At 42.4% G+C, this 137,500-nt stretch overlaps 6 protein-coding genes across 8 annotated transcripts in view; 4 read left to right on the top strand and 2 right to left on the bottom strand.

The window, feature by feature from the left end:
• Positions 1-6,727, bottom strand: part of acoxl (acyl-CoA oxidase-like) — a 331,885-nt gene extending 325,158 nt beyond the window's left edge. The window contains 1 exon segment of the mRNA XM_052024328.1: positions 6,412-6,727. Coding sequence (XP_051880288.1) covers positions 6,412-6,584 — 173 coding nt within the window. The 5' untranslated portion in view covers positions 6,585-6,727.
• Positions 6,728-15,621: 8,894 nt separating this feature from the next.
• On the top strand, positions 15,622-21,803 carry LOC127575514 (mitotic checkpoint serine/threonine-protein kinase BUB1-like). The gene is made up of 4 exons (XM_052025448.1): positions 15,622-15,752; positions 18,663-18,722; positions 18,806-18,947; positions 21,600-21,803. Exons 1-4 carry the CDS (start codon positions 15,700-15,702, stop codon positions 21,801-21,803), a joined length of 459 nt encoding a protein of 152 aa, XP_051881408.1. The 5' UTR covers positions 15,622-15,699.
• A 2,377-nt stretch (positions 21,804-24,180) lies between these two features.
• Positions 24,181-57,614, top strand: bub1 (BUB1 mitotic checkpoint serine/threonine kinase). Of its 2 annotated transcripts, none has more exons than XM_052024707.1 (20): positions 24,181-24,240; positions 24,598-24,692; positions 29,770-29,957; positions 30,853-30,965; positions 33,925-34,292; positions 34,830-34,888; positions 36,112-36,231; positions 38,544-38,675; positions 41,093-41,189; positions 41,276-41,363; positions 42,364-42,523; positions 42,654-42,741; positions 43,130-43,326; positions 45,931-46,074; positions 47,232-47,356; positions 52,586-52,747; positions 54,001-54,158; positions 56,665-56,845; positions 57,061-57,167; positions 57,275-57,614. In XM_052024707.1, exons 2-20 carry the CDS (start codon positions 24,616-24,618, stop codon positions 57,474-57,476), a joined length of 2,766 nt encoding a protein of 921 aa, XP_051880667.1. In that variant the 5' UTR covers positions 24,181-24,240; positions 24,598-24,615; the 3' UTR covers positions 57,477-57,614. The 2 variants fall into 2 exon arrangements, with proteins under 2 accessions (XP_051880667.1, XP_051880666.1); XM_052024706.1 differs by having other exon boundaries at positions 43,067-43,326.
• Positions 57,615-62,121: 4,507 nt separating this feature from the next.
• Positions 62,122-96,191, bottom strand: tpcn3 (two pore segment channel 3). Of its 2 annotated transcripts, XM_052024881.1 has the most exons (19): positions 95,982-96,191; positions 90,807-90,889; positions 89,673-89,787; positions 84,427-84,555; positions 83,514-83,630; positions 82,607-82,725; positions 81,592-81,693; positions 77,823-77,949; positions 75,728-75,929; positions 73,559-73,703; positions 70,995-71,180; positions 70,854-70,918; positions 70,413-70,500; positions 65,887-65,956; positions 65,590-65,809; positions 63,824-63,914; positions 63,621-63,734; positions 63,429-63,541; positions 62,122-62,379 (listed from the first exon to the last, which is right to left on the bottom strand). In XM_052024881.1, exons 1-19 carry the CDS (start codon positions 96,090-96,092, stop codon positions 62,234-62,236), a joined length of 2,343 nt encoding a protein of 780 aa, XP_051880841.1. In that variant the 5' UTR covers positions 96,093-96,191; the 3' UTR covers positions 62,122-62,233. The 2 variants fall into 2 exon arrangements, with proteins under 2 accessions (XP_051880841.1, XP_051880842.1); XM_052024882.1 differs by lacking the exon at positions 90,807-90,889 and having other exon boundaries at positions 95,982-96,096.
• Positions 96,192-128,911: 32,720 nt separating this feature from the next.
• On the top strand, positions 128,912-132,032 carry LOC127575232 (mitoregulin-like). Its single transcript, XM_052024946.1, has 2 exons — positions 128,912-129,153; positions 130,755-132,032. The coding sequence occupies exon 1, from the start codon at positions 128,935-128,937 to the stop codon at positions 129,103-129,105; it is 171 nt and encodes a 56-aa protein (XP_051880906.1). The 5' UTR covers positions 128,912-128,934; the 3' UTR covers positions 129,106-129,153; positions 130,755-132,032.
• A 2,775-nt stretch (positions 132,033-134,807) lies between these two features.
• Positions 134,808-137,500, top strand: part of nphp1 (nephronophthisis 1) — a 68,154-nt gene continuing 65,461 nt past the window's right edge. The window contains exon 1 of the mRNA XM_052024647.1: positions 134,808-134,988. Coding sequence (XP_051880607.1) covers positions 134,923-134,988 — 66 coding nt within the window. The 5' untranslated portion in view covers positions 134,808-134,922. The remainder of the gene's footprint in view (positions 134,989-137,500) is intronic.

Genomic DNA, 137,500 nt, shown 5'->3' with positions numbered 1-137,500 from the left:
GTAACAGTAATCAAAACAAAAACACTGGACTCTGATTAAAAATTCTTCTGGTTCCCAAATATTCTTCAGGGAAAGAAACTTCCACCCTTACATAGTCTAATTCCTGTGGTTCAGGACTAATCAGAACATTCTCTTGTTCAGCCTCAAAAGAACAGTCAGGGAAAAGGAAGGATTTATTATAAGAAAAACAAAAACTACTCATCCATTCTTAGAAATCAGAGAGATGACGCGAGCAAGAGGTCAAGAGAAATGGTGGTGGGGTGGAGCTTGTGTATTAGAGGAACCTCACTGCAATTGTTGATTCTATTCATACCAATAATGGGCCACATGACTGCCACAGAGATCATCCCTGTCCTCATCCTTCTGGAGCAGAAGGTGGGCAGCAAAGTGGTGCAGCTAGTAAAGCTGCCGCCTCATAGCGCCAAAAGCACAGGATCAGTCCTGACCTTGGATTCTGTCAGCATGGAACTTGCACGTTCTCTCTGTGATCATGTGGGTTCCATAGGGTGCTCTAGATTCCTCCCACATCTCAAAGATATGCCAGTTGGTAGGTGTACTGTAACTTCCACTGTAACTTGTCCTTAGTGTGTAGGTGAATGGTAGAATCTGGGGGGGGGGGGGGGGGGGGGGGGTGGGATGTGGAGTTGATGAGAATGTGGGAAGAATAAAAATGGAATTAGTGTAGGACTAGGTATAAATACGAGGCTGATGGTCAGTATGTATTCAGTGGGCCAAAGCGATTACTTCCATGCTGTACATCTCTATGAGCTATGGCTCAGTGATGACCACACTATTCACCTCCAACGCCTCTTCAGAATCACTCAGCTGGTTGGGACAGTTAACCTGGTTTCATTTTTAACAATCCACTCACAGTTAGAATAGTATGTAGTGGCTTCTCTTTCTGAAACTTCTGGCTACCCACAAGAAACATAACAACGACATTCATGAACAAAGCAGCACATCTTAGTGACATCTCATTTTTGTGGTCTGAAGCTCATCTTGGAATCAAATGCGACACCAAGGTGTCAACAATCTGGTTCAGTTCCGGGGTGAAGGAAGGAGCCATTGACTAGAAAGCAGAGTTTGCGATGGGCTCCAGAGACGGTGCTGCTTTGTTCAGCTGGAGGAAATTTCTGTTTGTTCTCTGTTGGATGTCAGGCAAGCAGTGTGTCAATTTAGAGAAAGTGAGGGGGTCAAGGCAGGTGGTGATGAGGACAACCTGGCTGCTGTCATTTTGAACACCATGATCAACAGTCACAAGACAGCGCACCCTGACGCCTTCCCGATCATAGCAGGGGACTTCAACCAGGCCAGCTCGAAGAAGTCTCTGACCAACTACCACCAACAGGTCACCTGCAGAACCAGAGGAGCCAACACACTCGATCACTGTTACACCACCATCAAGGATGCCGACCGTGCCATTCCCATGCCCACACTTTGGCAAGTCCGATCACCTGGCTGTACTTCTACTCCGGGCATACAGGCAGAGACTGAGGACCTCAGCACCAGTGGTGAGGACCACGAAGGTATGGTCAAAGGAGGCAGAGGAGCGTTTACAGCACTGCTTTGAAATCGGTGGACTGGACCATATTCAGGGATTCATCTTCGGATCTGAATGAATATGCCACGGCCATCACTAACTTCATCAAGACCAGCATGGATGAGTGTGTGCCTTCAAGAACATACCAAGTTTTCCCAAACCAGAAGCCCTGGATGAACCAGGAGATTCAGAGCCTACTGAGGGCTTGTCTGTGGCATTCAAGACCGGCGATACAGAATCCTACAAGAAGTCCAGGTGTGACCTATGGAATGCCATCGTGAGAGCGAAATGGCAATTCTGTGTGAAGTTAGAGACACAATCGGATGCACGACAGCTGTGGCAGGGTTTGCATTTCATTACTTCCTAGAAGGCGAAACCTAACAGCAAAAAAATCCCCAATGAGCTCAATGCCTTTTATGCACACTTTGAAAGGCAGAATAACACTACACCTGTGCGAATCCCCAAAGCATCTGACGACCCTGTGATCTCTGTCTCGGAGGCCGATGTCCAAACATCCTTCACAAGGTGTCAGGCCCCAATGGTGTATCTGGTCAGGTACTGAAAACCTGTGCTGACCAACTACTGGAGTATTCAAGGACATCTTCAAACTCTCACTGCTGCAGTCAGAGGTTCCCGCCTGCTTCAAAAGGGCAGCAATCATTCCGGTGCCCAAGAAGAGCAGGGTGAACTGCCTCAACGACTATCGCCCGGTAGCACTCAAATCTACTGTGATGGAACTGCTTTGAGAGGTTGGTCATGGCTAGAATTAACTCCTGCCTGAGCAAAGACCTGGACCCGCTGCAATTCACCTACCACTGCAAAAGGTCTACAGCAGACTTCTCATTGGCTCTCCACTCTGCTTTGGAGCACCTAGACAACTGCAACACATACGTCAGGCTGCTGTTTATCGACTACAGCTCGGCATTCAACACCATCATCCCCTCAGTAGTAATAACCAAGCTTCAAAACCTGGGCCTCTGTATTTCCCTCTGCAACTGGATCCTCAACTTCCTTCCAGGGAGACTACAGTCAGTGTGATTCGGTAATAACAGCTCCTCCTCGCTGACTAACAACACAGGTGCACCTCAAGGATGCGTGCTTAGCCCACTGTTCTACTCTCTCTACACCCATGACTGTGGGGCTAAGCACATCTCAAACACCATCTATAAATTCGCCAATGACACTACTGTTGTTGGTAGAATCTCAGATGGTGTTCAGGAGGCAAACGGGAGTGAGACAGATCAGCTGGTTGAGTGTGCCGCAACAACAACCTTGCACTCAACATCAGCAAGACCAAGGAATTGACTGTGGACTTCAGGAAGGGGAAGTCGGGAGAACACACACCAGTCCTCACTGAGGGGTCAGCAGTGGAAAGGGTGAGCAGCTTCAAGTTCCTGGGTGTCAACATCTTGGAGAATCTATCCTGGGCCCAACACATTGATGAAATCATGAAGAAGGTGCGCCAACGGTTCTACTTCATTAGGAGTTTGAGGAGATTTGGTATGTCACCAAAGATTCTTGCTAATTTCTATAGATGTATGGTGAAGAGCATTCTGACTGGTTGTATCACCACCTGGTGTAAGGAGGCTCCAATGCACAGGATCACAAGAGGCTGCAGAGGGTTGTAGACTCTGCCAGCTCCATCACGGGCACAACCCTCCCCACCATCGAGGACATCTTCAAGAGGCGGTGCCTCAAGAAGGCAGCATCCATCATTAAGGACCCTCACCATCCAGGACATGCCCTCTTCTTGTTACTTCCATCAGGGAGGAGGCACAGGAGTCTGAAGACAAACTCAACAATTCAGGAACAGCTTCTTCTCCTCTTGCCATCAGAATTCTGAACGATCCATGAACACTACCTCAGTACTCCTTTTTTTTGCACTATTTATTTATCTTTGTAATTTATAGATTTTCATGTCTTGCACTGTACTGCAGCTGCAAAACAACAGATTTCATGTCATATGTCAGTGATAATAAATCTGATTCTGAATGACTTTGCTGTGGGGCGGCATGGGTGTCATGGTTACATTTCTTGTGGGGAGTCAGAAGATTCAGAAAGAGAAGCCACTACACACTATTCTAACTGTGAGGAGTGGATTGTTAAAGATGAAACCTGGTTAATTGTCCCAACCAGCTGGGTGATGATGAAAAGATGTTGGAGGTGAATAGTGCAGTCAATCACAGACTCATAGATCATGGAGACATACATCACGGAAATAGTCACATTGGCCCACTGAGTCAATGCTGACCATCAACCACAAAACTACACTTAATCCTACATTGACTCATTTGCTGCAGAAAGCTTCATCTGTGCCTCTGTTAACTCTAGATTTGACTATTCCAAATATGGTCCTGGCCTCCCTTCCTCTTTCTGCCTTCTGTAAACTGGAGAACATCCTAAAATCTGCAGCCTGTTAAGTCCATTGCTCTACTCTTTCTACACTCATGACTGTGTGGCTAAGCACAGCTCAAAAGCCATCCATAAATTCGCGATGACACCACCGCTGTTGGTAGAATCTCAGATGACAACGAGGAGGCGTACAGGAGTGAGACAGATTGGCTGGTTGAGTGGTGTTGCAACAACGACCTCGCACTCAATGTCAGCAAGACCAAGGAACTGATTGTGGACTTCAGGAAGAGGAAGTCAGGAAAACACACCAGTTCCCATTGAGGGGTCAGCGGTGGAAAGGGTGAGCAGCTTCAAGTTCCTGGCTGTCAACATTTCAGAGGATCTATCCTGGGCCCAACACATTGATCCAATCACGAAGGCACGCCAGTGGCTCTACTTCATTAGGAGGTTGAGGAGATTCAGTATGTCACCAAAGACACTTACAAATTTCTATAGACGTACGGTGGAGAGGATGCACAGGATTGCAAGAGGCTGCACAGGGTTGTAGACTCAGCCAGTTTCATCATGGACATAACACTCCCCACCATTGAGGGCATCTTCAAGAGGCAGCACCTCAAGAAGGTGGCATCCATCACTAAGGACCCTCACCACCCGGGACATGCCCTCTTCTCGTTATACCATTGGGAAGGAGGTACAGGAGCCTGAAGACCCACACTCAACGATTCAGAAACAGCTTCTTCCCCTCTACCAGATTTATTAATGGTCCACGAACACTACCTCACTATTCTTTTCTAGAAGATAGAACACTACAGCACAGTACAGGCCCTTCGGCTCATAATGTTGTGCCGACATTTTATCCTGCTCTAATATCCATCTAACCCTTCCCACCCACATAGCCCCCCATTTTTCTATCATTCATGTGTCTATCTAAGAGTCTCTTAAATGTCCCTAATGTATCTGCCCCCACCACCTCTGCAGGCAGTGTGTTCCATGCACCCACCACTCTGTGTAAAAAAAAAACTTACCCCTGACATCCCCCTTATACCTTCCTCCAATCACCTTAAAATTATGTCCCCTCATGTTAGCCATTGTCACACTATTGATGTATTTTTATAATTTAGAGTACTGTTATGTCTTTGCACTGTACTGCTGCTGCAAAACAGCAAATTTCATGTTATATAAGTCAGTGATAATAAATCTGATTTTAAGCATGTGTTCTAATACACACTGGCCCAGTCAATCCTCACCGCATGCTACATTAACTCCTAGCTGGGCAATGCCTTTATTTTAAAATTCCCATTGTTGTTTTCAAATGTTCTCCAAACGTCGGGAATGGTGAAGTCATGATCTGTCCTCCAGTCCCTCAATTCAGATAACCCACATCTTCCACTTCCAGCCTCTAGGTCATTCCCCCAAATGAAATCACTCTACGGTTAAGAGTTGTGCTTCACACCCCAAAATCCGGGTTTCCTGCTCTCACCCTCTTGGCTTCTCTCCCTCCATTTTCACATTTAAGATGCTCCTTAAAACTTAACACGTTGGACAAATTCCTGATCATCTGCCCAAATATATCATGCAACTCAGTATCAGATTTTGTTTGTTAACATTCTTGTGAAGTGTCCTGGGACATTTTGCTACCTTACGGGCATTCAGAGTACAGTGATGACAAAACAGTTAAATTATTGGACTAGCAATGAAAAGACAAGTTCAAATCCTACAACACAAGAGGTAAAAAGTAAAATGGTTGTGGAGTTTACAATGGAAGTATCACAACTTGATAGCTAAGGGGACTCACACCACCAGCTGGACAATGGTTTCCATAAGACTTTTGAATTAGGTAACAATATTTGTTGAAATCCAAGCAAAATCTGCATTAATAGCACTGTCCCAGTTGTCAGTACTGTGACAGACAGGGGCACCAGATGGATCAGCAGATTCCTTGCCCTCATACTATTGGCCATCTTCTGAAACTTCAGAGAGATTTCTTCTGTATCCCTCACTGACGCCATCAGCACTGACAGTGAGAAAGCTCCCAGGCCTTTTGACTGGTTTCTCATCTTCAAAATAAAATTACTTGACAAACTTAATATGAGTGAAGGTATTACAGCGAGAAATGTACCAGATCCAGAACTAGACTGAATCTTTCACCTTGACATTCTGCATTTCAAGAACAAAAAAATCAATACATTTGCTTATAATAGTATTGAATCACTTACAAGGTTCAGAGCCAGGGCAACGCAGGGCCTTTCACTTTGATGTTTCAACAAAATGCATGAAACAAACTTAGTGTAAATGTTATACACCTCATACAGAACAAGTGATCCAAACAAGACCGCGTGGAGAGAGAGAGAATGATTAACACAGCAAGCTGTGAAGGAGAGAAACCCGCAGCACTTGGCACTCAAGATAACATTTTAAATAAATTGTAACCCGGAAAGAGGAAGGATCCCGCCAGCTGGCGCGGCCGGCTTGCAGAGGCTTGGGGTGTGTGTGGTTGTGTGCCCCTGCTACCGGCTTACCTGTGCTGCCGGAACAACGGGCTCTGCGCGGTCTGCTGCCGGAGCTGGTTCTTCAGCTGCCAGTGCTGCCCGTCCAGGTACCTGGCCAGCGAAGTGTCGCTAATGCCCAGCCTGTCTTGCATGGAATTCTCTTCCTCTTCCTGATGCTGGTGAAGAGAATGATTTCCCCGCATGTTTGTTCGGTGTTTTTACTTTACTCTCCCCAGCGCCCTTTACTCGTCCTCCTCCTCCTCCGAACCACGGCTCCCCTCCGGATAAAATGTATCCTCTGCCCCGCTCCACTCTGGTTACATTTCCCGCACCCGGGGTTCGCGCGGCTCCGGGCGCGTCAGCGCGCACGTGTAGGCGGGGCAGCGTGGGGGCGGCACGCAGGAGCCCAGCTCCGCCTGCACTGCCCGGTGCAGGCTCCCCAAAACCCTGGCTAAAAGTTTCCCTCGGGAGGAAAACAGCAGATAGCATCTGCCACACCAGGATAAAATAAAGTCTTTTTCTTAACATTAAAAAAAATAGTCGAAGTCCTATTGTCATATGCACAAGTACATGTGTGCTCAGGTGCAATGAAAAACTTAATAAGATTTCTTTATTAGTCACATGTACATCGAAACACACAGTGAAATGCATCTTTTGCATAGAGTGTTCCGGGCGCAGCCTGCAAGTGTCGCCATGCTTCCAGCGCCAACATAGCATGCCCACGACTTCCTAACCCGTACGTCTTTTGGAATGTGGGATGAAACTGGAGCACCCAGAGGAAATCCACACATACACGGGGACAACGTACAGACTGCTTACAGACAGCAGCTGGAGTTGAACCCAGGTCCCTGGTGCAGTAAAGCGTTGCGCTAACAGCTACACTACCGTGCCTCACATCACAGCGTCACAGGCACAAAGCATCATATAAGCAACATTCACGAGAAAAACATAAATTAAACATCAATTATACAAACTTATGCAAGAAAGAACACTATTAGAACAAGAAAAATACAAAGTCTATTGTAGTGCAAAGTGGTCAAAGCGTTGTTATACTGAGGTAGTGATTAGAGTTGTGCAGCTTGGTTCAAGAACCCAAATGGTTGAAGGAAAGTAGCTGTCGTTGAACCTGGTGGTGTGGGACTTCAGGCCTCTGTACCTCCTGTCTGATGGTACCTGTGAGAAGATGGCATAGCACGGATGGTGGGGATCTTTGATGATAGATGTTGCCTTCGAGGCGGTGTCTCATGTAGATACTACTGATGGTGGGCAGAGGTGTGCCTGTGATGTATAGGGCAGAGTCTATGACTCTCTGCAGCTTCTTATGTTCCTGCACATTTGAATCGCTGTACCAGACCATGATGTTGTATCAAGATGGCACCAGAGCGTGGCAACTCGTTGCAAGCTGCTCTCCACAGATCTACTCATTATCTTTACTATAATCATTCTACCTCAATGTACTCTGTACTAACTCAATGTATCTGCACTGTGTAATGAATTGATCTGTACAAACGGTATGCAAGACAACTTTTTCACTGTACCTCGGTACAAGTGACAATAATAAACCAATACCAATACAACCAGTCAGGATACCTTCAACAATGCATCTGTAGAAGTTTGTTAGAGTGTTCGGTGATGCTGAACCTCCTTAACTTCTAAGAAAGTTAAGACACTGGCGCGCCTTCCTTGTGATTGCAGCTATGTGCTGGGCCCAGGACAGGTCATCAGATATGTGAATGCCCAGGAATTTAAAGCTGCTGACCCAAATAGTGCTGAAAATACTTGATGGCGTTGATCAGAATTCCACAAAGGCTTTTGACAATAAGCAAATATATTCTCTCCTGAGTTTGTCATGTCTCATAGTTATACAGCACAGAAACAGACCCTTGGCCCATCTTGTTCATGCCAACCAAGCTGCCTTGCTGAGCTAATCCCATTTTCCTGAATTTGGACCCTATCCCTCTCAACCTTGAGCAACAAACAATCCGCTGGAGTAACTCAGCAGGTCGAGCAGCATCTGTGGGAGGAACAGAATTGTCGACGTTTTGTGGACAGTGGCAGGGTTTTCACCTGAAATGTCGATAATTCCATTCCTCCCACAGATATTGCTCGACCAAGTGTCTTTTAAGTGTTGTAATTGTACCCGCCTCCAGCATTCCTCTGGCAGCTCCTTCCATATATCCACCACTCTCTCTGTGAAAAACCAGCTTCTCTAGTCTCCTTTAAATCTTTCCCCTCTTGCTTCCTCCTTGTGAATCATTTTGTCCTCATTGCTATTGCCTCTCTAGTATTTTGTATCCTCCTGATGCTATTAAAGTGGGGCACAGATTTAAAACTTCGGGCAGAATGCTTGAGGAAACATGGGAGTGCAGTTATGATTAACTAATCCTTATGTCCCAAAGGATGCTTACGAAATACTATTAAGATCTGGAATTTGCAGCCTGTAGAGTTGGTTAACAAGAATTAATCAGCTCTCTGAAAAAGGAATTGGATAGGTACTTGAAGAAAAATAATTTACAAGGTTATAGTCATGCTCTACTAGGATACAGCATAGACTCAATGGACAAAATGGCCTCCTTCTGAGCCAGATTAATTCCACGGTCGTATCAGCTCTGAACATGGCTCCAAGCCCCAAATGCTGACTGTCCATTCCACAGATTCAATTAATAACTTGAATATAAATCACTTGAGTTGCTATGGTGGGTTTTGAACTTCATATCAGATCTACGGACCACTGCACTACTTTACCCCATGTTACCAGAGGAAAAGCTAAATTTGCATCAATACTATTTTCATTTCCAAGCACGGTAGAAACCACCGATTTAAGGTAGTTGGCAAAAGAACCAAAGGGAAGACAAAAAGATTTTGTTTACACACAACAAACAATACATTGCCTGACAGAGTGGCAAAAACTGAATTAGTAAAAGCTCTCAAAGGGAAACTGCACAAATACTGATCTCAGAGTCAAAGTTGTCACTACCTATCTTATTGAAGAATGCTTTTATATTATTCTCTCCTCTCCAAGGAGCCTTGCACAACAAGATTGCTAATCACTTTTTTCTTAAACAATATCCAGTCTAGAATAGTCTCCACTTTAGCTGGTCCCTCAATGTAATGGTTCAGCAAACCATCCTGTATACACTTAGGAATTCCTCCTTCACAGTTTTGTTACTGATTTTATTAGCCCAATCTATGTCTAAGTTAAAGTCTCCCATGATTACACAAGAATACACAAGAAAATAGAAGCAGGAGCGGGCCACCTCAAGCCTGTCCTGTCAATCAATATGATCATGGCTGATCTCTGCTGGCCTCAATTCCTCTTCTGTATCAGATCCCTATAAGCCCTCAATTCCTCAAGCTTTCAAATATTTATCTATCTCCAATTGTAATCCATGATTACAATTGTACCTTTATTGCATGTGCCTCTAACTTCCCATTAAATATCATCCCAACATCATGTAATGCAAGCTGGCAATTAAACACCATTAAGGGGGTTCTGCATTATCTGAAGTGACGTTATTCCAAGGCCCCATCTCAGGTGGGTGTACAAATAGCATAAGGGAATTCTCTCGGTGTCTGAGCTATAATTTACTCCTCAAAAAGCACCCAAAATGGATGTTCTGACTATTTAATTCCTGTTGTGGGAAGCTTGTGAAATGCAAATTGGATTTCTTCCATCAGCAATGACTCATGGTTGTGAGTGTTTTGAGAAGTCAAAAGTACTATATATGATGCACTTACAATATTTCAAACACCATAATTCAAAGTGTCATAAGTTTATGTTTTTAGATCATTAAACTTCTTCCTTTTTTCCTAATTTTGATAATCCATCTCTCTCTGATTTTCCATAGTCTTCAATTGGGTCCCGAAAGTGTTCTTCGTATCAGCTTTCCAAAGAGGTGAAAGATTGGCCTCTTCAATCTTCAATCACCTTCGCTCCGTCCGCCACAAAAGCAAGGACCTCCCGGGGACCAGCCACTTCAATTCCACATCCCACTCCCATACTGACACGTCTATCGACGGCCTCTTCTACTGCCACGTGGAGACAAGACGCAGGTTGGAGGAACAACACCTCATATTCCGCCTTGGTAGTCTCCAACCTGACGGCCTCAACATCAATTTCTCTAACTTCCGGTAACCCCTCCCCTCTTCTCCCCCGCCCTTTATTCTCCCTCTTTCCCCACTCCTTTGTCTTGCCTCATTCCTGTGGCCTCCTCACCCCTTCTCTTTCCCCTTCCCCTGTTATGTTTGTTCTTCATCAAGAGACAAACTTGGCGTGGGTTTGACCTCTGAACATTTATTAAAATCAGCAAAGACAGGCTGCACAGACTGCAACAGACAGGCTGGCTTGCTTCCCTGCTCTTTCACAGCCACTTCCTTTTCCCCCATGTAACCCCTTGCATTGCCTACTGGGAACTGTATAATAAACTACATAACAACACATAATAACACACCCCCCACCCTCATGATCTGCCCATCTATTCCCCACCATCTTCCCTTTATTCCATGGTCCATTGCCCTCACCTACCGGATTCCTTCTCCTTCAGCCCTTTGCCTCTTCTACCTATCACCTCTCAGCTTCTTATATCTCCCCCTCTCCCACCCACCTACCTTCCCCCTCTCACCCGGACTCACCTATCACCTGCCAGCCTGTGCTCCTCCCCCCTCCCTTGACCACCTTATTCTGGCTTCTGCTCTCTTCCTTTCCAGTCCTGATGAAGGGTCTTGAACCGAAATGTTTATTTCTATTCATAGATGCTGCCTGACCTGCTGAGTTCCTCCAGCACTTTTTGTGTGTGTTGCTCCAGGTTCCAGCATCTGCAGAATCTCTTGTGTCTAAAGACTGAACCTATCTGATTAGGAACAGGGAATAAATGATTATGTTGCTTGATATTTACAATAAACTCCACCAAATAGTAAGGAGGACATAGTGAAGCAACCATGTAGAAAATCCAAGAGAGGTATGTGAATATATCAGAGCAGCAGTGTTATGGCATTTCAATTACATGAATATAGATGTACAGTTTGGTAGGTTAATTGGCCACTGTAAATTGCCTCAAGTATGTAGAATCTGGGAGGGAGGAGTTGATGAGAATGCGGGGGGAGGGAGATAATGAGAATGTGGGGAGAATGAAAGATAGGATTAATGTAGGATTAGACCAAATGGGTGTTTGACCATCTGCGTGGAGTTGGTGGGCCAAATGGCCTGTTACTGTGCTCAACTCATGATTCAATGAGTTGTCAATTGTTAAAGTCATTGCCTGCTTTGACCGAAATGGTGTCAAAGTACACAAATGCTGTTAGAGTTGTGTAGGCTGCTTCATTATCTAAGGATTTTCAAATGGGATTGAGCACATCCCCATTTCTGACCTTTGGATGGAAAGAAAGTCATTGTTGATGGTCAATTGTAGGCGACTAACCTGATTCAGTTCTTTGGAAAAGGTGATGAAGGTAAGGCAGTCAATCAGTCATGGTATATATAGACTAAAAATGGATTTATGAAAGTGTCACTTAGCAGGCATTTGGAAATCAGAAGTAAATAATAAATAAAACTGATAGCTCAGGTACATAACTGGCTGTGGGTAAGAGGTAGAGGGTGATGGTATCTGCGTGTTTTTTCTTTTCTTTGAGGAAAAGCTATGACGGGTGTGAAAAAGGGTAAAAAAAATGGAATTAGTGTAGGATTAGAGTAATGGGTGCTTGATAATCAGCATAGCCATCATGGACATGGTGGGCTGAAGGACCAGTTCCTCTGCTGTATGATATATGGACGGCACGGTAGCATAGTGGTTAGCACAATGCTTTACAGCGCCAGCGACCCGGGTTCAAATCCGCCCACTGTCTGTAAGGAGTTTGTACGTTCTGCCCGTGTCTGTGTGGGTTTCCTCCGGGTGCTCCGCTTTCCTCCCACATTCCAAAGACGTATAGGTTAGGAAGTTATGGGCGTGCTATGTTGGCGCCGGAAGCATGGCGACACTTGCGGGCTGACTCCCAAAATCACTACGCAAAAGATGTATTTCACTGTGTGTTTTGATGTACATGTGACTAATAAAGATCTTATCTTATCTATATGGTCTATAATTATCTGACAGGATTGGTGTACCCCAAGGTCAGTAGTGGGACAATATATAATTACCTAGACTTGGATATAGGGAATATAGGCAGTCCCCAGGCTATGACAGGGCTCTGTTCCTGAAAACTGTTCGTAACCTGAGATTTTTGTAAGTCAGAAATGAACAAAACAGTGTGTGGTGGAGGATTGCAGAAACAACTGTGACGGAAGAGCGGCCACCAGCCAGTCTCACTGACTCGGTGAGTGAGCAAGCGAGTCTGCTCAGCACTGCCAGTTCTGCTTGGCTCGACCCAGCCCCCAATTGTTGTGGCTTGTTGGGGGGGAGGGGAAGGTTGCAGAGAAGGCACATGGAAATACCCCATTCCCACCTGGCAGAAAATGAATGCAGCCCGGGAGAAGCCAGCAAATCCATCCCCATTCATCCATCTGGTTTCCCAAATACTCATTTGTATGTCCACAAGTTGGGTGTTTGTAACTCAGGGGGTCCCATACAGTTTTGAGGTTCACTGTTTATATAAAAGTTGAAAAATAGCATGTAGCGAGAAAGGGAGAAGCAGATTTAGGAAGACTTTGCAACATTGCAAAGATGGCGAGCAAATGGCAGGGGAAGTATAATGCAAGAAATGAAGAACACCACTGAGAAGTAATATAGTGGTTAAAAGAGTAGAAAGACCTACAGCTATATACACAGACCTTAATGTGGCAAAATGATAAGGCAATTAAGAAAGTGTATGGGTTCCTTTGCTTTGTAATTAGGGTCAGCACTCAAAATATAAAAATGTCTGCCATATATAGGCCTCGGCTAGAATACAATTCTAGAATGGAGGCACAATTCTGGAATGGGTGTCAAGGAAAGGGGTCATAGAAGGTTCATCACAATTGTTCTCAGAACAAAAAAGAGAAGTATTAAGATTGCAAAATGTTTGATAAAGCAAGAGGGAATAAACTATTTTCTCTGGCAAGTAGGTCAGTGACAGATTATAGGTTTAAATTAATTTGAAGAACTAGAGGGGAAGTGAGTAAATTGGCCTAGTGTGCATATATAGAATACAGGAGGAGTTGATGGGAATGTGTGGGGAGAGGGGAATAAAATGGGTTAGGGTAAGATTAGTGTAAAAATAGGTGCTCGATTGTGAATATGGACTCAGTGGGCTGAAGAGCCTGTTTCAGTCCTACGACTCTATGATTGACAAATCACAGAGAGAGTGATCTGGAATACACCGGGAGAAAGAACAATGAAGGAGATTCCTTGAAAACTTTGTGATGACAACTAGCTAGGGACTGTGATGAAAGGGGCATTGGCCTGAAACACTACCTCTATCTCTGTCTGTCTATCTCCACAAATGCTGCCTGAGTATTTCCAATATTTTCTGTTTTGGACACACAGCCTCTGCAGTATTTTGCTTTCGGGTGAGTACTTTCCAAGGTCATTGGGGAAGAAGGTGGGATGTGGGACTAAATCTTTCATGGACGTGACAAACCAAATGGCCTCTTTCTGTGCTATTGTGATTCTGTGATTTCTATTTATGCCGCAGACTACCAGATGGGTATCACTGGTAAAAGTAAAAAAAAAACTGCAGATGCTGGAAATCTGAAATAAAACAGAAGATACTGGAAACATGCAGCAGGTCAGGTAGCATCTTTGGAATGTCAAAGAGTTTCATAGAGTATGAATGGCCAAGTGACTGCAGACACTTGAATATGGTGCAAAAAATATAACTGCTGGGAGAACCTAGTAGGTCAGGCAGCATCTGTGGAGGCAAAGGGATGGTCAACCTTTCAGGATGAGACCCAGGACCCTGCATCAGGACTCAGAGTGTAAGGGAAAGATAGCCAGTATAAAGAGGTGAGAGGGAGGGTTGAGCTAGGCACTGGTAGGTGATAGGTGGAACCAGATAGGGCAGGGCTGATGGGCAGATGGAACCAGGTGGGGAGGACATGCCAAAGACAAACCAAGGGAGAAGAAACCCAAGTATGAAATTGGAAAATTCAATATTCATATCATTGGGCTGTAGGCTACCCAAGCAGAATATCAGGTGCTGTTCTTTTGGTTTGCATTTGGCCTCACCATGGTAGTGAAGGCGGCCAAGGACAGACAGGTCAATGTGGGAATGGAAAAGAGTTGAAATGCCTTGCAACCAGAAGCTCAAGATGGCCATTGAGAACAGAGTGCAGGTACCTGACAAAACATTCGCCAAGTCTATGCTTGGTTACACCAACATTGTCATTTCAACTGTTTATAACATCTTTTTTTACCAGTCTCTAAACTCCCCCTCTCCCACCTAGTTTCATCTGCCCATCATCCCCACCTCACCTGGTTCCACCTATCACCTACCAGCCCCTATCTCACCCTCCCCCCCTCACCTATTTATATTGGCCATCTTCCTTTTACACTCAGTCCTGATGCAGGGTCTCGACCCAAAACATCAACCGTTCCTTTGCCTCCACGGATGCTGTTTGACCCACTGAGTTTCTCCAGCAGTTCATTTTTTGCACTGGATTCCACCAGTCTCATTTCCAGCTATGACCCACCTACCTCCGCCTCTAACCTTGCCCCTCCTTCTCCCCATCCCCACCTGCCTCCATCTGCCCATCATCCCCAACCTCATCTGGTTTCACCTACCAGCCTCCATCTCACCCCCCCCCCCCCCTCACTGCTGCATACTGGCTATCTTCCTTCTACACCCTCAGTCCTGATGCAGGGTCTTGACACAAAACATCGACCATCCTTTTGCCTCCACAGATGCTGTTTGACCTACTGAGTTCTTCCAGCAGTCTATCTTTTCTCCAAAGGTGCCCGTCGGATGTGACAGGTGATCATTTACTGTATGGCATCTACTGCAGTTCCGTCTGTAAATAAAATAATTGCTGCCGTATGTTTGCATGCTCCTTCCTTTGACAGAAATGAGCAACCACGCTTGCAACAAATCAGTCATGCGCATCCGTGCATCTGTGCATCCATGCATCACTTTTGCCTTTCGTACAATTTAATTCCCTGCAAGGCATCAGTCGCCACTCAGGCGCGCACCCCCGGGACTGAGCGCAGGCACGGAGAGGGGCGGGACGGCGCTGGCTGCCCTTTCGTTGATTGGCTAGTGGCGCGGCGGTGAAAGGTCGAAGGAGCGCGCTGCTGACCAATGGGTGTCGAGGAGCGGCGTGTCGGTTGAAATTTCAAACTTGAGACCGAGCGATTGGCGCGGCGCCGGATTAGGACCGGGATCAGGATCGGGACCGGGGTGGGTGAGGCGATGGCGGAAGCGGCGGCCTCCAACCATGGCGAGGACTTCCAGCGCTGCTGGCAGTAAGATCATCGGTCGCGTTGGCATCTTCTGCCCGCTGCGAGGGTTGGGGTTGAAGAGTCGGGGGGTCCGGCGAGGGCAGAGGGGGCGTGGGGGTACGGGGTGAGGGGAGGGCACAGGGGGCGGGGCGTGAGGGGAGGGCACAGGGGTGAGGGTCTCGGGGGTGAGGGGAGGGTACGGGTGAGGTGAGGGCAGAGGGTTGTGAGGGCATGGGGTGAGGGGAGGGCACGGGGCGGGGTGTGAGGGGAGGGCACAGGTGAGGTGAGGGCAGAGGGTGTGGGGGAGGGAATGGGGTGAGGGCACGGGGTGAGTTGAGGGCACAGGGCGGGGCGTGAGGGGAGGGCAGACGGTGTGAGGGTCTCGGGGGTGAGGGGAGGGTATGGGGTGAGGGCATGGGGTGAGGTGAGGGCACAGGGGGCGGGACGTGAGGGTAGGGCACAGGGGTGAGGCTAGGGCAGACGGTGTGAGGGTCTCGGGGGTGAGGGGAGGGTATGGGGTGAGGGCACGGGGTGAGGTGAGGGCACAAGGGGCACAGGGGTGAGGGGAGGGCACAGGGGTGAGGTGAGGGCAGATGGTGTGAGGGTCTCGGGGGTGAGGGCATGGGGTGAGGTGAGGGCACAAGGGGCAGGGTGTGAGGGGAGGGCAGATGGTGTGAGGGTATGGGGGTGAGGGGAGGGTATGGGGGTGAGGGGAGGGTAGATGGTGTGAGGGTATGGGGTGAGGGGAGGGTATGGGGGTGAGGGGAGGGTATGGGGGTGAGGGGAGGTTGAGGGAATGGGGTGAGGTGGGGCTTGGGTGAGGGGAGTTTGTGAGGGAATGGGGTGAGGTGAGGGGAGTTTGTGAGGGAATGGGGGTGAGGGGAGGTTGTGAGGGAATGGGGGTGAGGGGAGGGCATGGGTGTGGGGATGGGGGTGAGGGTGTGGGGATGGGGGTGAGGGTGTGGGAATGGAGGAGGCGGGAGGTTCGGTATGTGGGCAAAGATGGAGGGTGGGAAAAGAGTGACCACAGAAAGTAGGCACACAACACGGAAGCAGGCCCTTCAGCCCAACTGGTCCATGTTGATCAAGATCCCCATCTAAGCTAGACCCATTTGCCTGCATTTGGCCCATATCCTTCTAAACCTTTCCAATCCATGTACTTGTCCTTTTAAATGTTGTCAACCACCTCCTCTGGCAGCTTGTTCCAGATACTGACCAACACCCACCACCCCCCGCCCCCCACAAGCTAAAGGCTGCAGTGCAGGAAGTCAAGTTGAGTTTATTGTCGTGCACAAGAACAGTGAGGTACAATGAAAAATTTGCTTGCAGCAGCATCATAGGCACGTAGGTACAGACAGCACACAATATAAATTATACATAAATTATATAAGACAGTGAAGAGAGAGAAAAAAATTGTGCAAAAATAAAGTGGGCACAATCAGACAAGTCTGTGGAAGTGCAAGAGGTGGTCTGTAATGTTCTGTCGCTGAGGCAAAATTAGGATTGTGCAGGTCGGTTCCAGAACCTGATTGTTGTAGTTTTCCTGAACCTGCCGGTGTGGGACTTCGGGTTTCTGTGCCTCCTGCCTGACAGTAACAGCAAGGAGAGGGTGTGACCCGGATGGTGGGGATCCTTGATAGATGCTGCCTTTTTGAGGCAGTGCCTCCTATAGGTGCTGTCAGTGGTGGGGAGGGCTGTGCCTATGATGGACTGGGCTGTGTCCATTATCTCTGCAGCCTCTTGAGTTCCTGTGCTTTGGAATTGCTGTACCAGGCCCTGATGCAACCGATCAGGAAGGTATAAAGATCTGAAACACTCAGCAGATCAGACAGCATCTGGAGAGGGAGATGTAATTAAGATCTCAGGCCAGTGACCTTTCATCAGGGAAAAAAAAACCTGAAAATGCTGGAAATCTGAAACAAAACAAACAATGCTGGAGAATGCAGGTTAGTCAGCATCTGTGGAAAGAGAAACTAAACGTTTTGGGTCTGCAACTTTTCATCAGGTCCAACATTTTCTGTTTTGCTTAACTTTTTATTGGAACTCTGATTACAGGATTATTAGCCCAAAACGACTTGGTTTTTCTCTCTCCAGTGATGCTGCTAGACCTGTTGAGTGTTTTTGGCACTTTCTGATTTTTGCATCAGATTTCTAATGTCTACAATTTTTTTTTTGCCTCAGATAGAAAGGTCTGGTAGGATCAACCATGCATTCTTGGGAAAGTTTTGCTTTGAAAAATGTAGAGAAGAAAACCATTGAATCTGATTTCAAGCAAACAAGTTTTGAGTAAGGTGTAATAACTCTAGACAGATGATTTAAAAAAAACACATGAAAAGTGATGTAAGCATTAGGAAGGCCAGGCAGTGTCTGGGCTGCTAATGTCTAAGGCCAATGACAAATTATGCACTGAATTGATTTAAAAGTTGAAATAAATAAGGCCAGCTCAGATTTCATGATCTGCAAAATATCTAAATAAATGACCAATCATTTCTTTCTGTTAGTGAAGTGTTTAGGATAAAAAGTTAGCAAGGTAACTTATTCGGAATAGTGCCTTCACAGAGAATAGGTGTTTCCTGTAACATTTTATCCATAAGATATTGCAGTACTTTCTTGATACAATGCTTATTGTCATCAGACTTCTTAACTCGGTAGTTTGGAATACTGTTTAAAATAGTTAGCTTCTGACCTATGTAAGTATTATAATTGAATTAAACCTGACATAATTCAGATTGGGTATTGAACTTACTCTGTCTTGATATGACAGTGCAGCATGTTTCAAGTTTAACAACTGAACCATTGGCATACCTTTTTTTAAGGAAGTATTTTTCCTTCATTTCCTTCGTGGATGCTCATTTCCATTGCACAAGTGCAATGTAGTTCTAAACTAATAATATTGGGCAGGGCTACTATTAAAGTATTGTATTTTATTTACAGACTCTTTGAAGCTGAGATACAAAACTATGCTGGTGATGATCCATTGGATCTGTGGGACAGGTAAAAATATTCAATTAGTAGAATGTTTCTTGATAGATTATAATATCTGAAATGTTAGTTACACTTACTTCTCGTTATTCTAGGTTTATACAGTGGGCAGAACCTCTACTTCCTCCAACAGAAAAAGATTTATTGGTCTCAGTGTTTGAAAAGCTTGTGAAGAATTTTATGAATGTCAAGAAATATTCAAATGATCCAAGATACATTAACTACTTGTTGAAACTGGTAATTGTTTTTTGCAAACATTTTAGAGAGTTAATATTATTTTTATCATATAAAATCAAGAGAATATATAGGCCTGTTATTTCCAGCTATCATTGTTGATATACATTTTAATTTAAGTATTATGTAAGAAAGAGTACATCTGGCACTTACTGAAACCTCTGTTTAGCCTTTTGTTATCTCTAAGTCAGCTCTTTTTTTTTTCCTTTGGACCTCAATCAAAGTGTTCCACTGTTAATTATTGTATGTAACAAATAGATTCCTAAAATTCAAATTTAGCATCAACTTAGTCATTATTCTTTGACGCCTTTTCAATCTTGATATTATACCATGTAATTGTTTTGTACTTTGATTCAAGTTTTGTAGTTTTTTTAAAAAAGCTATTTGAGTGAAAAACAGTTTAATTAAAAAATACCTTAATCCAGTCATTCTGTATAAGCTGTCTCAAAATTGTTAGCCCAATTTCCACTCTTTCAAAATAAAATCATACAAAACCGTCCAGCACAGAAATGGGCCCTTTTCAGCCCAACTCGTCCCATGCCGATCGTGATGTCTATCTATGCTAATTCCATTTGCCCGCATAAGCCTGTATCCCTTTTCTGCATTTCCATCCAATGGACCTGTCCAAATGTTTTTTTTAAAAGTTCGTAATTGCATCTGCCTCCACCACCACCACCACTGGCAGCTCATTCCAGATATTCACCACCCTCTATGCATAAAACTTACACCCCTCAGATTATCCTAAAATTCTCTGTTCTCACCTTTAACAAGCGCCCACCTGATTCTAGACTCCCCCTGCCTTGGGGAAAGATTCTTGCTATCTATGCTCCTCATAATTTTATAAACCCAGCCTATCCAATCTGTCCTTGTAAATACAGTCTTGCATTCCAGGCCAACATCCTGGTGAACCTCTTTTGCACACTCTCCAGTACTAGCACATCCTTCTTGTAGTGTGGCGACTAGAATTATACACAATACTCTTAAGTGCGATCTAACCAATGTTTTTGTACAACTCCTACATGACACTAATTCTTGTATTCAGTGCCTTTGGCCTATGAGGCCAAGTGTACCAATGCCTTTTTCACAACCCTATTCACTTGTATTGCCACTTTCATGGAACTATGGACCTGCACCTCAATGCTCCTAAAGTCCCTACCATTTACTCTATATGTCCTACTGGAATTTCACCTCCCAAAGTGCATTACCTCACAATTGTCTGGAAGAAATTCCATCTGCCACCACTCTGCCCAATTTTCCAGCTGATCTATGTCCCAGTGTATAACTTGGGCAACTACCTTCATTATCTACCAACTCCACCAATTTTCATGTCATTTGCAAACTTACTACTTCTACCCCCACCCCCCATGTTCTCATCCAAGTCACTTAAACAAAGCTCCCAGCACCAAACCCCACAGTACAGTACTGGTTATAGACTTCCAATCAGAAAAGCAGCCATCCACCACTACCCTCTGCCTTCTGTCATCCAGCCAATTTTGGATCTAGTTTGCTAACATGCCTCAGATCCTTTGTATCTTAACCTTCTGGACCAACCTACATGTGGACCCTTGTCAAAATTGTTACTGAAGTCCACGTAAACCATGTCTACTGCTGTACCCTCATCAAATTTCCCGGTCATCTCAAATAAACCTCAGTCAGATTTGTGAGACACAATATGCTTTTGCCATGAGGGAGAAGTACATAAAGAAAAGAATATGTATGATGTACATGTGCATGTGTACAGGTGCATGTATACCACAGCTCATTTACACATGGGTATAGGTAGCTAATTGGTCCCAAGTACCATCTTGTGTTTTTATCCCCCAGTTTCAATCACTTTCTCTTGTGTGGTAAGGAGACAACATTAACTGGGTGCTTTGTGTACAAGTATTATTGAAATATTCCTTCCCCAGAGACTATTGCCTTTCACTTAGCAGAGTTATTTCTGCTTGGCATTGTTAGATAATTTGCTGTTATGTAGAGTTTTCAATATATGCTTTTGACTTTCATTTCTCATTATTTTGTGCCACTTTAAAATTTCTCATAATCACAACACTATACTCTGCATTCTGGTTTTTTTTTCCCTTTTGTACTGTCTCAATGTACTTCAAGAATGGAATGATCTGTTTGGATGGTATGCAAACAAAAGCTTTTCACTGTATCTTGGTACATATGGCAATAATAAAACCAATTACTAATTACCAATCCCTGAAGATTTCTTTGTTTGCAGTAAGCTTAAATATACTCGTGTACCAATTATTTACCAGACATAAAATCCCACTACGCACCTCATATTCCCAGTTTTCTGATGGTCTAGCCTATATAATCCAAGAAATTTAAATTGTCTTTGGACAAGTTATAAAAGATTTGACAGGAAGAAAGAAAATTTGCAAGTTTTCTTTTCATGAATTTTTTAATGAAACTATGGTACTGCATTAAAAGTTAAAACAGTTCAATAAACATAATACTTTTAATTGGTAGTTGCTTTACAATAGTCAAGTTTGGTAGAAATTCATAATCAACAGTATTATCATCCAGTCGTTTCTATCAAGTGTTATTTTCCATAGGGTGTTTTTGTTAAAGAGCTTTCTTACCCATTCTATATGTAATATCAACTATGTTTTTCAGTTTTGACTATTTTGTTCTTTGTTTCTTCAGATAAACTGCAGCACAACGCCACTTGAATTTTGCAATTATATGTACGGCCAAGGAATAGGCCACAAAATCAGCTGTGTTCCTACCTTGCTTGGGCAGAGGAACTTGAGGTGGAAAGGGAAAGTTTGGATGGCAGATAGTGTTTTCCAGAAAGGTATTCAAAAATTCTGCAGAACCATTGGATATGTTGCTCCTCAATATGGGTAAGATCAACTGAAATTTAGAGCTAAGGAAATTAAACCTATTGCTTTGTCTTCTGCTTTTAGAATTTGGAGAGGAAATTAGTCAGACTGTATTTTTTTCTAAGCATCCAAACTAAAATCCATTTTGGCAAACCTTCAGGAAGTCCGTAACAGTTGAACATTGTATCTCAGAGACCAATTTGGATAGGTGGAATAGACGCCTCGTTGGCTTGCAAGAGATAAACGTTAGTTGGTCTGGAGATGGTGGATAATTTTTTTTTCCGGAGGCAAAAGTTTATTAGTCAATCAAATAATCAATTTGTTTTCAATCTTTGGGACATCTGTAATTGTATAGACTTGAATCAATTTTGGTGATATTTTATGAGTTTTTGAAAATAACTTTAAAGTGGAAAGGAAACTACTTTCTTACCCTTCTATTATCTGTTTTGGGAACTGGTGTTATAATGTAAAACGAAATCAATACAGTTGTTTACACAGCTGCCTCTTATGACTTTAAAATCGTTTTGTAGTGGTAGTGGAAGTAGTTTGTTACTTAAAGCAATTCTCCTTTTGGGTAAGTAAATATTGTAATATGTTTATTAATGTGTTCTAATACTTTTAGAAACATATTGAATACATGTTTATTTCTGATGTATTGGGTACAAAGTAGAGCATTTTAATAGTATCCACATTTTCTTGTTATCTTTGGAAGTCTGCCCTCTTGTGGATAATGAAGAGAGTGCATGTAAACAGATATATAATTAACCATTTGATGATACCCATAAGATTTTCAAAATAAAGTTTAAGATTTGTTTTTTCCACTATTTTGTTTCACTTTCTTGTGAGTCAGACAGTTTGTGTTATTTTGTAGGACTTTCACGGCTCGAGCTTCTCAGAACCTATCGCCTGTACAAATGGATAATTCTGTTAGATCTGCACCAAGGTCTCTGGCAAACCAACAAGTATGCCTTTAGAGACTCGAGATGGTGAGATATCTAACTTAAATCATTTAATGTTAATGTTTATGCCTTGTATGTTAGAAGAGCTAGTCCCATGATTGGTTTTTGTAGCATTTCAGTATCAAAGGCTCCTAATCCAAAAGGGCCTATTTTTTTCTTTTTCTGATTTTTATCTATTAACCAATCTACAGTCCAAGTTCCTTCTTTAATACCTTATGTGTGGTCTTCCATCATCCACTAGTTTGTCCTTGTCAATTCTACTCATTACAACCTTGTACTACTCCAACATTTTCATCAAACTTGATTACTTTTCATGAATCACTGACTCTGCTCAGTCCTAACATTTTCAAAATGCCCCTGCTACTACTACCATAATAATACATTCCAGCATTTATTCTACTAATTTCAGGCTAACTGGTCTGTAATTCCCTGGCTTCATTCTCCCTCCTTTCTTAAATAGTATGGCTATATTAACCACCTTCTAATGGAATCATAGGGCAACCATGCCATTCCAGATATCTACCTTTAGTTTGCTTGCACTCTAATTCATTCATATAATTTCTTGGATAAAGAGATGAAACCATACATGCATTTGTGTGTGTTGTGTCACCAAACTTGATGTAATTGCAGTGAGTCATCTTTACTGTTATGATGATTAAAGCAACAACTTCCATTTACCTTTAATGTAGTAAAATATCCCAAGGGTTTCACAGGAGCATTTTCAAAGAAAAGTTGATGCCAAAATGAAGCAAGGGAACAAGTAAGCACAAGCTTGGTCACAGTGGTAGGTTTTAAGGATAACATTTAAGCGAAAGAAGAGGAGAAGAGATAAATGAGAGAACTTCAGAGCTTTGGGCTTCTGAAGACAAAGCTGCCAATCTTGGGAATAAATAAATTTGTGGATCACTAAGAATCCAGAATGGAGAACAGTTATATGCACCTGTACAGGGGCTGGAGGCGATGAGAGGGGAAAGACATTATAGGAATTTCAAAATGAGTTATTTGGCAGTTAGTGATCTGAGGAACACTTTATTTACACTGTTATGATATCAAAAATAATCTTAACACATTTTCAAACATGATCTCCTTTCATAATCAATGTTGACTTTGCTGAATATCAGTTTCTGCAAATAATTGTATTTTTAGTTTGTTGTGTAAATGGATGTCAGCAGTCTTACTAATATTATGACTAAATATCATGGTGTTATTCCATGGAAACATTGCTGCATAACAGAAATTCAATTTTACTTTTGTCTTTGTACCTGCCAGATTTGACTAATAGATTGACCTTGACGTTTTAGGAGAAATGCTTAGAAATGGTTTGAATATTTTTGTGCAAACATCTGCATTTTAGATTTTATTTAAAATGTTTTTATACATTCTAGGCTTTTCAACATGAGCCTCTGGGAAACTCTCAGCTCATCAATCAAGATTTCAGCAGGTTTTGAGTAAATTAAATTTGAATGCTGTGCCTGCAGGCTAGAAGCAGTTCCCAAATCTCAGGTAACTTTTTTTTGTTGCTACATTTAAGGTCTGTGCTAATTTTGAATAATATAATGTGAACTGGTATGGACTTGTCTTTTGTCATTCTATTTACTATTGAAATTGCATGATAAATATCTGCAGTGCACCTTGTATCTTTGAAGTAAAGATATAGGATGTGATGAGGCTCATGCAAAAGTTATCCCCATTTGCTAAAGGTACCGGAGGATTGCCCAATAAAGAGGTAATGCTTTCTCATTCATAAGAGTTGATGAGATTAATGGGAAACTTTTAAAAATATTGTATTGAATGCGTAGAATTCTGTCAAAGTTGTAGTCCAACCTCTGAAATTGTATTTGTTAATCCTGTTTAAATTAGGATTTGGATCTGTTGGCAATGCAGGGTAACATGCAAAATGGCTGCAGCGGGAAACAATCTACACTTACTACTTGTGGTACAGAGTCTAGAAATGTGTAAGTATATTTATGTCTGTTGATTAGTGTTTAGAAAAATGTGTCAGAAAGTAATGCGTTGTAGGAGGTCTAGTAAAATGCTTGGGGTGGGGTGGGGGGGTAAAGTTGTCAAAATATAAAGCAAATAATGGCAAATGTTGGAACTCTAAAATAAAAAAAATGTTGGGAATATTAAGCAGATGTGGCAAGCATTGGTGAAGAAAGAACATTTAACGTTTCAAGTCAATATACTTTCATAAGGAATATTATTTTCACTATTCTTGGTTTCATAGGCAATGGCGTACCGCAAGGATTTACATTTATATTGTGCGTCTAAAATACTAATGTCGTCAAGGAACTTCACAGTAATGTAATCAGGCAAAATTGATACCATTGCCAAAGGTGTGTCAGGCAGAGAGGATTGGAGAATTATCATTAGACCTTCTTGCTTGTTCCTTTGTTTTTTATATAGCTGTGATTGTAATATTTAAATATTACAACAGTCACAGTAATTCAGCATGCTTGGGACTTTATTGGTGCCGGACTAGCAGATTTTCTGGACTATCAAATGTTATTTTTTTAACACTCCAACACTTCTAACAACATTTCATACGTTTAAGGATATTTAAAGATGTTGCACAGCAACATTTCAGTGAACCTAGTAAGTTTAAAGGAGTGTGGGAACAATCACATTTTTTTGGTACAGTAAAACACTCAATCTGCTATCTAACCACATAGGAATCCTGAAGGTTCGGCATCTGGCTCACCAGATAATGCTTACTATGCTCCTTTCCCATTCACTCGGGCCTCGGTTAATGCACTCCCTTGTCCACCATTTGCTGCGCCCTCTGTCTGTACACTGGGTCCCTGATTCCCATGCTCCCTTGAAATTTACCTGGTCCTGTTCCCACACTCCTTTGTGAGATTGAGAGTTTTACTGTACCAAAAAAGTTGGATTGTAGAGATGACTATTAGGGAGACAAAGGTTAAAAAGATCTCCACAGGTTCCAGCTAAGATATTTGGAGGGACAGTTGCTAGCGTTGTGTTGAAGAAACTGGGAGATTCACAAGAGGCCATGAATGTGGAAAGCTAAGATCATTGAAGAACTAGCGGAGATTAGGAATACGAAAGGATTGAGGGTATGGAAGGATTCAAACAAAAGCGTAGTGATTTTAAGATACAAATGCTGCTTGAGCAATATAGAATAGAATCAGAATCAGGTTTATTATCACTGCCCTAAGTCGTGAAATTTGTTGTTTCATTTGTAATAACACATAAAGTGGTGAATGAATGAAACTTGCAGGAGAGCTTAAATTTATGGTTAGTGGAAGAGCAGTAGAATGGTGACATCGCACTTGTCTGTTGCTGCTAATGATGACAGTGTTGCAAGTGTCATTTGTGGCTATGCATTACTCAGATCTGAACCTTGATGCAATCGGCAGTACTCATGTAGCCATGATTTTTACTCTACAGCACTGCGCCTTTCGTGTGCAGCCTGGAGATGATCTTCTCAACCTCGCTCATCTGTTGCATTTTGATCTTGATCTGAATGGAGCCGTTTACATGATTTTGTTCGGGCAGGCACTGGCCCAATGGAGACTTCAAGTTATCTTTGAACCGCCAGTACAGACATTCTTTGCTTTGTCCTGCTTCAGCTCCCCACACAAAAGGTGGTTTGGGAAGTGATGTCTTTCATCCTAATGACGTGTCATACTATTTCTGTTTTTATAATGAAGTACCTGAAGATTGGTTGGTCTGGATACTGTGCCAAAGAACTTGTGCAACAATCTTCTTGTGCTGCAATGTATGACCTACGATCATCTCCCTTTGTGCAAAGTGTACCTTAAACTGTTGGTGTGTTTTACCCCTTGATTGACTTCACTTTTATTAGGACTCCATGATTTCACATCTGGGCATGTGGTGCCTTGATGTCAAGGGCTATGATGTTATCTGGTGCTGGCAAAATACAAACTGGGCATCAGTAACCAGGTGACTGAAGAGCAAATATTGCTGCATTTTACTTCTAACCATACCTGCCTTCACTTTGCTGATGATTGAGAGCAGACAGATTGGGCAGTAGTTAGCTGGCTTGGATTTGTCCGGCTTTCTTGTGAACAGGCCATACCTAGACAACTTTCCACATTGTTGAGAAGATGCTAGTGTTGTAACTGTACTGGGACAGCTTGGCTAGAGAGCAATGCAGCTAGTTCTGAGGTGTAGGTCTTTGGTACTAGATCGGGGGTGCTGTATGGTCCTGTAGCCTTTGCTGTATCCATTGTTCTCAGCTGTTTCTTGATGTCAGGGGAGTGAATGAAATTGGCAACTTGCTTCTACGTTGGTGGAGATCTTGGGAGGAAGGTGAGATGGAACATCTAATTGGCACTTTGGCTGAAGTTGGTTACAAATGCTTTAGCCTTGTTTTTAGAGCTCATGCCTGAGGTCCAATAGCGATAGTCTAGGAGCCTCCTTTTCCTTTTCTTCTGTTGTCCATCACCATTAGTGACTAGATAGACAGAGAGAGAGAGAGAGAGATACAGCACAGAAACAAGCTGTTTGGCCCACCACTTCTTCTGTGCAAACCATCAAGCACCCATTTTACACTGGTCCTACCCTAACCCATTTTATTCATCCCATATTCTCATTAACCCCCCAACCCACACATTCTACCACTCACTTACACACTAGGGGCCACGTAACCCACCAACCAGCACCAATTAACCTCCTAGCACATCTTTGAAATATGGGAAGAAACTGAATCACCCAGGAGAAATCCACGCTGTCACGAGAAGAAAGTGCAAGCTGCATGCAGACAGCACCAGAAGTCAGGATTGAACCTGGGTCACTGGAGCTGTGAGCTGTGCCATTGTGCTGCTCATTGTGGCAGGACTGTAGAGTTAGGTCTGATCTCTTCATTGTGGGATCATAGAGCTGTCTATAAATCTATTTTGCTACTCAGTCCTTCGTTGGTCACCTTAATTTTATGCACATCTGTTACTGCACCCATTGTGCCAACGTGAACTACTCATTAAACCAGAATTTCCACCCAGGCTTGAAAGTAATGATAGAGGGACAGATATTCCTTGCCATGACCTTGCAGGTTGTAACGATTTACATTTTTGATGCTGCTGCTGATGGTCTATCTCACCTCATGGATGCCTGAGTTTGAGTTGCTAAATCTGTTCTGGATTTATTTTATTTAGTTCTTTTGTGATACCACAGAGCAGGATGGACGTTATCCTTAGTACCCCCTCAAGGACTAAGCAAAGGTCAAGTAGATTCATCCCTCATGTTGTTTTGATGGTGGTGCAGTAGTTAAATTACCAGGCTGGTAATTCAGAAATCTGGACTAATGTTTGGGTTCAAATCCCACAATGGCAACTGTGGAATTCAAATTCAATTAATAATCTAGATTTTTAGAAAGATTTGTCATTAGTGATGATGACTACTAGATTGTCATAAAGACCAATGTAGATTACTAATGTTCTACAGGACAGGAAATTTTCCATCCTTGCCTGTTCTGGCCTATATGTGATTCCAGACATATGAATGTAGTTGACTCTTAAATGCCTTCTGAAATGAAGAACATCAGTGAACTGTATATATTTTTATGATAATCCAGAGATTTTTGTAGTCATTAGAGAAAAACATAAATTTCCACAGTTGCCCTGTGTGAATTGAACTCTCATCCCTGCTTTGTTAGTCCAGACCTCTGGTTATTAGCCTGGTAACTTAACTACTGTGCCACCATGGTTCCCCTATGAGTTTTGAGAAAAGACCATTGACCTGAGCTAGAATCCACTTTTTCTTTCTCCATAGATGCTATGCACCTACTCATTATTTTGGCACTTTTTTGTTTGTATGTCAGTCTATTTCTAGTGTTATATATTCCTCTACTCTAATCATGGGTGAGCAAGACTATTGTGTTAAGCCCCTATCCCAATTTCTTTTCTCTACCGAGCAGTTTAATGTTTTTGCACCCTAGATCTGGTGTTGCACTAAACCCCAGTTAAACTTGCAGTCCCCTATCTTTTTGATCAATAAGGCCTCTTTCTTAAACCGTGTATAATTGACTCTATCTTGGTTAATTTGCATTTAGTTCTTTCAAATGTATTCAAAATACTGGAGCTCTCTTATTAACAATTTTGGATATGCCTTCACTTCACCGGCTTTAGTGAGAAAAGAAGGCAGGTTATCACCATCTTCTTAAGGGAAATTTAGGATGTATACTGAATGTTTATATTGCCAGTGATGCCCACTTCCTTTGATTTTATAAACTCCAGTTGAATCTGGGCTAGTGCAGTATTTTAATAAAGACCGTTCTGTGATACACCTAAGTAACAAACAAAAGAATGCAGTGCTACATATATTAAAGTAAAATTTGCGAGAGCTTGGAAAAGTCATCAGGTCAAGCAGAATCTAGATGAAAGATAGTTTCAAATCATTAGCATTGCTTTCAGACTAGAAAGTAAGCAGCTTTAAAAACAATAAAGATGAGCAAAAGAACAGAAAAGGTACCACCAGTAGTAAAATTGTCCAGGCAATACAGTCCAAGATCCTAGCTGGTTTGGCTGCTGCCTCTTGATGCAGTGCTTGTATAGTATCAGGATTCAGCTATCAAGTCTGGTCCGATGTACAGTTAAATCATAACTTGTCTGCGCCAATTTCATCTGCCTTCCCTGATACAATACTTTTGAAGTATGATAAGTAATAATTACCAAGCCTTTCTCCTTCCCATAACCTAAATCTAACCCTTCTATAGAATCCAAGTGCAGAGTTTATTTTATAGAGCTGCTTATTCATTTTGAGCTTACTCCTTGCCTCATTTGGTTCAGACATTGAATAGATCGCAAATACTTTCATCTATTTAGACCTATGTAACAATGAAAAACTTCAAAGTGCTTCACAGAAGGAATGCTAAAGAAGTGGAATGATTCTTATTTGGGTATACCAGCACTTTGCTTCAACAGCTAATTTATTTTATCTAATGTAATCTCTTCTGTTTGGATCTTTTTGTTTTGTGAATAGTTTTTATTCTGCAACTGGCATAATTTCTATAAAGAGCTTGATTTTTACCTTCTCTTTAAAATATTCATTTAGAAATTCAATTGCGTCTGAGCCTGTGCATCAAACCGGCTGTAAAATTCAAGAAGCACCTTGTGAACTGCAGCAAGTTGTCATGTACGACAAAGATGTTCTCTTTTCTGGAGATAAAGAGATGTGTTTTGAAGAAATAAGAGCTCGGAAGCATATTGTACAAAGCCAACAGAAAGAACAAGAGGAATGGAGTATGTTGCTTGTTTGTTCTTTCATTATAACCTGCAGCCAATTCATTGGATAAGCTGGTTCGCATTATCTCCTTTGGAAAGATCCCCAATTTTTTTTCTCATCTCCCTATTGGTATGGCTGTACAGGGGACCTTGGTAGGAAACATAAATTCCACATCAATTCCATGAGAGTGAATATTACCCGGCATCTCAAATTTTTGGGTAATGACTTGCGAACTCTGTAAAGGAGAATTTCCGTTACCCAAACAACCGTAATGTGGGGGGTGTATGTAGTCCATTCTTCATTGATACACCATATTATCAATTTAAATGGACCACTAAAGTCAGGATAGTAAAAATGAAATTTAAACTGTATCCTCTAAGTAACTTTAACAATGTTAGATTTATATAGAATGGAAAATGACAGCAACACTTAGCAGCTGTCTATTATCAAAAGTGACTTCAAAATACAGTAAAACTTTGAGCCATGCTGAGGTTATGAAATTAAAATTTGTCTGTACTGTGGTGGGTATAGCAATTTTTGAAAGAAAATGCATGCAGTGCTAAAAACTCTAAATTGTTTTGATGCTTGTGATAATATTTTTAAAATGTTGCAGTGGGTTTACTTATAGTATAGAATCTCTCTCATCCTAGAACATTCTTATCCCTTTAGAAGAATAAAGAGAGCTTAATCCAAATAAAAATTGTTTCAATAGGAACAGGACAGACTATGTAGCCCCTGGAGTCTGTGCCACTATTCAATTAAATTATTGGCCAATCTTTATCTAAACGTATTTACGTGCCTTTGTTTCAAACCTTGCCTGACAAAATTCCAACAATCTCAATCCTGAAATCTTCAATTAACACAGCACCAACAGGTTCAGGTGGTAACTTCTGTTTTGTTTTTAAATTGAAGAGAAGATGTTCAATAGCACCAAGTCTGATGAGATCAGATCACTGGAACAGAAACTTGAACAGTTGAAAATGCAGCTGAAGTTAACTCAGGAACGGGAGCAGGAAATACTGCAGGTGGGTGTGTTTGTATTATGGGTGAAGGTAACTAAATGTGGCTCCTAGCCAAGACTTTTAGAAGCTTGAATTTATTGCATGTAATATTTTTTCAAAATAGGGTCATGATCAAAAAGAGCTGCCCGAGGAGGTGGTGGAATCAGACACGATTACTACTTTTAAGACACACTTAAATAGGCAAGGCATAGAAAGATACAGCCCTAACGCAGGCAAATGGGATTAATGTGGATTGGCAGAAAAGGTCAACATTGATGTGGCGGGCTGAAGGGCCTCTTTCCTGTGCTAAATGACTCTGACTTGTACGGTTATCCATTTGCACTTGAAGTCTGTGGTAGAACCTGCCTCTACCATATCCATAGGCATTTCATGCCAGATTCCAATGACGTAAAATAAGATATCTCTATTAGTCACGTGTACATCGAAACACACAGTGAAATGCATCTTTTACATAGAATGTTCTGGGGGCAGCCCGCAAGTGTCGCCAGGCTTCCAGCACCAACATAGCATGCCCACAACTTCCTAACCCGTACATCTTTGGAATGTGGGAGGAAACCAGAGGAAACCCATGCAGTCACAGGGAGAATGTACAAACTCCTTACAGACAGCGGCCAGAATTGAACCTGGGTTGCTGGCGCTATAATAGTGTTGCACTAACTGCTACACTAAGTATGCCTATACTGCATACAAAAAAATGTTAGTCCTCATGTCACTCTTAATTTTCCTCTTTATTTTATGCATTGACCTCTACTGCATCTCGCCACCAAAAGGAACAGCATCCAACTAACCACTCGGTCTAGACCCTTCGTTATTTTGCATACTTCAATCAAATCTTACATTCTTGTCTTTAAAGAAAACAATGCCAGCCTCTCTACTCTATCTTTCAGTTACAAGGATAACTACAACCCAGGAAACATTTTTATAATGGATTGGTCATAACATTTCATCCACCCTGATGCTCCACAGGGTTGCATGCTCAGTCCCCTGCTCTACTCCCTGTATATCCATGACTATGTGGCCAGATACAGCATCAACTCTATCTTTAAGCTCGTCGATGACACCACTGTTATTAGCTGGATCAACAACAATGATAAGAGGGAGTACAGGAAAAAGATTGTGAAACATGTGTCATGACAAAACGAAAAATCTGTTTGTTGAACTAAGGAAGTAGGGGTTGGTGGGCGGGGGTGGGGTGGGGGGTTGGTGAACACAACCCTGTCCTCATCAACGGAGCTGCTGAAGAGATGGTTGACGTCTACAAGTTCCTAGGCATCCACTTCACCAACCTCACTTGGTCACTCCAGACTAATGTGATCAAAACAAAAGTGCATCAGCATATGTGCTTTCTTAGGTGTTTGAGAAGAATCAGCTTGTCCATGAGGATCCTATCAGACTTCTACAGACGTGCTATATAAAGTGTCCTGACAGGTTGCACCTGGGCCTGGTTTGGCAACTGCTTTGCTCAGGGCCAACTGAACTTGCAGACAGTGATAAACACTGCCCAGTCCATCACGGGGTCGTCACTTCCTTCCATCATCTTTACTGTGGGTTGCTTCAGGAAAGCTAATAGTTTCATCAACAATGCCCTGCCACCGTGGCCAGTCCCATTTCTCTCTTCTACCTTCCGGGAGAAGAAATAGGAGCTTGAAACCCAGACGCCGAGACTCGAGAGCAGCTTCTTCCCCAGTGCTATCAGACTTCTGAACCCATCACCTCTTTCATATCCCTCTTCCTGGCGATGTTGCCTTGTTCTCGGTCTCTTAATTGTACCTCCCTCAGTTATTCTGTTATTGTGACTTTAGCATTTATTTTCACGTACTTCAGATTTCACTACTATCTTTGCAATATTCTGTTGTCTTGCACTCATTACTGTATTTATTTTTGTATTTATTATTACCAGGTATACTGTTTACTCTGTGGGCTTCATATGAGCAAGGAATTTCATTGCACCCTGGTGTTTCTGACAACAAACTAATCTGAATCTGATTGACTGTATTTAAATGGATTCCTGTTTTTTCATTGCATGTTTAATTTTTAATAGTTTTTGAATGTTTGTGAATATTGCTGAATTACAAATATTCAACGTATTTGACAGCTTGTTAGAGTCATAGAATCGCACAGCGCAGAAATAAGCCCTTCGGCCCATCATGTCAGTGCCAACCATTCAGTACCTACAGTATCTTCACTAATGCCATTTACCAGCACTTGGTCTATAGCCTGAAGGTGTGGTTTAAGCACTTTGTCAAACTATTTCTATGGGATTCACAACCGCAAGTCCCTGCATTATACAGGGCCTCAACAGTCAGTTTGGAGCAGTTTTTGTTTAGGAAGCTTTCCTTGGAAAATCTACCTTTTTTAAAAAAAAAGTAGAATGTGTGGTTAGATGAGCAGAGTTTATGCGAGGATTGTTGCTCTCAGGAAACTGTTAGTTAACCTTGCTTTAGTGATAAGGTTAGTTGCTATTATTTGTTGAGCATGTTTATGATCTTAGATTTGTTGTAACTCCTAGACAAGGACTCGCAGCCTTCAGCATCATGCCTTTTCCCAGTGTAGCTATAGCATATTTGTCTATTTTCTTGCCATAATCTGACCACATATCTACTGTACTTGCGTACACTCATGCATGGTTAATACAGTAATGTCTACAGTGCTGGTAGATGACCTACTGTACTAAAAATCAAAAGTACTCAGCAGGTAAGCTGAGTAAGCAGAGCGAGAAATAGAGTTAACATTTCAGGTCAGTAACTTTCAACAAAAAACTGATGGTAAGTCTTTGGCCTGAGATGGTTATTATTCCACATTTGCTTCCTAACCTGTTGAGTGTTTTCAACAATTCACTTTTATTTCAGAGGTAGGATTTTGTTTTGTATTATCCCTGCCACCCCAATAATTTTCCAAATGTTTTAAAAATTTCAATAAAAGTTGTACTTCTTACCAACTTTTTTCCTCAATGTTTATGCAGACCTCATCTCAAAGTGCTTTGGAGCTGGCAACTGCACCTTCACCATTACCCACCAAATCTGATATACAGTCTGTAGGGACTGCTTTACCAAAAGAAATGGACAGAAGGGAAGAAACTAAGCAAAATTTATCTTTGAGCACCTGTGTTGGAACAGTCATGACCTCGAGTTTTACAGATGCTGTGCTGCAACAGTCCCAACATGGTGCTTCACTGTTGGTGGCGAAGAGAGATGATCAGCAAAGATCTGGAATTTTGCCTGGATTTCGAATTTTTGGAGAGCCAGAGAATAGTCTTAACTCCAGGGCACAGCTGGAGCCTCTATCCAGATCTGTGGTTACAAATGCAAATGATAGTAACGGTGGACAACAGTAAGTATTTTTGCCTCTTTTTAATCTTTTTAATGCCATGCAGCTTTTACCAAAAGCATACTTGGCAACAGTCCCATTCTGATTTATTTTTTACCTTCTAAAAAATTAACTCTAATCTTTTCCGATTAATTTTAGTTTTAATTTTGTTTTGATGCATGTTGGTAATTTAGTATATGCTTCTGTTGATGCATTTCAGTTTGATATTCCAACGTTATGATGTTGGTTGTGAGGTTCATGTAAAATACTGGCAGTGTGATGTTTAATTTTAAAAAAAATTCTGTTATCCATACACTGACAGTTTTAAAAAAAATTTCTGTTATCCATACACTGACAGTTTAACAAAAAAACTAAGATTTCAGATTGATGTAAAAACCCGCTGAACCAGGCCCACAGTTTGTGTAAAATTGTACTACCCTGCAACAATTGATTTTTACAAGGTAAATGAAAATGGATCAACTTTTGTTTGCTTCAGACAGAAAATGGTTTAAGTAAAATCTGATGACTACAACAGACTGAGATCTTCTTAATTTTCCTTAGGCTTATGAATGAGAGTACCAACAGTTCTAGAATGACTTCCTTCACAAGACAAAAAGAAGGTAAATTTAAATTGTGGTTTTTGCAGATATATCAAAAAAAATTACACAATATTGAAGAACACTTTTAACATTTAAGGTGCTCGTATCACGCCATCAAAATAGCATTTGCTGAATATTAATAAATTACTCCAAAATTAGAATTAAATAAAACTATAAAATTCAAATTTTAAAAGTCAAAATGAATACAATCGGAAGTACGAATGTATTGATGTTTATTCATTAAATAGTTGTAACTTTTTTTTAAGAAAGCAAGTCTAGTTGTTTATTTTTATGTGTGTGGTTCATGGACCTTTAGTTGCACTAGTTAAGAAGCATCATGTCTTATCCCAGTTCCCTCTCATTAGAATGAATTTCATGGGCAGATTGTTGTAAGATGCTGGAAAGTCTGATTCCCATGTGGAAGCCCATTAACCTTGAAGATGTTGTTTTGTTTACCAACTTTATATAATGAGTACTTCCAGCATTCCTTCCACATTCCTTTGGTAATTTTAGATATTATTCATACCTCTTCTCTGTGATTTTACTACCTTGCAGCCCCAAGACTTTTGCCATTTAATTCCTCCTGCCTCCAACCCTATCAAAGATTTCCTTTTTATTTTCTTCCCCTTCACCTACACGCCCTTTTCTGTTTCTTGTTTATTGTCAATTATTCCCAGGTCTGATGAAAGGTCATTGACCACAAGCATTAGCCGTTTCTTTCTCCAAAGGTGCTTTTTAGTAAAAGTCAAGAACCTGAAGGTTTTAGCCTTCCAAGCCTTCAGTTACACTTTAGACTTGTCCATACTCTTCCCTTGCTCACTGAACAGCCTTTGGGATGACTTGTCAGCAAAGAAGAAGGTATTATGGTTATGGCTGCTTACTGGTGGTGCCAATTTGCTGCAGGTGGCAAATGTTTACTATAGCAAGTGACTTCTGCTTGTAAAAAGACAGTGTGTGTTCTGTTTTGGTTAGTTGACTGTGCTTCTGCTTCTTGCTGTACTCTGTCAGTTATTCTGTGTGATTCCATAAATAGGTTCTCGTCTACTTGTAACTTGGTATTCATTTTGCATCTTAACGCCTTGGCTGTTTTTTGAACACCTGATTAGAATGGATGGAGACTGCTAAACTTGGATTTTTATCTTTTGTTACTTTTCTAAACATTCTTCTTGGTTTCTAAGGAATCATAAGTAAGGAAATGGAGCATTACAGATATTTAATTATTAATTAAATTCAATTGTTGACAGGAAATGTCTCGGGGTTAACCATGAATAGATCTCACACGCCAAATTCCTCTTTTGGCATGGTTCAAGCTACTCCATCTAAAGTCCTCCCGTCACCTACTGTTTGTACTAAAGAAGCATTGGGTAAGATGTCCATTTCATTTAGTGTTGGTATAGTTAGAACATGAAAAATTCATTTATGCAAATGGAAAGGTGTGCTCTCAGAACTGCTGCCCCACTGGATAAATTATAAATCACTGGACAAGTTGTAAACCCTGACTGGTTAAATTATAAATCCACACCCTATTTAAGAAGTTTGAAAGTTGAGGGTAAAAATTGGTCATGGATGTTAATGCTAAATGAGTTGTATAGGACATTGGTTATGTAATGCGTGTTCCCAGCTGAAGTCAGTGAAATTGTGTATTTTTCAGACACTATAATAGGCAGCAAATACTATACTGCTTGTTTTGCACAGTCACACAATAGACATTCCTATTCCCAAACCTTTTGGCAAACTTGTCAAAACATGCACTCTACTCTGACAACTATGGTGATTTAAGACTGGTTTTACTTTTCGGACGGATTACTTCTTAAATTTGATAAGTAAATAAAAATCCAAGTTGTGACCATTCATTACTGATATATGAAAAAGCACTTTCAACTTCAGTTTGAGAAACTGAGAAACAAAGCAATCTTTGCATATCAGAAGTCTGAAATCTCAGAAATAACCTGGTTGTTTGAGATCTCGAGGAAATAATAGGACTGTCTCAAGAACCATGTAAATCATTGTATTTCCCTTGAGTAATTTAGTTTTTGTACAAGCTTCTAGTTTGTTCATTCAGACAGTTTAGGTAGAGGAATTTTTTTGTAGTATTGTTTGTCTGTTCATTGTTAAACAAATTGATACTTAAGTTGAGATTTGCCTTGAAACTATATCACTTTTGAAGATTTGAGATGAAAGTTTTTATTGAGACATTTGCCAAATGTAATAGCTAAAAGTATTTACCAGAGATGGGAAGTCTTGCTTTCATGAGCATGTTAATTAATGCTTAGGCTAAGGAGGTTACTGGAAAAAGATTGGAGAAATGCTAATGTGCTCTCCAGGATCAGAGGACCAGCAAAATTAAAAGTAAGAGTTATCAACATCTTCAAAATAAATAGTGGTAAATTTTACATGAAACATAGAACAGTACAGCACAGGAACAGGCCCTCTGGCCAACCACGATATCAATCTAACTAATCCAACCATGTGATGCCAGCATGTGATCTGTGTCCATTTATTCCCTGCCTGTTCATGTGTCTGAGTAAATGTTCCTTAAACTTTGCTATCGTATCTGCTTCTCTCACCTCCACTGGCAGCACCTTCCACCTACAGCTCTCTGTGTAAGGAGAGAAAGCTTGCCTCACAAATCTCCTTTTAAACTTTTCCCATCTTGCCTTAAACCAATGCCCTCTAGTATTTGACATTTCCACCCTGGAATAAAGACTTGTAACTATCTACACCTCATAAATTTATAAACTTTTATCACATTGCCCTCTCAGCCTCTGAAGCTCCAGAGAAAACAATCCAAGTTTGTCCAATTTCTCCTTATAGCTAATATTCTTCAATCCAGACAACATTCTGGTGAACATCTTCTGCACCCTGATCAAAACCTTCACATTATTCCCATTTGTGTAGTGACCAGAACTGTACATTATACTCCAAATGTGGCCTAACCAAAGTTTTATACAGCTGCAAGGTGACTTGCCAACTTCTATACTCACTGCCCTGACTGATGAAGGCAAGCATGCCTTGCATCTTCTTTACTACCCTATCCACTTGTGTGGCCACTTTCAGGGAGCTAAAGACTTGCACCACAAGATCCCTCTGTACATCAATGCTCCTAAGGGTCCTGTCACTTACTGTATACTTTCCACTTGCATTTGACCTCAGACTTGTCCCGATTAAACTCTATCTGGTATTCCTTGGCTCAAATTTCCAACTGATCTATATCATGCTGTATCCTTTGACAACCTTTCTCACTATTCGCAAATCCACCAATTTTTATGTTGTCTGCAGACTTACTAATCAGACTACCTACATTTTAATCCAAATCATTTTAATACAGAGGTCCCAGCATTGTTCCTTGCAGAACTTCACTGACCACAGACCTCCAATCAGAGTAACACCCCTCCACCATTACCCTCTGTCTTCTATGACCAAGTCAATTTTGTATCCAACTTGCCAACTGTCTATGGATCCTATGTAACTTATGATAGGCTGATCTTCTGGATCAGTCTATCATATGGGACCTTGTCAAATGCGTTACTAAAGTCCATGTAGACAACACCCACTACCCTACCCTCATCAATCATCTTTAAATTACTGAAGTGTTCTAAGTACAAATTTAATTCCTTCGGACTAATACAGTCTGTGCTTTAAGCACACCCAGGAGTAAAGTTTTTTTTTGCTGCAGATGTTATAATGGACATGTTTCAGGCACCAGTGATTCCTGAATTGCCTCAAGTGGATGAAAATGGTAGTGCTTTTGCAGAGGATCAAATGGAGGTACAAGATGGAAATTTCAGAGCACGCTGCAAAAAGGATGGTAAGTCTGCATGAATTTATCTGTCTGATGTATCATTTTCATAGTCCTAGCTATTTGAATTTTCTGATTTCTTTAGATTTCTTGGCTTGTCATCTTAGATGGACTGCACGCTGCTGTTTAGAATTAATTGCGATTTTTAACACGATTTCCTTTTGTTTGTTTGTTTGTTCCAAACGATTAATTCCATTATTTTTCCAGTTATTGATGCAATATTAATGAATTGTAGGACGACAAGTTCGTACTGATTACTATTTTCTTTTGGGTTCTAATTTAGTATTGTGCAGATAATGAACTCTGGCTAAATTTTATTTCTAATCAAGGAAGCACTCATTCCTTGATCATCAAAGTGTTTCTAATACTTTGAGCAGAGCCAGCCCACTGTTGTCTAAGTATTTATGTTTAGCTGTAGAACCTAGTGCTTCATTTAACATTCTTCTATTTTAAAGTTCATCCTTCATTTTAACACCATATGTATAACACCGGATCTAATCTTCTTTTCTATCTGTGGTTAACCACATGGCATTTCTTCTATGGAATATACAACCTACACCAAAAGAATGAAGGTGTTTGTTGAACCTTTCTATTTAAAACGAGTTTGAAATAGGACAAAATATGAACAATGAATAAATGTGAACAAAATACAAATACATTCTGAATTTCCATCCAAGACTAGTGAACAATAAAACTGACTGAATACCCTATATATTCTAATCAAGTCAAAATCAAGACTTTTTAAATAATCTCCAACAGGTATCACACATCACTGGATGCTAACAGACACTAGGGTCAGAAAATCATGGGTTCAGTTACCTGATGTGGATTAATGAATGACATTGCCTCTGAGTTGGATCTTGAGTTCATCAGTTCAAACACTTAGTCTGATATTTCATTGATCTTGGAGGGAGTACTTCAAATTCAAGCTATGTTTTGAATGAGACTTAAATAAGGCCCTGGCCACCTGCCCTTCAAGGTTGACATAAAAGAATTTATGTCAGGTTAAAAGGGCAGGATAATTTTCCTGGTGTCATAAGCAATATTTATCCTTTAACCAAAACTAATATTACGCAGCATAGGCATGGGTCAATAAATAGCAAAATACCATTAACTCTATGTGGGTGGATAAGAGGAGCTCCAACAACTCAAGAAGCTCAATGCCATCCAGTACAAAGCAGCTTGTCTGGTTGTTGCCCCATCCACAATCCTAACTGTTTATCTACTTATTATTGCCACAGAATGAGGCCATTTGGCCTCTCTAGAGCATGCCAGGTCCCATGGGCAATTCCATCAGACCAATTCACCCTTCCTTATTGCCTTACAGCCCTGCAACTTATTTTCTCTTGCATATTCATCAACTCCCCTTTGATTTGTTTGCCATGTACCTACACACTAAGGAGTAATTTTACAGTAGCTAATTAACCTAGTGCATCTTTGGGATGTGAGAAGAAATTGGAGAACCCAGCAGAAACTCATAAGCTTATGGGGAAAGTATGTAAACTCCACTCAAACAAAGTAAGAACTGAACCCAGATTCTCAGAGCTGTGAGGCAGCAGTGCTAATTGCTGTGCCTCTGTTCGTTCCATTCATGGTTGCCATTTGAGCTATCTACAAAGTGAACTACAGCAGCTCAGCAAACTTCTTTGGCAGCACTTTCAAAATGAGGAAAGTTTGCAATTAGGTGGACAATAAATGCTGACCTTGCCAGGCATGCCCACACTTTGTAAATAAAAAATTTAAAACATATCATCTAATCCTGTACCTTGTTGTTTATACAACCTTGTTGTGTGAAAATTGGCTGCTGTATTTTCCAGTGTTACGAAAACTACTACAGAAGTATTTAATTAACTTTCTTGGGATCAAAAATAGTATTATGTAATCACAATTTTGCTTCTATTTATTTTACTTATTTTTCGTAAGACTCTTGAGTGGTGCTCTGTAATTCTCTCGTTGATACTTGCCCATTAAAATCTTTAGACTTTTAAAACCAAAACTTGTCATTACTTAAGGATGAAATAAATTAAGTAGTAATTATTATTTGTACTCTGTGTAAGCTGCTTATTGCTAGCACAATAAGTATTTAAGTCTTGATATACCCTTTGTACTATAAAACTGATATTTTTGCAGTACTATGTGGAATCAAAAGGAAATTGGGGTAGGGTAGGAATCTAATGAGAACCTCATTCATTAGTGAGACCCCTGCTTGACGCTTTCTCAATTCAATTGATTTGCAATCAATCAATAGCACAGGATGAAATGGTACACTGAAAGAACATTGCATTGTTTATCTTTTAATCTTTCAGATTTTTCTCATTACTGTGTCTTTATCCTTGTATTCAAAAATCACTAGCACAGAACTTGACAGTAGTTTCTGGTGGTTTTCACATTAATGATAACACTTTGCTTTCTTTTGTTTTTGCAAGACATCCATCAATCCATGGAAGTTGTGGGTATGAACTTTGCTCCACCTTCCACTGTCGCATTTTCAATCTTTGAAGATGATGATGGTGCTGTAAATAGGTATTGGAAACAACTTCTTGCAATTTTTTTTGAAAATGTGTAGCTGGTTGGCTTGTTTTATTTAAATTAACATGGTTACATTGCAGCATACAGAATACTTTGAACAGTAAACCTATTGAGTCAAGACCATTGGGAGAATTATCTGAGAAACAAACCACATCTGGCAAAGTAAAGGTAAAGCTTCTGTATTTTGCTGCCCTACTAACATTAAATGTTGGATTAAATGACACATTCCCTCAAATGAGGTGGAATGTCAGTTTATCTAGTTTAGCTCTACAATGGTGTTGAAATTCAAATGTTCCAACAGCAGAAACAAAACTACAGCTCCCTGAGCCAAACTGGTAGCACAGTGGGGCAGCTGGTAGAGCCTCACAGCACCAGAGATCTGAGTTCAGTCCTGACCTCAGGTGCTGTCTGTGGGAAGTATCCACATTCTCCCTGTGACTGTGTGGATGGTCCAGTTTCCTCCCACATCCCAAAGACGTGCAGGTTGGTAGTTTAATTGGCCACTGTAAATTGTTCCTAGTGTGTGGATGAGTGGTAGAATCTGGGAGGAGTTGATGAGAATGTGGGGAGAATAAAGAAAAATGGGATTAATGTAGGATTATTGTAAATGAGTGCTTGAGAGCCAGCATGGACTTGGTGGGCTGAAGGGCTTGCTTCCATGCTGTATCTCTCTGTGACTCTCTGACTCATCAGAACTGGAAGAGAGTGATGAATTTTATATCTTCAGGTGCTCAGTACAGACCAAACATCAAATGCATCTTGGTCAAGCATCTCCTGAATAATTCGAGTTAAGCAATTCATAAATAAAGTTGCAAATTGGTATGATCTTCAGGAGATATTCCATTTATGCTTGTATCTCTCCTGTTGTATTCAGTAAATACTTTGATAACTTTATTGGTTTAAACTACTTTATGATGTCACATGGTCATTGTGATATAAAATTTCCCCCACCCCTGACACTGAATAAAGTTTTGAAATCACTCAATGCTGTGTACCAATTCATTGTTTTTCAGTATAGGGTGTTAATAATGTGAAAATTGTCCTTGTAAAGTGGCAGTAATGCCACAATTCAATTGCTAGGAAAGTTGCATGTCATATGTAAATCTTCTTGTTATGTAACTGGCTTTATAAGCTAGTGACTTGATTTTTTTCATTAACTTTTCTTCAGGAAATAGATGATCAAGCTGTTTGGGCTGTGTGTGATAACAAAACCCTGGCAATTAATCCAAATGTCACAGAGGATTTCACCTTTGCTGCACTATTAGCATCAACTCCATTCTATGGGGTACCACAGCATCCAAGGCGAGATTCTGAGGAATGTGGTGAAAGTAAGCTTCCCTTTTATTGTGAAGGTCAACTTTAAGCAATGATTGTGTACATTGCAAGTTTTAACCTGTGGAAACTTTGTTATTTACACTGTAATAGAAATGTAGTTATGAATTTTAAATATTCCTCCAGAAAACACGCAAATTAAAAATGATGAATTCACAGTTCTTCGCTCATCAGAAGAGGAACACATTCAGCTTGCCAAAGTCAGAAAACTTAGGTAGGAACTTCCAGCCCCAGGTGTTGCTCAATTTTATCTGAACTATTGGGATTTAATAAACTTAATTAAATAAATTCTTTAAATGTATTATTCTTTGTAGAATTTTCAGGAAAAGTTGTATTAAGAACATTTTAGAATTGTAATATTTGATATTTTTATAACTTGCATGAATAAAATTATGGCGTATTCAGGAAAATAGTGGTCAATAATCTCCCTAAGCAACTGTTTCTCAATCAAAACAAATTTTATTGGTGATCTTTATATATTTTCTTCCTCCACCAACACCTTCCCCTTGTCCCTATCCTCAAACTTTTTTTTTGTACAGTTCAGTTCAGGATCTAGGCCTCGAACCCATCAATCACTTATCAGTCCCTGCCTTTGACCCTAGCATTAATCGGGATGCATCCAATGAACTGCCAATCTCTGAGGAATTTGAAATGATTGAGGAGAGACTTGAGTCATGCACACTGCTTAGCCCTGAAGAAGAATGTCTCAAACCTGAACAGTCATTTTGTTGTCTGAAGGAAATGCACTGCAGTGATCTACAGTTTGATGAGGAGCCGAACGAAACTCCAACAGAGACTGGTAAATCTGAGTGTTCACCTCATGCTTCCTATAGGTAGGGGAGTTGTGCATGCACACAAGGATCTTACTAATTTAATTGCATTTTCCACCAGAACTTATTTCGCTTTCAAAGAATGGCATTTGTGTGACATTCATTTTTGTGACCTGTTCTTTCTAAATATTCTTAAATAGTGCACTAATTAACTTTTTAGTATAAAAATGGTCAAGGCATTACAAACAAGGAACTAGTTGCTAAGACATGAAGAGAGATTATGAGTGGTTGGGAGATTGATGATGGAAAGTTGAAGTACTCGGGTGAAAAAGTCTGCATGTGGATAGGAAATTCCAGTGATTAGGATAAACTACTTAAATGCTGTCATTGATAATGGATGAAAACTGAATTTGATTGCAAGTGGGGCAAAGCAGTGGAAGGGTTAAGGTTAAGGAAGTGGTAATTTTGTACATTGGGTGCTGAAGCCATTATTGGTTACTGACAAAGTGATGTCTGAATTATGTGGTCACTGAGGATAGTCAATGGCTGCAGAAGTTCAATTTTGTTGTCTTGTTAATTTGTACCTCACCTGTGCCTTGGTTCCAGATATACAGCTGCACAGCACAAAAGTTAGTGATTTACATTGCCTTGCTTGGGAGTGGGGTTGAGGTGCTTGAATTACTGAGCTTAACAATATGAGAGGGCATTGAACTAATGTGTAGTGCATGGCATTTCAACTGTAAATTAAGGAAACCTTTCCAATGCTTGCTGCTTTAATCCATTAATCAAAGCTACTCAGGAAGGATGATAAAGTTAATCCTGATTCATTACAACGGTTTTGTATCAATTAATTGCAGTTAGTTATGCTTGAAGTAAGTAACAAAGTCACAGATATTAGCAATGTATAGTTGTGTTGATGAATAATGTTAAAAAGAACAGTCAGAGCAAATATTGCTCTAAAAACTAAACTGTGGGAAATGAAGGGGTAAATTTGAGAATCTACCAGCACAGTGTTGAATTAGACTCAATGACTGATTATACAGGAAAGATTTAGGCAACATAGTCTAAAAAACCTAAATATATTTTTTGTTATCATTCTAACTTGTCGGAAAATAAAACAATTTACTAAGGATTCCAATCTAAGGAAATTTGAAAAGTTAATGAAAACTTAAATATTTCTTTGGTTTATTTTTGAAGCATTTACCAATATTTGTCTTTATTTAAAGTAGCAGCACTGCAGAGCTATAACTTTACTGGGTAATTGGTAATACTTTATAATCCTAAGATTTAAAATCTATACATTAAAGTAAAAATAATGGAAAAAAGTGTGAAACAAAAATGAAAAATTATGAAAATATACAGATAAGTCTGAGTTATTTGTTTATCCACAAAATATACCATTAACAAATACCTTTTGCTCTTCCTGCATCAGACCTTATTCCGGTGTGGTCTCCGATATCAACCAACTCCCAGCACATTAGAGTGGTCCTACATAGTGTAAAGTAGCACAGGGCTTCTCCCAGCACAAATGGCTGTCTGGATTTGTACAATAGCAAGTGTGGTTCAGCCTCTAGGCTCATTGGGTATCAAAACCACAAGTGAAGATTGAAATGTTGAATGTTTTGATTTTCTCAATCAAAAATAGCTAGGAGTTATTAAAATAAAAATTGAGTTAAATTTTAAAAGTAAACTGGCACCCATTTCTTCCCATTCATGTGAATAGGCACAGTGAGCTGAGTTTCCTAGCCTGAGATTTGCGAAGTTTGTGAAAGTTCACACTTGCATCATTTGGCCTCCCTGAAGAGTCCACCAGTGCTGCACAGATGGGATAGTGGAAGAAGTTGCTGCTAGTCTATACACACCCCAGAGATGGACTTCGGGATCTGCCGATTGGGAATGGAGATGGATCCAATGAAATTTTTACCAGGATGCTGCCTGGTTTAGAGAACATGCATTATGAGGAGAGACTAAGGGAGCTAGGGCTTTACTCTTTGGAGAGAAGGAGGATGAGAGGAGACATGATAGAGGTATACAAAATATTAGGAGGAATAGATAGACAGACAGCCAGCGCCTCTTTCCCAGGGCACCAATGCTCAATACAAGAGGGCATGGCTTTAAAGTAATGGGTGGGAAGTTCAAGGGAGATATCAGAGGCAGGTTTTTTACCCAGAGAGTGGTTGGGGCATGGAATGCGCTGCCTGAGGCGGTGGTGGAGGCAGGTACATTGGTCAAATTCAAGAGATCGCTAGATAAGCATACGGAGGAATTTAAAATGGGATATGTGGGAGGAAGGGGTTAGATAGGCTTAGGCGAGGTTTAAAGGTCGGCACAACATGGTGGGCCGAAGAGCCTGTATTGTGCTGTACTGTTCTATGTTCTAAAGTGCTGACCTCCAAGATGAAAAATCTGCTTCATGATCTTTGGCTGGAAGAGGTCATTGCCTTTCTTAGTTTTTTTCGTCAGAAGGGTGCACTTTTGATTTAGGAATTTTTGGAGTCCATGAGCTCTTTGGTCATTGCATCTATATTGGTGCAGACAAAAACAAGAATAGTTTGACCAAAAGTTTATCACTGCTAATGGATTTAAGTTAGCAATGAAATGAAAGCTGCTTTTCTTTCCATCTGTCTGTCCAGGTGTAATCATTACAAATCCTTGGGATAAGAATCTTATTAGTGAACTTCTGTCAAATCTAACCAAACCATTGAATTCCTACCCTTCTTTTATGACTTGGGAAGACAACATGCCTGTTGTCAGGCCAAAATCCAACCTTTGCTTGGGTAAGTAATACATTTAGTTGCTGAATGCTCAATAGTAACTTGTATTTCCTTGTGTACTTTGCAGAGCAAAACATTGTACAGGTTTGTGTTCCATACTTTTCTTATAGCTAAGCCATAGGTCATTGCACACCAGCATATTTAAGATGAAGGGTTGCAACTGGGGTTTGTAGATTTTTGTTCGTATTTTGGATTGCATTATGTGGAACCAAATAAGTACATGGAATTTTGGTGCAAATTATCTACGATCTTACTGAATGCTGGAAAATGCTGGAATACGCTGGAGACACTGAATAAACTACTCCATTTCTGATACTATAGTAAATTGCTTTTTTTTAAAATATCTTTGCTCTTCTATATTAAATGTTTGCTTGAGTCCTTGTCCTTATCCTTGAGAATTCAGTCGATGGAAAATGCTATTTCAGCAAGAAAATCAGCCTATTCATTAATACAGTTACATGTTACTCTGTAACATAAAGCTATACCTCTGAGGAATGTCTTACTAACAGTAGGCAATGGTAGCATTGTGATTAAGTTACTGGAACTAGAGATCTGTGACTTGAGAGTTTAAATCCTGATTTGGCGTCTGGAGAATTGAAATTGGCTTAATTAAATAAATGTAGAACAAAGTGAGTAAAACAATTGGCGACAGGTTGTTAAAACCCATGTTTAGTGGAAGGAAATTGTCAACCTTGATCGACTCAGACTTGTGTGATCCTTGGAAATGACACAGTAAGTGATTAAATTCTGGATCATTTAGGAATGAGCAGTAAATATTGGCTTAGCCGGTAATTGTCCTGTGAATGAAAAAAATTTAAATGAGGGAAAAGTCCCGAAGCAAAAGATGTTAATAGGAAGCCTATTAGTTTTAAAATATGGATTCTGTGTTTACTGTTTCTCATTTAATTATGACAAGCATCAGTAAAAGTGCTGTAGTAAGGCAATTTTAAAGGTATGACGAGATTGTCATAGTCCAGGCCAATTAATGCTAGTTATGCCATGTTTTATGTTCTTTCTCCCCAATCTTTTTTAATTGAGTATTACTTTGATTATAGTGTGCTTCTTTGTACAGCGAGACTAATCAGGTTGTAAGTGTTTTGTGGAGTGTGTGTAAAATACTTTTTACCCCCCACCCTCCTCCACTATCTCTCTCTCTTCAGGAAATGAAGTGTACCACGTTTCTTCTTTGCTTGGAGAGGGGTCCTTTGCTCATGTCTACCAAGCTACAGTTTTGGATATGAATAACTTGTCTGATGTGAAGAACCAACAAAAAGTGAGCTTAAAAGTGAGTAAGATGGATTTATTGCCATCTTAATTTTCTCCTTGTAGAAATAAGCCTAGACTTGGTTTGCACTTGGGTTTTGGTGCTTTCAATGCAACTACTTCCTCCTCTGTTGCTGGACTAAAAGGAACATGCCCCACTCTATTTTTCTTTTTGATTTTACAGTATTGTCTTAGATTTTGTGGCAATTTGATCTTGACATTAATGCTGGAATTTCTGCAAATGTACGGTTTAATGGGGAAATTCCAAAGTTGCTGTCAGTGACTCACTGTGCCCCCAGAGGCTCTGCTGTTTGTAGCCTTCTCTAATGGAGTTAAGGGAAATCACTTTTGTTACGAACCAGCAACAAAAGAAACACAATGAGTCATGATTCAGTGTTTAAAAACTACTTTATTAATAACTACTTATGATAATAAGAAAAATAAAAGTAAAAATGTTAAAATATTAGAATGTTAGAAGTAAAAATGTTAAACCTTGAACATTAACCCCAAAACTAATCTCGTCATGTGTGTGTGGCAAAGTCCCAAACTCCAAGTCCAGGAATGGTTATTAAAGTTCAGTTCAGCAAGCCATAAGGTGAAACATGAGCAAAGGCTTCTTGAACAACCACTATTGTCTGAAGATAAAATGTAGATGTAGAGAACATAGAGAGAGAGTAATTACGAAATCTAAATGTTCCACGATGGAACCCAAACGACACCTCAGTGTTTACTTGGTAGTGAAAAAATAAATCAACACAATTTTTTTTTCAACTTACATTTTTTTGATGCATGTGCATAAGACGTGGCTTCACGTTACGGAAAATCGTACTAAGGGCTGTTTTCTAGGAATGCACATCCCCTCTGTTAACACGGGTCATCTGTACAAGTCATTTGTTAGGATGAAAATGTCATTGGAAATGTTTGCACAACTACTTTAATGTGGTGGGCCACACTTCCATTTATTTATTTTTCAGAATGTAGACATTACTGGCAAGGACCCAATGACGTTTTGTTTTTTGTGTAGGCCTTGTAGTAAAGGAACAGACTTTTCAGCCCTCCATGTCCATGCCAATCATTGTACCCATCTATACCAATCTCATTTCCAGCATCTGGCCTGTAGCCTTTTATACTTTGACTCCCCCTTGTTAGATGTAGACTTATCTGCAAGTGGCTACTCCCAGTATGTTTTTGTCAAGTCCTGTGTGGGAAAGTTGAAATTCCCTGTCACTTTAAACTAACAGAGTAATGATTTTGTAGTGAGATGCACTCTGACATTTTTGTGCCTCGCTATCTTTGACTAGTGGTCACCTTTCCATCTCTGACTGCCTTTCCTTAAACTTTGGGAGTAACTTGCTCTAAAGTGCACAATCCAGATAACTCTCAGCCTCGCAAGTAGACCGCAGTTCCTCCTGCCAGGCCTCGAGCTTTGAAACTCAGCGTTCATGCTGGTCAAACCAGAGTGGCCTCCTGATCGTGTCATCCAGACCGTAAGGAGCATCTCAGAATTTCCACTTGCTATAAGTTGTACAATGTGTGGTATTGAATTCCCCTGCTGTATTTTTAATTTACAAAGAGCCTCTATTTAGACTTTTTCAAAAAAAAAAGTTAAAATACTTACCAACCACTTGCCTTATTGGAGCAAGTGTTGCACCATCCAGCCAAAGCCCAGAACTGAGATGTTGCCACACTTACAAGCTCCCTCACTCAGCCTGTACTTTAAGATCACTGCAATTTAAGGAACACCTATCGGGATCTGGGTATTGCTGGCAAGGATATTTACAATTTAATCATCTATTTTCCCTGATCATTGACTGGTAAATTATCATCCAGTATAGTACCATGTTGAGTTCCTCCAGCATTTTATGTATGTAGTACCATGTTGTGCAGACTAGTGCCTCCCCAGTTTGACCCCCAGCCTGTAGTGAACCATCTCAAAATTGAATTGGCTGGAGGGGTTGCAGGTGACAGAAGTGGGAGGTTACAATACTGGCTGAAATATAAACATAGGGTAAGGAGGAATCGGAGGATTCCCACACTAAACTGCATCGGGCTACTTAGTAAGAATGGGATCCTTGTAGTTTCTGCATAGGTTTGTAATTAGGAATAGTTAAATTCTTCATACTGCAAAGATTAAGGCAGAGGACTGGAGGTGCAGAGATATAAAAGGAAATAATGTTGGGGAAAATTATCAAGTAATGTGAAAGAGAGCACTATAATCTTTTCGAAACATAGTAAAAGGTTAGTCAAAGAAAGGATATGGCCATATAGAGGAAAAGGGAAATTTTGTCAAGGGAAAAGGCTTGGCTCAGGTACTGAAAGTGTATTTTTCATTTATCCACACAGGAGGACAATATCACTATCACAGGGAGGGATAGTGTAATTGAACAGGATTAAAAAAAATATAGGTACTTAAAGGAAAAGTCACCGGGTGTGGTTGGTGCCTCCTATGTTGGTGAATGAAGTAAGCATGTAAATAGCAAAGGATTTGGTCACAATCTTTTGCTCACCCTTGGTTATGTGAATGATGGTGGATTGAAGATTGAAGGGTTGCAGATGTTGCTTCCCTCTTTAAGTAGGAGAAGGCCAAATCTTGATAACTATATCCCCCATCAACCATAGTCAGATGTGGAAAATATCCAGGGATTAAATCCAGAACATAATTAATTGTGTTTTGCAGTTGCAGTTCTCCACCGTTTAAGGGCCAATCATATCTGAAGTATATGAAATGTTGGATAAAGTGATGTTTGTATATGTTGATATACAAACAGGATTAAAACAGCTGAAGGATGTACAAGATGCCAGAAGCAGACTTGTACAGTCAGCCAAGTCGTACTGCTGGAGGAAGATGATGCAGAGCCAAAAGCCTATTGAGGGATTTAAAAGCAGCAATGAGAACCTGTAGATTTGGAATCACAAGTCTTTCAAGTTGACAGGACACACGAGACTGCATTTGCAGTAATCTGGAGCAAAAATACAAACTGCCAGAGGAAGACAGTGGGTCAGGCAGCACCTGTTGAGGCAGAGGGATGATTGATGTCTTGATACAGGATCTGAGCCTGAAACGTCGACCATCCCTCTGCCTTCACGGATGCTGCTTGACCTGCTGTGTTCCTCCAACAGTTTTTTGCTTCAAGCTGGCAGGACAAGTTGATAAGCGGTTAAGGTAATACAGGGTCCATGCTTTATAAGTGGATGCTTAACATACTAAAGCTGTTCTAAGTCTTGACAAATTTCTGGTCAGGAAGGAGAGGAAGCAGAAGAGATTTCTCACAAGGATATGACAATAATGGACTAGTTCAAAATCTTTATCAAAGAGTTGGGAGGTATAATGGCCAAATGGCAGCCTCCTGTACTGTATGATTCTTCAGTTGACAGAATACTGGAGAACAGCTGGAACCTGTGGAACTGTACCAAAAAGTGTTCTTGCTTTCAGATGTAGTGAATAGACAGAGGGAAATGGTTTCCTTTTTGAATTCTTTTTCAATATTTTTATTAATTCCAAATAGAAAATACAAAGTACATGAAACAAAAGAAAAGACAATGTTACAAAATACACTGTATTGAATCACACTTGAAATCACAATACGTCATATTGATAAACAGAAATGATAACTAATTAATATTAATAAATTGGAATAATTTTATTACTAAAAAAATCTAACCCCACTACCAAAACCGAAACTGTTTGGTAAGAAAAAAGACGGAAAAAAAGTCCTAAAGACATAATGATATTAGCCAGTATCTGTACTTTAAGCACCAAATCAATGGTTTTGAAAGTAGTTCAAAAAAAGTCCCCATAATATTTGAAAGTTCAGAATAGATCCAGAAATAGAACAACAGATCTTCTCTAAATTTAGATGTGACATAACATCCCGTAGCCATTGAACATGAGTGGGGGGAGTAACTTCCTTCCACTTAAGCAACACTTATTTCTCTTATAGCCTTCCTGGCTAAAAGAGAAATAAAGGCCATTATATGTAAGTGGGAAATCTCCAGAATTATATCTTTTTCTCCAACAATCCCAAATAATGCAGTTAAAGGATTTGGCTTAAAATTTATTTTAAAAAGCACAGAAAAGGTTTGAAATACCTCTATCCAGTATTTTTCCAGACTCGGACATGACCAAAACATGTGAATTAAAGAAGCCTCTCCATTATTGCATTTATCACAATAAGGAGATAAATCCGAATAGAAACGCAATAACTTGTCTTTGGACAGGTGAGCTCTGTGGACCACTTTAAATTGAAGGAGGGAGTGACGCGCACATAATGATGAAGTATTAACCGGTTTAAAAATTTGATTCCAAGTTTCCTCAGAAATTGAACTCTGCAGATCATGTTCCCAGGCATTTTTAATTTTGTCTAAAGGAACCTTATTCATTCCTGATAACCTACCATAAATCTTGGATATTGAACCATCATAAAAAGGCTTCAAATTAAAAATTACATCTAGTAAGTTCTTATCAGGACTTATAGGAAATGTATGTACTTGAGATCGGAGAAAATCTCTGATTTGCAAATATCGGAAAAAATGAGTTTTTGTCAAATTATATTTAATTGACAATTGTTCAAACATTGCGAAATTTCCTCCAACAAATAGATCCTGAAAACAAGTAATACTCAATCTATCCCATTCTTTAAAAACTACGTCAGTCATGGAAGGTTTAAAAAAACAATTAGCAAAAATGGGACTAGACAAAGAAAATCTCAATAAACCATAATATTTTCTAAATTGTAACCAAATCCTCAAAGCATGTTTAACTACCAAATTATCAGTTAATTTAAAGGAAGTGAAGAGCCAAGCAAAGAGAGAATAGAAAATTTTGTTAACAGAATTAGCTTCCAAAGAAACCCATACTGGACAGGCCTCATGATTAATATAATGTAACCAAAATGTAGGATTTCATATATTGACTGCCCAGTAATAAAACCTAAAGTTGGGTAAGGCAAAGCCTCCATTATTTTTAGCTTTCTGAAAGTGAACTTTATTTAATCTAGGATGTTTATTTTTCCATATGTAAGAAGATATAATTGAGTCAAGGGAATCAAAAAAAGACTTTGGAATTAAAAACAGATAAGGCCTGAAATAGATACATAAATTTAGGTAAAATATTCATTTTAATAGAATTAATGCAGCCAATCAATGATATAGAGAGGGGTGACCAATTTGATAAGACCCTCGTTAATTCTGATTTAACACTGTGATTTAAAGTGCATACACTTTCTAAAGTAGTTATTTAATTACTTTACAGGTTCAAAAAATATCCAGTCCCTGGGAATTCTACATAAATACTCAGCTAAGTGAGAGATTGAAGCCAAAGTTATGCTGTCTATACAACAATATCCACTCTGGACATTTCTTTAAGAATGGCTGTATTTTGGTTGGAGAGCTGTACAGTTTTGGAACTTTGCTGGTATTTCAGTTTTATATGCTGCATATTATGTCATGAGAAAAACATCCTTGGGTGACTATGTAAAAGATCTATCGATATCACATGTCATAAGTACATATTTTGGGGCATGTTCTGGTAATCGTAATTTCCTGATTTACTGAATAACATCATTCACAGAGGCACAGTAGGCAGAGCTACTGCCTCACAGCTCCAGCAACCTGGATTCAATCCTGAACTCTGCGATCTGTGTAGAGTCTGTTCTTTCTCCATGACCACATGGACCTTCCCTGTTTTCCTCCCACATCCCAAAGATGTATTGGTAGGTTAATTGGTCAGTATGGATTACCCCTAGTGTAGGCAGATGGAAGGAGGATTGGGGGGATGTGAGAGATGGAACAGGTTACAAGAAGGTTACAAGAGGATAACTGTTGGAAATGCTTTGAGAGCTGCCATAGACTCGAAGGACCAAATGGCTGTCGTCTGTGTCGTAAGGGAATAAAATATGAAAAAAACATATGAATAATTACCTGGTCTATCAGTTATGCAATTTTCCTTGAGTTCTAAGGAGAAATTATAGGAATGTTTTATTTTAAAACTGCAGTATGGAATGCATGAATGCTAAGTTCATTTACTGAGTCTTTCACAGTGGGTATTAGGATTCACAGCAGATCCTGGTTTCATTTGATTTGAGAATTCTAAGTGATAGGAGTAGAAATTCTATTCCAGATTTATTGGTATCATCAGGGTTGATGGTACAGTGGTAAATAGATAGTTGTGGTTCTGGGAGTCCTCCACATCAATTCTAGACCCTGCTAAGTCTTTTTCTTATTTGTCTGTTGAGGTATGGGCATCGCTGGGAAGGCCACCATTTATTGCCTATCCCTAAGTGAGCTACCATCTTTAACTGCTCCAGTCCTCCTTGTGAAGGTGATCCACAGTAATTGTTGGGTAGAGAGTTCCAGGATTTAGCCCCAGTGATGATAAAGGAACTCCATCATATCTCCAAGTCAGGGTAGTGTGTGAATTGGAAGGGGGCTGCAGTTGATAGCATCCCCAAGTACCTGCTGCCTTTGTCCTTTATGGAATTTGTAATTTTTAGGGAAATATCTTTTATTGTGTTTTAGAAAGGTGAAATGTTATGTTTTGGAGATCAGGGAAGGTAGGAACATGAGGTTGTGGTCATGGTAATCCCATTAGCTAACCTTTGAATACATAGAAGTGAATCTTCCTTTGGAAAAACAGTGGTAAAATTCATTATTTTTGTTTGATTTCAGAATGCAGCCAATCTTTATAAAACACTTATTGAAAAAACAATGCCTCAGCCCTTGGTGATCTACTTTGCCATCCACATTCTTTATATAGTGGAACAGCTGCACAGTATTGGAATAATTCATGGTGATATAAAACCTGACAATTTTATCCTTGGAGAAAGGTTTGTATGAACTTTTTGTTTCTCTGGTTTGAGTAAAAGAAACAAGAATTTGTACCCTAAAATTATTGGTCCTTAAATTCTGGCTCAGGGAATGAGTGGATACTGCTTTGACATTGTACTGGGATTTGCCCACTGGATCCCGTCAAAATTGGCAAAGCAACAAAGTCGATCTTTGGTGCCCAGAATGTGGACCTGAAACATACCCCAGGATGTGTTTATCTGGCAAGGAGCATTCTGCTCTGTGGAAGTTAAACTGAGCTCCTATATCATCTGGTTCATCAAATATTTTGCTCATCCTCTGATGTCTAAACCTTAATGCCAACCCAGATCCTTCCTTTCTTTCACGTCACCACTGCCTTCTCATTGTATCAGGTCTTTTAATCTAAGGAAACCTGAAAATTCCTATTTTCTTATAATGTAGGAAGATGCCATTAAGCCCATCGTCTGTCCCACTTCCCTGGAACCTATTCTCTCACACATGCCCTTCCACTCCTCTGTCTTCTTACCACCCACCTACACTGAGGGTAATTCACCTAGTTAGCTAGCTCATCTTCTGAGAACTCTGCACAGACAGCACCTATGTCAGGATTGAGCCTGGGTCACTGGTACTGTGAGACAGCTGCACTACCTACAGCTCTGTTGCTCCTGCAAGCATTGGGAAACTCCAGCATCTGTCATTGCTGCCTCTGATGTAGACACACCAGTGAGGAGTGGCCAAAAGGAAACTCTATCCAAGGCTAGGACCACAGATTCTATCCTAATGATTGTAGCTTTTTTTTACTAGCATGGCTACCTCTTTGTTTTTAACCATATTCAATAGATCTTGATAAAGATAATAATTTTGTCTCAAGTGGACTACTAGAGTTGTTTTCTTGGATGTAGTAGGCTATCGTGTGAACCACCATGGTCCTTTCTAACAACACACACAAAAAGTGCTGGAGGAACAGCGGGTCAGGCAGCATCTATGAAGAGAAATAAACAGTCAACGATCAGGTCGAGACCCTTCATCGGGACTGGAAAGGAAGAGGGCAGAAGCCAGAATAAGGAGGTCAGGGGAGGGGGAGGAGCACATGCAGGCAAGGGACAGGTGAGTTCAGGTGAGTAGGGAAGGTAAGTGGTGGGGGGAGATGTAAGAAGCTGAGAGGTGATGGGTAGAAGAGGCAAAAGCCTGGAGGAGGAGGAATCTGGTAGGAGGGCAGTGGACCATGGAATAAAGGGGAGGTGGGGAATAGATGGGCAGGGAAGGGGAAAAAGGGAGGGGCCACAGGAATGAGGGAAGACAAAGGGGGGGGGGGAGGAGGGAGGAAAAGAGGAGGGCAGGGGTTATCAGAAGTTAGAGAAATCGATGTCGAGGCCGTCAGGTTGGAGACTCCCAAGGCAGAATATGAGGTGTTGTTCCGCCAACTGGCGACTGACCTCAATGTGGCATTAGAGACCGTGGACAAATGCATCAGTATGGGAGTGCGCTGTGACATTGAAGTGGCTGGTCACCGGGAGATCCTTGCTTTTGCAGAGGAGCGAAGGCGCTCGCTGAAGCGGTCACCCAATCTGCAGAGCCCACTTGTGCCTCCCCACCAATGATCCTGCCGGCACTTATCCCTGCAGCCGCACTAGGTGCTACACCTGTCCCTACACCTCCTCCCTCACCACCATTCGGGGCCCTAGACAGTCTTTCCAGGTGAGGCAGCGTTTTGACCTGTGAATCCAAAGGTGTTGTTTATTGCATCCGGTGCTGCCGACGCAGCGACCTCTTCATTAGTGAGACCCGGCACAGATTGGGTGACCGCCTCATCGAGCACCTTCACTCCTCTGCAAAAGCAAGGATCTCCCGGTGACCAGCCACTTCAAATCCACATCCCACTCCCATACTGACACGTCTATCCATGGCCTCTTCTATTGACACGTTGGGGCCAGACACAGGTTGGAGGAACAACACTTCATATTCTGCCTTGGTAGTCTCCAACCTGACAGCCTCAACATTGATTTCTCTAACTTCCAGTAACCCCTCCCCTCTTTTTTTTCTTCTCCCTCCTCTTGTCTTCCCTCATTTCTGTGGCTCCCTCCCCCCTTCTCTTTCCCCTTCTCCACCCTCATGACCTGCCCATCTATTCCCCACCTCCCCTTTGTTCTATGGTCCACTACCCTCTCCTTCCGGATTCTTCCTCCTTCAGGCCTTTTCCACCTATCACCTCTCAGTTTCTTGCACCTTCCCCCACCCCTCACCTGAACTTGCTTATCACCTGCCAGCTTGTGCTCCTCCCCCTCCCTTCTTATTCTGGCTTCTGCCATCTTCCTTTCCAGTCCTGATGAAGGGTCTCGGCCCAAAACGTTGACTGTTTATTTCTCTCCATAGATGCTGCCTGACCTGCTGAGTTCCTCCAGCACTTTTTATGTGTGTTGCTCCAGATTCCAGCATCTGCAGTCTCTTGTCATTGTCACTTCTAATCCTGCATATGTAGATATTCATATTTTAAATATTAAATAGAATATTTCACATTCAATCTAGGTTCCTGGATAGTGATGCCGCCAGTGTTGAGGACAGCTTGTCTCAAGGATTGACGTTGATTGACTTTGGTCAAAGCATAGATATGAACTTGTTCCCTAAAAATGCAGTTTTTGTTGAAAATTGTAAGACATCAGGTTTCCAGTGTATTGAAATGCTGTCAGAGAAACCATGGACCTTCCAGGTAGGCCATACAGTTTGCACATATCTTTGTCCAGACTTCATTAAAACTTGGCAATTCTACTCAATCATAAGACATGTGTTTTGCTCTGACCTGTTAATTAGTGACAAGTTTAACAACTAGATTATTCTTTTAAAGGTTTAAATTAATACAATAACCAAAGCTTTGTCTAATGCCCTGTGATGGGCAACTAATGAATGTTGATTGCATACTTTTAGGCAGACTACTTTGGGATTGCTGCCACCATTTATTGCCTTCTCTTTGGCACATATTTGAAATTAAAGAAGGAACATGGTGTCTGGAAGGTCAATGCCACTTTTAAAAGGTCAGTGTCGTATCCACAACTAACCTGGAACTGGTAGCTGCTGACGTGGACATGTTCATGGTCTTTGTGAAGTCTATAACTCAATGAATATTCTTGTATTGTTTCAGAGGTCATCACACAGATGTGTGGAATCATTTCTTCAATACCTTGGTGTATGTCCCCAGTTGCCAAAGTCTACCATCTCTTCGAGATCTTCGAGAAGAGCTGGTGTTACTTTTTAAGGAACAGTACTCAAAAAAACTGAAATCACTTCGCCAGCGGTTGATGGTACTTTTACTTGAAAAGAAGCATTCACAAAGAAGAACATAATGTGGCTGTAATCTAGATCTTTGTGTAAATAGAGCTATGTAAGAATTGAATTCCTGTTGTGCTTAAAGTGTTACTATTTCATTGGTCATAATGGTGGAATCTAGATTAAAATTTTAACCATCAATTTTGGTCCCAGTATTCCAGAGTTGTGCTGTTACTTATTCCACTGTCTCTGGAGGTCCAGCCTTCCCTTGTTACTGTTCTAATGCATGTCAGGGGTTATTTGGAACAAAAGGATCATTGCTTAAATATGCACTTCTTTAAAATCAACTACAAATGGAATCACTGGTGTTGTAAATTAAGTTTCTAATGAAATAGGTTCAACCAGCTGTAAAGTGAAATCACAGTGGTTAAACATCAAAGCTACTTTAGAATATATATTAGGAATTTATTCAGGAATGATGGCTATTTCTTAAGTTGCAGAATGAGGCCTCTGGAGAGAATTAATTGTTTCAGCGAAATCGGTAGCAGATACTGGTCTAAATGTACTGTATTTAAATGCACATAGCATTAGAAATAAAGTGGATGACTTAGTAGTACAGCTACAGATGAAAAAATATGACATTGTGGCAATCACCAAGTCATGGCTTAATGATGGATGTGATTGGAAGCTGAATGTCCAAAGGTACACAGTGTAAAGGTAAGATAGGCGGTGTGGCCCTCATTGTTAGCAATGATATAAAATCAATAGAACAAAGGGACATAGGGTCAGAAGTAGTAGAATCCTTATGGGTTGAACTAAGAAATGGCAAGGGTAAAAGGACCCTAACAGCAGCTGGGATGTGGACTACAAGTTACAGTTGGAAATACAAAAAATGTCAGAGAGACAATGTCAAGATAATTATGCATGATTTTAACATGAAGGTGGATTGGGAAAGCCATAAAGGTAGTGGATCTCAGGAGAGAGTTTGTGGAATGTCTACAGTATGGCTTTTTGGAGCAGCTTGTTGATGAGCCCACCAGGGGATCAGCTGTTTTGGATTGGGTGTTCTGTAATGAACCTGAGGTGATTAGGAAACTAAAAGGTAAAGGAACCATTAGGAAGTAGTGATCATAATATGATTGAGTTCAGTTTCAAATTTGAAAAGGAGAAGCTGATAGCACATGTATCTATACTTCAGTGGAATAAAGGAAATTACAGTGGCATGAGAGAGGAACTGGCCCAAATTGATTGGAAATCTAAGCTAGTTGGAGAGACGGCAGAGCAGAAATGGATGAAATTTCTACAAGAAATAAAGAGTGCGGGACAGATATATTCCAAGAAAAAAGGTTATGAATGGAAAAATGGCACAAATGTGGCTAACGAGAGAGGTTAAGGCTATAATAATAGCAAAAGGGAAGGCATACGAGAAGCAAAAATTAGTGGGAAAACAGAAGACTGGGAAACTTTTAAAGTCTTACAGAAAGAAACTAAGAAGGTCATTAGGAAAGAGAAGATGAATTATGAAAGGAAGTTGGCAGATAATATACAAAAGGATACCAAGAGTTTTTTTTAAATATATGAAGAGTAAAAGAGACACTGGTAGATAAAGGACCAATTGAAAACAGTGCGGGAGAGATTATAATGGATAACAAAGAGATGGCAGAGGAACTAAATGAGTATTTTGCATCAGTCTTCACTGTGGAAGACATCAGCAATATACCTGATAGTCAGGGGTATCAGGGGATAGAACTGAGTTCAGTCAAGATTACTAGAGAGAAGGTGCTCGGGAAGTTACATGGACTAAGTACAGATAGGTGGTCTGGACCAGATGAAGTGCCCCCTTGGGTTCTGAAGGAGGTGGCTTTAGAGATTGTGGAGGCATTAGTGATAATTTTCTAGGCATCAATAGATTCTGGCATGCTTCCAGAGGACTGGAAGGTCACAAATGTGGTTCTGCTGTATAAGAAAGGTGGGAGGCAGCATAAGGGAAATTACAGACCTATTAGTCTGACATCGGTGGTCGGAAAGTTATTGGAGTCGATTCTCAAGGATGAGGTTATGGAATACCTAGAGGTGCATGACAAGGTAGGTCCAAGCCAGCATGGTTTCATGAGGGGAAGGTTCTGCCTGACCAACCTATTGGAGTTTTTCTGAGCATGGATAAGGGAGAGGCTGTGGATGTTGTGTATTTAGATTTTCAAAAGGCTTTCGACAAGGTGCCGCACAAGAGGCTGCTTAATAAGATGAGAGCCCATGGAATTACAGGAAGGATATTAGAATGGGTGTAGCATTGGCTGATAGGCAGAAAGCAAAGGGTGGGAATAGAGGGATCCTGTTCTGGTTGGCTGCCGGTTACCAGTGGTGTTCCACAAGGGTCGGTGTTGGGGCTGCTTTTTACACTGTATATCGATGATTTAGATTACGGAGTGAATGGTTTTGTGGCTAAGTTTGCAGATGACACCAAGATAGGTGGAGTAGGGAGCATTGAAGAAACAGGAAGGTTGCAAAGAGACTTAGAGAGCTTGGGAGCATGGGCAAAGAAATGGCATGAGATTCAATGTTGAGAAATGTGCGGTTGTACACTTTGGAAGTAGAAATAAAAGGGCAGATTAATATCTAGATGGGGAGAAAATTCAAAGTACAGAAGTGCAAAGGGACTTGGGGGTCCTCGTGCAGGATACCCTAAAGGTTAACCTCCAGGTTGGATCGGTGGTAAGAAAAGTGAATGCTATGTTGGCATTCATTTCAAGAGGTATAACGTATAAAAGTAAGGATGTGTTGATGAGGCTCTGTGGGGCACTGGTGAGGCCTCATTTGGAATACTGTGTGCAGTTTTGGGCCCCTTATCTTAGAAAGGATGTGCTGATGTTGGAGAGGGTTCAGAAGATTTACGAGAATGATTCCTGGAATGAAAGGGCTTACATACAATGAGCAATTGTCGGCTCTTGGGCTGTACTCACTGGAGTACAGAAGAATGAGAGGGGACCTCAGAAACATTTAGAATGTTGAAAAGGACTGGACAGAGTGGATGTGGCTAAGTTGTTTCCCTTGGTGGGTGAGTCCAGGACTAGAGGGCACAGTCTTAGAATTAGAGGGTACCCATTTAGAACAGAAATGAGAAGAAATTTCTTTAGCCAGAGGGTCGTGGATTTGTGGAAGTCATTGCCACATACAGCTGTGGAGGCCTGATCATTGTGGGTGTTTAAGAAGGAGATTGATGGGTATCTAATTAGTCAAGGTATCAAGAGATATGGGGAAAAGGCCAGGAATTGAGGCTTGATGGGAATAGTTTAGCTCACGGTGAGGTAGCGGAGCAGACTCGATGGGCTGAATGGCCTACTTCTCCTTTATCTTGTGATTTATATCACTATATTTCCTAATGGTAAAGTTGCATTTCAAAGAGCTAAGGTACACCAATAATGCTTACTGTGCTCCTATAATACTCATCCTACCCATTCCATCACTTGTGACCCACTGGGTCAGAATATAAACTTCAGCTGAAAGCACATGGCAAGTATTGGGAAGGAGGTGGACAGTGGTGTTTAAAGTACATTCTGCAATGTGGTTGCTAATATCATATACACTTCTGCATGCTACAGTGATAATAACCAGAAAACTTTAATATTGGTCTGGAGACAGGGTTTCACTGTGTGAAATAGCTCATGGTTCTTGGTATGCTTGTTACAATAGAGAAAGCTCCAGGCACGGGAAGAGCTGTCTAGCAAAACAGGCGGACAGCAGGTTCTATCACACTCAACAGGAGGTAGTGAGCCCATAAAAGGTCGGGGAGGTCTGTCAGCTGCTGCTAGTCCTCAGCAATGGCCTGCACATATTGTGCCAGACAGGATGCAACCCCAAGCAACTCCACTGCTTGCTGCAGTCCTCCAAGGTAATAAGTAGAGGCTACCCAGAGTCACACAACACAGAAACAGGCCCTTTGGCCTACTATCAATTACCTATCTACACTAATCCCATTTACCAGCACTTGGTCTAGAGTCTTCCACACCTAATCAAAACCAGAAGACATGGATTTAAGGTGAGAGAAAGCTTTTTCCACACAGAGGATCATTGGTACACAGCACAAGCTGTTCACAGGAATGGAACCTTGCCATACCCTGGGGAGTATCTCTATAACTCTCTCAGGTTCCCTCCTCTGTGCCAAAAGGAAAATAAACCCAGCCTATACAATCTCTTGTGAAATGCTCAAGCCCAGCCAACATCCTGGTGAAATCTCCTTCGACCCACTCCAGTGCCTTGTGGAGAGATCCAACAAGATGTGCAGTAATGAGATTACCATCTCATCGATGCAAGGCACACCACCAGAGGCAGAGGTCTGCAGCTCTGACATATGCCTTTAAACAGTATGGGTAGGGGATGGTGAAGTGTTTGGATTCCAGGAGCAGACATGCTACAAAAAGAAAAATCAGTGCCCTGTAGGGTACTGATATGCAGGGTTCTAGGTGTCGTAGCACCTGCCTATTTACACTACCTGATTTTCTATTGGAGTCTTATGAACCAGGTAATTTTGAAGTTATGGCTCAAAAGGCAGCAACTCTTGGCCAATTTAGGTAATTAACCAATAGCTGTTATAATAACTAGAATTTTGGGGAAAAAATCTAACCATTAGTTTTCAATTTAAACTCAACAAATAATGAAATCATTGTATATTTAAGTGTAAGAGTTCAATTATATTCAAATGCTTAAGTACATGATGCTCAATTATCAAGATAAACCATTTCCTTACCATAGTCTGTACAATATTTCAATATAAAATTTACAACCAATAATAGACATTTAATTCAAAAGGGGCAAAATGCAACAAAATTCTTAAAAATTATATTACATTATCAAAGGTATGTGGCTTTGGTGGGAAGTCATCTGGTGAAAGGTTATCAATCTCTTCCAGCGTTGGTATTTCATCTTCTGGTTTTAGCTCCCCTTCAAACATATGCTGTAGTAAGGCATCAACTGTCTTGTATCCTACAAATAAACATTTTTTCCCCATTATCTTAATTACCAAAGTGTCATTAAAGAAATTGATGATATCAAGGGAAAATAGAAGTCACACAAGAGACTTGCATAGTCTGTTTTAGTTTCTTCAATTAAGTAGTTGCACAAAATGTTAGGAGCAACATGTGACCAAACAGTTTGTGCAGTCTCACGCATTCAGTGCGCAGATCAGGAACTATGCATTAGGCATTGCCTGCTAATATCTTTGAAGAAAAATTACAGGGCACATCTATGGGCATATAAATTGACAAAAAAAAAGTGGAAAGCAACTAGTTTTGAGTAAAATAAAAGTCAACAACACTTGTACATGAACCACTACATGCTCAGAATATCACAGAACAGTTGGACCCAGGTTAGAATCCCATAAAATAAGCAGTTAGCCACAATTTCTTACCAGTCCACAGAGGAAATTAAAAAAAAACACCAACCTTGGGGAAACATTCATTCATGCAAATTAATTTTCTGGCAACTAATTAAGGTTAGAATAGGAAGTTAAATTTAAAGGTCATCTCTGCACTGATCCTCAAGCCAGGTTCTGACAGGAAGGTCATTAGTCCATCTCTCACATATGACCTGAGCATTTTGTGTTGTCTCACTAGCAGGCAAATTGCTTGGTTATGGCACTCCATGGTTTGTAAGTGGGGCAGGAGGAATTCATCCATGTAAAATTTTCTACTGTGCACTTTTCTTTTGCAGGGAAAAGTGCCTCTTCGTATTACAGTAATGCTGTTTACATCAGGAAGTAAACAGTTGAATGCTACAACTATTGCATATAATCTCAATTAACTAAGATTAGTTATCTGTACAATGACAGTAGATGGATCGTTGAAGTGAAGATAATACACTGATTGATCTTGCTCCCTTCCGACGAGAAGATGGTAATAAAGTGGAGTGACGCAACATTCAGAAGCTGGTCTACAACCAATTAACACTGCACTACAACAACTATCCTTATTACAGTTGGACATTGAAGAAGCTTCTTTCAATGAAGCAATATCATTATACAAAGATATACTTACTAATTGATGCTATTCTGAATCTCAGTCTGGATTTCAAATCAGTGTCATCAATGTTGCCGAGATCGTTTTCATTTGTTTCCATAACTTCGACTAGGTTTCCAGCTGGACGGTCCCTAAATTAATTGTACATTAAAAAGGGTGCCTGGCCCATGAAAACTTGCAATTACATGCATCTAACTCTGTTGTACTTACGCACAGTCTCCCATTCCAAGCTCTTGAATTTTCTTCTCAACAGCAGTTTCGACAGCACTCCTGGACAATGAGTATTCCACAAAAAAAGCTTCCAAAACAAATGCTATGAAGATACTTTCAGAGAAGGAGTGAGAAAAAAGTCAGACATGTTCATATCAACTATTGCATTATTGCAATTAAAAATAAAAACATATCAGACTTACTTGATCAGTATAATAACAACCACTATATGAAAGATGACAAAGAAGATCCTTGCAGTTAAGTGAGTTACCTTCACAAATCCAGTTGCAAGAGGTATTATTGTTAAGGAGTCCAAGTAATGAAAACAAAAATCATAATTGATGAAAACTTAATATGATTCTGTCCGCAAAAATGGAACATTTATTTCAAATATTTATGAGGCCTGTCCACCACGACAATTTAATGGTTATGTCAAACAGCAAAAGCACTGCAGAACAAATTTCAATCCCCTCCGGTGGCACACAAATTTGAGCAACACACACAACATGCTGGAGGAACTCAGCAGGATCTATTGAGGGAAATAAACAGTCTAAGTTTTGGGTCGAGACTCTTCATCAGGACTGGGAAATCTGCAGAATCTCTTGTGGCACACATTTTTGATTTTAGAAGAATCTCAAAACAAAATCTGGTACCAGGCCATGAAATCCATTAAACCACTGTAAAACTGCAAGTAGATCACTCAAATATTTCAATATAACATTAAATTTTCCTGAAGTTTTTTTTTTGCAGTTGGTCCAATTATCTGTCTTCAATTAAATCCCTATACTTTATAGCTCTCCAATGCCTAGCAGTCATTCCCATCCTTCTAACCACAATAAATCACCCAATTTAAGAAATTCATCTAGCTCCTTAAATTCCTATTTGTTCAAAAAATCCAATTTATCAATTTATTTTCTTATATATATAGGGCCTGCTTCCGTCCTTCGGCCCAACTTGTCCATGCCGACCAAGATACCCCATCCATGCTAGTCCCATTTGCCAGTGTTTGGCCCATAACCTTCTGAACCTTTCCAATCCATGTACCTGTCCAACTGACTTTTAAAAGTTATTGTACCTGCCTCAACCACCTCCTCTGGCAGCTCATTCCACATAAATACCACCCTTGGTGTAAAAAAAAAAGTTGTCCCTCAAATATATCCAAAAACTGATTCTCTTAAGATATGCCAGACTTTCATTAATGATATCACAATTCTTGCATGGTTTGTCTCTTTGGGAATCCCGCTCAATGCAACTCAAGGAAGTTTACAAAAATCTGGAGGGGTTTCACAATTTCAGAATTACATTGGATCAACTATTATTTGTTAAAAGTCCAGAACACAGAAGGGCAATCAAGCACAAGCAATTCAACACCAACTTAAAGGAGGTGCATGTACATAAATCATGTAATTTGTAAAATTAAAACAGAAAGTGCTGGAAAAATTCAGCAGCACTACAATATGGTTTCCTTCTCAATATAGTTAGTAACGCAGTAACCATCTTAACAGTGAGTTGCATCAGGAAGGTGAATATTGTCAAGGATGCCCTGCCACCCTGGCCATTCCCTTTTCTCTCTTCTACCTTCTGGGAGAAGATACAGGAACCTGAGAACCCAGGTGACCAGACTCAAGAACAGCTTCTTCCCCACTGCTGTCCGACTTCTAAACCAATCCTCTCTTTAGCATCCCCTTCCCAGTGGTGCTGTCACATTCCCAAACCCTCAATTCTGTTATTGTCATTTTAGCATTTCTTTTTGCACTACTATACTTTACACCATTCAGTTTTTTTTTTGCACTGTTGCCGTTATGTATTGTTGTATTTATTATTACTAGGTTACTCTTTACTCTGTGGGCTTCATGCAAGCAAAGAATTTCATTACAATCAGGTGTCTATGACAATAAACCAATAAAGAGTTACAATTCCAATACAGGAGGAAAAAGGACATTATCGTTTGAAAATGACGAAAGGATATCATGCCACTGATTGACCACTGTCAATTCAATCAGTAAAATGAAGGATGAAAGAAGATTATTGAAGTTATTCTTGCAATATCTAAGAGCAGCAAACTGTGAACCCTTCAGTGCTGGATTCCCACAGTACTTTGCTGCAGGATCACTGGAGTTAGCACCGTAAAAATGGATCCTCCCTTTAAATGCTTCCATTCCAACTATCGCAAAAATGTAGTACACAACCTTAAAAAAAAGAAATGCATTTAAAATCACATTTAGAATTTAGTGATCCAAAAACCTAAAAATATATCTTTCCTTACCACAAGTAGTCCTGCATAGGTTAGCATTGTGGGTATAAGATTTACCAGCGTGTTGAGCAAAATCCTGAATCTGCAAAAGAAAAAGCACAGAGACATTAAAATAATGACAAAGCCAATACTTCAGAGCTAGTGCAGAAGTCTTCACTTTGGTAACTTTCGATTAATTTTGTTCCAACAAGTTTCCCTCTTCTGCCATAAAGCCAAGACAAAAATACAAGGTACATATTCAACATTAACAAGGTGGATGGTCAGTCCTTTCCCCCCAGATGTAGGGAAACTTTCCACTTGCATGAGAGGAGAAAGATTTAAAGAGGACTCAAGGGGCAAGTTTTTCCACACACAAGGTGGTGGGTATATAGAACAAGCTGCCAGAGGAAGTGGTAGAGGCAGAGGCAGGTACAATCACAATGTTTAAAAGACATTTGGATAGGTACAAGGATAGGAAAGCTTTAGAGGGATATGGGCAAACACAGGCAGATGGGACTAACTCAGGAAGGCACTATGGCTGGTATGGACCAGTTGGGTTGAAGGGCCTGTTTCCATGGTGTATGACTCTACCAATTCAAATGCTTTTGCAGACAGCTTTGAATTCGGCAACACAGGTATCACGTTCACTGCTGTTTACACAACAACTGTAACATCAGTGCCAAGCTAAGGTTTAAAGACAAAGCTGCCATAGAGAACACTTAATGGTGTTTGCCATTAAATGAATATGCCCTTGCACATGGGTTTGTAAGATTATTTCATGTGGCAGATTACTGAAAGCACAAGTTAAGGAGTTAGAAATGGCTGGTTTTCCTCAACCTGGTTTTCTTAACTTTACGATCTTTCCGTCTAATTAGTTATCAGCACAAGGATGGGAAGTGCAAAATTAGAGCTTGTCGATTCAACGTGAAATCAGGCAAGAAAGAGATCCAAGGATTGATCACAGGATGATTAGTCACATTTTTAATTATCCATTTAGAAATCTTCAGCTCCCCTATAGCTTAAAGGACTGGCGCCCAAAACTTGCAGTCAATAGTGCGGAAGAGGTCACTCATTTATTTTGAGGGACTGGACCAGAGTAAAATGACCAAGACCATTCTGGCAATTTTAGTTTGTAAGTACATCAAATTGTCATGAATTAATTCCATTCCAGGCAGACAATATGATATTTGCTTGGATATTTAGGCTTGTCCTCACATTTGTTCTTCCCTAGAAGCTGCTGTAGCGTTAGTACATAAACAGCAGTGGGAGCCATTAACGTCATGCAGAGTTCAATGAGCTCAAAGTCTGGGCCATTTGTTTTTAATATCGAGAGCAAAGCTCTTCTGGGAAATGCAGACTACACACTGAATTCATATTTCAAGTACTTGCCTGTGCAGCAAAAACAGCACGAGTCTCAGTTCTACCAATGAAAAATTTGTGGATTAATAAAAGCCTTCTATCCCACAGAGCACTCCCTGCTCTTGAGTTACTTTCATTATTTACCCAAAACATTACTGGGATTAAGAGTGAAGTGTTTATTTTGGGGGTGGGACATTAGGATGTGGAAGAGGTAAAAAGAAGTCCAAAGTCAGGAAGTCCCTGTGCCTGGGGAGAAGTTATATTCCTAGAGCTATTTAAGTTATTTGTTAATGATGTAGGGATATGTTGTCTGTTGGTGTATCATATCTGACATTACAATGCTTAGCATGCACATAAGCAAAGCCCCTTTACAAAGATATGATGGCCATGTAAATAGGCAAACTAAAATATGCAAGATGAAACATTTTATTGTAGAAAAAGGCCATAAAACAGGAGTAATGGGTCATGATTCAATGAGTATTTCCAGTTATTGGAGAGAAAAAAAACCCAGCCAGCATTCACAGCTTTGATGATAAAAAATGCTTTGAGAACAATTGTTCAGACATCAAAACAATTAGTGCACAACTGTCATCAATAAGGCCCATCCAATACCAGGGAGCATTTGCAAGACAAGTCAACTAGGTCAAAGTTTACTGACTTTGAATTTTAAAAAAATGGGTAGTCTTTTCTCTTGATATGGCATGATTACCAATGGAAAGGCTTGGAAGTTTCAAATGAAAACCAAAAGGTAATTCCTAGTTTGAGGGGTGTAAGCTATAACTCTCTAGCCACAGGTGAGGTCCCGGAGGACTGGTGAGTAGCTAATGTTGTTCCATTATTCAAGGAGGAAAAAAGGGATAATCCTGGTAACTATAGACTGGTGAGTCTCACATCAGTGGTAGGGAAGTTACTGGAGAGGATTCTTAGGAATAGGATTTATGAGCATTTGAAAAACCATGGCCTAATTAGGGACAGTCAGCAGGGCAAGTCATGTCTTACTAACTTGATTGAGTTTTGAGGAGATGATGAGGGTAATTGATGAAGGTAGAGCTGTGGATGTTGTCTACATGGATTTTAGCAAGGCGTTTGACAAGGTCCCTCATGGGAGGCTCATCCAAAAGATTAAGATGCATGGGATCCACGGTGAATTGGCTGTATGGATTCCGAACTGGCTTGCCCGTAGAAGACAGAGGATAGTGGTTGAGGGAACTTATTCTAGCTGAAGGTCTGTGACTGGTGGTGTTCCTCAGGGATCCGTACTGGGACCGCTGTTTGTGATGTATATAAATGGCCTGGATGAAAATGTACATGGGTGGGTTAGTAAGTTTGCAGATGATCCGAAGATTGGTGGTGTTGTGGATAGCGTAGAAGACTGGCAAAAGGATACAGCAGGATATAAATCAGTTGCAGATATGGGCGGAGAAATGGGGTCCAAGTTCATAGCTCCCTGAAAGTGGTTATATAGATTGATAGGGCGGTAAAGACGGCATATGGCATGCTTGCCTTCATTAGTCGAGGCACTGAGTTCAAGAGTGAGGAAGTTATGCTGCAGCTTTATAAAACTTCAGTTAGGCCGCATCTGGAGTATTGCATTCAGTTCTGGTCACCCCATTATAGGAAGGATGTCGAGGCTTTGGAGAGGGTGCAGAAGATGCTGCTTGAATTAGAGGGCATATGCTATGAGGATAGGCTGGACAAACTTGGGTTGTTCTCTCTGGAGTGGCAGAGGCTGAGGGGAGATCTGATAGAGGTTTATAAGTTTATGAGAGACATAGATAGACAGCCAGTATCTTTTCCCAAGGGTTGAAATGTCTAATACCAGAGGGCATGCATTTAAGGTGATGGGGGTAAGTTCAAAGGAAATGTACGGGGCAAGTTGTTGTTGTTGTTGTTTTTACACACAGAATGGTGGGTGCCTGGAATGTGCTGCCTGGGGCAGTGGTGGAGGCAAATATGAAAGGGCTGTTCAAGAAGTTCTTAGATAGGCACATGAATGTGAGAGAAATAGTAGGATATGGACATTGTGTAGGCAGAAGGGATTAGCTTAGTTGGGAATTTTGTTACCAATGTAACTGGTTCAGCACAACATTGTGGGCCAAAGGGCCTGTTCCTGTGCTGTACTGTTCTATGTTCTAAACAGAGGTCCAGCAATTAAGTTTCCACACACAAGAGACAATATGGGAATAAAGGCATTAAGTTTTAAAGTAAAAGTAAACGCGCTTTGTAACTTCAAGCACTAAATGGGAAACAGTACAATATTCAGAAGGTCAGGCGAAAACCTCCCTGGAGCATTGTGCGCAGTTTTGGTCTCCTTCCCCAATGAAGGATACACTTGCCATCGAGGGAATGCATTGAAGATTCACTTGACTGATTCCAGGGATGGCGGGATTATTTATGAGAAGAGATAGAGTTGATCAGTTCCGTATTCACTAGAGTTTCGAAGAACAAGAGGAGCTCTCACTGAAGTGTAGAAAATTCTGACAGGGGTCAAGGAGGATATTTCCACTTCCAGAATAAGGGAGTCACACTCAGGATACAGGATAAGTCACTTAGAATTTATCCCACCCGAATGGGTAGTGGAAGAAGAGACTCACGACGTTTAAGGATGATGATTTGAATGGCCAAGGCAGAGAAGGGAATGGACCGAGTGTTGGTAAATCAGTTTAGTGTGAATGGTGCTTGATGGTCAGCACAAGCCAATGTTATACAGCTACGACTATGGGATCAGGATAACCTTCTTCACTCAGAATGGTGAACCTGTACAATTCTCTAACACAGAAGGCAGCGGAGACCAAGTCCTGATTATATTTAGAGACACACGAGATGGCAGATGCTAAAACCTGGAGCAAAAAACTACTGGAGGAACTCAGTGGGTCAGGCAACATCTATTGAGTGAAATGGACAGACAGAGATTCGGGTTGAGACCCTGCATCTGTGTATATTATGTTACATGCCATACATATACAAATAAAACAAGGGGCACAGGGAGAGAGCAGAAATATGGTATTGAGATAGAGAATCAGCCGCAATGATATTGAGTGGCGGAGCAGGCTCAAAAGGGCTAAATGGCCAACCCCTATTCTCAATGCATCACAGATAATAGACGTGGAAGTTTCTCAAAAGTCAACTAGTTTTACATCAACTTGTTGCATTGTAAATGACTACCCTTTATTTAAAAACTCCAGCCTTTACACATTTACCTCTGGAAGCTGTCAATGATCCGGATTAATCGAAGTACTCGCAGGATGAACACAATATCCAAGATCTGTTGACTACTGTACCCACCAGCTGAGTTGGCAAAAAACAAATAAAATCATGAGTGCAATTGTTCTTCTTAATCACAGGACTGAAGCAAAGCTCAAGATGAAAAGTTTCATGAAGAAATGAGGGACTGAGGTTACAATCAGGTCAGCCACGATCTTATGAAATGGCAGAGCTGGGGTGAGCAGTATGTGGCCCAACTCTGCTCCTAATTCATAAGGAGACACAAGAGACTGCAGATACTGGAATCTGCAGCATGGTCTCCTTGTGGTGCAAGAACCCATAAAATATCGTATTGCGTTCATTTGCATTAAGCTTAGTCATTTCTGCATTAATTTCAAGATTTTAGAAAATACAGCAATACATAATCAAATACCTACATGACTTAAGTGCAGTATTGACAATAGTACCCAGCAGAGCAGCAACGATGATTATGGTATCAAACCTGAAAGAGTAATCAAAAACTTAATTCATAGTTTTGCATCCAGAATAAATAATTGATAATGTAAAAATAAAGTTACCAATTCCAAAATTGAAATCTGGCAAAAAATGCCCTGGGTTCATGTGCGTAGAGTTTCAGCAGAATTTCAATTAAGTAGAGGCTCAAAAACACCCATTCTGCCTTGGATATTAAAGGATTGGTCTCATCTCCACCAATAAAAATAGCATTTATAACAATAATAACATCGTATGTATAACGAAAACCTCTGCAAGAGAAAGAGAAAAAAAAACTTTTAATACGTTGTAAGAATCTTATTTCTCTGCCTAAAATGTGAAGCTCAATGCATATTCATTCACCCAAATGATCTATGCTGCACATTACACGTAAATCTGCTGGAGAGACCAGAAGGCTGCAGGAGACTGACCACTAAGCAGAAACAGAAGGAAATAAGGCAATGGATTAAGACTGAACACACGGCACTAGGAATGCTCAGCGGAGAGCTCAACTTTGAACCATCCACTGCGGTTGCATTTGATAGATGCTGCAACAGAAACAAGCCATTCAACACAACCAAGCCACTGCAGCCTAGTCCTGACTTAAGTAACCTTATGTTTACTTCCCTAGTCCTAATTTATGTGAATTTATTATTCCTGCATCCCAACATCCATATTTATAATCTCATCTTGATCACCAGTGTCTACCTTAACCACCCAACTCTGCAGGTGAATGCCACCCCCACACAACTCTGACATTAACCACATTCTCTCAGCCTGCATTAGATGAGAGAAGCACAGGTATGCCAGGTTAACCAAGGGAAGACAAACTGGCATTACTGTCACAGGTGGAAATTTGCTGCAAGTCAGAGCCATAGAAAGAAACTGCACAGAAACAGGCCCTTCAGCCCACCAAGTCCGTGTCAACCATCAATACCAATCCCTTTTATTACTCTCCCCACGTTCTCATCTGCTCCCACCCGATCCCACCACTCGCCTACATCCTGGGGCAATTTACAGTGGCCAGTCAACCTACCGACCAGCACGTCTTTGGGATGTGGGAGGAAACTGGAGTACTTGGAGGAAACCCACACGGTCACAGGGAGAACATGCAAAGTCCACACCGACAGCACCAGAGGTCAGAAATGAACCTGGGTCTCTGGTGCTGTGAAGAAATGGCTCTACTAGCTACGCTACTGTGCTGCCCAGGCATACAGGAAAGGGAGAACACCCCAGGAAAAAATTAACTATCCATTATATGTTCAATACATCTCACTTTTATGATAGGATGTACATTTGGACTCAGAACAGTACAGCACAGCAGCAGTCCCTTCTGCACACTATGTCTGCGCCAACCAGGATGCCAGTCTAACTAATCCCATTTGCCTGCACATGGTCCGTGTCCCTCTGCTCCCTGCTTATTTATGTGGCTGTCTAAATACCCCTTAAATGTCACTTCCACCACTTACCACTTCCCCAGCAGCATGGTCCAGGAACCTACCACTTTCAGTGTTGGGGGGGGAGGGAGAGAAGAGGGAAACTTGGCCCATATATCTCCTTTCAACTTTCTCCCCTCACCTCAAGTGCATGCTTTCTGGTACTTGACATTTCCACATTGGAAAAAGTTATTCTGACCATCTACCCTATCTACCTCTCAATGTTATAACATTCGATCATTGTCTCCCCTCAGCCTCTGACGTTCCAGAGAAAACAGTCCAGTTTGTCCAACTGCTCCTTATAGCTAGGACACTCCAATCTAGGTAGTAACCTGGTGAACCTCTTCTGCATCCTCTCCAAAGCCTCCACATTCTTCCTGTAGCATGGCAACCAGAACCGCACACAATACTCCAAACGTGCCAGCTGCAACATGACTTCCCGACTTTTAAACTCAACGCCCTGACTGACGAATTCAAGCATCTTTACCTCCCTATCCACTTGTGTTGCCACTTTCAGGGAGCTACGGACTTGTACCCAAAGATCCCGCTGAATATCAATGCTCCCAGGAGTCCTGCCATTTACTGTATCTTTCATTTGACCTCCTAACATGCAATCCCTCACACTTGTCCAGATTAAACTCCATCTGCCATTTCCCTGCTCAAGTTTCCAACTGATCCTTTGACAACCTTGCTCACTATCCACACTCCACCAATTATTGTGTCGTCTGCACATTTATTAATCAGTCTCCTGAACGTAAACAATTCTGACACTACAAATTAACAGCATTCTGCTGGATTTGAGCATCAGACGCTCAAATGGCACTTGCAGGTGGAAACAAATGTTAGTTAGATCCTCCGATATAAATAAACTGCAGTAAACTGAGTCAATCTTGTATGTGTTCTACTAGCTGCTGTGAAAGATAGGGCAGTAAAAGATATAGTTTACCTAACTTCATGGGAAGCCTGGAACTTAACATCTCACACAGTTAGAGCTGATGGGAACATTAGTCTTTGTAATAGGAGACAACCAATACAAGAAATAATTAACTTTGACTAATGATCAAATGGCACTTGCCTTTAGTAAATAATCTACTGTCATCCACGGCATAATATGTTTTCAATAACAAACTTCATTGCTGCATTAAGTATTAAAATTACATACGAGACTGCTAATGTTTGTTTTTGAATATCAAAAATCAGTCACTGGAACATACTGGTGCTTGACTGTCCTGCAGATGAACTGGCTCACTGCAGAGTTGTACATGTTTGGCATGCACTTCTCCAATGGATGGACCCTCTCCTTCATCTGAACAATCTGTATGTTTAGAAGGTCTGCCAAACGGATGAAAGACTCTTTTCCTGTATAAAAAGTCAGAGAGTTATGCAGCACAGCAAACAAGCCCTTCAGCCCAACTAGTCCATGCCAACCAAGGTGCCTTCCTGAGCTAGTCCCATCTGCCTGCATATAGCCCATATCCCTCTAAACCTTCCATATTCATGAACCTGTCCAGCTGTCTATAAACCACTGACACTCTAGGATTTATCACACCATCAAATAACATTTACAGTTGTATTTCACATTCTACGTACTTCACTGCACTTCCTGATATCCAGGAGTAGGGCAAGTGGTTTCATACTACACACTGGCATAAATGTGCAAATTCAACTTGATTTACTGAGTAGTAAGAGTTGCCATTCAAATAACAAAAGTAATGGACACAGTGGCAGTACAACGTAGGCTTCTGAGCATTAAATTCATGCTGTGCTATATCATGTTATGTCCCAATCACAACCACTCTAAGACTTAAGAATACAATTGGCAAAGACAAGTTGCATTCCACAGAATCAGAACTCCAGAAGATCTATGTTGGGTGGGTGGGGGGGGAGGAGCGGGTGGTGGAGGACAAAATAAAGATGAGTGTGTGTTCTGGCAGGAAGGAGGTTGTTGGAAGTGAGAGGAGGGCAGGGAAAAGAGGGCGTTCTTTAAAAGTGGGCAGGTAGTATAGATTTACTTCTGTCCTCTGCATTGGGAATAAAATGTAGCTCATCTGCTACACGTACCATGACGGAAATGTTTGCTGAAGGTCAAAAAAAACCAGGAAGAAGTTCATGAATATTGATGTCAAGTTCCTAGGCTACCCTACAATAAAATCATAGATTCTTGTCACTGCTTCACTAAAAAAAAACTAACATTCCAAAGAGATTCTCACTGCACAAGTCTAATTTACTGCTACCAAAAAGGGATTCCCTCAAACTTAACATCAGATGGATCCAAAATGAAAGGCAAAAAAATTGCAAAAAGTAGTTACCTCAAAGTTTTTTTTGTGAAATTCATTTGGCTCATGAGAAGGAAAAAATACATTTTCTTGCCTTTATTATTCAGCTAACCCAACTTTGATAAATGCACATGCATTTCTACTTTACATGGCTTGCCTGCTGGGATTATACAAGGACAGACCTGTCCATCAAAAGTATACGATCAGAATCAAATAATCCCAGTCAGTTCCAAACTCTCCAAATGACTGACATTGGGTAGAGGTGTTGATAGATAGTTGGGTCTGGGATGGACATGGATCAGGCACAAGGGTCAGAGCCAATAAAACCTTGTTGTCTCTTTGACAAAGAGCTCCAATTACAGAGATGCTCTTCCTCACTAAAGTCGGCTCAGTCAGTCAGAAACCAAAAGAGACCAAAGTTTGTTCAATTGATTTTGCCACGATAAAATGCCACATGAAAGTGGTTAGTAGCTTATTCACCACACACATGCAAGAAATTTTGTATTTGCATTATTGGTGCAGGAGAAGTGGTTGGTTGAAAGACTGGTGACCATAATCACAAGAGTGAAACATTTGACTTTGTTTTAATATAACAGTCCAGATAGGCAGTAAACAAACCTGGGAGATTAAAAGAATGAAGGGGTGGGAAAGTTTCCCTTATATTTTCACAAGGAGGGAAAATATTTCTTTAGAGAATTTGCTCTTTAGAAAAGACACAACCTAACCTAGCAAAACTTCCTTCTGGCTTAACCAATGTTGATGTCTAGACTCTGATTTACCCTCACTTGCCCCAAAAACCAGAGCAAACATTTGCTTCAGAATAAATGCCCCCCAAAAGCCAACTGAATACATGTGCAGGAAAGTAGATGAGAGCTATAAATAGCACTGTGCAAATATTTTTCCCCAGCCTAAATAAGGATGGTGTCCTTAAATTAAGTGGCAAAAACTTGTCCTCAAGAGGGAATGGAAATTGCACAGAGAGACCATGTACTGACTCTGGATAACATCTTTTTCCATTCCAGACAGATCTTACCCTTGAAAATTATTTTAATTCAAATTTCCAACATGCTTCACAATGAAGGCTTTTGTTTTTCTACAGCTTCTCACCTATAAAGCCCTTCTGTTCATCATCCAAAACTCTCCATAGCAGTTCTCTATGAGAGCTAGGAATCTCTGGTGCCACCAGTTTCACCAGCTGCCTCCAGTGAGAGTCCAAGACTGCAAACTCTGTTCCATTCTTTGTCTTCAGTATGTTAAATGCTTCAATCATTTTCCGATGTTTCATATATACCAGCTTTCTTACTTCATTCTGGAAAGCACGGTGGGTTAGCTTTTGACTATAGCACTTGTGTTGTATTTTGCATCATTGCAACAAGAGCCAAAATACAAATACAACATTTAAAGTTAGTCTAAAAGCAAATATCAAAAGTCTTTTTCACTTCTTAGCTTTAAGAAAATTACATCAGGGTTTGCAGGAGCTTCTTTGCTAATGCTGAACCAGATTACACTCAACATGGCCCGCAGTGCATTAGTGCTTCATGGTGCTTTTGGGGCCCTCCAAAAGGTCCAAAACGGAGCTGGGAGTCTGGCTGCCACAGCTACTCTGAGGTGCAGTAGTCTGCAGGAGGTGACTAGGGTCAGGTGGCAGTTCAAGCACCACCACCACCCCCCTCCACGTAACCATCCTGATGGCTTTTTGACAGCTTGTACCATCAGAAGGCCTTTTCAACTATTTCCAATTGCCTCTGATGACATTTAACACAGCTAAGATAGATGTCGTTAAGACCAAATTAAAGGTTTAAAACATTTTAAATGATGCAAATCAACAACAATCAAAATAAAACAAAAGAAAGCAAGACACATACCTCCACCTAGGCAATGACCTGTTTCACCCCTGCACTAGGTGCTGTCCAGCAGTGAAGTGAAAAGTAACTGCACTAGCAACTGACTTCCTGTGCTTTTAGTGGACCTAGGCAATGCTGTTAGCCAGCAATTCTGTCTGGAAATGCCAAATGAGGTGAAGCACAATCCAGGCAGCTGTCATACATAGACGTAGAATAGTACAACACAGGGACAGGCCCTTTGGCCCACGATATCTGTGCTGAACATGATGCCAAATTAAACTAATCCCACAATACAAATGCTGCAGATCAGTCACTAGCAACCACCTTTCCACCACTTATCTGGCTGCCCTGTAGCATGAGAGCTCAGCAGCTTTGCAAGAATCAAATCACTTTTCGCAAATATGCCTGGGTGAACTTAGGACATAGAACAGTACAGCACAGGAACAGGATCTTAGGCCCACGATGTCTGTGCTGAACTAATTAAACTAGTATTTAAATGCCTAACTAAAGTAATCCCTTCTGCCTACACAATGTCCACATCCCTCCATTCTCTGCACATTCATGTGCCTATCCAGGATCCTCAAAAACACCTCTATTGTATTTGCCTCTACTAGCACCCCTGGCAACGTATTCCAGGCATCCACCACTTTCTGTGTAAAAAAAACTTTTCCCCGCACATCTCCTTTGAACTTGCCCCCTTCTCACCTTCTGTACAAAATTTGATGATATCAAATAAGCGCAGCAGCTGTTAGGGTAAGAAGGCAAAAGAACCAAGAAGCATTGCAAGAGCTAGACCACAGTAGTGAACAATTTTATAACAAGACCAGAACCATTTCAACAGTAAAAGTACATAAATAGGAACTAGGTTCTACTTAGAAAAAAAACAAACCCATTTGAGGATAATGACCCATCCAATCGTATATTTTCAAGATTAAACAGATCAAATATATAGTCAAAGTAGCACTGAACAGGATTAATTAAGCAGTGGAATGAACCTCAAGGCCATTAGACTAATTTGATATCAATCACTGGCAAAGTCCTAATCAAATAACATGGTAGGTAAACATTAAATAATTAGGATCAGGAAACAGCATCAAGAATGATTGCAAAGCTGTGGGCAAAATAGAGAGAAACTCACGGAATTTGTAATCAATCATTCTAGATTGAGGTGACCTGGGGTTTTTTTTTAAAATCAGGGAATGCTAAATTAATCCCAAGCAGGTTGCTTAATTTGGACTGGAAGCACAGTATATAAATAAGGTGGGGTGTGGGGCCAGGTAAGGAAAGTCATCTCAAATTCAATTTTTAAAAAACATACAATGCTTTAATGGTCTGAACTCCTCCACACAATTACATACCTTCAAATGTTTCTTGTAGTCATTGTATACAACAGCCAGGAAGAGAGACATAAAGACATAGGTGTTCACTATTATAAAAACGATAAAGAATATTGAATATGCCCAGCTGACCTCATAGGCAGGCATCCTGGTAAAATAATTTAAAAAAAAAATCAGAATTAATAGCTCTTTGCACACATTTCACAAGCCAAGTGCAACAGCCCAAATTAGAATTAGTTCTGCAAACAGTGGCATAATCACTATTGGTCTCCAGCCACTACTCCTCTCATCAAAGCACATTGCTGAGTAACTGCAGGGAGATTCAGCACCTGGCCTTTTACCCCTTCCCCCTTTCCAACATCCATGGACTGTCTTTTCATGTGACATTGAAGTTCACATGTACTTCTTCCAGTCTAGTGTTTTGCATTCTGTGCTCATGATGTGGTCTCCATTGCACTGCAGAAACCAAACATGTTGGGTGACCACTTTGAAGAGAACCTCTTTTCTATCCGCAAAGGTGATCCTGAGCTTCCTTCCTTTAATTCTCCACTTCATTCTGACTTGACTTTGGCCTCCTACACTCGTTGTGGCTATCCCAAGGTCGAGGATGATGGTCTTCGTTCCATTGATCAGAAGTAGCCCACAGAGTGAAGACGCCTGTGCGTGTATTTTTTTTTAAACGTGTACTTGATGTTGCACTGCAAAAAGCACACGATACTTCACAAATCAACCAACTGATTCCAATACATGGAAAGCACGACGATTGGAGCTGATGGATTTGTTGCAGCCTTCATAGCTGTTGAGTTTGAAATAACTTCATCCGCCTGTTCCACCGCTGAGGTCTTGGTTGGATTGGAGGGCCCTCCTACACCATTCCAACAATGACCAATGCAAGCTTGTGGAACAGCATCTCAACTTCTGCTGGGAGGATTGTAGCTCTCTGGACTCAATATTGAATTCAAGTATTCAGAATAAACAGCTTTTCTTTCCTCTCACCACAGATGTTGCTGGATACAGTAAAACTCCATTAGTCTGGCATGTTTGGCAGATTTACCAGATTATTGGATGGAAGCATTGGGATTTCTGAACAAACCGAATACTGGATTATTGGAGTTTTACTGAACATCAAGAGTCAATTTGCACTTGTGTTTGTTTTTTCCCCCCAACTATGATATTTAAAGTATTTGTTACCTTGACAACTTTGATCTAGACCCTATCACAGATATTCCTTCTGAATGGGGGTCCCCACTGGAAGCGAGGTTTAATCTCAGTTACATCACTGCCACATCTTCTGTTTAGCATTCTACCTTAAATTGAGCCACAAAGCATAGTTTCAAACCTGGTCCCAAACCCCTTATCCTTGCACCTTTTCACATATGCAAAGATACTAGCTAGCAAGGAGAAATAGTTGGTTAACAAAATCCATTCTGATGAAGGACAAATGATCCGAAATGTTGACTGCTTCTTTATCCCCACAGATGCTACCTAACCTGCTGGGTATCTCCAGCATGTTCTGTTTTATCTCAAATAACATAGCTTGTCCCACTCAGATGGCAAACTTCATTCCAAATTCCTACCCAGTGATGCCTGAAATTTTGAGATTGTCACTTTATCCAATGATTTGTCAAAATAAGAGTAGCAGATTCGATGTTTTGTTATTACATAGAATATGAAGCAAGAAGCAAACAGGCCATTAATTACCACTCGATGGCACAGGTCTTTTTGATCTAAGACTCTCCTTTTAAGGTTTTATCTTATCTTTCTATTCTGTTTCCTATCATGCAGCAGCCTGGTTTCCTCTTCAAAAGCTTTCAAGCTATACATCGCGACCACATTTGAGCAACCTTTGAGTATACAAATCACCCTTCACCCCCAATCCTCAAGCGAATTTATTGGCAGTCTACCCTATTCATGTTTTTTTTTTATTTTCACTTAAGTGGAAATGTTTTCACCATATCTACCTACTTGAACCTTAAGCCTCTTATCCAGACTTTCTCCAAAATTAATTCTGACGACGGGTCTTTGATCTGAAAAGTTAACCCCGTTTCTCTTTCCAAGAATGGACCCAGTCTATTCAATCTTTATAAACTGCCTCTGCTGGTATAATCCCCATGCAAAATAGATTTCTTCTTCTTCAATAAAAATTTTAAATATGCAGTCCATACTCCAAGTATAGCCTGACCAGGGTCCTAACCAAATTTAATACAACTTCACAAGTTTAAAATTTGACATCCTTAGTCTCTTGCTTACTCCTAACTTGCAATGCTGCTTTTTATGATTGTCCACCCATATCCGTAGTTGTTTTTGTTCTACCTGTTCAGCAAGCATTTCATAAAATAGCGTCGTTACCTTTCCTAACCAACAAAGACAATGGCAGTTTCATATATATTCTGTTGCATACTTACTTAGTTGCCCCCCCCACCACCTTTATTACAATGAAGGTCCATCATATCTTTTGCAAACATAAATTTATATCTGGTAGTGCCACTACATATAGTTACTGAGCTACTTTTCTTAAGGCTGCCACACGGTGGCAACACTATAGCCGAGCAGAGTGGAGATCCCACTGTTAATCAAGCTTGGCAATTACACAGTGATTTTATACACTTTGAAATCATCCTACACACCTCATTTTGCTGGAGAAATTACCCTGCTTTAATTAGGAGAAGTTACTGCGGCTTGTTTCCACCACTCTTTAAATGGACTGCCTTCTAATTAAAGGCTATTTGACTGTACAATGGGAGTCATATACTCCACTTGCAACCCATTGGCTGAAGTGTTAATTGAGGCAATGTTGTCAATACACAAGTATTAGAAAGGATATAGAAGATGATCAATATGGAAAGTGGAAGCAAACTTCACTACACAAGTACTTCCTGAGTGCAAGACCATTAAACAAAACTGTTCTGTGACTGGTATTCAAAAGCTAGATGATTTCACAATTGCTTTGTTTCCAAGCCCACCAACTTTCTATACTTGAATTTGCAATATTCTGTTTGAGTTCATTAATGTGGGTATTTGAAGTCTCTCCAGCAACTCATCCACATATTCATTATGTGCAAGTACAGACCGCAAGTAATGGACATTTCAAATGGATGAGCAGCACAGGTAAAGCTTGATCATGTCCTCACCCAAACCTCATGCTCAAGAAATCATAAAACAGTAATCTGAAGCGTTTGCTGAATTTGCAAACTTTCCTCAGTGTTGTTTGCATTGGGTGTGTGAGAGTTAATTCAACACGCCATGAAATGAAACCTGTACCTTCCCTGACCTGCATGGTTTAATAATACACTACAGAATTCATTTACATAATGGATTTCTGGAGGGTGCTAAATGTGGGAATGCAAAATGCCAATACCATACTCAGGATGGCAAAACCTTATTCAGATATTTCTCGCCAGAGTCCCATAAATTAACCCAATGCAATCCACATTTAGGAAAGTTTGCTGTAATGCAATGCATTAACTGTAAAATCTCAAAAGGAGTCCAACATAGCAAACTATCAGTACCTTTCAAAAACACACAATTACCTCATCAATTGAAACTTCTGTTAAATGATCAGTACAAAGTTTTCTGCCACTTGCCAGTTTCTATGAGTAATTAAAACCTCATTTTTGCACTGTACCCATCTTCATTCTCAGATTCAATTATTACTTCCCATTAAATAAAGGTTTACCATTTTGAGTCTCTACCTTATCCATTAGTTTCCAGTAAAGAAGGAATCTGTAATGGATATATTAAAATATTTAGATATCAGAAGTTTAACAAGAAACTTTGTAGAAACACATACATCACGTCTGGGCTATTGGCTGTTGTCACTAGCACATAGAGATTGAAGAGTACATCCAAGTAGTTACTGAAATATGGGGCTCCTTCTCCTGTGGTGAGCTTCCTGCAAAACAAAGGATATATTGATATCAAGGAATGCAAATTAGAATCAGCGATGGAAGATGTAAAGGGTAGATCATCTATAAAGACATAGAAGCTTTTTAAAAAGAAAACACACAAAACCAAATAGTTCTGATGGCCATTGACTGAAATGTTAACTGCTTCTCTCCACGGACATTGCTTGATCGGTCAGGTATCCCCAGGACTTTGTTTTTATTGAGGTAAATTTTATTAATAATCAAAAACATCAAGGTAACACATGAATGAATATACCATGCAGTCCATCTGGCCAGTCTCAGATTTAAACAATTCCAAGCACCCCTCTCGATTCCTTTAATGCAGATTCTAAAATGAATGCCATGCTCTTTCCCCCCCCCATAGAAAGCTTAGTCAGGAAGAGGACATGATTAGATTTGCCAGGGTTGTACCTGGTTGTGAAGATTTAGCTTGGAGTCCTACCTGTTCAAATCAAAACTGATCAGGTGTTGCATGTTTTGCATTGCTGATTTACCTTCTTTCAAACAAGATCTGAGACTAAATTGCTACCCTTTGGTGCTTTATGTGAACATTAAAGAATATTATAACATTGATTGAAAACAAAAAAAAAAATCAGTGAATTCTAGCCACACAACAGAAAAATGCAAATCGTCATTTACCCAGTTTCAGTTAATGGTATCTTGCTGTTTTCTGAATGACAACTATCTTACTTATGAAATAATTGCTATACTTTGACATAGTACATTCAATACGAAGTACATCAATCAAGTTACAAAGATCTTATACAGTTGCAGTGCTATACATGTTCTTTTGGACTAGATATTGGCAGCAGATTATGGAATGATCTTAGAAAGGAAAAATTAGCAAAAAAGAAAATGCAAGAGTTAGAGTAACTAACTGTAGCAACTCATTAGTTTTACCTTTTGGCAAACAACTTCAAAGCCATGAGAGAAAACACCGCAACACTGAACAGAAACAGTACAAACACATAGGTGATCTCTGGGAGAGTGTTGCGGATATTCCTGAAGGCCCTTCTGAGCTAAAATACAAGAAATATGAGAATTAAATTAGGAAGCAAATGTTTGCAGTTAAGTTCTGTGGTGATGCAACATGTTGGTTCTGCAAAACACCACAGTATACAGCATGAGAAAACTACAACATTTCCTTTTGTTTTGGTAATAATTGATGTACAGGGTATGAATGCTATAGAGAACCAGTATTTATTTTCCCTCCCTATCTGCCCATGATGGAAAGCCAGCAGCTTAAAAAATGTTGAAAAACTTCTGGTGAAGATACATCAACAGTGCTATTAGGTAGTTAGATCCAGTATTTAGACCCAGTCATGAAGGAATGGATGATACCTGACAAGGAAGGGAACCTGCAATCCTCGCACCTGCTTTCATTACCCTTCTTGGTGGTAGAGGTAACAAGTTTATGGAGGTGTTGTCTGAATGTCTTGTGGAGTTATTGCAATAGACTCACAACAGACAATAAACCAGATTCTGACAGACTACACTGTACATACTGCAGCCTCAAGTTTATAATCTTATTGCATAGGACAGCAGAACACTGCCACCTGCAGGTTGCCCTCCAAGTCACATGCCATCCTGACCCACAGATCCTTTATTATTGCTGAGTCTTAGTCTTGTAACTCCCTACCCACTGACGGAGCACATATGTCAGTTCACCATCACCCTCTCAAGGGCAATTAGGGATAGAAAATAGATGCTGGGTTTCTACAACACCTATATCCTATGTCAATTAAAATAATTATTACCAAATGCCCTAGTAATAGGGCACTTATTCAGACGTAGAGGTAAAGCTCACCTGACGACTTTCAGTGAAGTTTACACAAAACAGTGGTCTCAAGACCCTTGACCACCTGACTGCAGGATATCCATTTTCTATTAAAACCAAGTATACAATCATATCCACTAATGTGAGCTGCAAGTGAACAAATGTATCATTTTAGAAACAATTCATGGCTTTAGACAGCCAATGCAAATTAATATCAATTCATAAATTAGCAAGAAACAGTCATGAAGAAATATGGAGCAGAACAAGAAATTAAAAAAAAAATCAGAATAATGCAAAGATAAATAACTTCAAGCTGTCTTTCTCTAAAGTACCATGCCGTGGATTCCCAATGGAAAACACGATCAGAGACGCTGGGCAACACGTGTTGAGGCACTTGAGGAAGTTAAGGAAAGTGACAGGGGCATAAGGAGACTGGAGAATCTTTTCACGTTGTGTGTCAGTGACTAGAAGGGGAGAAAGGCAAAAAAAAGACAGAAATGCAGAATCTTAAACAAAAATTTTACTGTCAGATTTAAACAAAATAGGAAGAGAGAATGGGAAAACAGAATCTCAGCTATCATTATACCATCAATGACTATTAACTCAAGATGAGCATTTCAAGAAGTACTTCAACATGTTGGGTTTCAAAGCATTCAGCAAATGCATTAATTCTGTTTAGTAAACACTGCCAACACATTGGCAAACAAGGCAATCAACTGAATCAGAACAGGGTCCAACAAACAGCAAGTGGCTGAAGAACTAGATAATTTGTTTTAGTGGCGATGGTTACAAGGGATTATTAGCCTGCATTCAAGAAACTCTTCTCCTGGTACCGTCTTTTGCATACAGTGTTCTATATCCTGAAGCATTGATTCTCAGATAGTTGATTACACATTGATAATCTAGAACAAATCCTGTAAATTTACTCAATTTACACACTCACCAATATGCTGACAATAACACAGATGTTCTTTGCATCTTTCCAAAACACTTTTGTGGGAGTAACTTTTGAGAAATGCAAGAGCCGGACAGTAAACATCAGCAGACAAATAAACTCTACTGTTGAAGTTACCTGTCGAGTTAAAAGAGAACCGATTGATGAACTATACAAAGTGGTAATTTAGGGAATTGAATTTTGCAATAAGTTGTCATTAAACTTCCCAAATGGATAACACACTGCTGTCAGGACATTTTTAGCATTTGACAATCAATGCTTAAAAGCAGTGGCTTTTGAAACCAAACTAAATCAGTTGATACTGCAGACAAATGTTATTCCTGTATATTTACTCCGTTGAAGTACAATTACAAAAAGACAAAGGTGGATAGAAAATAACAAAAGCAAAATATTTGAGAAGGAAGTTGCCCATAACCAACAATAACTCAGTGGAGAGACTTGAGAAGAGGTACAAGAAATAAATGAGATGCCGTTAAGGGCTCTGTCAGCTACGGCAGAGAGGCAATCATGGGTAGGAGGGAGTTGGAAGGCATCTGGGTGGATGGGTCTTATGCCTGGAGTAGACTCGATAGAGATGGAGGAGTGGGGAGAAGGGAATGGAGCCTTTATCTGAAGCAGGGTGGGAGGAAGTACGGTTGTGATAGCTGCTAGAGTCTTTGAATGTCTGTTGCTAATTTATCCCCTGAAGTGGAAGTAGCAAGACCAAAAAGGGCATGGAAAATTCAGAGATAGATTATGTGAAGATGAGAACGTGATGGAAACTGGCAGCAGAAGTTTCAAGTTTTATGTGCAGTCCTCAATGTACCAGAAAAAGGGTTTAGAGAAGGTGCCCAACTAGGATTGGAACAAAGGCAGTTCCACACATCTCACTGAAAAAAAACAGGCATAGCTTGGGCCTCTGTAAGCTTCCATTGACCTCCGATCTGGAAAAAGCAAGGATGATCCAATGATGAGCTTCCTCAGTGAGATCTTACATCTATCCCAAATCTGTTCCTCATGGGTGATCACACATCCAGGCAAAGTCAATAAACCCACTAAAACCTTCTATGTGTCACATACTGGAGTCTGAAACCCCACAACCTCTACACAGTAGAAGAATGAAATAGAACCAGCTTAAATCAAATTGCTACTCCATAGACTAAGCTTTGGGAGCTCATATTTTGAGGACGAGGTGGTCTCAAAACTCCAGAAAATCTCAGATGTTACTGAAATTCAATTCTTTCTTTGTTTTGTGATCAAGAGACAGTTTGTCAGTACACCTCTTTCCTCTTGGGGACAGGGAGTATAAGTATATTTTTGAAAATGTCCTGATTAAAATTAACATGCATCTTGATTCCAAAATGCAAAGGGCCTCCAGTGTGCATAAAGTCACACATTGGATTGAATCTCCATTATTGTCTGAAGTCCAAACATAAAAACATCTTATGAATCAATAGACTTCAACAAAACATTGGTTAGACTACACCTATTCTCTCTGCCACCTGTCTATCTGGCCCTGACAGAACTTTGTACATTTCAATGGGATCTCTTCTTATTCTTCCAAATCCTAGTGAATACAGACCGCATTTGAGAGTACTGTATATAGTTCTGCTCTCCACACTACAGGAAGGATGTGGTAGCAATAGGGAGAGTACAGAAAAGATTCATCAGGATCGCCTGGAACGAAGGGCTGTAATGATAAGGAGAGATTAGACGGGCTGGGTTTATTCTCACCGGAACATAGGAGGCAGAGGATTGACCTTGTAGAGATTTATAAAATTATGAGGGGAATAGATAGGATAGATAGTCTTTTTCCCCAGGGCAGGAGAGTCCAGAACTAAATGGCGCAGGTTTAAGGCGAGAGAGGAGATATTTTTAAAGAAAATGAGAGGTAAGATTTTCCACACAGTGAAATCTAGAACCAGCTGCCACAGGAAGTGGTAGAGACAGATACAATTACAACATTTAAAAAGGTACTTGGACAAGAAAGGCAGAGGGATAGGGGTCAATTGAGATTAGTGTAGATGAGCATTGAGGTTGGCATGGATAAAGGTGAGCCAAAAGGGCCCATTCCTGTGCTGCATTACCCTCTGATGCGATGATTGTTAAACAGCAGAAGCAAAAACATTTAAAATATGAAAGAAAGAGAAAACAGGAGCATGAGTAGTCTATTCGGACCTTTGAGCCTGCTGTGCCATTCACTATGATCATGGCCAATCCTCCAGCTATTCCCGTGCTCTCTCTATAACCTGCAATGCCTTCTGAGCCGGGAAATACCTCTCCCCCTTAAGACACACAGTGATTTAGCCTCCACCATCTTCTTGGTAATGAATTTCCACAGATGCAGCACCCTCAGGAAAGAGATTTCACATCTCATTCAACAAAAGTCTTATCATATATATCGGAGTCTGTGACTTGCTGTCTGAAAAGACAGCCAGGGGAAATATTCTATCTGCAACCCATCTATCTAACCCTGAGAGAATTTGTATGTTTCAATGGGATCTCCTTGCATTCTTCCACATCCTAGTGAATACAGACCTACCAAACTAACTTCTCCTAATTACAGGAATCAGTCTGGTGAACCTTTAGAAGATTGCATCATTTTTTGTTAAGATAAGGAGACCAAAACTACACACAATACTTAGGTGTGGTCTCAGCAGGTCTTGTACAATTGTAGTAAGACACTTTTGCTTCTGTACTCAGAACTCTTGTAATGAAGGCTAAAATACCAGCAACTTTAACTGCTTGCTGCACCTTCACGTTTATTTTCAGTGACTGGTGTACAAAAACGTCCTTTGTCCTTTCCCAACCTATCGCTGTTTAAGTAACACTTTGCATTTCTGCTTTTCCTACCAAAGTAGATAAACTTCACATTTCTCCACTTTACACTGCATCTGCCAAATACCTGCCCATTCATTCAACCTGTCTAAATCACATTGAAGCCTCTTCATATTTTCCTCAACTCCGAATCCTTCAGAGTTTCACGTCATCAGTTCCCTCATCCAAATCACAAATATATATTGTGAATAGTTGGGGCCCCAAGCACGGACTCCTATCTATCATGATATTCTGTTGCAGCATCCAATTGCACTTTCAACACCTACAAGGTTTATGCATTGCATATTCCAAGATGTAATTGTAAATCATTTCAGAACACCACAATTACATTCCATTTATTCTGTCAGTTTGAAATTATTCCCACAAACTGCAATTGAAAATCTGTCTCATTTATTCCAGTCACTTACTAACTAGGACATCCGATAATTATATTTTCCAGGCAATGAGGATATTTAGAACCAGAGGCTGGTCCTTGTTCAACACGAGGTCCCCACATCAATGTTTCCCTTAAACGGGACTATGGCTGATCTGACCGTGGCCCTAACTCTGCATTCCCATCTACAACCCCTTGCCTGTCAAATACCTATTTACATCTGCCTTAAAAATATTCAACAAACTGTGGTGAAGAAAGTTGCAAAGACTCATGACCCACGAGAAACAAAAATGCCTCATTTCTTCTGTAATGGGCGACCCCTTTATTTAAAGAAAGTTATGATACCTAGTTCTAGATTAGCACACAGGAAGCATCTTCTCCACATCCACCCCTCAGGATATTATATGTTTCAATCAAGTCCCCACTCTCTCTTCTAAACTCCAGCAGGAACCAGCCTAGCCTGGCCAGTCTTTTCTTATAAAGCAGCCTGCCCATTTCACCATTAGTTTAGTAAACCTTCTCTGAACTGCTTTCAATGCATTAAGATCCTCCTTAAATAAGGTGACCAATATTGTACACAGTAGGTTGTGAACACAGCTCAGCACATCATGAAAACCAGCATCCCCTCCATGGACTCTGGTTATGTTGGCTGCTTTACCGAGGCAGCAGGAAGTATAGACAAAGACCACTCCCCCCAGCCCCCCAAAAAAAATTGGGCAGAAGATACAAAAACCTGAAAGCACATACCACCAGGCTCAAGGAAAACTTCTATCCTGCTGATATAAGACTATTGAATGGTCCCCTAGTACTATACAGATGAACTCGACCTTGCAATCTACCTCATCATTGCCTTGCACCTTATTGCCTGCACTTTCTCTGTAACTGAAACACTATATTCTGCATTCGGTTATTGCTTTCCCCTTGTACTATCTCAATACTGATGTAATGAAAAGATCTGAATGGATGGCACGCAAAACAGTTATTTACTGTACCTCGGTGCATGTGACAATACTAAACCAATTTATCAAATTGCTCCAGATGTTACTTCACCAGTGCCCTACATAACTGAAGTAAAACATCTCTACTTTTGCATTCAATTTCCCAGCAATAAACACTAACAGTAATACTGGGCAACTAAAAGAAACACACTGCAGTAAAATAAGTAACAGTTGACAAAGCCAAGTTTAGACTTAAAGCCTAAATTTTTATACTTAGGTGAACTATTTAGAAAATCAGTTAAAGGACCTTTTCAGTACATGGAGACAAAAATACAATTTCACTGCAGGTCGGTGGGGGGGGGATGGAAGGGAAACATGTTGAGGATTCCTGTTGTACGGATAGAGATGAGCAAGTGACGTAAACATTTGCAAGGGAAATTGTTTGTCATATTTTCTCTCTTACCATTCCTTTCAGCATCATTACCCCATCCCACAACACATCCGCTAAGTAGAAATTCCTCATAATCCATGCATGAGATGTGCACAATCAATGGCAAAGACAATATTCACGGCCATCCCTTTTTGCCATAGAGTCATCAAGTAATACAGCACGGCAACAGGCCTTTCAGCCCAACTCATCCATGGCAACCAAGGTGCCCATCTAAGCTAGTCTCATTTGCCTGCATCCCTCTCAACCTTCCCCATCCAATTACTTATCCAAATGTCTTTTAAGCTTGCAAGGGCATGTTGGAGATTGGTTAAGAGGAGATGGTTAAGAGGAGCACATGAAGATCAGGTCAGCTAAGGATAGCAGATTTCCCTCTCTAAGGTACTAATGAGTGGATTTTGTTTTAAATGAGAAAGACAATGGTAGTTGTATGGTCACCATTACTGATACCTGCTTGAGTTAATAAGGTACCTTCAGATCATTAGTTCAGGCCTCTAATTTACTCATCCAGTAACGTAACCAAAATCCTACCATACTCTGCAGCGAGGCAACTTTTCCATTGCCGGTTGCTAAGAATAACACAACAGGAGTCATCTGGTTCTGAAATTGCCAATGGATCAATCTTCTTCTGCACGCACAGTCTAGAATAGGAACTTACCCAAAGTGGCAGTAAATAGACTGCAGGATCCTCAAACAGGCCAAGGAAAAGGTCCACAAGAATAAAAAAGTAGGTGACTCCCTGCGTAGACCAGTGATTATACAATTTGTAGAATCTGTGGGGAAGACAAAAGGTTCCTAAAATTAGTAACTTTTACAATGTAAAAGGAGTGAATCTTGTGAAATTTTGCTGAGTAAAAGAAAATCCAGTGGTCAAGGACTGTAATTAATGGAGCTGGTGCAAACAACACCTACTCCCTCAAAACTCTGTGGTCAGGTGGTAGTATATGAGCATACATGCTCAACCCAACATCTCCTCATGCAGTGACATGTCCAGGCTGGCTGCTCTACCCCATTGGTTCTGTTTAATGTACTTTTCCCCTTCCCAGACGAATAATGTTCTTCAGAAACAAGGCCAACAGTTTTTACACTTATGACAAAAGAGACTGCAGATGCTGGAATGGAGCACAAGAACAGAAAGCTGGAAGAAATCAGAGGTGAGGCAGCACCTGTGAAGGCAAAAGGCGCAAGTCAACATTTTGGGTCAAGGCTCTGCATCGGGACTGGGGGGGGGGGGGGGGGGGAAGAACAGGACAGGAGAGATTGCCAGTAGATAGCAGTGCTTAAGGGGTGGGATGGAGGCTGGTAGATCTTCGGTGAAAAGGTTTGGGAAGGGGATGACAGGTAGATGAAACCAGAGGGGAAAGGAGGAACAGACACTGGAAGGAGGTAGGTGGAGTCAGATGGGGAGGAGATGATAGGCAGATCAACAAGGTGGGGTAGGGGATGGGAAAGATGGACAAAGGGAGAAGAAAACTCAGTGGATGGGTGAGTATATATGGGAGGAGTGCAGCAAGGGTCTGGGTTATCTGGGGGGGAAACTATTTAATCTGCTTCTACCATCCTCAACCAGTGAATCCCAGATCCTGAACATGCTTTCTATGAAACTTCCTCACTTTCAGTGTTTCCTTTGCCACTATTCATGGATTAAATTTTAGCTGATAGGCTTTCTCATGGCTCAGCTACAGTGAGAAACTAACACCTTTATCTGTAATTCTTAACTCTGGAAAAAAAAGTGAACAAAATATTTGAGGTGCCTTTACACTGACAAGATAACAGATTGTTAGACTCTTACCGGATTGCTTTTGGTGAAGTTTCAAACTGGATGTTTCTGTTATATTGAGCATCGGAAACATAAGCCGCAGCAAGGTGAAGTTGCTGTTAAATTGCAACATAAATGAGACTTAAACAAAGGTGGACATTGCATAATTTACTAAGAAATGATCCTTGTCATTTTCTATTGGATTTCATATATTACATAAGTGACTACAGTTCAAAAGTAGTTTAGTATAAAGCATTGGGATGCCACAAGACTGTGAAAGGTGCTTCACCAATGCAAGTCTCCCATTCCTTTCCATGAAAGGGTATTAAAAGCATAAATCAATATTTGCTTACCCCTTCATGATGCAGCCTTTAATCAAATGTGGTTTGAAACTATACACTTAAACATTGAACCAATTACCGCCCCAACGACTGCTGGCGACTTACAACAGGAAGGAAGCAAGTCAAACGAGCGATGTTTCCAACACCCATTACAATCCAAACCCCATCACATCCCACTCCCGTACCGACACATCTATCCATGGCCTCTGCTACTGCCATGTTGAGGCCAAACGTAGGTTGGAGGAACAACAACTCATATTCCGTCTTGGTAGTTTCCAACCCGATGGCCTCAACATCGATTTCACTAACTCCCGGTAACCCCTCTCCTCTTCTCAACCCCTCCCCTCTCTCCTCCTCCCTCCCCCATTCTTCTCCTCCCTCCTTCCCCCTTCTCCCCCCCCTATTTGTTCTCCTTAGTCTTCCCTCATTTCTGTGGCCCCTTCCTCTGTCATCTTGACCTGCCCATCTATTCTCTACCTCCTCCATCATTTATTCCATGGTCAACTGCCCTCTCCCACCTTATGCCTTCTTCTGCAGCCCTTTCCCCCTTCTACCCATCACCTCTCAGCTTCTTACTTCTCCCCCCACCTTCCCCCCCCCTCACCTGGACTCGCCTATCACCTGCCTGTATGTACCCCTCCCCCGACCTTCTTATCGCGACTTCTGCCCTCCTCCTTCCCACTCCTGATTAAGGGTCTCGACCCAAAACGTCGACAGTTTATTTCCCTCCGTAGATGCTGCCTGACCTGTGAGTTCCTCCAGATTTTGTGTGTTGCTCCAGATTCCAGCATCTGCAGAATCTCTTGTTTCCAATACCCACCCTCTAATTCCCCTCTATAGGGAGGGGCTTGCCTGGCAGCACATCTTCCAAAGAGGCCTGCATTCTTACAGTACTTTAGCCCTTTTGGTAAGTTGGTTTATTATGGTCACACATACAAAGGTGCGGTGAGAAAATTTGTTTTGCCTGCCATCCATACAGATCATTTCATCACATCAGTGCATTGAGGTAGTACAAGGGAAAATCAATAACAGAATGCAGAATAAAGTGTTACAGTTACAGAGAAAGTGCAGTGCAGGCAGACAATAAGGCACAAGGCCACGATGAGGTAGACTGTAAGGTCAAGAGTCCACCTCATCATAAAAGCGGACTGCTTAGTAGTCTTATAACAGCAGGATAGAAGCTGTCCTTGAGCCTGGTGGCACGTGCTTTTGGCTCTTCTGTCCGAATGGGGAGGGAGAAGAGAGAATATCTGGGATGGGTGGGGTCTTTATGTTGGCTGCTTTATCAAGGCAATGAGAAGTTTAGATAAGATTCCACAGAAGGGAGGTTGGGTTTCGTGCTGTGCTGAGCTGTGTCCACAACTCTCTGTAGTTGTACGAATTGGAGGTGAAGACAGGAATCAAAGAAAGGTTTCCAAGGGGCAGGATTCTTTCAAGCTCACACATCTTGGGCTCGGTCACAGTTGGCAGACATTGACTGGACTCACTGTCCTCAGTGGGAGTCTACCTACATTGCTGCTGCAGATAAGAATCAGCTCCTGCAGCACAAAGGATGGATGAAACCTTGGGGCTCTATGGTCTGTACTCCTCCGTCTCTACCAGAAGGGTGGGGGTGGAAATAGAACAAAATTGTTCGCCTTGGAACCCAGTTGTTGTCTCCCAATGTCAGTTTGATCCTTTAAATCAAATTTGTTGTTCTGTTTCTTTGCTTTTCCTGTTATCATTATTTATGGTGTTGTACAGCCACTTGCTAAGCTACACGTTTCCTGGTAATTGCATTTTGAACTGAAAAAGCATTCAAACTCCAAGGTTCCTGGTATTTGTAAAACTACAGCAAAGCAGTAACTTAGCTCCCAGAATTGCCCTTTGCTCAGCAAGGTTAAATACTGGTTGCATGATCACCAATGCCTTGCACCAGTTGTACAGAGCACAGTGAAACAGTTAATTTATCTACTGTTCAAAAGTTTCTGATAAATAAAATGACCTTGGATGATGGAAGTGAAAAACATAAGAGCGAGGAAAACCAAATTTGTTCCTCACACTGCCAATCTTGCAGACCCATCTGGTTGGGGAAAACGTTCAACAAGTTTGACATCGTTCTGTGTGGTCCAGGACTTTGTCAGACCACAAGTTCAATTTAACCACTGCTGGGTGTGGAGCTACCTGAAACACAGAGTAATTGCTAATTGGTTTACTATTGTCACATGTACCAAGATACATGGAAAAGCTTTGTCTGCATGCCATCAAGATAGATCATTCCATAACAGAATGCAGAATATAGTGTTACAGTTACAGAGAAAGTGCACTGCAGGTACACAAATAAGGTGCAAAGGCCATGACAAGGTAAACTGAAAGATCAAGAATTCATCTTTATCATACAAGAGATCTGTTCAAGAGCCTTATAACAGTGGGATAGAAACTGTCCTTGAGCTAGTGGTACACATTCTCAACTTTAGTACCTTCTCCCTGATGGAAGGGCAGAGAAGAGAGAATGACCGAGGATGGAGGGATCTTTGATTATGTTGGCTGTTTTCCCTGAGGCAGCGGGAAGTGTAGACAGAGTCAATGGAGGGGAGGCTGGTTTTTGTGATAGACTGGGTGGTGTTCATAACTTTCTGCCATTTCTTGTGGTCTTGGGCAGAGCAGTTTCCATTTCAAGCTGTGATGCATTTGGATAGAATGCTTTCTATGGTGCATCTGCAAAAATTGGTAAGATTCATCGGGGATATGCTAAGGACATAGAAGTGCTGGTGCACTTTCTTGGCCATAGTATCTGTATGGCTGGACCAGGACAAGCTATTGGTGATATTTACACCTCGGAACTTGAAACTCTCAACCATCTCCACCTCAGCACCATTGATACAGACAGGGGCATGAACTCTACCCTGCTTCCTGAAGTCAATGGCCAGCTGGTGGGTTGAGACACTACAATTGACCTCAGATGACCCAACCCCAGAGCAAGGGCTAGGGTGGCAAAAGGGGCAATATAAAAATCGAGCCTTCCAGTTCCAGATTGCCAGTGATGTCCCTACCCATTACCATCTACATTATGGACAAGATATCCAAGCAAAATCTGTTGGAATCCAGAAACTTAAAATATGCAAGTATTTTTTGACTGAAGGGAGAATGGGATTGTGCTTTAACTACTGTGGCCAGGCCTCGAGCAAGTCACACTCAATTCAAGGAAAACTGATATTAAAGAAGTCAGGTGGCTCCACTGTAAAGACAACTTTGTGTCAAAACTAAATTAATCCAACTTCATTTCCTGACATGATAAGAGATCAATGGGACTTTTAAAAACAGGCTGAGATGAAAAGAACGCAGAAGGAGTCATATATGCAAAGACCAAACACACTGGGCTTTACATTAACTGAAGGAAATAGATATTCAAACCATAGACCTCTTCCAAAAGTAAGACATGGAGACACAAAGACTGCAGCTACTGGAAATCTGGAGCAACACACAAAATGCTGAAGGAATTCAGCAGGTCAGGACTGGACGATGAAGGGTCTTGACCCGAAATGTTAACTATTTCCCTCCATAGATGCTGCCTGACCCGCTGAGTTCCTCCAGCATTTTGTGTGTTGCTCCAAATAAAACCTGTGTGTGTGATAATAGTGTCAAAACATCAAATGGGATGACATTCCACTGAGAAAATAATTGCTCAAGCCACCAACACCAGACTTGAGAATGAAGTATTTCTCACACTTGAGAAACAGATAACATAAAGATGGTAAATCAAAAGGACTGGGGTGTGAATATTTTACAAGGAAACTATATACACCAGTTCACGTGGGAACAGACATTTCCATCTGGGAGTTTAAGAGAACTGTGTATTCAAGTTGTGTTTAATTAAAGGGAACTGTGTTTCAAAGAATATGATGGGTTTCACAAGGAACTGAAGTAGTAATAGTCACCAACAACCCTTTAATTCTAGCTTTCTGAGCAAGCCCAAGTTTAGTTGGCCCATTAATACTATCTGTACTTTGACTACACAGTGTACAGTAATGTAGTTGTACAGTTAGTGGTACAGAATCCAGAGACTGGAGCTCCCATCATCAGGGAATTCAAGAGTCAGTTGATAAATTGGGAATAAACCTACCATCCTTGCCTGGCCAACATCTGAATCTAGACCCACAGGAGAATGGACTAGCACCCAGAGCAAAGGAAGGGGCTGGGGAGGAAGGACAGAGGGCAGGCAGTGGACCCCCCCAGAGCGGGAGGGAAGGGGGTGAACAGAGGGCAGGCAGTGGACCCCCCCAGAGCGGGAGGGAAGGGGGTGAACAGAGGGCAGGCAGTGGACCCCCCCAGAGCGGGAGGGAAGGGGGTGAACAGAGGGCAGGCAGTGGACCCCCCCAGAGCGGGAGGGAAGGGGGTGAACAGAGGGCAGGCAGTGGACCCCCCCAGAGCGGGAGGGAAGGGGGTGAACAGAGGGCAGGCAGTGGACCCCCAAAGCGAGAGAGGAAAGGGGGGGGGAGGAAACAGAGGGCGGAGAGTCGACCCCCGGAGCAAAGGAGTAGTTGGGTGCGAAGGGAGAGGCAGAAACAGCGCGTTCGAACATCTGACACAATCCTAGGCGGAAAACCGCATTTTCCTTCAAATTGGGACCATGACCCTAATTTAGCGAAACAAAAAAATGCGCTCTGGCTGGGATTGACACGAAGCTGTAAATTGTGATCTCTTATCTCTGGAAACGGACCCTCCTCCAGGGTGTGTGGGAGACAGTCATTTTGTTTTACACACAAACACAAAAAAACTTCAAAACGGAAAAGAAAAGTTCAGCAGAGGCCATGAAGGGAAAACAGACATCATGTGTCTCCCGTTATAACCGGTGTTAAATCAGTGCAGTGAATGGGGAAACGCTCACCTCATCGTCCACGAAGTTTTGGTTGTCTCGCTTTAACTTTTCTCCGCTTTCTTGCCCAGGTTTCTCCGGTTGCTCTTCGGCAGCGGGCGGTACGTGGTCCGGGAGCGACATCGTGGTTTCCCCTTCACTCGCCAGCTCCCGGGCGGCGGCGGCTCCAACTCACCAGCGCAGGCGAGTTGTGCGAAGGGAAAGACTACTGCCGGAGGGGCTTGTTCTTTTTTGCTGACTACAGCTTCTGCCCCTGAAAACAACAACAAAAATGTTACTTTCCTTTCCTCCTGACGGCAGTTTATATTCAACAGCGTTGTATTACAATCTTTAAAAAAATTTCATGATATATTTGTCAGCTAAAATGCGAGGTAAACGAGTTATTTTTTTAAAATCATGTGATAGACTCGGGGGCAAAAACGGCGGAAACACGGTGGCGGATATTTACTTTCCTCTCTTTCGCCCTGGACAAGTTGATGAGGAGTTTGGGGGAGCTCTTATTGGCGCTTTACGGATATTAAGTCTCATTTTACAATTCATGAACGTGCAAATAATTATGTTGTTGGTCGCAAACTTTTTTCCCCCTCACAGGGGGGGGATTGTTTTTTTTCTTTAAGATGTGGGGCTGAGACCTGGCGGTAATAGTTTGTGCATTGGTGTACTTTATTGATTTATTGAGGATTGGTCACCGATGACTGACCTGTCCTTTCCACCCGTCCTGAAGAGTGCCTTCTCAATACATGTTGTACTGTTCAACATCTACAGAATTATGCACGAGTTGCTTTAGGAATGGATTTTGTTTTAGGAATGGATTTTTTTTCATACTCCACTGCTTTTTACATACAGATGGAGTATTGTTTGACTGTAACATCTGGAACAGCGGCAAGCCTAATTGTCCCTTGCATCATCGCCATCAGAGGTAGAAATTCGATAGGGTGGGTTAGGAACGTCTCAGAGAGCCCCTGGAAGATACATTGGGTTTGGTTCTTGAGCTACGGAGGGAGACCTTGCATATTTCCGACATTGTTCTTGAAGACGCCCAGTTTCCTTCTTATGTCTTCATTAAATTTCCATGAAGGGTTGCTTGCCAAAGTGTGATTTGGTTTTGCCCAGGGCAGTGTTGACCCCACGACCAGTGCAGGTTGGGCAGGCTCCTGAAACGTGGAGAAGACCTCAGATCGACGAGGACAAAAAAGAACAGATTGCTGCAAATGCTCAGCAGGTCGGACAGCATTAAAGGAGGGAGAGAGAAAGAAATGGGGTTAATCTGTCGGATGGTTGACCTTTTATATCATCTACCCCAGGTCCTACGTGTGTCCTTTCCTGGATAGTGGTCAGGATGAAGTTCTGGGAGATTGTCTACTCCCTGAGACAAGGGCAGAAAGAATTGAAGTGCTTCTGTGACTGCCCCGACGATCTCTGCGAATCAACTATCAATTGAATAAACGCTGGAAAAAAAATCCCAGCCTCTTTACTTTTTCATTCACTGAACATGACGAGGTTCTAGGAAGCCTGCTTTTGATTTTAATTTCTGTGCATTGCCAATCTCATGAGTTGGAACATTTCCTGAGATTGACAGTCCTCGTGTTTTCAATGTTCTGTTGAATAGCTATTTCCCCATGCAATACTTGTTGAACTGGAAGTGGCTAAATCTTTACTGTCGTGCGATGCCAGCTTTATTACCTGAACTCCTAAAGTTACACGCACTTTAGTAAACTTCCTCATTACTCTACATTGAGGCATTTTTTTATTTGTACACCAGGGATCTGGGCCTTGCTGTTAAAGCCAACATTTATTGCCATCTCTTGATTACATTTCAGAAGGTGGTTTTGAGCAATTTCAGAATCAGATTTACTATCGCTGACATATGATGTGAAATTTGTTGTTTTGTGGCAGCAGTATATACATAAAAATATATAAATTACAAAAGTAAATAGTGCAAAAAGAAAGGAATAATGAGACAATGTTCATGGGTCATTCAGAAATCTGATGGCGGAGGGGAAGAAGCTGTTCCTGAATCGTTGAGCTTAGGTCTTCAGGCTCCTGTACCTCCTCCCTGATGGTAGTAATGAGAAGAAGGCATGTCCCAGATGGCGAGGGTCCTTGATAATGGATGCTACCTTCTTGAGGCACCAACTCTTGAAGATAACCTTGATGGTGGGGAGGGTTGTGCCTGTGATGGAGCTGGCTGAGTCTACAACCCTCTGCAGGCTCTGTGCATTGGAGGCTCCATACCAGAGTGTGATGCATCCAGTCAGAATGTTCTTCATGGTACATCTATAGAAATTTGTAAGCGTCTTTGGTGACATACCAAATCTCCTCAAGCTCCTACCGAAGCAGAGCTGCTGGCATGCCTTCTTCGTGATTGCATCAATGTGTTGGGCCCAGGATAGATCCTCTGAGATATTGATGCCCAGTTCAATTTCTTTGAATTTCTGAGATAAATCAGGTGCAGGTACGTCCTCAACGCTAGGATTTGCACTCTCCATTTAACAGTAGTGAAAGATCAACAATATTTGTCAATCTCCGGATACTGTGTGACTGCCGTTGCTTTTCCAAAATGCCTGCTGCATTTTAAAGGTTGCAAGCCTGGAAAGTCCTGTAAAGAGAGTTTTGGTACTTCACTGCAATGTAAACACACCACCGCTGTTGGAAAGAGTGGCAATTGTTACGGAGCAGGTTGCTATTTGGTGAATGTCCCTTTAAGGCCCCTGGACAGATGAGCAGTAGTGTGTGTGTGTGTGTGTGTGTGTGTGTGTGTGTGTGTGGTGTCATCAAGACAGAGCCCACTCTGTCGTTAACCTGTAGTGAGAAACAGGTATTAGTGTGGGCGGTCACGTATCGAATGCCTTTGGGGTGGCAGATACTTCAGAACAAAGCAATGGAGATCATCGGTGATTGAGGTGTCGTATGGGTTCCATCGTGGAACATGTGGATTTCGTAAATGCTCTCCTTATTCTCTCTACATTTTCTCTTCAGTCAATGATGGTCTTGCAAAAGCCTTTGCTCATGTTTCACCTTATGACTTGCTGAACTGAACTTTGAGAACTATTCCTAGACTTGGAGTTTGGGAATTTGCCACATACACACACTTTGAGTTTAGTTCTGGGGTTAATGCTTGATATCTAACGTTTTTACTTTTCTTATTATCCTAAGTAGTTATTAATAAAATAGTTTCTAACACTTATACATGACTCGATGTGTTTCTATTGTTGCTGGTACATAACACAATAAAGTGGGCTGTTTTTGTAGTCATAGTCTAATGCAGCATGGAAAAAGACTCTTCAGCCCACTGACTCCAAGCCAATCATCAAACGCCCATTTAAGATATCTTTATTAGTCACATTTACGTCGAAACACACAATGAAATATATCTTTTTGCATAGTGTTCTGGGGGCAGCCCGCAAGTGTCGCCACGCTTCCGGCGCCAACATAACATGGCCATAACTTCCTAACCTGTATGTCTTTTGGAATGTGGGAGGAAACCCACGCAGACACAGGGAGAATGTACAAACTCCTTACAGACAGCAGCCAGGTCGCTGGCACTGTAAAGCGTTACACTAACCGCTATACTACTGTGCCTGCCTCACCCCATTTAATTCTCTCCACGTTCCCATGAACTCCCCCCAGATTCTACCACTCACCTACACCTGTCAAATACTAAAGGGCATAACTTTAAGGCAAAAGGGGGAAAGTTTAAAGGAGATTTATGTGGCAAGATTTTTTAAATAGAGAGTGGTAGATGCCTGGAACACGCTACCGGGGAAGTGCTGGAAGCAGATATGATAGCTGCGTTTAAGCAGCATTAAGATATGAAAGGGCAGGGAATTAAGGGATATAGACGAAGCGCAAGCAGATGGGATTAGTTACAATTAGCATGGTTGGCACAGACATCGTGGGACAAAGATCCTGCTCTTGTGCGTGCTATTCTATGCGCACACTAGGAGCAATTAACCTACCAACTCGCAAGTCTTTGGGGTGCTAGGGGAAACCAGAACACCTGGAAGGAACTCACTCAGTTACAGGGAAAACTTGGAAACTTCACACAGACTGCATCGGAATTCCCAAACCTGGGTCACTGAAGTTGCGAGGCAGAAGCTCTACTAGCTATGCCACTGCTCTGCCCTCTGTACTAGATGAGGTTGAGTATGGTTGGACACAGAGGCAAGTGGAGCACATTCCATAACAGTCCTGACATGTCTTGTAGGTCATAGAAAGGGAATGGCGGGTTACTCACCGCAGACAATCCTGCCTCAGAGCTAATCCTGTAGCCACAGCCTCACAGAGATCACCATCGACGAGAAACTTAACTGAATCTGCTACATTCAGTTAAGTTTCTAGTCGATGGTGATCTCTGTGAGGCTGTATGTTGGACAACATGGTGGTGCTGCAGGTAGTGCAGCCGTCTCAAAGCTTCAGCAACCCGGGTTCAATCCTGACCTCCAGCGCTGTCTGCTCGGAGCTTGTATGTTCTCGCTGTCACTGCATCAGTTTCTTCCTGGTGCTCCAGTTTCTTCCCACATTTCCAAAGACGTTTAGGTTGTTAAGTTAATTGGCTACTGAAAATTATCCCTTGTGGAGGTGGCTGGTGGCTGAATGGTGGTGGGGCGTGGTTGTTAATTTGCTTGTGAGGGAGAATGGGACCGATAGATCGCTCTTAGAGGTGACATAGACCTGATGACCCGATTGGCTTCCTCTTATGTTGTGTGGAAATATAAATGGTAGGGAACTCAGTGAGAGAAATGCTAAGGCAAAGTGGTTAGACTCTCCTTAGAGCAGGTCATTGCCTGGAATGTGAATATTATTTGTCATTTATCAGCCTAAATGTTTTCCAGTTTTGATGCATAAGGACTCCTTGCTTCATCATCTGGGGTATTGCAACTAAAACTGAACACTCTCCAGTCATAAGTCAACACCCCCATTTCTGAACTTATGATGGAAGGACAATCACCAGTGAAGTAGCCCGGACATTTCCTGTAGGAATTTCTGCAGAAGTGCACTAGGGCTGAGATGATTACCACCAACAACCATAACCATCTTTCTTTGACTAGATTTACATTTCCCAGTCCATGATCCATCACAAAAGGTTTGTAGCAAACACATTCTAACAAATGAAAAGTCAGACCCACAATTTAGTAGCCAATAACTTGCAAACAAGGATGATATTTCTATTGACCACTATCAGGACCCTAAGAATAGCTGAGTTAAACATCAATGGAAGAGCAGTCCTCAATCCAAGGTTGTGCCTTTTCTGGGGAAGGCATAGCCAGGGACCCAGGGGAATCTCCCACTCTCTCCATTTGCCTAGAGGGAAGGGCTCTTAGAAAGGATGGGATATGGGTGAAGGTGGGGGTGGAGAGAAGGGTGTGGAGATGGTGGTTTTGGTTGGAGTTGGGGTGCAGTGTTAGACTTACTTACAACGCCAATAATATGCCATAGAGTCATTGAGTTGTACAGCATGGCAACAGACCCTTTGGTCTGACTTGTCCATCCCAATTGAGATGCCTAACTGTGTTAATCCCATTTTCCTCCATTTGGACCTTATCCCTCCATTCCTTTCCTATACGTGTATCTGCCCAAATCATCTTCAAATGCTGCAATTGTACCTGCTTCTACCACCTCCTCTAGTAGCTTGATCCATATACCCTCCACCCTCTGTGTGAAAAACTTCTCCCACAGATCTCTTTTACATGTTTCCCCTCTCACCTTAAACCTATGTCTCCTAGTTTTAGAGCGCTATCCTGGGAAAAAGACTGTGAATATCTACCCTATCTAGGTCTCTCATAATTTTATAAACTTCTATAATGCCACCCCTCAGTCACCTGCACACAACCGAGAACAATCCCAGTCTTTCCAATCTCTCCTTGTAACTAATCCAACCTCCATTCGGGGCAACATCTTGCTGAATCTCTTCTGCACTCTTTCCAGCAATACCACATCCTTTCTGTTGTGTAGTGACCAGAACTGCACACAATATTCCAAGCATAACCTAACCAATATCTTGTACAGCTGCAACATCATGTCCCAAATCTTATACTCAATACCTCTGCCTATGAAGGCAAGCAAGCTTAAACACCGCCTTCACCACCCTATCCATTTGCAGGGAGCTATGAACTTACACCCTAAGGTCCCTCTGTACATCAACACTTCTAAGGTCCTTGTATCATGGTTCCAACTGCTGGTTCTCGATTCTGCCCCTTATCCCCATTGATGGTGCCTTGATGTGCAGCACATGGTTTCCATGCACTACAATTTGCCTAATGACACACACCTGAGTTCCATCAGCAGACTAGTATAAGAACCCTGGATTCACAAACACTGGTTGCCAGATTATTGGTCTATCTTTGGGTATGTGGTGTCTCCTGGCTGCTTAGAGCCATCAACTCTAGAGCAGTCCCAGTTTTGCTGCTCCTCCTAGAAAACCCTGTTTCTGTGCTGGGACTCTGTCTCAGAGCACTGAGGCAAGACTCCTTCTGTTTGCCATTCTATGTTTGGTTCTGAGGAAGCATCCTGTCTCAGACTGGTGTTCTGCATTTGGGTGCTCTGCGATCTTGCTCTTTGACATTGTGACAGAATGATCTGGCCCCCACAAACCCAGTGGATGTGAATCCCCTGCAAGAGGCCTTCACCAGCCAGGGCTCACTTCTGGGCAAACATGACCAGCAGCTCAGGGAGGTTATGGAAAACTTCTGTACCCTAGCAGTGAATATTGGGTAGGTCAGCTGAGTCTCTGCTCTTCTTACCTCTTCCACTCCAAGAACTGTCTGACCAGCCCAGACAATCCGTAATAGCATCACCCTACGGCTTGATGACCCGCCCACCTAAGGAACTGCATGTACCTGACCCAGAACCCTACTCTGGGGACCTGGGAAAGTGCTGGTCCTTCCTGCTATGATGCTCATTAGTATTTGAGCAGCAGCCCTCCACGTACACCACTGATAGATCCAAGATAGCATTTATTGTGGGGCTGTTGTGAGGAAGTGTGTTTAGAATGGGCCACTGCCATCTGGGACAATCAGCCAGAGACCTTCACATTCATTGTGGAAGTGAGAAAGGTCTTTGACCGTCCCGTCGGGGTAAAGAGGCAGCCAAATGACTACTCACCCTATGTCAGGGTTCCTGCAGTGTCACAGAATACTTCATGGTGTTCCGGATGTTAGTCGTCGACTCTGGGTGGAATGATGAGGCTCTCCAGGGAGTTTTTCGGCACGGACTTGGTGACAGGATAAAAGACGAGTTGGCGGCAAGGGATGAGACAACCAGCCTGGATGTGTTGATATCCCTAGCCACCAGGCTGGACAATCGACTCCGGGAACGGCAGAGAGAGGATGGTTCATCCAACACCTCCGTTCACCCCACGGGTCACCTTCCCAGCCTCTCCTAACCCGAGCCTCTCTGCTCCTAGAGGCGCTCCTGACCTGGCTGATTGCACCACCCCGGGGGAGCAACCAATGCAGCTGGGATGGAACCGCCTTTCTCCCACCGAACGATGTCGGAGGTTAAGAGCTGGGAATTGCCTCTATCACGGCCAGCCTGGTCATTTTCTTGCCACTTGTTCCCTTCAGCCAAAAGGGGAGGGCTCACCAGTGGCGAGGGGGGTCCTGGTGAGCCAGACAATTTTACCTTTTGCTTCCCTCCCCCAGAACCAGATGCTGATCCCAGCTACCATAAGGCACCTCCAACAGTCCCTGTCCCTTTCTGTCTTGGTGGACTCCGGCACCAAGGGAAATCTGTTGGACAAAGACATAGCTTCCTGGGCCGGGATTCCTCAGGAACCACTGAGTAACCCTCTAGAAACTCGGGCACTAGACAGAAGACTGTTGACCTGAGTCACGCACCGTACACCTCCACTGCTTTTGCTTATCTCTGGAAACCATCGGGAACAGGTCCAATTTCACCTGATAGCCTCCCCGCAGACTCCGATGGTTCTTGGGTGCCCCTGGTTGAGCTGCCACAATCCCCACATCGATTGGTCCACGGGCAGGATAGCCAGTTGGAGTCTGTTCTGCCACTCCACTTGTCTCCAGTCGGCCCTTTCCCCTGTAAAGGCTACTGCTAGTTCATCAGCCGCTGAAACCCCAGACTCGTCCAGGGTCCCAGCGGAGTATCATGACCTGGGGCAAGTATTTAGCAAGCAATGGGCTCTTTCCCTGCCCCCCACACCGGCCATACGATTGTGCGATCAACATCCTTCCCGGAGCTCCGCTACCTACCAGTCAGTTATATAACTTGGCCCGACCAGAGGGGGAAGCAATGGAGGGGTATATCAACAAATCTCTCACGGCAGGCATTATTCGTCCCTCATCCTCCCCAGTAGGGGCAGGGTTCTTCTTTGTGGGGGAAGAAGGATGGTTCGCTGCATCCATGAATCGACTACTGGGGCCTAAATAACATAACTGTCAAGAACAAATACCCACTGCCTCTCATCAATTCCGCTTTTGAACTACTTCACAGGGCCACCATATTCTCTAAACTAGATCTACGAAGCGCTTACCATCTGGTCAGAATAAGGGAGGGAGACAAGTGAAAGACAGCATTTAAAACCCCTCTCGGCCGCTTTGAATACCTGGTAATGCCATTTGGTCTCACCAATGCTCCCGCTGTTTTCCGAGCTCTGATGTCCTACGAGACTTCATAAATCGATCTGTGTTTGTCTATCTGGATGACATCCTGATCTTCACCAGTAGTCTCCAGGAACACACTCATCATGTCCGTCAGATCCTTCAGAGGCTTTGGGAAAACAAGCTCTTCGTCAAGGCTGAGAAATGCGAATTCCACGTCCCCTCCATCAGCTTCTTAGGATACATAACTGAGAGTGGACGAGTAAGGGCAGATCCCGAGAAGATCTGGGCCTACATCGTCAATGTGTGCCAGACACTCTTTGATACAGTTTAAGGTAGTTCACAGGACCCATATGTCAAAAGATAAGCTAGCCTGTTTTTATTACCGTACAAATCCTATATGTGACAGATGTAAATTGAATGTGGCTTCTTTGACACATATGTTTTGGTCCTGTCCTCTTTTGGAAAAATATTGGAAAGACATTTTTAACATTATCTTAAATGTATTGAATATTGATTTACAACCTCACCCTATCACTGCAATTTTTGGATTACTAAGGATAGAGTCTGGCCATTTATCTGCTTCTGCTAACCGTATGATTGCTTTTGTTACATTAATGGCCAAACGATCCATTTTGCTTAAATGGAAGGATCCAATACCCCCTACTACTTTTCAATGGTTCTCTCAAACTATATGTTTAAATTTGGAAAAAAAATTAGGAGTGGTACTGTTGATCCTTCGCTTAAATTTGAAGATATTTGGAGTCCATTTATTCAATATTTTCACATGGTGTAGATCCCCTTTCAATAACTTTTCAACTTAGAGGAACAGAGTTGATGACATAATATTGCTCTGTTTCTACTGAGAAATTTCAGTCGTTTTTTTTTGTTTTGTTTTGAAATTTTTCTGTTTAGTTTGGTTTAATATATTGTTTATAATTTTTCTTATTGATTTGGGGATTTTTTTTCTTTTTATATATATAATAAATCCTTTTTCTTTTATATTATATTCATTTACTAAGATATTGTGGGATCTACAGATTTTTAAAATATTTTATTGTTCTTTATGATTATCTATGCCATGATTGTTCTCCTGATCTCTTTGTATTGCATGTATAAACATTGATGTTATATATTAATCTGTATTCATTTGAAAACTAATAAAAAGATTGAAAAAGAAAGAAAGAAGATCTGGGCGGTGGCGGAGTGGCCTCGACCCACGACACTCAAACAACTCCAATGGTTTCTGGGGTTTGCGAATTTCTATTGCCGTCTCATTAGAGATTATAGTCGGGTGGCGGTGCCCCTTACTCAACTCACTTCACCTATGACCCCTTTTCTTTGGAACCCCAAAGCTGACTCGGCATTCTCAGAGCTGAAGCAACACTTCATGTCCTTCCCCCATCCTGGTCCAATCAGACCCCTCCAGTCAATCCATTGTGGAGGTTGATGCCTCTGACTCCGGGGTTGGAGCGGTCCTCTGACAACACTCAGGTCCGGATCAGAAACTGCACCCCTGTGCTTTTTTTTTCTCTCTCACTGGTTGTCCCCCACCGAACGTAATTATGACATGGGGAACCGGGAGTTACTGGCGGTCAAGCTTGCTTTAGAGGAGTGGAGGCCCTGGCTAGAGGGAGCAGAGCATCCATTTATCATTTGGACAGACCACAAGAACCTGGAATATATCTGTATCACTAAATGCCTGAATTCCCACCAAGCCTGGTGGGCATTATTCTTTGGCAGGTTCAGTTTTACGTTAATCTATCATCCTGGGTCCAAGAATGAGAAGCCCGATGCGCTCTCTTGGCAATACGCTACTAAGGAGGACCATCCTAACCCTGAGACCATCCTTCCCTGGTCCTGTGTGGTGGCGGCCCACACCTGGGAGATCGAGGCTGTAGTCAAGGAAGCCCAACAGACCCAACCTGACCCAGGTAACAGACCATCAAACCGCCTCTTTGTACCCAAGTCCATGTGGTCTCAGATTCTTCAGTGGGGACATTCTTCTCATTTCACCTGCCATCCGGGGATTGATAGGACGCTTTTCCTTTTGAAGAAACACTTCTGGTGGCCCTCCATGGACGCTGATACCCATTCATTTGTTTCTGCCTGTTCTGTCTGCGCCCATGGAAAAGCCTCCCACCGACCACCAGCTGGACTGCTTCATCCCTTACTTGTACCTAGCCATCCGTGGTCCCATATTGCCCTGGATTTTGTCACAGGACTGCCCCCTTCTCACGGGAACACAGCTGTCCTCACCGTAGTGGACCGATTCTCCAAAGCAGTACATTTTGTGGCCCTTCCCAAACTCCCTACAGCTCAGGAGACAGCCAACCTGGTCATCCAACAAGTCTTCCTCCTCCATGGAATCCCTGCAGACATTATTTCCGACCGGGGTCCTGAGTTCGTCTCTGCAGTATGGAGGTCCTTATGTCAGTCCCTCGGAGTGTCTGTAAGCCTATCGTCTGGGTTCCATCCACAGACGAACAGCCAGACGGAACGGATGAATCAAGATTTGGAAGCAGTGCTACGCTGCATAACGGCGAACAACCTGTCTACATTGAGCACCCACCTCGCTTGGGTCAAGTGTGCCCATAACTCTCTGGTCTGTACTGCCACCGGAAGATCCCCCTTCGAATGCTCACTTGGTTACCAACCCCCTCTGTTCTCCATCCATGAAGAGGACATCGCTGTGCCTCATTTCAGGACCATCTCCGCCATTGCCGCAAGGTCTGGGGTGACACGCGCAGCTCTGCTCTGTACTGCTGACCGCAACTGGAGAATTGCTGATCGTTGTCTGGTTCCTGCACCGGAGTACCAGCCTGGGCAGAAGGTTTGGCTCTCAGCTACAGATATCCCCCTCAAAAACGAGCCCAAGAAACTTGTCCCTCGCTTCTTGGGACCTTTCGAGATTGAGCGGATTGTCAGTCCCATGGTGGTCCGGCTCAAATTGCCTATAGCTCTGAGGATACACCCCACTTTCCACGTGTCCCAGGTGAAGCCGGTGGCTAGCAGTCCGTTGTGCCCTCCAGCCGAGCCCCCTCTGCCCCCCTCAGATCGTTGACAACCACCCAGTGTGCGCCGTCCGGCGTTTACTGGATGTGCGTTGCCGGGGCAGGGGTCTGCAGTACTTGGTCGATTGGGAAGGATACGGTCCGGAGGAATGTTCCTGGGTTCCTTGCTCCTTCATTTTGGACCCTTCCCTCATTCATGAATTCCATCAGAGCCATCCAGACAAGCCTGGTAAGTCGCCTGGAGGCTCCCGTTTGGGTTGGGGGGGGGGGGGGTGCGGGGGCGGTTTACTGTCATGGTTCTGAGTGCTGGTTCTTGATTCTGCCCCTTATCCTCATTCATGGTGCCTTGTTGTGCAGCACATGGTTTCCATGCAGTACAATTTGCTTAATGACACACACCTGAGTTCCATCAGGAGACTAGTATAAGAACCCTGGTTTCACAAACACTGGTTGCCAGATTATTGGTCTGTTTCCTGGCTGCTTAGAGCCAGCAACTCTAGCACAGTCCTGGTTTCACTGTTTCTCCTAAAAAAAAACCCCCTGTTTCCATGTTGGGACTCCGTCTCAGAGCCCTAAGAGGCAAGATTCCTTCTGCTTGCTGTTCTGTGTTCGGCTCTGAGTAAGCGTCCTGACTCCAGTCTCGGACCAGTGTTCTGCATTTGGGTTCTCTGTGATCTCTCTCTTCATGTGACGTTGTGACACCTTGCCCTTAACTGTATATGTCTTGCCCACTTTAGATGACACAAAATGCTTAACCTCACACTTCTCGGATTAAATTCCACCTGCAACCACTCCACCCAACTTTCCAGCTGATCCATGTCCTTCTGTATCACTAGACAACCATCCTTGCTATGTACCATTCCATAATTCCTGCAAATTTACTTATCAGACCAGACATTCTCATCCATGTCATTTATATATATGACAGACAAAGGTCCCAGCAGTGATCCATGCAATACACCACTGCTTACAAACTTCCAGTCAGAGAAACAAACCTCCACCACTACCATCTGCTTCTTATCATGCTGCCAATTTTGGATCCAGCCTTGAATCCCATATACCCTAACTTCCTGGACCAGCCTCCCGTGTGTGATCTTGTCAACTACCTTGCTAAATAAAGTCAGTATTTCACATCTATTGCCTTGACTTCATCAAGTATCCTCCTCAAACAGCTCAGATTTGAGACAGGATTTCTCCTCTATAAAAGCATGCTGACCCCCACCCCTCCAATTATTCCCTGCCTTTCCAAGTGACCATAAATAGTTTCCCTACTGCTTACGTAAGGTTCACTCCCCAGTAGTTTCCTGGCTTATCTTTACTGCCCTACTTGAACCATAGAAGAGTACAGCATAATACAGGCCCTTTAGCCCACCATGTTGTGCCGACCTTTAAACCTCACCTAAAACTATCTAAACCCCTTCCTCCCACATGTCCCCCTATTTTAAATTCCTCCATATGCTTATCTAGCAATCTCTTGAATTTGACCAATGTACCTGCCTCCACCACCACCCCATGCAATGCATTCCATGCCCCAACCACTGGGTAAAAAACCTCCCTCTGATATCTCCCTTGAACTTCCCACCCATTACTTTAAAGCCATGCCCTCTTATATTGAGCATTGGTGCCCTGGGAAAGAGGTGCTGGCTGTCTACTCTATCTATTCCTCTTAATATTTTGTATACCTCTATCATGTCTCCCCTCATCCTCCTCCTCTCCAAAGAGTAAAGCCCTAGCTCCCTTAGTCTCTCCTCATAATCCATAGTCTCTGATCCAGGCAGCATCCTGGTAAATCTCCTCTGCACCCTTTCCAACGCTTCCACATCCTTCCTATAATGAGGTGACCAGAACTGGACACAGTACTCCAAGTGTGGTCTAAACAGAGTTTTATAGAGTTGCATCATTACCTCGCGGCTCTTAAACTTGATCCCATGACTTATGAAAGCTAACATCCCATAAACTTTCTTAACTACCCTATCCACCTGTGTGGCAACTTTCAGTGACCTGTGGATATGAACCCCCAGATCCCTCTGCTCCTCCACACTGCCCAGAATCCTGCCATTTACCTTGTACTCCGCCTTGCAGTTTGTCCTTCCAAAGTGTACCACCTCACACTTCTCTGGATTGAACTCCACCTGCCACTTGTCAGCCCAGCTCTGCATCCTATCAATATCCCTCTGTAAGCATCGACAGCCCTCCACACTATCCACAATACCACCGACCTTTGTGTCATCTGAAAACTTGCTAACCCAGCCTTCCACCCCCTCATACAAGTCATTAATAAATATCATGAAAAGTAGAGGTCCCAGAACCAATCCTTGAGGGACACCACTAGTCACAGCCCTCCAATCTGAATGCACTCCCTCCACCACAACCCTCTGCTTTCTACAGGCAAGCCAATTCTGAATCCACACAACCAAGCCTCCCTGGATCCCTTGGCCTCTGACCTGCTGAAGAAGCCTACCATATGGAACCTTGTCAAACGCCTTACTAAAATCCATGTAGACCACATCTACTACACTACCCTTGTCAATCTTCCCGGTCACCTCCTCAAAGAATCCTATCAGGCTTGTGAGAAATGATCGTCCCTTCACAAAGCCATACTGGCTGTCCCTAATCAGTCCATGATTCTCTAAGTACTCATATCCTATCTCTAAGAATCCTTTCCAACAGCTTACCCACCACAGATATAAGGCTCGCTGGTCTGTAATTCCCTGGATTATCTCTACTACCTTTTTTGAATAAGGAGACAACATTTGTCACCCTCCAATCCTCTGGTACCATTCCCGTGGACAACGAGGAATCAAAGATCCTAGCCAACGGTTCAGCAATCTCCTCCCTCGCCTCGCGGAGCAGCCTGGGGAATATTCTGTTAGGCCCCGGGAACTTGTCTATCCTAATATTTTCTAACAGCTCCAACACCTCCTCTCTCTTGATATCTACATGCTCTAGAACATTAACCTTACACTGTCCTCAGTGTCATCAAGGCCCCTCTCCTTGGTGAATACTGACGAGAAGTATTCATTGAGAACCTCACCCATTTCCACAGCTTCCAGGCACATATTCCCACCTTTGTCTCTAATTGGTCCTACCTTTACTCTCGTCATCCTTCTGCACTTCACATGTGAAAAAAGCCTTGGGATTTTTCTTAACCCTACTCACCAAGGCCTTTTCATGTCCCCTTCTTGCTCTCCTCAGCCCCTTCTTGTTCCTTCCTTGCTACCCTATATTCTTCATGAGCCCTATCTGACCCTATCTGATCCTTGCTGCCTACACCTTATGTATGTTGCCTTCTTCCTCCTAACTAGTTGTTCCACCTCTCTTGTCACCCATGGTTCCTTCACCTTGCCATTCTTTCTCTGCCTCACTGGGACAAATTTATCCATAACATCCTGCAAGAGATCCCTGAACAATGACCACATCCCCATAGTACATTTCCCTTCAAAAATGTCATCCCAATTTACCCTCACAAGTTCTAGCCTTATAGCTTCATAATTTACCCTTCCCCAATTAAATATCTTCCTGTCCTCTCTGCTCCTATCCTTGTCCATGACAATGCTAAAGGTTAGGGAGCAGTGGTCACTGTCCCCCAAATGCTCACCCACAGAGATCTGTCACCTGGCCCAGTTCGTTACCTAATACTCGATCTAATATGGCATTCCCCCTAATTGGCCTGTCAACATACTGTGACAGGAATCCGTCCTGGACACACTTAACAAACTCTGCCCCGTCTAAACCTTTGGTACTAAGCAGGTGCCAATCAATATTTGGGAAGTTGAAGTCTCGCATGATAACAACCCTGTTATTCTTACACCTTTCCAAAATCTGCCTCCCAATCTGCTCCTCAGTATCGCTGCTGCTACCTGGGGGCCAATAGAATACTCCCAGTAGAGTAACTGTTCCTTTCTTGTTCCTAACTTTCACCCATACTGACTCTAGAGAGGATCCTTCTACATTATCCACCCTTTCTGCGGCTGTAATAGTGTCCCTGACCAGTAACGCCACCCGTCCTCCTCTTCTCCCCTCCTATCCCTCTTAAAACACTGAAATCCGGGAATATTCAATATCCATTGCTGCCCTGGTGACAGCCAAGTCTGTGCAAGAGCCACAATATCATAGTCCCATGTACTTATCCAAGCTCTCAGCTCATCACCCTTATTCCTGATAATTCTTGCATTTAAGTAAATGCACTCTAGCCTATCCACCTTTCTACTTTTATACCCTGTACTCTGCTTCTCCTTCCTCAAAGCCTCTCTACATGTTAGATCTGACTTTTCCCCATACACTTCTTCCTCTGACCTACCCCTCTGGTTCCCATCCCCCTTGCAAACTAGTTTATACCTTCCCAAACCACCCTAGCAAACCTGCCTGCAAGGATATTGGTCCCCCTCGGGTTCAGGTGTAACCCGTTCACTCTGTACAGGTCTCACCTTCCCCAGAAGAGATCGCAATGATCCAAAAATCTTAAACCTTCCCTCCTGCACCAACTCCTCAGCCAAGCATTCATCTGCCATCTCCTCCTATTCCTATCTTCACTATCACGTGGCACTGGCAGCAGTCCTGAAATTGTTACCCTTGAGGTCCTGCTCTTCAGCTTCTGCCTTGCTCCCTAAACTCACTTTTCAGGACCTCATCCCTCTTCCTACCTATGTCGTTGGTACCAACATGTACCACGACTTCCGGCTGTTCCCCCTCCCTCTCAAGAATGCTGTGGACCTGATCAGAGACATCCCAGACCCTGGGACCTGGGAGGCAACATACCATCCGGGATTCATGCTCACTTCCACAGAACCTCCTATCTGTTTCCCTGACTATCGAGTCCCCTATCACTATTGCCCTCCTTTTCTCCTCCCTTCCCTTCTGAGCAGCAGGACATGGCGGTCTTTTTAAACTGCTCATGCACTGACGGCTTCCGTCACACGCCTGAGCAGTCTTGCCCCATTATTCCCGATTAGGAAAAAAAACTTAGCTGCTCCGAAGTTTGCCGAAACGTTACCAACAATACTGGATGCATATTCTCATTTCTTTGTTGTCACTTTATTCATACAATTCTCATATAATAACATGTAAACATTTAACAGCAGTATGTGGTGGTCCACAGAAAACTTTCAAGGATTAGAGGAGGTCTTTGCACCAAAAGTGTTGAGAATCTCTGTGCTAGAAAGAGCCTCAGCCAGTGAAGAGTTTTCCCTTCAATTCCTATTGACCAATTTTACTTGAGTTCCTTGATGCCACATCTGGTCAAATGTTGCTTTGACTTCAAGGGCAGTCAAACTCACTTCATCTCTGGAATTCTTTTATCCATTTTTGGACCAAGTATGTAAAGAGACTTGCAGCCAAGTTGTTCTGGTTGAAGCCAAAATGAGCATCTGTGAACAGGTTTATAGCAAATAAGTGCAATCTGATAGCACTGTAGCTGATACATTCCAGCACTTTGCTGATTAAGGATCGCTGGGGGAGGGTTATTGACAGTTTGATTCTTCCTGATTTTTGTGGACAGCAACGTTAGAAGACCACTTAATTCTCCTTGCCATTGTTCACTAAAATCTCGGTTGATCGTTGACTGAACACTGTTATCCATTAATACCTTTGACAGATTTTTGTTGAGCAATCTCACATTTAAAAATTACAGTTCTATTCACAAAACTCTGCCGGCCAATGGGACGGGACAAACTACATGTCTGGGTCCTCAGCAAACAATTAATTGAACATCAAGACAATCTACTCATTAAAAAAAAAATCTGCTTAAAGAGCAGGAGAAACAGAACTTGTGACAGAAATACCTCCGAATAAAAGAGGGGTAATTCTGACAGAAGAGAAAAATTGCAGTGAATGGCAGACCATGACACACAAATTATGTACTTCAGATGAATGCCAACCACTCTTGACCCTTGAAACCTGATTTGATTGACAGCGGAATTAACCAATCATCCCCTTCTTGACAGATATTGTCACTATATGCAGTTTTCAAATTAAGAATTGATCAAGCATGAATTATGTTATTGGGCAATTTTCCACATTATTGGATAGATACAAGTTTTTACCAGAACAGCTTGGATGGAGATCTTGCTAATTCTGGAGTACAGGTCTACAATACTATAATCAGGATGCTTGTGTACCCTTGGTCTATTGAATGCACTCAGCCATTTCATGATATCAGCTGGAGTGAACTGTTGACAGTCAGTGTGAAGGTAAAGGTGGTTGCTAACTCTTCAGTTATCTTTTGCATGTGTGGTGGGTTCTGACATCATAAAAATGGAGAGGTTCATGGAGGAACCTCGTTTAAATAATTCTTTAATTGTGGCCTTTCACAAATAGACGATGCAGGACTGTAAAACCTTAAACTGATGCATTGGTTTTGGGATCACTAAATTCAGTCTATGGTATACAGCTTCTACCTCTTGGTACATATAGCACCCTGCACTGTAGTTTCACCAGGCTGGCATTGCATTTTCAAGTCTGGTGCTGCACCTACCATGCTCCTCCTCATTACACTTTGACTGGGTTTGGTTACCTGGTTTGACGGTAATGGCAGAGTTGGGATGAAATTACAGGCTGTACAGTGTCATGAGTTATGGTGGAATGCAGTTCTGCTGTTGCTGGTGTACCACTGTTCCTCATAGGAAGCCAATTTTGAGTTGCTGGATCTGTTCAGAATCCTACACATGCAGTTTGATGGCATAAACAAAAGAAATAAAAGCATGAGTACGCCATATGGCTCTTTCCTTGGATATGAAGATGTAAACCACATGCAGAACATTAGGTCTCACTGAAGCTTTCTCCAGTCATAATGACTTCATTGCTTTTGTACTCCAACACCTTGTACTTTGTTTGTCCCCTTTGACTGTCACCAACTTCTATCGATGCACCATAGAAAGCATCCTATCTGGATGTATCATGGCTTGGTATGGCAACTGCTCTGCCCAGGACTGCAAGAAGCTGCAGAGAGTTATGGACACAGCCCAGTGCATCACGGACACCAGCCTCCCCTCCTTGGACTCTTTACCTCTTGTTGTCTTGGTCTAGCAGCCAGCAAAATCAAAGACCCCACCCACCCGGGACATTCTCTCTTCTCTCCTCTTCCATCGGGTAGAAGATACAGGTGCCTGAGGGCACGTACCACCAGACTTAAGGACAGCTTCTACCCCACTGTGATAAGACTATTGAACAGTTCCCTTATACAATGAGATGGACTCTGACCTCACGATCTACCTTGTTGTGACCTTGCACCTTATTGCACTGCACTTTCTCTGTAGCTGTGACACTTTACTCTGTACTGTTATTGTTTTTACCTGTACTACATCAATGCACTCTGTACTAACCCAATGTAACTGCACTGTGTAATGAATTGACCTGTATGATCGGTGTGCAAGACAAGTTTTTCACTGTACCTCGGTACAAGTGACAATAATAAACCAATACCAATACATAAACCTGCACACCATAGTAGAGTCTAGGAGCCTTATTTAATTAATTGCAACTAAATAAATAAAATAAGGATGCAGGATCAGGTGATGCATTGCAGCTGCATGATGTGGGAGCCCGTGGACTCCACTGTGTTCCTGGTGGCCACATCTGCAGCAAGTGTTGGCTGCTCGAGGAACTCAGGCTCAAAGTTGATGACCTGGAATCTGAGCTTCAAACACTACAGCACATCAGGGAGGGGGAGGGTTACCTGGACGCTGTGTTTCAGGAGGCGGTCACACCCATTAGACTAACTACTTCAAATTCGGTATGTGGTCAGGGACAAGAGGGCGTGACTGCGAGTTAGGTGGGTAGGAGGGATCCAAGAGGTAGTGCTGGAGGAACCTCAGCCCTTTAGCTTGTCCAACAGCTCTGAGATTCTTGCTCCCTGTGCGGATGAGAGTGGGGGCTGTAGGAAGGATGAGTGACTGGACCATGGCACCGTGGTTCAGGGAGCCATTCGGGGGGGGGGGGGTGGAGAAGAGAAATGTAGTTGTGATTGGGGATAGTATAGTCAGGGGAATAGACACAACTCTCTTTACAAGGATAGAGAGTCCCGAAGGTTGTGTTGCCTGCCTGGTTACCCAGGTTCGTGACATCTCATCTGACCTGTAGAGGAATTTGGAATGGGAAGGGAAAGATCCAGTTGTCGTGGTCCATGTGGGTACTGACGATGTAGGTAGAACAAGGAAAGAGGTTCTGCTGAGGGAATTTGAGCAGCTAGGGACTAAATTAAAAAGCAGAACCAAAAAGGTAATAACCTCTGGATTGCTACCTGAGCCACATGCAAATTGGCACAGGGTCAATAAGATCAGAGAGTTAAATGCGTGGTTCAAAGATTGGTGTGGGAGGAGTGGGTTTGAATTCGTGGGTCATTGGCACCAGAATTGAGGAAGGAGGGAGCTGTTCGGATGGGACAGGCTCCACCTGAACCACACTGGGACCAGGGTCCTGGTGAATCGCATAACTAGGGCTGCAGATAGGGCTTTAAGCTAAATAGTAGAGGGGGTGGGTTCAACAGATTGGAAAAATATGGATAAAGTAAAAGGGAAGAAGAGAGCAGAAGTTACTGAAGTCTCCAGAATAAAGAATAAGGCAAAGTTTAGAAAGGGATAAGAATTTAATTTCAGGCAACATGGAGACAAATTTGAGAAGAAGGGTGCTGAATACAGAACTGAAGGTGTTATATTTGAATGCATGCAGTGTACAAAATAAGGTAGATGGACCTATAGCGCAGTTAGAAATTGGCAGGCATGATGTTGTGGGCATCACAGAGTCCTGGCTGAAAGAAGATCACAGCTGGGATCTAAACATTCAAGGATACACATCCTATCAAAAAGACAGGCAGGTGGGCAGAGGGGGTGGGGTGACTCTGTTGGTAAAAAGTGAAATCAAATCCTTAGAAAGAAGTGACATAGGATCAGAAGATGTAGGATCCTTGTGGGTAGAGTCAAGGTAACTGCAGAGGCATGAGAGAGGAGCTGGCCAAAGTTGAATGGAAGGGGACCCTAGCAGGGATGACGGTGGAGCAGCAATGGCGGGGGTTTCTGGGAATAATTCGGAAGATGCGGGATCAGTTCATCCCAAAGAAGAAGAAGCATTCTAAAGGGAGGATGAGGCAACCGTGGCTGACAAGGGAAGTCAAAGATAGCATAAAAGCAAAAGAGAGGGCATACAATATTGCAAAAACTAGTGGGAAGCTAGAGGATTGGGAAGCTTTTAAAAACCAACAGAAGGCAACTAAAAAAGCAATAAGTGGAGAAAAGATGAAATACAAGACATTTATTCATGATATTTACATCACATATTTACTCATTTTTACTCCTATATAGTGACTCATGATATTTACACAAAAGATGAAATATGAGATACTCTTAGAGTTATGAATTATAGAGAAATGGGAGGGTGATGTGGGAGGGAAGGGTTAGATACATCCTAGAGCAGGACAAAATGTCGGCACAACATTGTAAACCGAAGGGCCTGTACTGTTCTATGTTCTATGAAGGTAAGCTAGCCAATAATATAGAAGAGGATACCAAAAGATTTTTCAGATATATAAAGAGTAAAGGAGAGGCAAGAGTGGACATCAGACTGCTGTAAAATGACGCTGGAGAGGTAGTAATGAGGAACGAAGAAATGGCAGATGAACTGAACAAGTATTTTGCATCAGTCTTCACTGTAGAAGACACCAGCAACATGCCAGAAATTCGAGAGAATTGGGGGCAGAAGTGAGTGTAGTCACTCTTACTAAGGAGAAGGTGCTTGGGAACCTGAAAGGTCTGAAGATAGATAAGTCACTTGGACCAGATGGACTACACCCCAGGGTTCTGAAAGAGGCAGCTGAAGAGATTGTGGAGGCATTAGTAGTGATCTTTCGAGAATCGCTAGAGTCAGGAATGGTTCTGGAGGACTCAAGTTGCAAATGTCACTCCACTCTTTAAGAAGGGAGGGAGGCAAAAGACAGGAAATTATAGGCCAGTTAGCCTGACTTGTGGTTGATAAGATGTTAAAAACCATTATTAAGGATGAGGTTTCGGGGTACTTGGAAGCACATGATAAAATAGGCCGAAGTCAGTATGGTTTCCTTAAGGGGAAATCTTGCCTGACAAATCTGTTGGAATTCTTTGAGGAAGTAACAGGCAGGATAGACAAAGGAGAGTCAGTGGATGTTGTTTACTCGGATTTTCAGAAGGCCTTTGACAAGGTGCCGCACATGAGGCTGCTAAACGAGATAGGAGCCCATGGTGTTACAGGAAAGGTACTAGCATGGATAGAAGATGGGCTGAATGGCAGAAGGCAAAGAGTGGGAATAAACAGACCTTTCTGGTTGGCTGCCTTTTGGCAGGGGTCCGCTGCTTTTCACGTTATAGTCTAATGATCTGGATGATGGAATTGATGGCTTTGTGGCCAGGTTTGTGGATGAATCAAAGATAGGTGGAGGGGCAGGTAGTGTTGAGGAAGCAGGGAGTCGGCACAAAGACTTGGGCAGGTTGGGAGAATTGGCAAAGAAGTGGCAGATGGAGTACAGCTTAGGGAAGTGTATGGTCATGCACTTTGGTAGAAGGAATAAAGGCGTGGACTATTTTCTAAATGGGGAGAGAATTCAGAAATCGGATGTGCAAAGGGACTTGGGAGTCCTAGTGCAGGATCCCCTAAAGATTAACTTGCAGGTTGAGACAGTAGTAAGGAAGGCAAATGCAATGTTAGCATTCATTTTGAGAGGACTAGAATATAAAAGCAAGGATGTAATGCTGAGGCTTTATAAGGCATTGGTCAGACCACATTTGGAGTATTGTGAGCAGTTTTTGGCCCCATATCTAAGGAAGGATGTTCTGGCATTGGAGAGGGTCCAGAGGAGGTTTACAAGAATGAACCCAAGAATGAAAGGGTTAACTATGAGGAGCGTTTGATGGCTCTGGGCCTGTACTCACTGGAGTTTAGAAGGATGAGGGGGGATCTCATTGAAACCTACCAAATATTGAAAAGCCTGGATAGAGTGGACGTGGAGAGGATGTTTCCAGCAGTGGGAGAGTCTAGGACCAGAGGGCACAGCCTCAGAATAGAAGGATGTCCCTTTAGAACAGAGATGAGGAGGAATTTCTTTAGCCAGAGGGTGGTGAATCTGTGGAATTCATTGCCACAGACGGCTGTGGAGGCCAAGTCATTGGGTATATTTAAAGCGGAGGTTGATAAGTTCTTGATTAGTGAGGTCATCAAAGGTTACAGGGAGGAGGCAGGAGAATAGGGTTGAGAGGGAAAAATAAATCAGTCATGATCAAATGGCAGAACAGACTCGATGGGCTGAATGGCTTAATTCTGCTCTTATGTCTTATAGGCTTATCCTAGTAGGGTAAATAAAATAAATTCAGTAGTTATGACTAGGCATGATGGAGATATTTAGCCAAGTGGTGGCTTAAAAGCTAGCAATAATAAACTATGAAGGATATCAGGAGAACTGAAAGCCAGGTATAACAATGAGTCACCATGGAAATCATGGAAACAGACTCAAGGCTGGGGTTGAAATAACGGGAGTCTATCCGCCTACATAATTCAATTAGTGGTAAGAGTCACTGTTGAGAAATATTGTGGTGAAAGGAGAAAGACAAAAGATATATGTGCTGTCAACTTTTTGAGTTCCTCTGAGGTCTATTCCCATTGCACATGCTCAAATAAAATAAAATCTCGCTTGAACTCCATGGACTCATGAGTGGTCTTTGTACCAAAACACCACCAAGTTCCCTTTGCATACCAGCATTTACCAGATTCATAATGTGTAAGAAATATTCTTTTACTGTATTCCCTAATACTTGAGGGGTTTGCAGTGTTGGCAGATTGAGTATTCCTCTGTCACTCTTGGATTGCTGCTGGGTGGTCTACCTTTCTTATTCTCATTTTGTTTTATTATACTGCTTTAGTGCGACTGAGTGACTTTTTATGTAATTTCAGAGGAATTTAAGAATCAACTACATTTCTATGGATCTGGAGTCGCATATGGCCCAGATATACTTCCTTCTCCAAATGGAGAACCAGATTGGTGTTGGTTTATTATTGTCACTTGTACCAAGGTACAATGAAAAACTTGTCTTTCATACTGATCGTACAGATCAATTCATTACACAGTGCAGTTACATTGAGTTAGTACAGAGTGCATAGATGTAATACAGGTAAAAACAATAACAGTACAGAGTAAAGTGTCACAGCTACAGAGAAAGCAGTGCAATAAGGTGCAAGGTCACAACAAGGTAGATCGTGAGGTCAGAGTCCATCTCGTCATATAAGGGAACCGTTCAATAGTCTTATCACAGTGGGGTAGAAGCTGTCCTTAAGTCTGGTGGTACGTGCCCTCAGGCTCCTGTATCTTCTACCTGATGGAAGAGGAGAGAAGAGAGAATGTCCTGGGTGGGTGGGGTCTTTGATTATGCTGGCTGATTTGCCAAGGCAGCAAGAGGTAAAGACAGAGTCCAAGGAGGGGAGGCTGGTTTCTGTGACGCTCTGGGCTGTGTCCACAACTCTCTGCAGTTTCTTGCTGTTCTGGGCAGAGCAGTTGCCGTACCAAGCTGTGATACATCCAGACAGGATGCTTTCTATGGTGCATCGATAAAAGTTGGTGAGTCCAAAGAGGACAAACTGAATTTCTTTAGCCTCCTGAGGAAGTAGATGCGCTGGTGAGCTTTCTTGGCTGTGGCATCTACGTGATTTGACCAGGACAGGCTATTGGTGATGTTCACTCCCAGGAACTTGAAGCTCTCAACCCTCTCGGCCTCAGCACCGTTGACGTAGACAGGTGCATGTACACCGCCCCCTTTCCTGAAGTCAATGACCAGTTCTTTTGTTTTGTTGACATTGAGGGAAAGGTTGTTGTCATGACACCATGCCACTAAGCCTTGTGGGGCACCAGTGCTGAGAATAATCGTGCCAGAGGTATTGCTGCCTATCCTCACAGATGGGTTTTTAATGACTTACTGACCTTCATTTTTATTCCATATTATTAACCTAATTTAAATTTGCCAGTTGTTGCTGTATGGTTTAAGCTCTTTTTGGCTCTAGTTTCCAACATACACCAGAGACCACATATTACAAAGGATATATTACAAAGGATGATAAAGCACACTATATAATTTCAGGTTTTTTTTAGTTCATTGGAGGAGGCGTCCCAGGATGTTGAACTATTAGTAGCGCATGAAATTGTGGGATATAGCTTCCCAGGAAATTTAGCATGATCTTTTTTTATTGTTAATTTGTTAATTAAGACCATAAATGATCATTGACTGAACACCATAATCCCTTAATAACTATGATAGATTTTTGTTAAGCAATCTCAGGCTTAAAATTATAGTTCCTATTCACAATACTGCCAGCCAATGAGACAAGGCCCTTGAGTGTTGCAGGGGATGGTGGAATTTTTTTACAAAAACATATTCATTCACATCGTGTGGGCTTTGCTGGCAATCAGTGTCCATTGCTTACTGCACTTTAACTGCAAGGTGATTAAGAGTCAAATACATTGGCAGGATCGTAGAATCATTTAAAGTCCAGCAGATTTATTTCCCTGAAGAATAGAGGTGAACCAGATGGGTATTTAATGACATTGGTGGAGTTTTGTCCTTAATGCTACTGTCAGTACCCTTAATTTCTTAAAATTACAAGTTAATTTGAATTTAAATAACCAAATGCCATGATGGGATTGGAATTAACATCGCTGGATTAATGCGCCAGAAATCTGTTCTCTGGTCCAGTATTTAACCAGTATTGCTATTCCTCTTGGGGCAAAGCAATGAAACTTTAGGACAGAGTTAAATACGATTGGTCAATTGACACTGATTCTTCTTAAGAAGATTTGTTACCCTCTTCTTAAACCACTGGGGTTACTCTGAACCAGGGGAAACTCAGTTTCTTCAATGTTGCCTGTTTGTTGTCACTAGCTGCTGGTGACACAGAGTTGCAATCTGCTAGCAACTGCCTTGATACTGAGTACTTATATTTGCATTACATTTCCAAAGCAATTGAGGCTGAAAATTCAGAAAAAAAATTCTATGTTGACGAAACACCTTCGAGGCAAATCCATTGCCTTTGTGCTTTTCGGGTTGGATATGACCGCTGTTCATTGCTGAGTTGCTTCATTTCATTCAGGGATGCTACAGATAGGTACATCAATCCATGGTTTGATAAACAGATGTTCCTGCTTCCAATTCCAGGACCCCATGGTGTATGTGGATGAATACCAGGTGATGAGAGCATCAAGCACAGCTTTGAAAGCATCTTCAAATGCCAGCACTCACTGATAAAGAAAACTCCCCCGTAAACACAGAAAAGCATCAAATGGTGTCAACTGCAAAATCTAATTTTCAGAAGTATCCTTTTAAGGAGAATTCTGTCGCTAGTTCCACTCTTCCATCCTCCATCTTCCTGTCACCTCTCCTCACCTGGAGCCACCTATCACTTGTCAGCTCTTACTCCACCCCTTCCTCTCAGCTCTTTATACCAGCTATATCCTTGTATCTTTCAGTCCAGATGAAGGGTCCTGACCTGAAACGTCGACTGTCCATTTCCCTCCACAGATGCTGCCTGACCCGCTGAGTTCCTCCAGTGGTTTGTTTTTTTGCTCCAGATTCCAACATCTGCAGTTTCTTTCATCTCTCTGAGAATTCTTCCGTTCCAACTGGTCACTCATTTTCCCTTACTTTTATGAGTCCTTTCCTCTTAGAGTGAGGGACAAAGGATTTGACGTATATCTCTAGTTTTTAATCAGCTTTGATCTCGAACACAATTCTAATGAAGTACAGAAAAGAAAAAAAAGGCTTTCATTTACATCGTCTTCTATGTCCACTTTCAAAAGTGCCAAGTGCTTTAAAGCCAATGAAGTACATGAGCAAAGTGGACCAGCTTAGATGGGAATCTTGGTTGGCATGAACCAGTTGGGCCAAAGGGCCTGCTTCCATGTTCTATGACTCTATGACTTCTTAAAGTATTTTTGAAAAGCCTGAAACTGGAAGTCAATATAAATGATGTGGTCTAAGTAGACCTCCAAATGGCATTTGATAAAGTCCTACACTGTGTACTGTCAGTGGGGCTGAAGTGCATGAAATAAAAAGAGCAACGGATAAATTGTGAGATAAAACAAAAAAATGTTGAACAGTTGAAGTAATTCACTCACATGAGCTAAAATTTCTCAGTAAGCTACTTAGATTAAACCAAGGTAGTTAGTGATCCCTAAACTTTGCAGTTGTTTAACCAAACGTATTTGGCATTGAGAGTAGGCAGTTCTTGAACCACATGCCAAGTTCCTATTGCTCATCTTTAACCATTGTTCATATTGTTGATGTTACTTCATCCGTATCAGTAGATTAGGGCACTTACCTGTATTGACCAAATAAACCATTGGGTAATTATATCAGGCAAAACGTATCTTAAAACCTTATAACACTGAATACAACTGCCTGACCACCATGTTTGTGCTGGCTTTCTAAATGAACCATCATTTAATCCGATTCTCTTACTCTTTTCCTCCTATAGAGTTTTGCTTTTTATATATTCAACCTATTGTAAAACAGCTTTTTTTAGATCCTGCTTTCATCATTGTGCACAGGAGTCCATTTTATGTCTTAACAATCAGGGCATTAAAATAAAACTTGCATCCTTCATTATTTTAGGAATGGTCTTAAATTGATCAATTCACCAATCAATGGAAATTAGTTAACTTTTCAAAACACGCTGAATACTTCCATTAGATCTCTTCTTAACCACCTTTGTTAAGATGGAGTACTTAATCTGAAGTACAGGAACGTCCAAGTTATCTGCGTCCTGATGTAGGGGCTTGACCCAAAACATCAACTATTCCCGTGCCTCTGCAGACGCTGCCTGACCTCCTGAGTTCCTCCAGCAGTTTGTTTTCTGCTCTCTTTGATGTGAGTGTCTGCGACTCTATCCTATATCTGTGACCATCTTGTTGCTGCTGCAGCTTATCAAGAAGCTGAAAAGTCCAAGCCACAGCTGAGAAACAAGAAGTCCTTTGGAGCAGATGAAATCCCTGCTGAGGCACAAAGAACGTCAGGCCTGAATCCATAACCTCATCTCCCCCTTCTGAGAAGAGGAGCGTATGCCAGAGAATCTCAGAGATGCGGTATTTGTTGCCTTCTTCAAGAAAGGAGACAAATACAATTGTGGTAATTACAGTGGGTTTTTCCTGCCGACTGTCTCAGGAAAAATTATTGTAACGATTTCATCAACTGCCTCCTCCCAGTGGCTCCTTTCAGAGTTTGGAAGCTCTTCCCAAGGCTGCAGTGCAGATTTCATCCATCAGGAGGTACAATGGACATGATTGTCAATCTGTAACAAATCCAAAAAGGATGAAGGGAGAAGCACCAGCCACTGTCTGTAACCTTTTTCAATCACACAAAGACTTGTCATCCAAGAGTGATTATGGAGAATACTTTCTCAAATTTGGGTGTCCTCAGAAATTCATTATCACTCTACATCTGCTACATGAAGCTATGATGCCAGCCAATGGGTCCATTTTAGACCTAATCCCAGTGACTGAGGTCAAGCAAAACTGTGTTATTGCGAAAACCCTGTTCTCAGTCTTCCTCGCTGCAATACTACATCCCACCTCAAACAAACTTCCACTAAAGTGGAGTTAACCAACAGGATGAATGGGAAAACTGTTCAACCGTCATCATGGTAGGGCATAGAGGCGTGTGGTAGAACAAAGGGACCTGGGAATACAGATCCATAATTCCTTCAAAGTGGCATTGCAGGTAGATAGGGTCATAAAGAGAGCTTCATAATTGAGGGCATTGAGTACAGGAGTTGGGATGTTATGTTGAAGTTGTAAAGATGTTGGTTAGGCCAAATTTAGAGTATTGTGTGCCATTCTGCTCACCTACCTACAGGAACGATATCAATAAGCTTGTGCAGAGAGAGTACAGAGAAAATTTACACAGATATTGCTGGGACTTGAGGACCTGAGTTACTGGGATAGGTTGAATAGATTAGGAGTTTATTCCCTGGAGCGCAGGAGAATGAGGGGAGATCTTATAGAAGTATACAAAATTATGAGGGGTATAGATAGGGTGAATGCATGCAGGCTTTTCCCCCTCAGGTTGGGTGAGACTAGAACTAGAGTTCATAGGTTTAGGGTGAAAGGTGAAATATTTAAGGGGAATTTGAGGGGGAACTACTTCACTCAGAGGGTGGTATGAGTGTGGAATGAGCTGTCAGCGGAAGTGGTGGATGCAGGTTTAGATGTAACATTTAAGAGAAGTTTGGAATAGGTACATGAATGAAAGAGGCGTGGAGGGCTATGGTCTGGGTGGAGGTAGATGGGACTAGGCAGAAAACCAGGCTGGCATGGACTAGATGGGCCAAAAGGCCAGTTTCTGCACTGTAGTGCTCTATGACTCAATCTCCTTTCCTGAATCAAGATTATACCAACTGAACTACAGTACATAGATAACACGTGCCCATTTGGAGACTGCTCAATGTTGAAGAGTGCCTAAGGATCGATCTTGCATTAAACATCCTAAGACAAAGGTATTCTACCAACCTGCATGACAATGATAGCCTGACAATCAAGATCCACAGCAGTACCCATGAAAATGTGGATCGGTGTCCATACCTTGGGAGTTACTTCTCAGTAAGGGAGCAAAGGCAGACAACCAAGACAAAATTGATCACTGCCTTCAGCGTGCAAGCACAGCCCAAGTCTGACTGAGGAAAAGAGTATTGAAAGATCAAGACCTCAAATCCAGGACTGTGGGAGAGAGAACAAGTTGCAGAAATACTGGTGTATGCGTGTGTGTGTGGGCAGGGCAGGGCAGGGGGTGATGGTAATGCTGGAAGCAAGAATACACTCAGTGGATTGAACAGCCGCCTTCTGTGTTGCAAGTATGAAAGCTTGTTGCCTACCAGGCAGCAGTGGTTTCCACACTCCTGAGTGCTTTAGAGACGTGGCAACCTACAGTGGGTTCCAGAAAGCACTGGAAAATTACCACCAAAATTTCTCTGCAAAACCCTCCAAATCCATTGGCAGCAGAGGTACTCCACTGTCAGCACCCACCCCCAGACCATCATCCCCAGCTTTGAGACTCTGATCGAGCCAACCAGTTTCATTCCAGGGGTCATGTTGTTTGTACGCCTGACACAGTACTCCGCAAGTACTTCAAGCTCCATCATGGCAAGCAGTTTCCAGAAGAACAAAAAATGCATTTCAATAAATTGGTAAATTGGTTTATTATTGTCACATGTTCTGAGATACAGTGAAAAACTTGTTTTGCATGCTGTCCATACAGATCATTTCATTACTACAAGGGAAAGCAATAACAGAATGAGAATAAAGTGTTACAGTTACCGAGAAAGTGCAATGTAGGTAGACAATAAGGTGCAAGGCCATGACGAGGTAGATTGTGAGGTTAAGACTCCATCTTATCGTACCAAGGGACAGTTCAGTAGTCTTATAACAGTGGGATAGAAGCTGTCCTTGAGCCTGGTGGTACGTGCTTTCAGGCTTTTGTATCTTCTGCCCAATGGGAGAGGGGAGAAGAGAGAATGTCCCGGGTGGGTGGGGTCTTTGATTATGCCGGCTGCTTTACCGAGGCAGCGAGAAGTGTAGACAGAGTCCATGGAGGGAAGGCTGGTTTCCGTGATGTGCTGAGCTGTGTCCACAACTTTTTTAATGTTATATTGCACAGCATAGAAACAGGCGCTTTGGCCCACCGTACCTCTGCCGACCACCATGCCCATCCATATTAATCCCACACCTACATTAATCCCACATCCCTCTGTGCCCTGCTCATTCAAGCACCTGTCCAGATGCCTCTTAAATGTTGTTACTGCTCCTGCTTCCACCACCTCCTCTGGCAGCTCTTTCCAGATACCAACTACTCTCTGTATGAAGAAAATGACCTCTGAGATCCTCTTTAAACCTCTTCCCTCTCACTTTAAACCTATGCCCTCTAGTTTTAGATGCCCCTACCACGGGAAACAGACTCTGGCTATCTACCTTATCCATGCCTCTCATAATTTTATATACCTCTATCATGTCACCTCTCAACCTCCTTTGCTCCAGCCTATCCAATCTCTCCTGTAACTCAAATTCTGAAAGTCTCCTTAAAGAATGTGGAAAATTTTCTCAGACCTCATGGGAATCCTTGGCTATTGACTGCTCAAGATGGAGAAGAAATGTTCTCAAAGGTACTAACTACCTCAAGTCTCTGCAATGGAGGCATGTGGAGATGGTGGTGGTGGCATGGTGGTTAATTATCAGACTAATAATCCAGAGCCCTGGACTAACGATCCAGAGAGTAAAATTCAAATCCCACCATGGCTGCTGTGGAATTTAAATTTAATTCATAATCTGTGAGATTTGGGAAAAAAATCAACAACACTTGGTAATCGTGACTGAAAAAAACAACTGGGGATGGTGAAGACTGATGCGATAAATTGATATAACAAATCTTCCATTTCTTTGTTTCTCGTTATTAATTCACCAGCCTTGTTCTACACTTATCTTCACCACCTTCTTCCTATTTATGTATCCATAGAAATTCTTATTAGAGACACAAAGGACTGCAGATGCTGGAATCTAGATGAAAAACACCATGACGCTGGAGGAACTCAGCAGGACAGGCAGCATCTATGGCAAAAAGCAGACGGTCAACGTTTCGGGTCAGGACCCTTCTTCAGGACTGAAGATAGGAAAAGGGGAAGCCCAATATATAGGAGGGAAAAGCAGAGCAGTGATAGGTGGACAAAAGAGGGGGAGGTGGGGTGGGCACAGGGTGGTGATAGGCAGGTGAGCGGGAGGTGGGGAGAACAGATCCACTGGGGGATGGGTCAAAGGTAAGGAGAGAAAGGAAATAAAAAAGGTAGAAAAAAAAGAGGCCAGGAAAGGGAAGAAGAGAAGAAGCACGGTGGTGGGGGGGGGGGGGGTGGGGGGGGGGGGGGGGGGGGTGGGGGTGGGTGGGGATTACCTAACGTGGGAGAATTCAATGTCCATGTCGTTAGGCTGGAAGGTTCCAAGATGGAAAATGAGGTGCTGTTCTTCCAGTTTGCGCTTGGAATTCTCCTGGCAGTGCAGGAGGCCGAGGACTGACATATCAGTGATAGTGTGGGAGGGGAGTTGAAGTGACTGGCAACGTGGAGATGCAGATTGCGGTTATAGACAGAAGGCAGGTGTTCTGCAAAATGGTCACCTAGTCTGCATTTGGTCTCACCAATGTAGAGGAGGCCACACTTGGAGCACCGAATGCAGTAGATGATATTAAGGGAAATTCTTACTGCTCGTTTTAATATCACATTTAAGTTTTCTTTCAAAATCAACTTTGTCCATTCTTATGAGTTTTTAGTCTTTCGCTGCTGGATCCTAACACATTCCAGTCCTCTGGCCTACCACCAAGCCCTTGCCACTTTGTATTTCTCACTTTTCAATTTAACATTATTCTTGACCTCCTTTGTTAACCACAGTTTGTGCCTTTTTCTCATGGAATCCCTCTCTCTAATGGGGATAAATTCCTGCTGAGCCTAATAGACCAGCTGTTTGATTATCTGCCACTCTTCGTCTACTTACCTGTCTCTCAGTTTATTGTCCCAATCCACCTTAGACAACTCCACCTTCCTACCGTTATAATTGTCCTTATTTAACTTGAAGGCAGTGGTTTTGGTCCTGTGGTGTTCACCTTCGAACTGCATCTGGAATTCTATTCATACGATCAGAAGTTAAGAAATTAAGCAACATATAGATGTCATTTGATAAAAATCCATCTCCAAGAATGCCTTCAATCAGTTGGCAACCCTGGTTTTCGGCAGCCCGTATGGAACAGCTGACAACTATAAAAGCGCGAGCACTGACCCTCGATTACACAAGCCAACTTTTTATGAGGTTTTACAGATTTGAGGTTGTAAACTGACCAAGAAGAACCTCACAAGGACAGTCCTCCCTGGAATGCCTCCAATCAGAATTAGGAAAGAGCATTTTAGCTGAGGACGCCAATGCTAACCAATGTTAAATACTCCGATACCTATCGAAGAGATTAAACTCAACATCAAGATGGAATTGGAATTTTACATTTCAGCACAGCACCGGTTTTGTTTTAGTTAACAATGAAATTGAAAACGTGTGGTTTAGAAAAAAAGTAAATACCACTAAATAAGGGTAATATTACGGACCTTTACAATGTTCTGTGTAAATATATAATGTTTTTTCTTTGTCCGATTCAAGTCATGAAACAAACAAGCCAATGATATACTTTGAATCATGCAGGTAAATGAGCGTATTAGCCTTGCTTTTTCGCTATTTTAAAAAAAAGTGCCTTGCTGCACCTTCAGGAGTGCTGTGAAAGTGACCGCCAATAACTTCCGCACTTTGAGTGGCAGCCGTGGAACGTGGCCCGGGGGGCGCGTGCGCATTTGGAGTCCGCCCGGGCGGAAGTAAAGATGGCTGAAGTGTCGGAGAGGACGCTGCAACTGGCTGTCGTCTTGTCCTTCACTTCGGGGTTCATCGTTGGTTGGCAGGCCAACATCTTGCGAAGGAGGTTCCTGGACTGGAGGAAGAAGCGGCTGCAGTCGAAGCTGATCGAGACGCAGAAGAAACTGGACTTGGCATAAGGGGAAAAGTTAACGAAACTCTGTGCTCAGCATGGGTCACTGTTTCATGTGAGCAGATGCATTTGGGTTTTATATTTGTGTTTGCAGGTTCTTTCTATACTGTGGCACTCTGTAAGTTAGTATAAGGGCTCTGCGTGTTATTACAGTTAATACTATAACTCTACAGTAGTTATATTTATTCTTTGGCAAACAGCCATACAACTGGTGAAAGCAGGTGTCCTTTGGACATCGGTTTTGTGAAAGCACAAAATTAGGAGTAGGTCAGCTAATCCCTTGACCCTGCTGTGCTATTCATCAAGGTCATGGCTGATCTTTTATTGGCAGCATTTTCCAACATTATCCCATAATCTCTTAATTCTCTCAACATCCAGAACTATCCACCCCAGATCTGAGTGAGTTCAGTCACTGAGTACAAGTCTCTGGGGTGGAAAATTCCAAGGGTTTGCCACTTTCTGAGTCAAGAAGTTTCTCTTCAAATCATAGAGTCATAAAACACAGTAATGGGCCCAGTCCACGCTGACCATTGAGTACCCATCTTTACTAATCCCATTTACCATCACTTCGTCTATAGCCACCCATGCCTTGGTAATTCAAGTGTTCATCTTGATATTCTTAGAATGTTGCAAGAGTCTCTGCCTCTACCACTCTTTAAGGCAGTGCATTCCAGATTCCCATCCCTCGGTGGAAAAAAAATTCTCAAAAGTCCCCTTTAAACCTCCTACCCCTTACCCTAAACCTATGCTCTCTAATTTTAGACGCATCCACTATGTTGATAAGTTCCTACTATTTATATATTTTAGAGTCATAGAGTTACACAGCACGGAAACAGGCCCTTTGGCCCAACTCATCCATGCTGACCAAGGTGCCTTCCTGAGCTAGTTCCATTTGTCTGCAGTTGACCCATATCTCTCTAAACCTTTCCTATCCATGTACCTGTCCAAATGTCTTCTAAATGTTGTAATTGAACCCAGCTTTACCACTTCCTCTGGCAGTTTGTTCCATCTACTGATGACCCTCTGGAAAAATTTGACCCTCAGGTCCCCTTTAGATATTTCACCTTTCATCTTACGCACCTCATAATTTTGCATATTTCTATCAAGTTCTCCCTTGGCCTCCTCTCCTCCAGGGAAAACAAACCTAGCCTATCTAATCTCTTTTCATAAGTGAAAGCGCCACCCAGGCAACATCCAGGTGTATCTCCTCTGCACCCTCTCTGGTGCAATCACATCTTTCCTATAGTGCAGTGACCAGAACTATGCACAGTTGTCCAACTTTGGCCTAACCAGTGTTTTATAAGCGTGCCATAACCTTCCTGCTCTCGTATTGTATTCCCCAGCTAATGAAGACAAGTTTCCAGTATTCAATATTTTTGAAACACATTCACTGTGGTAAGGGTGAATTATTCATCTTGCTGTTGGTTGTGACTGCTGACATTCGACAGTGTTTCATATTGAAATGTTGCTGGTTCAGCAATGGCTTAATTCACAAATTTCTTATTCATGTTTAAAAAAAAAGTAAACACTGGTTAAGCTTTATTGATTGTTAGCCAAGAAAGAGTGTTCATTAAATTTTAAGATGAAGTTAGTATGTTTCTTTATATCTAATATATTACCAGATTATAATTTGTACTGTTGTCATTCTTTCTTTAGACAAATAACCCATATTCACAGAGAAGTTCCTGGAACGTTGATAATGGTTGTGAAGAAACGGAAATAATCAACTTTGCAAAGCAACCATGTGGAGCACATTTCCTAAAGCCAATGGCTGAAATGCTTACAGAAAGCTATTACTTCAACTCTTTTACCTGGTGCCCAAGGAACTGAAATGCTGCTCTAAAACCTCGTATTTTTATGTGCAAGATATGAATTGATTTAAATTATTTCTAAATTTCAAATAAGATTTTTTTTTGAAAAAGAAGTTGTGGGTATCTGTATTTTTGGGTGACAAATAGCATGAGTTCCTCGACTATTTTTCCCTCCTAAACTGAACTTCAGTTAAATGAATGAAGAAAATCACCTGTTTTGTTTTAAAAAAAAGTCTATTTTGTCTTTGGTTGAAAAAGTCTAGTGTTCAAAATAGATTTTCTCAACTTGTCTGGATTAAAAAATCATCTGCATAGACTGAATTTAAAGTTTACCTATTCTTGTGTTTTAGGGGCAAACAATGGAATGGTTTAAAGGAAACCATTCCTGAAGTTTGGATTTTATCAGCTTTCTATCTTATTGGGGTTAAAAAAAAAAGCTTGTTCTAGTTTTGAGCTGTTATGCAAGATACTTCCATTATTTTTTGGTAATGGACTCTGCAAGCTAAAACATTTAGGACAGTAAGTGAACTTCTGGGTAATGTGTTGGTAACAAGAAGAACGTAGTGGCACAATGTGGGATTTAGGGGTTGGTAATTGGAAACAGGAGTGCCAATTGGGAAGTTTTACTGCAAGATGAATCAGCCACAGCTTTTAAGCAAATGAAGAAAAATACAAAACAATGCAGGGAAACATGAGATTGAACTGGATAACTCCATCATGGGGTAAATAACAGCATGGGGAAGATAGGATAAAATCTGTATCATGCTGTAACTATTAGTGGAGATATAGTGTGCCAAACTCCAGCCATATTGAAGTGTGGAATTATAAACCATAAAATATTTTATTTTGTCTTTTTCCTGTTGAATTGTTGTCACAATTTGCAGTGATTGCAACTGAATGGAGTTTTATGTTTATTTACACTGATATGTATGTTTTTTCAATTATCATTGGAAACACTTTTTTCCCTCTCAATTTTGCATACTGTATCAAAAACTCTGGACTATGGTTACATAAGCATGCTGTGTGGAACACTAGGAAGTGTGAAGAAATTCTTTTCTGCAGGTGACCTCAGGTGTACCCTTCCATCAGTACTGTTCTAATAAAGCAGGAGATATTGTGGTCACGGCCTGTGCACTTATTTCTGCCTACAGGTACTTAGAAATGTACATCAGATTAATCAGCATCTGAAAGAAAAAACATTTGGATGCACATCTTCAAAGCTTCTTTCAAGAAGGAGTTGCACATGAAACATTAATTCACCTATTCTCTCCATATTCATCTTTCCAATACTTTGTGTCCTTTTTATCAGCTTCTGCACTTTTTGCTATGCTGTGTAATATCTGACTGTATCTCATTGATTTGTAGTTTTCCCAACTCCTACTCACACCACTCTGGCTGTATGTTAGGGTGGGATGGTCAACCAACATTATTGTTAATCTGCTCGAAACCAAGTACAGGGAAGGGGGAGGGGTGTGTGGTTAGTATTTCAATAATCCGTTTGGACTAAGAAAGCAGTGATATTACTCCTTGGGTAGTTCCCTTAATCTTCAGTATTTTGCCCTCTGCTAAAAATTCAGAAGGATTTTGATGGTGTAAATAAGGAGAAATTGTACTCACCAGTTAGAATCTGGAATATTTGCCTGCAAGGCTGGTTAGAAGCAGATTCATAGGTAACAATGCTCAAAACAAAATCTCCAGAGCTCTCTATATAGCAGGACTGTAAATCTAATTTGATGGTTCTTTCAAGGAGAAAGCACATGCACATAAACAGAATGGCTTCCTGTGCTCCAGGAATCTATTTTGGCCTTTGGTCAGTAATGACCTTGAGATTATTTTCAGTGGTGCACGCAGTGATTCTGGTGCCTATTATAATGGATAATGTGCTTTTGTTGGAAAGAAGATTTTGTCTTCACAAGGGCGTAGGGGTGGGTTGGTGTTCTTGGATGTAGTAATCATTTTGGCCAATGGTATCAGAGATACCATTGCAGATTGGTATTCACTGGGGTTACCTTATTATCTTGTTTCTTGCACCTTAAGAATGCTGACTGTAGGCCATGATATCTCACCTAAGAGACCATACTTCTCGTTGAGCATACACAGTTGGGAGTGTGTAGTTAGGAGTGCTTGATTGGTCTACCAAAAAATCAAATCTGGTTCTCACTTAACATTGATAATTCTTTCCAGAAAAGTAATGATGAAGGATTTCTGGCTGATTTCCTCCAGCGATAAATTATTAGTTCCAATGTTCATTGAAAACATTCTTTTATTAGAAAAATACTGTAATTATATGGCATAATTTCAGGTTTCCATCCCTGAAGTCTGTCCACTTTTCTTTCATCCTTGGAATTATTTCAGTAAATTTCTTCTACACCTCCAATGCTTCCCCATACTTCTTTAACTGTGGCACCCAGAACTGGACACGATACTCCAGTTGTGGCCAAACATATGTCTTGTGAAGGATCCTCATGACTGCTGCACTATTTATGCCTCTTTAATCACTTTCTTAATTTGCCCTGGCATTTTCAATGAATTACACAGGAACACCCCAGATCTCTATTTCATATTTTTAGAATTGTGCCCTGTAGTTCATTGTCCCTCTTTTTTATTCTTTGCAATTGTAACATTTAGCATTGCTCAGGATTAAATTCCATCTGCCACATATTTGTCCTTTGTCCAAGCTTGTTTGTGTCACCTTGAAGTCTTTCACCATCCTTACATTTCACTGGGACAAGTTTTGCTCCTATTTGTTACTTTTGTGATATTACCCAGACCTACTTTTGGAATTCTGTAAACCAAATATGAAATTGCAGGAAAAAATGCTAGAAAAGCTCAGCAGGTCAGACAACATCTGTAGAATGGGAAGTAGAGCTAAGACCTGGAACTAGGAAAGAGAGAAAAGCAATTGTTTTCAAAGTTTAAGAGAAGGTAGTGGAGGGATAGATAGGTGAAAGGTAATGTCTGTGAAAGAGTGATGACAGGGTTGTGGGGAAAAGTTGTATTAATGGAGGTGGTTAGAGAGTGAAAATAAAGACAATGAAGTGTGAAATGTTGTGAAATGCAGGGCTCTGGGACATGCTCAGCAGATCAGGCTGCACTGATGGAAACAGAAAAGCTGAACCAATATCACAGATGGATGACTTGCAGAGATTGTGATACAGACAGAGAAAATGAGTTATCCAGAGTTGGACAATTCCACATTGAGTCTAGAAGGTTGCAATGAGCCCAGATGGATGTTGAGGTGCTGTTCTTCAAGTTTGATTAAAATCTTATTATAACAGTGTAGGAGGCCATAGATTGAGGTGGAGCATTAAAGTAGCCAACAATAGGAAACTTAGGATCTTTCCTGCAGACCAGACACAAGTGCTCTGCAAAGGGGTCACCCAGTCTCTGGTTTCTGCAATGTAGAAGACACTACAATGGAGAAGAGACCAACTGTGAACACTGAGTGCAGTGCACTGGATTGTAAGTATAAGTGAAAGAATAGGTGTTGCATCTCTTAGGATTACGAGGGGAAATGTTGCAAGTAGAGGAGCGAGGATGGAAGATAGGACTGGGGAGTTGCAAAGAGGCTGGGGCATTACAAGGCTGTAAGCTGCGGAGGGAAGATCTTCCTGATCAGCCTGATGATCCGTGGTACAGTCATGGCCCAAAGGGAAGTGCCTGAGAGCGGACATTTGGCCTCTGAGAGATAGATTGGCAAGATTGATGAAATCATAGAATTGCAATTATGGATGACGATGATATGCCAGAAGTTGTTGGAGAGGGAAACGGGCGGGGGGAATCACGGAGAGAACCGAATCCCACAACGACGCAGATCCGCCGTCTACGTTGCGCGGCGCAAACGTCCAGTAAGAGCGGAGCGCGGCGGCGTAAATCTCCGCGCTCGCTGTGCTCCGACACGTCGAACGTGTGCGCACTGACGTCACGGGCTGGATGCAGCTGCCATGGCGACGGCGTGAGGCGGCTTCTCTGGTTCACGGCGGCGGAGGCCTCGGACTAGGGACCGAGTGGCAATGGCTTCTCTGCGGAAAGGGACGCTGCGGGTGGTGCAGGTGACCGCCGACAGCCTGCAGGGCCAGGTAGTGGCTACCGTGAGCCCACCCGGGGAGGGGCGGCCTGAGGCCGACACCAGCACCACAGACCGGGGGGGGGGGGAAGTGGTGGGGGTGGTGATGGTGGTGATGGGTGTGGGGGGGTGGGTGTGGGGTGGTGGGTGGGTGTGGGGTGAGGTGTGGGGGTGGGGTTGGGTGTAGAGGGTGGGTGGGTGTGGGGGGTGGGTAGGTGTGGGGCGGTGGTGGTCGGGGTGGGTGTAGGGGGTGGGTGGGTGTAGGGGTGGGGTTGGGTGTAGAGGGTGGGTGGGTGTGGGGGGGTGGGTAGGTGTGGGGCGGTGGTGGTCGGGGTGGGTGTAGGGGGTGGGTGGGTGTAGGGGTGGGTGGGCGTTGGAGGGTGGGTGGGGGTGGGTGTTAGGGGGTGGGTGTTGGGGTGGGGGTGGGTGGGTGTTGGGTGGGGGTGGGTGTCGGGGTGGGTGTCGGGGTGTGTGTAGGGGGTGGGTGTAGGGTGGGGGTGGGTGGTAGGGGTTGGGGGTGGGGGTGGGGGGTGGGGGTGGGTGTTGGGGGTGGGTGTGGGGGGGTGGAGGGGTGTGGGGTGGTGGGGGTGGGGAAGGGGCTGAGTGGGTGTGGGGGGTAGGGGGTGTGTGGTGGTGGGGCTGGGGAAGGGGCTGAGTGGGTGTGGGGGTAAGGGGTGTGGGGGCGTGGGGGTAGGGGTGGCTGTAGGCGGTGGTGGGGGTGGTGGTGGGGGTGGTGTAAGGGGTGGGTGGGTGTTGGGGGGGTTGTGGTGGGGGTAGTGTAGGGGGTGGGTGGGTGGGGTGGGGGCTGGTGATGGAGTGGGTGTAGGGGGTGGTGATGGGGTGGGGGTATAGGGGTGGGAGGGGTGTGGGGTGGGGTGGTGGGGGTAGGGGGTGGGTGGGTGTGGGGGCTCGTGGTGGGTGTAGGGGTGGGTGGTGGTGGGGGTGGGTGTAAGGGGTGGGTGGAGGTGGGGGGTTGGTGGTGGGGGTGGGTGTAGTGGGTGGGGGTGGGGTGGTGGGGGTGGGGTGTAGGGGGTGGTGGGGGTGGGGGGTTGGTGGTGGGGGGGGTGGGGGTGGGTGTGGGGGTGGGTGGGGGGGGGGGTTGGGGGTGGGGGTGGGTGTGGGGGGTGGGTGGGGGTTGGGGGTGGGGTGGGTGTGGGGGTGGGTGGGGGTGGGGGGTTGGTGTGGGGGTGGGTGTAGGGGGTTGGGGTGGGGGGGTGGGGGTTGGTGTGGGGGGGGGGTGTAGGGGGGTTGGTGTAGGGCGTGGGGGTTGGTGTGGGTGTAGGGGGTGGTGGGGGTGGGGGGTAATGGTGGGGGGGGTTGGTGTGGGTGGTGTGGGTGGGTGTAGGGGGTGGGTGGGTGTGGGGGGGTAGTGGTGGGGGTGGGTTGGTGTGGGGTGCTGGGGGTGGGTGTAGGGGGTGGGTGGGTGTGGAGGGTGTGTGTTGGGTGGCTGGGTTGTGTGGTGGTGGGTGTGGGGGGTGGTGGTGGGGCTAGGGGGTGGGTGGGTGTGGGGGGGTGGTGGTGGGGCTAGGGGGTGGGTGGGTTTGTGGGGGTGGTGGTTGGTGTGGGTGTGGGGGGTGGGAGGGTGTGGGGTGGTGGGGGTAGGGTGGGTGTGGGAGCTCGTGGTGGGGGTGGGTGTACGTGGTGGTGGGGGGGTGTGGGGGTGGGGTGGCTTTAGGTGGTGGTGGGGTGTGGGGGGTGGTGGTGGGGTGGGTGTCGGGTGGGTGGGTGTTGGGGGGTTGTGGTGGGGGTGAGTGTAGGGGTGGTGGTGGGGCTGGTTATAGGGGTGGGGGGATGTAGGGGGTGGGTGGGTGTGGGGGGGTGGTGGTGGGGGTGAGTGTAGGGTGTGGGTTTGGGTGGGGTAAGGTGTGGGTGTGGGGGGGTGGGAGGGGTGTGGGGTGGTGGTGGGGGTAGGGGGATGTGGGGTGGTGGGGGTGGGGGAAGTGGCTGGGTGGTGTGGGGGGTGGTGGTGGGGCTGGGTGTAGTGGGTGTGGGGGGTTGGTGGTGGGGCTGGGTGTAGGGGGTGGGTGGGTGTGGGTGGTGGTGGTGGGGCTGGGTGTAGGGGTGGGTGTGTGGGGGTGGTGGTGGGGCTGGGTGGGTGTGGGGATGGGGGTGGGTGTAGGGGGTCGGTGGGTGTAGGGGGTGGTGGTGGTGGGGTGAGTTTAGGGGTGGGGTGGGGGTGGGTGTGGGGGGTGGGAGTGGTGTGGGTGTGGGGTGGGGGTAGGGGGGGTGTGGGGTGGTGGGGGTGGGGGAAGGGCTGGGTGGGTATGTGGGGGTGGGTGTAGGGGGTGGATGGGGGTGGTGGGTTGGTGGTGGGGTGGGTGTAGGGGTGGGTGGGGTGGTGGGTTGGTGGTGGGGGTGGGTGTAGGGGTGGGTGGGGGTGGGGGGTTGGTGGTGGGGGTGGGTGTAGGGGTGGGTGGGGGTGGGGGGTTGGTGGTGGGGGTGGGTGTAGGGGTGGTGGGGGTGGGTTGTAGGGGTGGGTTGGGGGTGGGCGTTGGGGTGGGTGTAGGGGGTGGGGGGGTGGGTGG

The sequence above is a fragment of the Pristis pectinata genome, chromosome 10 (genome assembly GCF_009764475.1).
Source record: "Pristis pectinata isolate sPriPec2 chromosome 10, sPriPec2.1.pri, whole genome shotgun sequence".
In the NCBI taxonomy this organism is placed as follows: Eukaryota; Metazoa; Chordata; class Chondrichthyes; order Rhinopristiformes; family Pristidae; genus Pristis; species Pristis pectinata.
The sequence above is the reverse complement of the archived record's forward strand: the minus strand, read 5'-3'. Positions and strand labels throughout refer to the sequence as shown.

What these genes read in the sequence shown, in the direction of transcription:
- LOC127575514 (XM_052025448.1), top strand. Translation starts at nt 15,700, where the DNA reads ATGGCGGAAGCGGCGGCCTCCAACCATGGCGAGGACTTCCAGCGCTGC. An exon ending in CCATTGGATCTGTGGGACAG is followed by an intron (nt 18,723 to 18,805) that starts GTAAAAATATTC and finishes TCGTTATTCTAG; the next exon opens with GTTTATACAGTGGGCAGAAC. An exon ending in TTAACTACTTGTTGAAACTG is followed by an intron (nt 18,948 to 21,599) that starts GTAATTGTTTTT and finishes TTGTTTCTTCAG; the next exon opens with ATAAACTGCAGCACAACGCC.
- bub1 (XM_052024706.1), top strand. Translation starts at nt 24,616, where the DNA reads ATGCAGGGTAACATGCAAAATGGCTGCAGCGGGAAACAATCTACACTT. An exon ending in AGCACGCTGCAAAAAGGATG is followed by an intron (nt 38,676 to 41,092) that starts GTAAGTCTGCAT and finishes TGTTTTTGCAAG; the next exon opens with ACATCCATCAATCCATGGAA. An exon ending in AACAAAAAGTGAGCTTAAAA is followed by an intron (nt 47,357 to 52,585) that starts GTGAGTAAGATG and finishes ATTACTTTACAG; the next exon opens with GTTCAAAAAATATCCAGTCC.
- tpcn3 (XM_052024881.1), bottom strand. Translation starts at nt 96,092, where the DNA reads ATGTCGCTCCCGGACCACGTACCGCCCGCTGCCGAAGAGCAACCGGAG. An exon ending in AAAACTTCGTGGACGATGAG is followed by an intron (nt 90,890 to 95,981) that starts GTGAGCGTTTCC and finishes GCAATTTAACAG; the next exon opens with CAACTTCACCTTGCTGCGGC. An exon ending in CTTGGAATGGGAGACTGTGC is followed by an intron (nt 63,542 to 63,620) that starts GTAAGTACAACA and finishes CAATTAATTTAG; the next exon opens with GGACCGTCCAGCTGGAAACC.
- LOC127575232 (XM_052024946.1), top strand. Translation starts at nt 128,935, where the DNA reads ATGGCTGAAGTGTCGGAGAGGACGCTGCAACTGGCTGTCGTCTTGTCC.